General features: G+C 47.6%; 4 protein-coding genes across 4 annotated transcripts; all 4 read right to left on the bottom strand.

The window, feature by feature from the left end:
• Window positions 1-30,532: 30,532 nt before the first annotated feature.
• LOC144159227 (uncharacterized) lies at window positions 30,533-35,173 on the bottom strand. Its single transcript, XM_077690592.1, has 2 exons — window positions 33,679-35,173; window positions 30,533-33,104 (listed from the first exon to the last, which is right to left on the bottom strand). The coding sequence occupies exons 1-2, from the start codon at window positions 33,698-33,700 to the stop codon at window positions 30,850-30,852; spliced, it is 2,277 nt and encodes a 758-aa protein (XP_077546718.1). The 5' UTR covers window positions 33,701-35,173; the 3' UTR covers window positions 30,533-30,849.
• Window positions 35,174-37,526: 2,353 nt separating this feature from the next.
• Elp3 (elongator complex protein 3) lies at window positions 37,527-53,698 on the bottom strand. Its single transcript, XM_077690594.1, has 16 exons — window positions 53,535-53,698; window positions 53,357-53,453; window positions 53,177-53,267; window positions 53,072-53,119; window positions 52,941-53,011; window positions 52,768-52,831; window positions 51,784-51,852; window positions 50,490-50,725; window positions 49,619-49,699; window positions 48,301-48,427; window positions 45,955-46,148; window positions 44,163-44,319; window positions 40,576-40,748; window positions 39,650-39,704; window positions 38,307-38,388; window positions 37,527-37,712 (listed from the first exon to the last, which is right to left on the bottom strand). Exons 1-16 carry the CDS (start codon window positions 53,551-53,553, stop codon window positions 37,624-37,626), a joined length of 1,653 nt encoding a protein of 550 aa, XP_077546720.1. The 5' UTR covers window positions 53,554-53,698; the 3' UTR covers window positions 37,527-37,623.
• Window positions 53,699-56,187: 2,489 nt separating this feature from the next.
• On the bottom strand, window positions 56,188-102,075 carry Ns1 (Nucleostemin 1). The gene is made up of 14 exons (XM_077690593.1): window positions 101,878-102,075; window positions 101,707-101,759; window positions 101,550-101,604; window positions 88,912-89,120; window positions 86,912-87,031; window positions 82,745-82,844; window positions 81,019-81,122; window positions 79,770-79,899; window positions 78,285-78,372; window positions 72,662-72,985; window positions 67,550-67,680; window positions 66,014-66,117; window positions 63,635-63,800; window positions 56,188-56,281 (listed from the first exon to the last, which is right to left on the bottom strand). Exons 1-14 carry the CDS (start codon window positions 101,891-101,893, stop codon window positions 56,214-56,216), a joined length of 1,668 nt encoding a protein of 555 aa, XP_077546719.1. The 5' UTR covers window positions 101,894-102,075; the 3' UTR covers window positions 56,188-56,213.
• Window positions 102,076-109,890: 7,815 nt separating this feature from the next.
• On the bottom strand, window positions 109,891-115,676 carry LOC144157945 (uncharacterized). Its single transcript, XM_077688655.1, has 3 exons — window positions 115,511-115,676; window positions 112,956-113,283; window positions 109,891-110,225 (listed from the first exon to the last, which is right to left on the bottom strand). Exons 1-3 carry the CDS (start codon window positions 115,575-115,577, stop codon window positions 110,078-110,080), a joined length of 543 nt encoding a protein of 180 aa, XP_077544781.1. The 5' UTR covers window positions 115,578-115,676; the 3' UTR covers window positions 109,891-110,077.
• Between the last annotated feature and the right edge of the window lie 7,613 nt (window positions 115,677-123,289).

Below are 123,289 nucleotides of genomic sequence, written 5' to 3' on the forward strand. Positions count from 1 at the left end.
CGGTTTATGAGCCTGAAGTCCCAAAGTGCCGAAAATTTCTTCTGCTCCGCAGATGCCCGGGAAAACGTTGAGCGGAAGGCACTTGTAAGTTCCCACGGAATTTTGCGTCACCACCTGCACGAAAAGCCGTGTTTTGTTTTTCTGGAGCGATTTCCTCTTGGCGCAAAATAAATCACTCCACCCCATCTTTCATACCGCACATGTGTGCCGCTTTAAAACAGCAAAATATATAGTGCAGCCAACGACATGTGTAGGTACACGGCGGGTTTTCTCTTTCACAATGCTGCCTGCGTGAATTCATGCCTTAATGGCGTGTTGCCGCGTCAAGTGTAATTTCTAATGTTACTGGAACATGTAGGCCCGAAACGCATACGTGCTATGTTGCCGTTTCAGCACATTCGCTATGATTATGCTTGTCCTGAAGCAGTCGTGTTTATTTCTTCTTGAGTCAACAACAAACCGGTGCACTGAAATGCACTCTAGACAATAGCCAAACCTTAATAAAAAAGGAAGAGCGCAAGTTACCAGAAAATGCAGTCGCATTAAGTTATAATCAACTATGACTGTTGTCGGTTTGCTGTGGGGTGAAAGACATGAATGTCGATTGCGATGCAAAGAAAGGTTAGGGCCGACAGCCCCGGTTCCAACCACCTATGCTGTAGGACGAAATAATAAAAAAGAATTTTCCTGCTAACACTGCTTATTTCAAGGAGAACGGTTACCCCGCAGTTCTGGCACTGCGCTGAATTCTTGCCTGGTATCGATTCACTGCAGAACTTACCCATCTATTGGATTCACAACTACGCGATTCGGGCTACTTATATCATTGAATAACATGTCCGAACATGCGGAAACCAACATGTTCGGACATGCGGGAGCCGAAGATCAGGATGCATGCACAGCCGCACAAGAGGCTTTGCAACTCGTGAGTTGCTGCCTATGCGAATCAATTAGCATTTAAATGTGAAAAATTTTGAATCAAGTTTGATTAAGCACGAAAGTACTGCAAAGAACAGAATGTGTTCTGCTCAAATAGAGCATGCTCTTGTGGCCAGTCAGTCAATTAGTCAATCAGTCAGTCCATCAGTCAGTCAGTCAGTCAGTCAGTCAGTCAGTCAGTCAGTCAGCCAGTCAGTCAGTCAGGGAACTTTATTGATGTGAAGGGGGTACGAAGAAGGTAGGGCCAGAGAAGTGAGTGACGCCCTCTTTCCAGGATCCCAGTTTCAGCTGCCCCGATCCTTCGCTCGTGGCCGATGCCTTCACAAGGTGTATGCCAACTTAATTAAATAATGCCTACAGGATGCCCGCAAGATTTCTACAGGATCCCTGCCAACTTTGATGCCGCCTATAGGATGCCATCTCATATCCCATCTAGGCAACGCGGTAAAATATCACTTGTGTTTCCGGTTAAACATTTCTAGCATATTGGCCGATTCACAGCCCCGACACACCACTTTTACCTAAATAAACCATTTTCATATTTCCTAGGGGAATAACCTTTGCGCACACATGCAGCCTCACAGCTGATGGTCATAGCTCCCACAAAAACAGCGTTGCAGAAGAGACGCGTTGCGACTCAACATTACGTCGGTAAGGCTCAGTATCAATGAAAAAAAACGCAATACATTTTACTTATCTTCCGAAGCAACTTCGTGAAAATTGTACCATGCTTCTGATCGTCATGCCTGGGTTCCAATTCTCTGCAGCCGTAACAGTTGGGATTCAGACGGGTGATAAATGCTGACACGCTCGAATCACAAGATTGTCGTGTTTTCGGTGACAAATTCATCGGCATTCAAGTTCTAGAGGACCTTTCAAGAGAATACGCTTTAATTCCCATTATAACTGTTTTTTTTTTCACCCCTCATGTTAGACACCTTTTTTTTTTTTTGCTCATCTTCTAGCAGTCTGTTATTCTTTGTATAAAACTGTCCCGTAGCAGTGACAGCTAGACAGCGATGGCATCAGGGCTGGCAAGTTTTCCGTCGCACTCGATGACAGCTGAAGAGTTTGCTCCTCTCGACCGTAGCCAATGGAATTGTAATCCTACATGTCCTTCATTCATCGGTTCGGCTTTCCCCTCATGCCAATTTATCTGTCTTCTTCTGCGTGCTTAGTTTAATCTCCTTGCCACACAGCGACATGTAAAAGCAGACAGGAGAGAGAGAGAGAGAGACTCTTTTCCCCTCATGGTGGAACCAGGGCCGCATCAGCATTGCTCAAGTCCGGTTGTGACATGCAAGGTTGGCGCGACGAAATGCGTGCGCGCCGTACGCAATCACGCTGCAACGGAGGCGACCACGAACGGCGCGCTATTTCCACCTTGCGCCCTTCTATAGAACGGAACTCCTGCATTTTTTGTCTTTTGTTCACCTGCTCTATTCCGCCGCAACCGGTGTGAGCCGCCACACGCCGGTTTGGGCCTGTGGGTTCTGTCGGCTGAATGAATGTGAAGCTTAGGAAAGGCTCGGGGACCATGATAAGTGAATCATATTGTGATTTATATATTTAATGTACCGAAGATAGCACACGCCGCGGAGGAAGCAGCACACCTCGCGGAGCTATCCGTGGGTAAGCAGTGCATTGGGACCAGCAGAATTACCAGCAAGAACGCTTGGCAAGTGAGCAGAGTTCATTCGAACTTGCATATGCAGCTTTCCCGCTCATGGCAGTCCTTTAAACAGTGATTACTCTGAAGTAATTTAGCGAAATTTAGTAAAGTTTTTTTTCCCCGCAGCTAATATTGGGGTTGAAAACTTGCTTTGTGCCCAGTTTCAAGTCTTGCACGTTGTGCGACTAAGCTCCAGAGCCATGGAAACTATCTCATACGAATGCTTGGGGACTAAGATTTGACAGCGTATAGCACAAACAAATATTTAGAATCCTGGGAAACTCTTTCAGAGTTTTCATCTCCACGTTGACTTCTTGCTTTATGCCAAAAAAGTACTTTCCTGGAGTGATTTTGCTAGGTTCCTGAGAGGTCGGAATTTTGAGCGAGAAAGCTGGGTATGTGCTCGTCTCTCGTAAGTTACCGCCGCGGCCATCAAAAAACCCCCCCGACCGGCTGCAGACCTGCCAACTATTCGGTGCAACGGGTCTTTTCAACACTGGAACTACGCAACCGGACGAGGCCCCGGCGATTTCTCAGGGATTATATCTGTGGAGTATACCTGTCATCTGTTCCGGTTTGATTCGTCAGAGCGACCCACCTATCTTCATCGCAGTGGACGAGAATGATGTCGAGGACTGGCTGTCGTCATACGAACACGTGAGTACGGACAATAAACAGGACGACGACACCGGGCTGAACGACGTAATCTTCCACCTTGCCAGAGTCGCCAACTTGTGGCACCGTGATGACGAATGAAACATTCGTGCCTGGTCGCATTCCGCAACGATTTTGTTGAGGTATTCGGCTGCCGCCCTTCTTCACGGAAGTTCCGCGCCGAGCAGCGATTGCAAGAACGGGACCAGAATTGGGACCGTTGAGGCATTTACTAGCAACATCGAAGAAATGATTGATTTATGCACACGCATCAACCGGAAGCTGGCAAGATGAAGAATATGTTTAAGCAACTAGACGAGGACGCCTTCCAGATCCTCCTGGCCAGGAACTCACGGGCGGCTGCTGATCCCAAAGACTTGCGCAAGAGCTCTGAAGAGCTTGCTCTTACCCGGCTAGCTCGCGCTCAGACCAAGCCTCTGTCGAGTTCGGCTGCGAATAATGAAGAGGACCCTGTACTGTTCGTTCGCGTCGAGAATTTGATTCGCGAAGGAGTTGCCCGCCAAGACTCCCTCCTCCTTTGCACCACGGAGCCTTCACCTATAGCACCTGTGCTCAGGCAAATGCGGTGCGATAACACGCAGCTGAGGCATCGCCAACTTCTAAGCATCATGCCCCGGTGGCTGCACCTACCGCGCACGCCACAGTAAGTTCGCCCTTGAAGCTTTCACCATTGTTTCATCCCACAATGCCGCAGACACTTTCAGGCCATCAACAGCAAGCTAACATGAACTGATAATATCACACAGCTTACGGCCGATGTCTCCAAAACATTAGGTTTTATCAGAAGGTCCCTTTCCTGCTCACCGGCCTCAGTTCGTAAACTTGCCTACGAAAGTAACGTCCGTAGTAAACTCGAATATGCTTCCCCAATTTGGAATCCACACCAGTCCTACTTAAACAACCCATTCACAATCGCGCGGCTCGCTTCATAACTTTCAAGTACAATTTCCGCACAAGTGTTACAACTATAAAATTATCACTGTCCCTCAACTCCCTCGATCTTAGACGAAAAATAGCACGCCTCTGCTTATTTCACAAACTGTATTTCAATTTTGCTTACTTACATGGCTCCCTGCTTCTTCCCCCCATTCGAACTTCACGCCGTCTTTTCAATTCCTTCAGCGTTCAAAATTTAAAAGGTTCGACTAACGCTTTCAACAAATCATTTCTTCCGTTAACGATTGAGGATTGGAATCGGCTTCCTAATGCAATAGCCAATGAGCGTAATCCTCTAAGGTTTAAAATAGTACTCTAAAGTTTCAAATAGTACTCGAAACACATTTGACAACCGTATCGTCGTAATGTCTGCGTATTAGTTGTGCAACCAGTTGTTTTTCTTTTTTTTGCACTTTTATATCACTCTGAATTGAGCAATTAGTTGTGTAACGAGTTTAATTATTATTATTATTGTTCTGTAATCACAATTAGTGAATTGTATCCTGCCTTATGTTCTAGGTCTGCAATTGCCCTTGTGTATACGCTTGTTCGACCCCCCCCCCCCTTATGTAATACCCCGGCAGGAGCCCTTAAGAGTACATAAATGATGATGATGATGACGCCTGCTCCGTCATTTCTGCCGTCCGTGCACATCCCTTCCGCCGCTTGCAAAGAAAATAGCAGACGATTCGGCGTGCTTTTGACGGCTGGAAATAAACGCAGTACGGACGGGCACAGGTCCGAGAGTTTCTGCTGTTATGCCTTTGTTATGGGCACATACCTACTTCGAGGATTGGCCAGGAGTCGAAAACTTTGACAGCTATATGTGTCCTCTTTGCAAAATTATGAATTGTTAACGTAAGAGTTTGTATACGAAGCAGATACCGCACAATCTTGCATGAGAATCGGTAAGCGAAGAACCCCCGAGAGAGCAGCGCTCACACGACGAGCGTCCTTGCTGGTGCTTCTTCTGGCACCGACAATATTTGCACGAGCGAATATCGCTGCTATGTGTGCTACTGCTGATTCCGCAGCATGTGCTCAAAGTCCGCTATTGTAGCGAAGAATTTTAACGCTTGCCGGGTAACAAGCAGCAGCACCCCTCTTAGCACTTTTTTCGTCCAACGCCCCATCATCTTTCGCCAATTTACTGTCCAAAAAGGTGCAAAAATTTACCGTCCCTTCTCTAAAGAAACTGGAGAGAAGCGCGAAAGCTTTCCGACATCAAAACACTCGATAAAAGTACTTCCAACCTTCGCAAAAAGTGCGCCCAATCTATCGTCAGACCTTCAAAGACCCCAAATCGCAAACGAAGCATGTACTGATGCGACGATTTCTCGCTCACTAAGTGAACGCATCTACGAACGATCTAAATGCATACCGACACGTGGCTTATGAGATAAAGGTGTACAATTATCGTACTCCTTCTTCACGATCGGTGCGTGTACTGTGTTATCTAGAACCGTTCCTTTTTCGCGATTTTCAACCAACCGTTTTGGCACAATGGAAGCTCGCTTTCACGCACGCGCAGTGTGCTTACTGGAGGCTTTTTAAAAATGCGTGTCCTCCCCCCCCCCCCCCCCCCCCCTTGTCCCCCGTATTACGAACGCCTCGCTCCGGCTCCCTGTTTTACCGCCCTTTGGAAAGCCAAGTACCGCCTATAAATCTTTAATCCGAACTAAACTAGAATATGCGGCTCCCATATGGAGTCCGCACCAGGTATACTTGAACAATGAATTAGAATCGGTGCAAAACCGCGCCACTAGGTTCATTCATTCCTCATATTCATATGACATAAGCATATCATCCCTTAAACGCGAAACTGGTCTTTCTAATCTTTCAGTGCGCCGCCGCATCACCAGCCTTTGTTTGCTACACAAGTTTTTCCACAGCCCTCTTAATCAAGCACCCTACATCGTGCCACCGACGCGCATATCTCACCGCACTGCCCACCCGTATCAAATTGCCCGTCCACATGCTCGCACTACTACTTTTTTCTGCCTCTTTTTTCCCCCGTGTATAGCAGTGGACTGGAATGGCCTTCCCTGTGACGTTCCGGCCATCACGTGTTCATCAACATTTAAAGAGAAGGTCACCACGCACATTTCCATTTGAAGAACCTGTGTACATTTATCTGTTTATCTGTAACCCACCCCTTATGTAATACCCCCTACATGGGGGTCTTTAAGGTATTGAAGTGATGTGATGTGATGCAAGCCACTCTACCACACAGCGTCACCATGACAACGTCGCCAGCGTTGCCAAGGTGCTCTCTCTCCACGCGATCTCTCCGTGGCACTCTACCGTTTCGCGCTCTTCTGTCGGTCCAGTGGCTAAGGCGTTGCGCTGCTGAGCACGAGGTCGCGGGTTCGATTCCCGGCCGCGGCGGCCGCTTTTCTGATGGAGGCGAAAAGCAAAAACGCCCGTGTGTACGAGATTTCGGCGCACGTTAAAGATCACCAGGTGGTCAAAATTAATCCGGAGCCCTCTACTACGGCGCGCCTCATCGCCAGCGTTGCGTCGGCGCGTTAAACCCTACAATCCGATCCGATCTTCTGTCGGTCGCTGTGTTGACACACCGTCGCGGAAATTTTGTCAACATGCCCCATCTATTCCAAACACCAAAATAATGAATAGCCATGGTGAAGGTTGCCCAGTGACACTGCGCTCTTACCAATGACAGAAGCTTTTAGAAAATTGTCCCAACATTAATATTCTCAGTGGTATGCGTCCGTGTTTGTTCTATTATTGCGAAAACGCATTTCAAAACAGTCTTTGCACGATAGGTGACCTGCTAGTGATAGGGAAGACATCGAGCGAAACTCCTAACGTGGCATCCCGCTAGCTCCCAAAAGGGGCGCGTAAGCTCAAAGTGGTGTGCACTTTCGACAAGCATATACAAAGCCCCGCAACGGTGAAACTGAAACTACCGCGAAGTCTTGTACTCAAGAAACAACGGCAAGAAAACAACAACAAAAAATGCAAGGCAGCTCGCACTAACGCGTAAGACTTGAAGGTAGCGAAGCTGTACGCAACCTTTCCGACCATCACGACGGTCCAAGTCCACGATTGCAGCCGATTTGCTTCGCCTTCTCTGCCGCAACGAGCTTTGCTCCACCTTCGTTGCTACAAGTGTGAGCTTCCTTCTTTTTTTTTTTTTTTTTTGGAAGTGATTAACATTGGACATTACCTTTGAGGGGCGTACGCTAGCTATAGTGTCTTTCTCGCTCGGAAAGAGTGTGGTCACGATTATGGCGAATGCTGGAGTTTGCCCTTCTGTCCCACTACACCCTTACCCGCCGAGTCTACCCCCCTCCACACCACTCCCTAACCAACCAGCAAGCCATAATCTATCGTCGCCTTCAGACCGGTACCTTTTACAACCACGTCATCCTCCACCAGATCGCACCCGCTATCTACCCCCGTCAATGCCAACACTGCGACACCCCACTCACCACATTCCACCTCGTATACTCCTGTCTCCACTCCCCTAACCCACCCCCCTTCCCCACCCCGGAGCAGTGGGAGACTGAGCTGACCAGCCCGGACCCGGCCCGTCAGAGGGCCTTGGTTTCTCGGGCCATTGAGTCGGCCCGGTCGAGAGGCATCCTGGACTAGGGACGCTCCACCACCACCCTTTTCCCTTTCCCTTTTGCTCCAATAAACGTTTACTACTACTACTCTTTTTTTGTTGTTGTTTTTTGCCAATCTTGGTCAATCTCCCTAAGTGGGTGTTATTGGCTTGACAAACGTGCGCAAGGGACGCTGGGCGGTCGCCGCGAGGCACGCGTGAGGCATTTTCTTAGTGTTTTGAACTGCGGTCAGGAAAAATTAGGATTTGCTAAACAGCTTGGCTGTTAAAAATACAGGGGGAACTTTGCTTACGGTTGGGGGGGGGGGGGGGCTATTTTGCTTATACGTGATTGGAATGGGCGGGCATTAGGTCGATGGGGATTGGTAACTCGGCCCCAAGCCTCTGACAGCGGATGTCGACTTCACTGACCAGTATATGTTGTCCCAGAATGAGGAGCAAGTGGACTGGTTGGTGCATGTTTCAACGCTTGTTTTTGTTGCAGGCAAATGAGAATTTGTGAATCGTCCGTGAGCCTGTGGAGGCAGCTCTAATAGTCGTTGTTAGATCCCCTTGAATGGGCGTATGACCATTCGAAAACTATACAGAAGTATGTACTTTATAGTAGAAATAGTGCATTTTATGTGGAACAGGAGGGACCGTGATCTAAGTAGGGGGAATGGGGGATTAGGAACGAGGGTGAGGGTCGAAACAGGCAAAAAAAATGTGAAGGTACTTATCTGTATTACGGTAGCTTCATGAAACCAGAATGGCACACGTGTGATGTTGCAGTGAAGCATCGCCAAAGGGAGCCACAATGCATTCACATTCAAACACGTAAGCAGACTTAAGTGTACCTCGAAGGGCGCGTTTCGCACGGCGTGGGTGTATACAGAGTAGCCAATAAAGAAACAAAATGTGTATATAGAGTAGTCGTTAACTCACTTACCTGTCACCGCACGTCCCTGTGTTCGATTCCAGTTTGTGTCGCATTTTCCTGTTTTTGTTTCTTTTATTTTTTTGCGGCTACTGTTTCAGTTGAAGGCACGTGGAGTTTTGGGGCCATCCGCAACTCACAACGCCGGTTGTTTCGCCGCATGGAGCACATAATGCTTCCGCATTAGAAAGCGTCGCCGCAGTCGGCCGCACCACGTGCAAATGTGAGCACCTCGTCTGCGGTAGCAGCAGCCGCTAGCATCGCCAAGTGGGCCTTAAGAGATTCCGAGGAAATTGAGAAAACGCATTTAAGCGCTTTTTTTCACGCCTGCGCGGATGAAATTTCAGAAACCCTGCCGTTTCGAGCTTAAGTAATGCACTCTCCAGGTTTCAAGCCTGTATGCCCAGCGGCTTGGGCAGGACGACAATCAATCCGTCAGTCAAGACAGCCCGTAGCGCCAGCTTGTCTTTCTCTGCGTCGACGCAACAATGAAATTGTAATAAACGGGACATTGTAATAAACATTGTAATAAACGGGACAATGAACGACAACACGCGGAGCTGTTCGTTACTCGTTCCGTTTATTAGCGCTGTTCTGAATTCAGTTATTATGAACCTAGCAGACCAACTCGCCGCCTTGAATCAGTTTGATGCATTATATTTTCAATGCCGATGAAAAGGCGCGTGTGTGGTTGACTGACGCAATGAGCTGAACATTATTCCGCACATAGATGATCGAATGCTCTTGGCTGCTCCCCCAAAGAGTCTTCTGTTTGGGTTAAGCCAAGATTTCAAGAATTCTCGTGGAGCGAGGAACCAGAACTGTCTATACAACTGAAACTAGTCGAACCATCAACAAGATAAAGGCACGAGGAAGCCATTGTCTGGCTTTCACATCATTTCTTTGGGCACCGCTCGCAGCTGACCATTATCTGCTCGCGTCCCGCACTGCGCGCGCTCAGTACGCTGAAATATGCGTTCATGCACTGACGGGCTGAAATTTGGCAGGTTTTCTTTTCTTTCGAAGAAAATTTGTTTTTGGTTTTGGTAACAAATGCGGGTGATCGTATGTGGATCTCTACTGATATATAAATACGGTGGTTCTCAAATGGGGGTCCCCGAAGCCTTCCTCATACTCCCCCCAACACCACCCATTCATTTCAACTTTTTAAAGCGAGAGCTCCCTTAGTGTGACTGACGGCGCTCTGTCGCAAAATTAATGCAATTCCCCATAGACCGGTTGGTCGACCAAAAAGCTCTGACAATGGAAATAGCACGTGCGTGAAACCGAGCTTCCACTGTGTGAAAAGTGTTCCTCGAAAATCGCGGAAAAGGAACGGTAGCTCTATAGATAAGACGATATACGCCCCAATCATGAAGAAGGATTACAACAGCACACCTTTATCTCCTAAACCACGTGTCGGTATGCATTTAGGTCGATCGTAGATGCGTTTACTTAGTGCGCGAAAAATCGTCGCATGGGTTCGTTTTTCGTTTGCGATTTGGGTCTTTGAAGGTTTAGCGATGTATTGGACGCAGTTTAAGCGAAGGTTGGACGCCTTTCTAACTTTAACGCTTTTCTCAACTTTCTCCAGAAAAGGATGGGAATTTTTGTTGCCAAACGTTGCTGATGATGATGATGGCGATGATTGGTATTGGTTTCCCCTTTGTAGCGGTGTGATGATGTGTCATCTTACCAAAAAGGACTATTATACCTATGTTTTATACTCTTGGTTTAATACTAGCGCTGCCTAGGGCAGGCACAAAAAACTTATTAGGCCCAAAATACTTTTTTTTTCCTGTTAAAGGCGGTAACTTGCCTAGGCAATATTCCTCTCTCTGCTTTTCGTCCACCAGCATTCTAATCTTCTTTTCGTAGCCTCGATAGCTTCGAAGTTAACTTCCTCTGGGCTACCCTTAAATCCTAGAGCTTCTGGAAGCCGAATATTTCCCTCATGTAGATTTGGATGGATACCTTCGCATTCTAACACTATGTGCCGCATAGTTTCTGTTTCTTTTCCGCAGACAACGCATACCTCATAATTTGTGAATACTTCCCCACAAAGCTCTTAGTTCGCAAGCAACCTGCTTTATCCTCAAAAAGCAAAGCACTGCCCTTGGGAATTATCGTAGACATTTTCCTTTCTGATGCTGAATTTCTCAGCTCTGTACATCTCTAACGACGTCCTAGCTTCCATTTTTTGTCTCCATTTATCCGTTTCTACCTGCCTTGCCTCTTTTTTGGTCCCCTTAGCTGTTATGGATTCTCCACTGTTCTTTCCGTATTTCACAGTTAGCCTTCTAGTCTCCCTTAACCACTACGTGACGGTTTTCAATTACAGGTACCTAAAAACCTTAGCTGCCCACCTACGTTGATCCATTGCTCTCAACCAGTGCACTGCTGCCAGTGCAAAAATGTGGCTTCGCTGCACGACACCTACGTTTATTTGCCCTCCGCTTTGCACTTCTTTTTTAATTTCAGCTTTCTGCACAACACATCAGCCATGCAAAAAAGCCAGAGACACGACATGCAGCATATAAGTGTTTGGGCGACTGTTAGCTGCAAGAGCTAAGAGCGAACGAGCTAGCGATCGGGAGGAACCTGAAAGCAGCCAACGGATGCACTCCTTCAAAGACAACACGCTCCGCCGGGACGCCACGAATGCCGCTTACCCTCATTGCCCGGGAGATGTCAACGAGGCCAGTTTGCCCCCAGGCAACTGCCAGAAATGGAACGAAGGCGACTCTTATAAGCAGACTTCCTGTCTAGCCCCTTCCGCTCAAGTGGAGGCCGCGCAGAATAAAGAAACAACGGCCACTCTGCGTTGAAGCGAACTTTGCACTCTTTCTCTCTTTTTATTTCTGGTCCGCTTGATACGAACGGTAAAAACAAAATTCCCCGCATTTCCCCGAGGGGAAGAATGTGAAAGTGCGTATGCACGAGTTGAATTTGCGCGGTTCGGTAATGTTCGCGAAAGAGAGATCACACACACACACACAACTACAAAGAAAGAAAGATGCATTTATTCACAGACACCTATTTGTGTTGTCGTTGTACTTGATTGCTACAGCGGATCTCAGCTTTGAAATTTCGTGTCAGTACTCCTTTAAGCGGGTGCATTAGCCCTTCTCACGCCCGATTCCTGGCCAATCCCCCACGTGGGTATGTGCCATGTCAGCGGCCAGGCAGCGCGCGCCCATCTCCCCCCGTTGCCAAGGAAGACGAGGAGATTCCTGGCCAATCCCCCACGTGGGTATGCTATGCGGACATCGCCGGTGGACGCAGGTTCAGGGTCGCTTAAGAAGTGCATTCGCACTTAAAAACGAAGACAGAAAACCCGAAACAAAGTGAAACTGCGAGAAACGTAAGCTAAACACAGAAAGGGCACTTCAAAGAGCCAAGAGCTCCGCGATAGTATGCCTCCAGTCTGTCCCACGTGAAATCATAACAGGCTTGCTCCAGTCCCCCCTTTTGCTCACGAGTGGCCCGCGGTCGCCTAAACTTTGCTTGTACATATGCAAACCGGCTTTCCGTAAAGGCCAGCGTTTTCACGCGTCCGCACTGGTGCATCTGCACAAACCGCGAGACATTTGCCCGGTCGCGCTGAGGAGGAACGGTGGTGTTTACTCCTGTATGCCGGAAAGCTGAGCGTATTAGCAAAGGTTGCGCGTGCTATGTAGCCTGCCCTTTTTACGCTTTCGTGTTTTCACCTCGTTGGCAGACTTGATTGTTTCCTATGCGGAGCGCGTGTGCGCGCGTTGTGGACAAACATTCACGTAGCGGACGTAGTGCACTGCGGAGCATAAAGTGCGTTAAATTCGACGGTGGCAGCGGCTTTTTACGTGCGGAGCACTTAAGAGGATTGGCTTGCCGTCGTATACTTCGTCCGGGGTCATTCACGCGGCGTCAAGCCCCCAAACAGAGGCTTCGAAAAGAACACCGCTTCCCCTAGTCGGGATCGAAGCTGGGTCCCTCGCGCACTGGGATTGACACGAAGCCAATGTCAATCCCATTGCGCCACAGGCGCACAAGTTTTTTATATGCAAAGTGTTGGGGGGGGGGGGTGATCTGTGTACTGCGCTATTGCCCGGGAGGCTGCCCTTGCTAGGCCGCAAAGATATATACAATAATGTAAAATAAGGACAAAATTATGAATTAACGCATTAATTTACCCAAATTAGTGAAATGTCAATACAGGGTCTCTTTAACGGCCATTTCAGGGCTGCAGTGCCCTCTCTTGACTACTTTCGGTATCAACGCCAGGCTGAGACTGAAACTAGTCAAGAGAGGGCGCCACAGCCCCGGGCGCGCCAGCCAGTGATTCGAATCACTGCTCGGCACTTGACAGCCTCAAAGTTGAATGGAACTGCTTAATTTTTTTAGTGTTTATATCAGGGGCCCTTAGGGGCTGGGGCTGCCAGCGTCTTATGTCGTCGTCGTAATCGTCGTCTCATGTAGTCGCTAGAGAGCTTTGTGCTTTAAAGACAAGAGACGTTTACAGCAGAGCTGTATACCTCTACCCCAACGGTTTTATCTCCGTGGACAAAAACGCCAAGGGGCTAAGAATACACTTACACTGAAAGCTTCGCCCGTACACAGATTTCACGTTAGTGGAGATGGCCCGGAGTTTTTTCACTCGTCAACAGAACGAACAATAGAACAGCACACAATGACAGGCCACAGAGAGTTTCCTTCGAACGCTGACGACGTTGTGATGGGGGAAAGTCGAAGCGCGGCTCGCCAGCTGCATCTGCCTCGACGGGCCCTGTGACTTCCGCCACTGCTTGTAGGTGTCGCGGGAAAAGGGGGTGGAATGAGATTGACGGCGGCGGAATGCCGAAATGTCCGCTCAGCAGCAGCCCGATGAGCTACCACTGCTACAAGCGGTAGCACGTTACGAGCGGTAGAATAAAGGTTGTCGTCGTCGTTGTGCCTTTCTTCGGGGCACTTGTATTGGACAGGAATCAGGAGCTTTGAGTGGCTAATGTGCCCGCGTCATAAAATTAACAAAACTGAGAATTTGAAAGGTAAAGGCTGTAGAATAGCGCACGCGCGCGAAATCTGAATGTGATGACACGTGAGTAAAACAGGTGCACACTGCAGCCGCGCAGAACCCGTAAAAGGAAAGCTGTGTCATGCGCCAGTCTGCTTGCTGACGTAATTCGCGCTGTAAGATGAAGAAACGAAAGCGAAGTTGTAGGAGAAAGATGGCCGGTTCAAGTCATTCACGCCAAAAGACAAAGAAGCGAAAGCGAAGAAAGTGATGCTAGTGAAACATAGAGTAGTGAAACCCACATTTTGTGGGTTTCCTGTAGCCATACTCCTTCCGTAATGGTCATGTACTGCCAGCAAATCTCGCCCTTCCTTTTTAATATTATTATGTTACCCCTTCGCCTGGCATCTCGGCTCAATACCTGACATGCACTTTCTGATGTACGCGGACGACATCACAGTGTAGACTGCACACTCAGACCTGACTCGGCAAACCGCGTGCCTCCAACAAGCCTTGTGTGACACGCAGAAATGGTGTGAATATGCTGGCTTAACACTTTCCGCAGAAAAGACAGCTATTCTGCCTGTGGCCAGTGCTTGGGGCCGTCGCCGACTGGAAGTGTCTCCAATCGCATTACAACTCTGCGGCCGACCTGTACGCACTGCCACCTCATTTCGCGTGCTGGGGTAAGAACTTTATGCGTCTGGGTCAGCGTCTATGTGGGTATACGTTCCGCTCGCCAAAAAGCGGGACAGATGCGCCACCTCATCCGACGCATTTCACAGAAGTCTGGTGGCTCCTGTTCCAAAATGGCCCGTCTATTGGTGCCATCCGTACTCCAGCCTCGGCTTGTTAACCAGGCCCAATTCCAACACCTGAACCAGGCGGAATGGGCTCGACTTGAGGCAATTAACCGAGCCGCAATGTGTGCTATTACCTGCCTCCCTAGGGCAATACCAATCCATGCTCTTCAGGCTGAATCTCAAGTTGACACCTTGGATGAGCTTGTCCATCAGCGTCGGTCCACCCGCATGCATAAACTCACCTTTGTTGCTGAGGCAGCGGCGTTAGGAAACTGCATGGGTTGTTCACTACCCACATCTCTAGCCTGCGCCGTTACCAGGCCACCTTGGCTATACCACCAGGTGACCGACAACAGGCCACAAACGCGACTGCACAATCGATCCAACGGACATTCTGACACGCTTTTCACGGTCGCACAAGAACTGGCGGCTGAGTCTCAACCCCAGGTGGTGCAGGCATTTGTGGACGCTGGGGCCAAGGACGACGTGGTGACCACAACACTGCAATGTCCTTCCCAACTGTCAAACGTGCTTCTACGAAACACGCCGCACCCTGCCGTCTATGCTGGCCGAGCTTACGGCCATCCGGGACGGCTTGCAAGCACTGACTACTGCTCTTCATCAAGGCCCTGGAGGTACTACTTTACAAATTTATACATGGACTCCACGGCGGCCATACGTGATTTACGTCGAGTAAATAACAACTCAGCTATCTCGATGGACATTCATGACATACTGGATACGTACCCCTGCCCACTGCGGCTCTCGTGGGTCCGGCGAAATACTCTCCCCGCTCACACTGCATTTGTTCCACGACCATTGCCTTTACTGACACTAGACACCCCAAAACAGTTTCTCCAGAGAAAAGAAGATCTTCCTCGCGCCACACGAGCTCTAATTCCACCGTGTGGAACGGACCTCCCTAGGAGACTCGCTCGCTGGGAGGAGGTCTCGCTGCGAAGACTTCGTGTTGGTGTAGCCCTCTCTCCCGCTGTTACCCGGGAGTGGCCACCACGTTACCATGCCCCGTTCGCACAGAACTGCCCCTTTTGCACGACTCCTGCCGAAGATGCGGACACTGAACATTTGCTGCGGACTTGCCCTTCATTGGAAGCGGCGAGAACAAGACACCTCCGAGGCACAGGCCTCCACCCTGGCAGACCACCTGACCTTCATCGGTGGATATGGGGACCCCATCATCGCTCCCTCCTTGCGTTTCTTCGCGAAACGGGAGTTAATCTTACCTGTGACATAGTATTTACGCCAACGGGCATACTATCGCAATAAAAAAAAGACAGTAATTCTCTAACGTTTACACCTTCACTGCTAACTAATTATGACAAGCAAATAAAACTCGGCGTAATGCTAGAGTCGTCCGAGCGACTAGTTGTCATATAACTTGTTTCGGGATACTTTCGCTAACACAAGGGTTAGAGCCGTTTTCTGTAGTCATACTCCATCCGTAGATGGCCATGCTTCACTGTGCAACACACAATGCGAAAAAGCCAGCTTACAAAGACCAAGCTTACACCGATCCCTTTGATTAAAGTTGACTTCACCACTAAACACAAATGCATTGCGTGGAAGACACTTTCCAGGGACAATATAAGCCGTCTTATATCAAAGCGTCAAGGCCCTTGGGCCATTTTAAAGCGAAAGCTTTCTCAGTGGGAACAATGCCCTCCCGTCAAAAACTCATGTATTTTCCCCATAGAACGGTTGTTCGACTGAAAAGCTATCATACAAAATCCCGGGCCATCTCCACTAACGTGAAACCTGGGGAGGGGCGAAGCATGCAGTGTATAAGTGTATTCATGGCACCTTGGCGTTTTTGCCAACGCAGATGAAACTATTGGCGGTAGAGGTATACAGCTTTGCTGTAAAAGTCTCTCGCGTGTGAAGCACGAAACTCTCTAGCGTAAGGCGTAAACGAGTGTCTCGTGTAGTCACGGTACTATACACTGGAGCACTCGTTTACGCCTCGCGTTAGAACGTAACGCGTATAAAAGACACCGGGACACTCGTTTACACCTCACGCTAAAATGTTTCGTGCTTCAAAGACACGAGACTTTTACAGCAAAGCTGTATACCTCTACCCCCAATGGTTTCATCTCCGTTGGCGAAAATGCCAAGGCGCCAAGAATACACTGCATGCTTCGCCCCTCCCCAGGTTTCACGTTAGTGGAGATGGCCCGGGATTTTTCTTTTTCGCATCGCCGGTGTTGAAAGTACCAAGTTACCCTGTAACTCTGTAGCAAGTGATACAGAACAAAAACAAGTGAGAAATTATGAATAACGTGGATCTTAAACACCTAGTTTTACTCGTTAATTGTTTTTGTAATTACGGCGTGCAGAGACTGCGCCCGAGAGTATGACCGTTCGCATTTGAAAGGCCTTTGAAAATCTCAAAGGTCGTTGGTAGTGCTCATTTGACTAAAATGACATTTCAATCAAAGGCCTTTGAAAAACGTCGTGTACCAGGTCCAAGGTGTCATTTGAGTCAAATGACATTCGACTCAAGGCCTTCGAAACAGTCGTGTAGCACGGGTATAGCACGGCTTAAAAAGGCTATGCTGACAAAATACAAGTTTGTTTGGTTCGAAATATTTGATGTTTTATAGTGCCCCCAGCGCTTGTCCGGCAGCAAAAGGAGCTTTATTCACTAAAAAATTAATCAATTTAAGATTTGATTCTCCCATTACATCGTGTTTCGTGACGTCTGCGATGACGTAAATATGACAGGTCTTCAAACAAACGTTAGTGCGCTGTTTTGCCTGCAGCGGACTGTTTAACACCTTGTTTACCATCAGTCCTCCTAGATGGCGCCACCATAGTACGCAGAACCGCTGTAGCTTTTTTTCTGACCGTACTTGCACCTGGCTCGTGTTTCTTACGGTAGGTAGTAACCTTTTCGTGAAACATTGGGTATGCTCGACAAACAGGGTCACGTAAGACAATGTCGCTTATACCAATCGGCCAGTGCGCTAACCCCAAAGCGCAGGACTGCTGTGCAGATATAACAAGCATAGTGCGCGCAGTTCCAACAGCAGCATGCACTGGTTCTCCTATGTTTACGTGCCCGTTAGTAACTTCCATTGTTTACCCCCCCCCCCCCTTCTCGCTGCTGTAAAAAGAATGTGCAATCAATTTAAGCGCAAATAGCTCGTCAAGCTTATGAGCCCTGCCTGATTTGCCTTTTCTTTTGCCGGCCTCAGTCAATCGCACAGCTGCCCATAGAACGTCATAGGTTTTAGTGAAATAAGCTAGTGAGTCGCATGGCCATTCCCTTTTTTCCTAATTATATAGCCTATTTGAGCGAAGTTTGCGTTAAATGTGGTGTCAGTGTGATTCTAACGAGTCAATCTTTCGAATGAACCAAACTTGTTGTCTGCATGGCCCTTTTAAATTGCTCCGGTGAACACGTCTTCCCATCAATGCGTCTGTGCACAAAGGTGAAGCCGACTTTCAGAACATCTCGGCCGACTTTTAGGGTAAGCTGGCTTTCCCACACTGCTTGCCCTGCAGTGAAGCATTGGCCATCAACGGAGGGAGTATGATTACTGAAAACGGCTCTAACTATTGTGTTATCAAAAGTATCCCGAAACAAATTGCATGACAATTACCCGCTAAAACGACACTACATGTGGGAAACCGGACTTAAATTGTGTTAAAACGGTCAGTTGAAAATTTCGAAAAGGGAAGGATTCTAGATAAGACAATAAACGCATCCAATGATGAAGGAGTACAATAGCATGCCTTTCTCTCATAAATCACGTATAGGTATATATTTTTTTATATCGATCGTAGATGCGTTCGTAGATGCGTTCGCAGATGCGGAGGCTTCGTGCGCGAAGAATCGTCGCTTTCGCGCTTCTCTCAACTTTCTTTATGAAAGAATTGTAATTTTTTTTATTATTTTTTAGGCTTCTTATTTAGCTTTAGGCTAGGCTTTAGCATTTTAGGCTTTAGGCTACACTGGGAACCGGTTGTTACGCGGCGGACGAACCTGCTCCAAAGAGAGCGTGACGCAATACCAGCAGAGACTGCCGTCAGGGCCAGCCCTAGAACAGCGCCGCTGTTAAAGGAATAAATTACGGGGGCTGCTTAGAACTTTCTAAGTAAAAGCGTCGTTGCACCTTCTGCCGACTGAAATTTCTGTTGGACTTAGCGGCTGAGCTCGTCACCACTTGACCAGCCCCCTGGACAGCACAATCCGAAGCTCGTTCTGCTCGCGCGCCATCGCCCGGAGCCTCCTGCTCGCCCGCGTCGGGACCTCCACTTCTCAAAACGGCTCGTGCAGCACTTGTGGCAGCGGTCGCTCTTTCCACGTGCACCCGACCTGTCGCCCTTTCTCAAAGCGTTTCTCCGGAGCTTTTTCGTAGCGTAAGCTACACTGGCCGAGGTTGAGCAGTTTCGCGTGGACCCTGAAGGGCCGTGCCACCATAGCCGTGCTGCGCAAGCGCGAGGAGCATTGGATTGAATCGGGTTGGGTTTAGATTTGGATTTGGATTGGATTGGTATGGATTGGATTGGATTGGAAATCTAATCCAATTGGAGTACGGGTGTGTGGAGAATTGGGTCTGCCCATTCACCGGTCTCTGCATTCCAGAGGAGTGACGTCATAGCCGCGGCAGACGCACTGGCGCCGGCGCGTGCCAAGCGTGCCCAGTAGCCAACTGACGCTGCGCCGGAGCCGCTTGATAGCCGTTTCGCGTGGCTCCTGGAGAGCCGTGCTGCGCATGCGCGAGGAGCAGTGACTGGACTGGACCGGACTGGACTGGACTGGATTGGATTGCTGAACCTTTCCTCACGCTACGCATATCCTGGCATAACCGAGCTAATTCACTGCTTTTTTTTTTCCTTTACCGGCGTGCGCTACGACTTTCTGTGCGATTTGTACACTTTGCAACTATTTCCTGTACCTCACGCAATCTGTACCAAATAATATTGTATTACAAATGTACCATGAATGTACCATAAATGTACCACAAATGTACCACAAAGGTTTAAGTCCGCTACATGCGCATTCCACGCATAGCGTATTAGTCTTGTTACTTTACATTGCAACTTGCACGAAGCCGCAGATGTTAAATTCTATATGACAGTTCTAGTTCAACATGCGGAATTTACGGGAGAGACAAATCGGAGGGTTCACGCTAGCAGGGGTGCGCCAGAGCGGCTTGGTTAGCCAACACTCAGCGCTACGGGAAGAACCATTCTCGCCTCCTTCGGCATCCCCTTCACCACCAAGCATGGCCCCAAAACTTCCCTTGACGACATCCTGCGTTAACACATTCGCGTAGCCCGCCTCCCTTGCAACATGCACCTTGACCATTACAGAGGGCGGAGTATCGCCCGCGCTAAAGCCCTCCAGAAGTTCCCCACCAGCAATCCTGCATTCTGTTATGTAGATGCTTTGGATAATTGCGACCGGCAAGCGAGTCAATCTTTCGAATGAACCAAACTTGTTGTCTGCATGGCCCTTTTAAATTGCTCCGGTAAACACGTCTTCCCACCAATGCCTATGTGCACAAAGGTGAAGCCGACTTTCAAAACATCTCGGCCGACTTTTAGGGTAAGCTGGAAGTCGTGATTGACTCGCACGAAGACACATCAGGATCAATCCCCATAACAAGCCGAAACGGGAGGAAGCGACCATGGCTCTCGTCGTGGTGTCGAGATCAGTTGCTATCACAGTGACACCAAAGCTGCTATCTTTAAACGCGTCATGGAGACAAAATATAAGTTTGGTTCATTAGAATGACTGCTTTGTCCCGATAACAACGACACCACCTTTATCGCAAAGTTCCACCGAATAATGGAGATATGTTTAGGAACACATGAACCAGTGGCGGCTTTCCAGCCACTTTTCAGCGATTTTTATGACGTCATGGGAGCTATGACGTCACAGAACCTTGCGAGTGGCGGCCGCAAGCCCAAGCCATCGTCAAGAAACATCAATGGGCAATTGCAGTAGGGGCCATAGTTCGGTTTGTTCGTATCACTTGAATGCTAACTTCTAGCTAAACCACTAATATCTGTTCTAGTGCTGGCCCAAATTACGTCACTCCTGCCTATACTACGTCACTGCAGCACGGAGTTTGCAAGTTTTTTTTTTTTAATATTTCTTGCATTTTGTCGGTTAAAAAGTATTTCGCTGCTGTGGGCTTGCCCCCAAACCCCTCCACATTAACTACGCAGATATATCTGTCACTGTAGGACTAAGTAACGGGAGGTCGTTTTGCCCAGCAACCCAGCCCCACTACAAGTCATTCAGCTGGCGGAGGGTGCCGCCACGGCTCACGGGCTCCTGCCCAGCGTCTGGCAGGAAGAGGTTGACACCACTCTCCCAGGAAGTAACCCTTTTTAGTCAGCAGTTGACAATAAAGTTCACCTGTCCTGACATAGTGCGCCAGAGACGATGTTGCTCGCGATACATTAACCGCGTTAGACATCTCGGATCAACACGGAGATCATAAGTAATCTGATAATTATAGTGCCACCTAAATCACACGTCAGACTATACGTAATGCAAGCGGTCTTACACAGCCCGCCGCAAGCGTCACTACGGGTTGCGAAGGGTCGTGGCGCGCGATTCTTCGCGGACGACATCGACTTGCCTCAATGGCGGCGCTTGTTGACAGAACCATAGTGATCAATCTTAGACGGCGGCGCAGGTTCCGTGGGCCACCCGACATAGTCGGTAGTAACGACCACGAGTTCATCGTGCGTGACGACACGTGAGTCACGTGAGGGGCCAGAAGTGAAAAGAGAACGCGGCCTCGCAAGAGCAAACGATTAGCGGAGAGGAACCGAAAGCGATTTCAGTGCATTGAACACCACCGTTGCAATCGGGGCGTGGCGTCTCCAGGAACCTACTGCGCCGCCCCCTCCCTTAATTGTATACCGCTGTGAAATACTGTACTAATGCCTGAAGCTTTAATAAGGCTGTTTAGCATGTAATGTAAAAAAAATTGATGGACAGCTACACTGCGCTGCGGTCGCAATTGAGTTGACTTTTAGAGTCAACTCAATTGATTGGCTGATTTATCGATCGATTTAATCTAATTACTTCGCCGGCCGTTTACGCAAACTTTATCGAATTTCCCTCTGTTGGTATTTGCTCCTCCATTTACATAGGGAGAGGGAAAGAGAGAGAATAGACGTTTAGCACACGGTGGTGGTTGAGCCGTCACTCCACGATTTGGGTTGACTGAAGTCCATTGATTGATTGATTGATTGATTGATTGATTGATTGATTGATTGATTGATTGATTGATTGATTGATTGATTGATTGATTGATTGATTGATTGATTGATTGATTGATTGATTGATTGATTGCAGGGTTTAACGCACCGACGCAACGCAGGCGATGAGGCGCGCCGTAGTGGAGGGCTCCGGATTAATTTCTACCACCTGGGGATCTTTAACGTGCACCGAAATCTCGTACACACGGGCGTTTTTGCTTTTCGCCTCCATCAGAAAAGCGGCCGCCGCTGCCGGGAATCGAACCCGTGACCTCGTGCTCAGCAGCGCAACGCCTTAGCTAGAGCCACCTCATCTAGTGGATCTAGCCTTATAACCACTGAGCCACCCCGGCGGGTCGACCGAAGTTCAGGTGTCCTTGGGCCTTGGCTTCAGCGCCGACACAGGTGACCAGATTGATCTGGTCAGCGTGACTGGAGCTATATAGTCAGGAGGCTCTCCCACTACACGAGAGAAGGGTTGGGGATGAGGGCGGAAAATTGGGTGTGTGGGCCGGCCCACACCATGGGCCTTCTCAATTATCAGTCCCAAATCGTCCGCGGACTGCCCGAGACGTGATCTGGCGGTCGATTTTCTTATGTATTCCTAAGGGGCTTCCGGCTTGAGGGCAGTCCTCGAACTGCACGCGGACCGTCCCGGACTTGTAAATCGAGGAGGCCCACGAGTAAGGTGGTGTTAGAAGAAGGGGGAGAAGTGACCGTTGAGAAGTATAGGAAGAGCGGAGGCTTGGTGCGTTGTGAACATAGTATTTGTTTGTAATCGGCGCCACATCAATACCTCTTGGTTAGTCGAGGGTCCATGAGGTGGAGGCAGTGTAAGGCGGTTTTCATAACAGTAAAGGATGCCATGGTAGCGTATAGGAATACTAAGACCGGTACCACCTAAGTATACCAGTGGCGCGATGGAGAGAGAGAGAGAGAGAGAGAGAGAGAGAGAGAGAGAGAGAGAGAGAGAGAGAGAGAGAGAGAGAGAGAGAGAGAGAGAGAGAGAGAGAGAGAAATCAAACTTTATTTAAAGCGGCCCATGTCCGGGCTGCCGAAAATGGGGTTCTGGAATGCGTTCAGGCGGGAATTCCGCAGGTGTCAGGGCGCCCCGCACGTGGGCAATGTGCCGGGCGAGGCGAAATTATGAGGCGAAGATCAGGCGGAGGAGCGGCCCAGCTTTCCCGTGATTATGGAATGTGGGATGGTAAAAGGCGTGGATGAAAAAAGTGAGGTGATCGCCTGGCGCGAGGACCAGTAAACGTGTTTAACGTCGGGATAGGCACCACACACCTGACAATGGGGCGTGTCATCTCGGGTCATTATACACTGAAGAACTAGGTCACACGGGAGGGAGGGAGTCTGAGCTTAGCGGATGTAAGTGTCTTCGCGGCGTGTAAGATCAGCAGTGGGAGGAGGAAGATTGAGGCGGGAACTGCGAAGGCCCTTCAGCTGTTGCCTCCGAGCCTTGCGATAGGCGGCACGTTCTTCCTTAAGGCTGTAGTCCTGGGGCCAGGGTTAAAAGTCGCTCGGGTTTCGATTCGCACGAGCAAATGCATGCCTACAGTTCCCTGGTGTCCGGGGACACATTCTAGAAAGACGTGCAGGTGACTGTGGGCTATCATGTAGCATGTCAGCTCGTGATGAATGTGCGCAGGTAATGAGAATTAGCTGCGAATTCTCTGAGGGCAGCTTGACTGTCCGTGCGGATGGTAATTTGGTCAGTTGAATGGGTTTTCAGCATGATCTAATCGGCAATGGCTTGAATTTCCGCAGCTGTAGAAGAAGGTGCATTACAATTTTGACGGATGATGTCTTCACGTGGACCTACCGCGACAGTTGTGGATATGTTGTCAGTAAACGTGGCGTCTGTGTAATAGGTGTCATGTGATCGACTGGAAAGATGGAGGGCTCTACTTCGGCGCCTGCCGGAGTACGTCTGAAGACGGGTACCTGAGTGAAATGCCCAGTGTGGAAGGGTGCGGGAGCAGCGTGCGCCGCCTCATTCCTCTCGAAGGACGAGTTACCGGAAGTTCAGATGATGTAGAGGTCCGGGAGGGGGTCGAGTCAGGTGAGTAGTGTGAGTATCCGCAAGACGGAAAGCGAGATGAGTCCACGTAGAACGTTGCGGCAAGCTCTTGACAAAGGTCGGCAAAACAGAAAACTCATTCCAACTGAATCACATTTTTTAAGGGCCAAGCCCCTTCGCGGCGCGGACTATCGGCGTCTCCTGTCGCCGTCTTTTCATGTAGTACGGTACTAAAATACCGGGGCACTCGTTTTCCAACACCTCGCGCTAGAACGTTTCATCACCATGGGCAAAAACGCATACTAAGAGAACCCAGAGGGATACTCGTTTTCCAATGTCTCGCGCTAGAACGCTTCGTTCTTCAAAGACACGAGACTTTTACAGCCGAGCTGTATACCTCTACACCCGAACAGTTTCAACTCCGTGGGTAAAAACGCCAAGGCACCAAGAATGCGTATAACTGCATGCTTCGCCCCTCCTCAGGTTTCGCGTTAGCTTACATATCCCAGGTTTTTTTACTTCGCTCTATACTCCCTCAAAAGCTTGTCTGTACTCAAACACACTCGTATCCACTCCTCGCATACTCATTTGTAATCATACTTGCACTCAGACTCATTAGTCCTCATGAGTACACGTACTCACTGTGTACTCATTCGTAATTAATATGTACTCCTGAGTACTCGTACTCAATCTTTCCTTCCTCGTACTCAATCGTACTCACTTGTAATCGTGCTCAATCTGTACTCACTCGCACTCGTACCAAATCTGTACTCACTCGCTCTCATCTATACTCCCTTGTACTGAATCTGTACTCAGATTTACTCGTATTCAAAAGTGTTTCTACTAATTTGTTCTCCTAATCAACAACTTGCATTCACGCACTGCAGAGCTGGAGCCAGAGAACGCTTCCAGCCGGTACGAGCTGCTTTTCCTCGTTCCCTTTTCACCATTCTGTCTAACTGAAACAGGCCAGTTACCAATTCTGAAGATAGAAAATAGCCAGCGCAAGAAAGACGAGGACGAGGAAGGCTATTTTCTATCACCATGAACCAATACCAACTCGCCCAGCTTGCCATCTTGGACCAATTCTGAAGACCGAGAAAGGGTGGCTTTAGCGTGCGCTGCACATGCAAGCACCCTCCCGCGCCCCTCCCATCGAACAACTTGAACAAAGAAACCGAAGCGAAGCCACACATGCTTGCCCGAGCTTTCACCAAGGCGACGCCGCGATGATCGGGTGCCCCGAAATGCGTGAAACTTGTGCGCACTCATTGAGACTTGAGCGCAAGATGAAACAAGTTTGTACTGGCGAGTACAGCACTCATGAGTACTACTCGCAAGTGCATGTACTGGTGAGTACATGGACTCGTTAATACTGTACTCATGAGTACAGTACTCGTGACTACCTACTCATGAGCACTATTCGCGAGTGCATGTACTCGTACTCGCGAGTACTGTACTCACGAGTACACGCACTCGCGAATAGTACTCATGAGCACTGCACTTGCAAGTACATGTAGTCACATCTGTACTCATTTTTTTCTTGGTCTGTACTCAGTCTTTAACGTACTCACTCTTTTGTACGAGTGTGTGCTCACTCATAGTACGTGATGACTATGGCAGAGGAGAGAGAGAGAGAGAGAGAGAGAGAGAGAGAGAGAGAGAGAGAGAGAACTCTTTAATATGGGCTGGAGAGGTCAGCTCTGCTAGCGGCACTGCTTGCTACGCCAGATGGGGATGATTACAATGCAGTGAGGTAAACGCGAGATGGGGAAGCGAAGAATTAGAGAGAAAACAAATAAAAAATGGCACGCAATGAAATGGAAGAAATAAAGATCTAAATAAAGTTGAGTAGGAAAAAAGTTAACTGTTCGGCTGCGCTTCGATAAGGTCTTCGAGAGCGTGTGAACTCCGAGTTGATGGAAACGAGGACTAGGGGCTCGAATAAAGAGGCCAAGTGCTGTTTATGCTTTTCTTACCAAGGTGCCGAGTTTCTCCCTTTCTATACTTGGTCACAACTCAAGAACGGCACCACCTCGTGTAGTGTATCACTCCGCCAAAGCGCCGGACCCGTGAGGTCAGTGCGCGGACGTTTTGAAAGGGGTTTGCTATGAATGCGTGATATCGTCTGCCTTGTCTCGCGCAGTTTGTCGTCACTGAAGTCGTTTATAAGCATATTAAGTCCAAAAAATCACGCGAACGGCTCACGCCATGTTCAAAATATTCCCAGTAATGCCCTACTTGCGCCGCGCGGAGAAACATCCGGCTACGGTGATAAGGCACAGCGGCAACTTCCGGTGCCGTTCTTAAGTTGTCACCGAGTATACCCGCCGCGGTGTCTCAGTGGCTATGACGTTCCGCTGCTGAGCCGAAGGTCGCAGGTTCGACCCCGCTGCGGTGGCTGCTTCTCTGATGGAGACGAAAAGTGGAAACGCCCCAATGTCATGGTCAAAATTAATCCAGAGCGCTGCACTGCAGCGCGCCTCATAGCCCAGGTATAGCTTTGGCGTGTTAAACCCCTCAGTCCGTTTCTCCCGTTCATCGTGTTTCAGGGCTATATGCGGGGTGGCACATGTGAGGCGTAAGTGAATGGACACGTTGGACTGTATCGAATCCTTTGAAGCCTCGGCGTCGATTAGGGATGAGTTTGATGATATAGATAAGCTAAGCGACTGGCTTGTAACTGTGGGTGGACTGCGGAGCCAGACATTTCTTGGAGGAACTGGCCGCCAAATATGCAATATGTGTGGAATCGATTGTTGATGCCATCGGTCGGGTGTGGCAGCTGGAGGTTGCCCGTGAGTGCGGGAGCGGAGGATGAGGAGTGCTGCCAAGGTCGCAGATATGCGAGGATGGTGCCGATGGCTTGTTGAAATGTATGTCGTTGCATTCTAGATCCTATGGTGGTCAAAAGCATTAAATAGCCACAGTAAAAAGCATGGTGGGGGCCAGGATGGTTCGAAGATGTGGAAGCTTGAGGAGAGCGATATTGAAGGGGAGGGGGAAAATAAGGAGCCTTGTGGCGTCTTTGTGAGTGATGTGTGAGCGGTGTAGCGAAGTGGTCCGGTGCCTGTGGTAGCGGTGAGACCGGTGAGAAATGATCTTACATAGAACTTTGCAAACGTAGGCACCGCACTGAGTTTCTTGTATATGACGTTACCGAAACTGCTATCAGGGATGGTGCTGGGATGAGTTTCGCTGATGTGGTCGATGAATTTTTCTTTGATTTGTAGGAGGACATTTTGTATTGAAAGGTGTGAGCGGAAGCCGAACATGGTGTGGAGAAACAGATTGTTCCTTGTAGGTGATTGGTGAGCTGGGTATGACGCATATATACGTTCAATGAGTTTACCAAGACATGAGGCGAAGGGGATAAGGCGAAGATTGGCGAAATTGATTGGCTTGCTTGGATCACGTACAAGGAATATGTCTGCGCGCCGCCATAAGAAAGGGAAGGTGCCATCAGCCCTGTGGAGTTTGCAGTGGGTCGTAAAGTCTTCTGCCACCTCTGCTGCTCAGCACCGTCTCCTTTATCTTAACGCCCTCACGCTCTTTCCCATGCACTTCTATCATGATGAATGCAATTGAATTGACTAAACAGAGGTTTGTTAAACGCAATTAAATTTTCCCGCGTTTGTACTCGCGCGACCTGCTGGGACAGCACGCGTCATTTTTACAGCGAGCTGGTGAACCATGGAGCGATGGGACAATTGCGAAGAACTAGTTTTCGCCGCGCAAGCAATCGCTCATCACTTCGCTCGTTCCTGGCTCGCCACTCGTTCATCGCCAGAAAGTGGCATGAGCGACTAGCCAATAGTAGAGCAGTAAGGGCGTAACTTCAGACTTAGGGAGATAACGAGGAGAAGGGGCGAGCTCGGCGCAGTGCATTCTCGAAAAGGACGACCGTCTGCTTACTGGAATATATACATTTCCCGTTTTTGTGATAAATGCACACATAAAAAACGGTGGTTGATTCCTCAGTCATAGGAATCGGTAAAACGCGAAAGTGAAATGTGGATGTGCAGTGAAATCTGCAGCTGATCATGCTTTGCAGGTCGGCGGCTGTCTTGTGGGTGTGCTTGGCGAACGACGTCCTGCTGGCGGTCCGCTTCGGTAAAGGTGCACTGGCGTCATTTCCGTGACGGATATGATGTCAGTGAAATCTTGGTGTATCCCGGCATAAAACCCTTTCGTGTTAAAATAGAAAACCTGAAAACGAACAGCCCTAAGTATAACGTACTCTTCAGTACTAAAGGATGCTTCCCCGCAAGAAGACCCTGTATGCAGGGGTGCACCCTATACAGGCCGCTTGCTTCGTTGTACTGGCGTCACCTCCGCGACGGATATGACGTCACTCAAGTCTTGGTTGTATCCCGAAATAAAACACTTTCGTGTTAAAAACCTTGTGGCAGTGTGTACTTTGGGAATGCTATTGGGCGCAGTGCAGCAATATTGCGATCGCGTTTCTCAGTCGCTCGCGCCGTCGGTCTCATGTGGCTGCCTCAGCGAGCTATTGGAACGAGCGATTGCGGATCCCCATCGCGTCGCTTGCAAGAAATCGCTCCACGTGGTTACCGCTTAAATGGGTCACGCAGACAAAATACAAGTTTGATTTATTTCGAAAGATTTAGTGCTTTATAGTGCCACCAGGGCTGGTCCGGCAGCATAAGATGCTTTATTTACTGATAAATTATTTAGTTTGAGTTAAAATTTTGATTCTCCCGCCAAATCGTGTTTTGTGACGTTTGCGATGACGTAACAAAAACAGGTCTTCAAGCAAACGTGAGTGCGCTGTTTCGTCTGCAGCGGACTGCGGAACGCCCGTCAGTCCTCGTAGATGGCGCCACCATATGAGCAGGGCCGCTGTCGCCTTTGCTTAGTTTCTGACCGTATTTGCAGCTGGCTTGTTTTGGTTACAGTAGGTAGTAATCGTTTCGTGAAACATGGCATATGGTCACTTTCGTAACTTCCATTTTTACCCCACCATTCTTAGGGCTATAAAATGAATATGCATTACATTTAAGCAAAAAATAGCTCATTCTGCAAGCTTATAAGCCCTGCCTAACTTTCATCAGCCAATCGCGCAGCTGTGCATAACACGTCGTAGGTTCTAGGGCGGGAAATGAGCTGGCGACGCGCATGGCCATTCCCTTTTGCCCTAATTATATAGCTAATTTGAGCGAAGTGTGCGTTGAAAGTGGCGTCAGTATGACTCTAAAGAGGCAATTGAACCGAACTTGTGTTTTGTTTGCATGACCCCTTTAAATGTCCGTGTACAAAAAACTGAATAGGCAGAAAGGTTTCGACGCGGAAGCCGCCGAGGTACGGACAATGGTGGAGAGAGTGTGGCGTCGGTGTTGCATTACAGCTGCGAAAGAGAGAAGAGAGCACGCTGCCGCAGCAGCGGAAACACAGGGCAGGTGGAGTGCTGTGGCGAACGCGACACAGCCGTTCCCGCCACCAATCACGAGCGCACCACTGGCCAGTAAGACGCAGCAGTTTCGTGCACTCACTTACACTGTACGTGTACTCGACAATCGTGTTTTCTTTTGAGAATACACGCATCCCAACGAAACCTCAACAGCTTCACTTGGCAATGAGCCACCATTTGAACATTTCGGCTCAACAATTTTTCAGTTTAAATCTTGCGCCGTACTTGTTTTTTGCTAGTTCTCGCACAGGCTCACCAATGCTGTCAAAAATTGTCCCCAGCCCACCCACCCCTGCTCCATTGTGGAGTCTGCTAAAGGGTTCATGAAGACAAAATATAACTTTGTTTACGTTTGAATGAACTTGTATTCAGTACCTCACTCAGTGCCATTGCAGCCACGACAGACGCAATTATTAAAAACTTTCAAATTTCACACAACAGTGAAATATTATGGGTAGGAGTGACACCATGCAGGCCAGCACTAAAAACATAAGGTCTCTTCGATTTGGCCTGCACTTTCTGCATCAGTTCAGGATGAGTTCAGCCAGTTCAGCGCAGGCGCCGCCACTGCAGAACCGGTCCTGCACTTTTGTCGTCTGCTTCTGCACCTCCTCCCTAGGAGGTGCAGGGAAAGCGTGAACTCATCCTGCACTCCCTGCACCGTCGGTAAATCGAAGAGAAAAGTGCAGGCGCCGCGCGCTGCACTCGAAAATCGAAGAGACGAGTGCTGCACTACCTGAATGAGTGCAGCGAGTTCAGCAAAATCGAAGACACCTATAGTTTTCAGTGTGTTAACTTCACGTTAGCATTCAAGTGACGCCATAAAACGGAACTAGAGGACCAACTGTAATTGTCCATTCATGTTTCTCACCGATGGGCCAGTTCGGCGGCCGGAAATCGCACAACCAGATCTTGTGACGTCACAGAAAAGTTGCCGGAAAGTGGCTAGGCAGTTGTCCCTGCTTCACGTTTTATTTAATAACTCCATCATTTGTTCTAAGTTTGCAGTAAAATTGGTATCATTGTTGGTACAAAGCCGTCTTTCTAACGAACCCAACTTGCATTTCGTCTTAATGGCGCCTTAAAAAAGAATTTCATGTCTGCGCTCAAGTTTGCGGGCTTGCAATGCGGTCTTAGTGGTGCTCACAGTGAAAACAGCGCATAAAAGATGAAGACAGACATAGGGTAAACACGAACACGGCTCTACCCTATCTCTGTCTTCGTCTTTTATGGGCCGTTTTCACCATGAACACTCACCAACTTGCCCAGTTCGCCACAGTGGTGTTAATGCCAACGCAGTGGTGGAACAGACAACTGGCTACTTGGAGCAGTGCTTGGAGCAGCAAAAATGTGGATTTGGAGCACCCTTTCCAGCTTTTGGAGCAGGTTATTTTGGACCACTTAAATTGTCATGCAAGGACTGTTACCCAGAGTCAAGCGATTCCTCGACATGCAATTAAACTGCAAAATAAAGAGAACCATACAGACCATAAAAGCACCAAAAGAAGCTTTTAGATGTTTTTGTTTCAAAAATTTATTTCAAGCACAAAAAAACTAATTCAAGAGAACAATTGTACAAGGAGCCTCCCTGCTTTCTGCACGACACTGGACAGGTTTACTTGCTTTTCTGCAAACAATGAAGCTTTGAAAGAGCTTCCGATAGCTTCTTCTGGCCCTCCTTCAAAAGACTTTGACCACTCTGAACATCACCAAAGCACTTCTTACTCATGCCTCTTGAAATGAGGAGGTCAGCGTTACTCAGCATCTTATTGGCTGAGTCGACTTCAGCCTGCAATTCCTTTTCCTCGGCAGCCTTGCTTGTAGCACTGGAATCACCTGACTTTGATTTCTTTTCACGTGGCTCTTCCAATGCTTCGCCTTCAAGTCGCTGAATCTGACGTTTCCGAGAGCCCTTCACAGCTCTGATGAGCTCTCCACTCAGGGGCACTGCCGCTGCATTGCGGCCAAATCTTTCCGAGAACGACATTATAGACCGAAGGCCGTTCACACTTGAAATGGAGAGACTAGCTCGGTCCCGAAGCATACGCCTATTTTCACTGAAACCTCTCTCTACATCTGCGTTCCCATGCGAGAGGCTTAACAGCGCTCTCACAAGTGCTCCCAGTAATGGGTACTTCAGTGCACCGTCACCCAGCTTTAGCTCAAAAATGCTTTGCCAGAACTCATCCAGCCGATCAGAAGGGCTATAGTCAACGTTTTCTGTTGCTATAAGGCTGAATTCATCCATCAAAGACGACACCTGGTGAGGTGCAATTACTTGCGGAAGCTCCTTAGCCAGGTTCCTCATGGATGCAGCAGAACCTTCTACTTTGAGAAGGCTTGGGTTCAAGCAGCGGAGGTCCTTCAGTACAGAGTTTCCAAGTGGAAGCCTGGAAAGCAGGTATCCAGCAGCCTTTATGTAGAAGCTCCGTGCTCCAACTCGGAACTGTTTCTTTTCATGCGGTGCCCAGTCGGAGAGGGCAGCTTCAGTGTCTGCGCCGATTTCAACATGCTCCTTCCAGTTGGATGGCCGGTCTATGTCAACAAGTTTGAGTTCTTCCCCAGACTTTTCTTGGTAGACTTCCCGGCGCAAAAAACGTCCAAGGACCTTCTTGATCAAAACTTCCATCTCAGAAAAGAGGACGTGTAGCAGTGGCTCCGTTTTCTGGAATAGGGTCAAAAACCCAACAAACAAATCAGTACAGTTGCGCAAGAAAAGTGCCTTGGCCAGAAAAGCTTTATCTGTGAGAGATAGTTTCAGGCGGTTATAGAGCACACCACCACGAGCATTTCGATCGGACAGCACCACTTCTTTCACTGCTGGCAGCTGCTGAATCAGCCGGTCAAGAGCGGGGCCAAGTGTCAGCCAACGAGAGCTCACGTGACGAAGGAAAACATTCTCAGGTAGGTTGAGGGCAATCTGGCTGGCTTTCAGACGCTCACTTCGGGATGCAGAGTTCTTGAAGAAGCAGTACGTGTCTACAAGTGCTGCTTCCACATCACTGCCGAAAGCAGCTAGTGCATGCCCAAAGGCATTGTGCACTTTGTGCAATGAACACTCCCCTATGTCAAGGAGGGCGGGGCTGATGTCTTCTTTAAGTCGTCTTTTCAGGCTCTTCATGACGTTTGGTCCATCGCTGTAAAAGCACAACAGGTTGTCCCTTGGCAGGTCTTGTACTGCTTCCTTTACAGCATTGAGGAGAATGTCTGCTGTCGCTGATCCCAGTTGGAAGGATTGCAAATGTTCTACAACAACTCTTTTTTGTCGGTCTGAAAAGTACCTTACCAGCACATCAAGTTGCTGGCAGCGTTGCTCCGGAATCGGCGTTTCGTCCACTTGGATAGTGAAAAATACACCGGGTCTATTCAACTCTTGGACTACGATGTCCTTGAAATACGGGCCCAATCCGTCAGACACAATGTACGAAACTTTCTTTCTGCCACATTGGAAGTTCTTGGCAGTCTGCGAATCAGGGAACATTAGTGGGAAAATGGCGGAGGCTGTGTCTCCCCAAGAGTAGGGTAGACCGGACAGCACAGTGCCAAGGACAAAGTAGGTGTCTGCTGCTGCTGCCCGGTCCATTTCAGTCACTCCAGTTCTTTGACTGAATGCTTCGAGCAAGGTTTGCGATGTAGATGGTCGCTTCAATGTACCATCGTTTCTATGCTTGGCACAAATATCCGTGTGACGCTTGGCTGCTGCATGCCGTTTTAGGGCACTGATTCCATGGTTGGAACAGTTTATAGTACTGTTGCAGAAGACGCAGAAACCTTGTTCTTCACTGCCGCCTTTCCTGCACCATACAGATATGTTGTCTCCATTGCCGTCAGTTTCATTCAGCCAGTCAGGATTGAAAGTGCTGTGGCGTCCTGCACGAAAAGAATGGACGTGAAAAACTCCTTAATGAAAACAAATATAATGAACAAGATCAACAGGCTGTGTCTTGTGATTAGCTTCATCCAAACGCAAAAAAAATGGCATGGCCATGTGGACCCATGTCAAAGTGCCAAAGCATGCTTCAGTCCACGACTCAACCCCCCCCCCCCCCCCGCCACCCCGCGCTCCACAAAAAATAACAAGAAACACAAAGGTCGCGAACTTAGAGCAACAATTCTTTAAAAAATTCAGAGGCAACGGAAAACACTATGGCCTTATGCATTTGAGCATTCCGTTTGGTTGCCTGTTACCTCCCCGTGGCATAGCGGTAGCACGACGACGATGGAAAAAGGCCGCAATCATTGCAACAACAGCGGCACCTTGAATCGTTTAAACTCGTCGTATAATCACGGTTAGCGGGAACACGAGGTTAGCGGGAACACGAGATTAGCGGGAACACGATTAGCGGGAACACGTGCACGAGACTGCACGTGCACACTCATTTTTACACACTTCTCGCGTGCCAAAGAGCATGCTGCTATTGACCGGGACAAGGAAACTACTCACCTTTCAACTTTGACAGCGACATTTCCGTGAAGAGCCAGGCAACTGATGACTGCAGCACACGTCACATTGAAATATCCGTCACCAGACCACACAAGAAACTATGCACCAGCCCACAGCCTCCTGTATAAACTCCTATGACCATACACTTAAATCACGGTCTCGACGGTTCCAATCAGGCAAATGCGTAACGTTGTGCGGTCGTCACAGCCAAACAAGAAATAGAAAACAGGGAACGCTCAGTCGCTACCGCACTACCGCACGGAAAATGGCAGTACGACATTCAGTTTCGCACGGCCGGGCTGGAGGAGCGGCGGGCGCGCACTTTCATACGGCCTGCGCTTCGGGTATAGTTTCCACCTTTCACCGCCGCTAGTTCGTGGCGCTGCGGACCAACCCTCGCTAGAGCCACTAAATAAGCGTCACTAAATAAACGGTTATTTAGTGACGCTAACCCTCGCCGGTTGACCTTCAGCACGGGCGGGGTAGAGCTACAGTGGCTAGCCACTGTAGTAGAGCGGCGGTAAGGTGGCTAGGCGGCGGCGCGCGCGCATTTGCCACTGCCCTAGCCCTGCCGTGGCTACACGTGATACCTGTCCGTGTAAATTTACATGTGCGTCATTAAAATAGGCGACTCCTTCCCCCCTTCTGAATTTTCGGTCTAATTTTCGGTCAAACAGCCTAACATTATCACTCGGAAGCGCCTAATCAAAAAATTGAAAGAAACATTTTAACTCGGGGCCACGGTGACCGTGCTCGGGGCACATGAAGAAAAATATGCGAGGCCTTCATATCTTATCAGCGACTGTATTATATGAAAATGGTGCGGCAGGCAATAAACGCGGCATTTTCCGTGACTGAAATATCAGTTATTTTTCCTTTCGGATGATGCCTTGGTTTGCACGCGCGCAGGGCACGACCAGTGACGCGAATGATTTCCCGCCGAGGGAGATACGGTTATCGCTTAGCTAAACGTGTTTCTGCTGCTCACGCTCCGGTCGGGCTGAGCGGACCGCTGGCAGCGAGCTGCGCACTGTCAAAAACATACAGCTAAAACTCTGAATCATGCAACTGAAGTGCACAACGAGTCTTCTTTTTGGTGAGATATAGCAGCGAAGGCATTTATTGGTACCGGTGATATTCCGCGGCAGATCCAAAACACGTGCGGCAAGTTGTCGGCTCGCTCGGCCAGAGGCGATGCGTCGACAAAGAAAAAAGAGGGTCGGGAGGGTAGAGGGTTGGTTCGAAGCGCCCTCACTCTGTCAAGAATCTGCTGTATCGTTTCCTTGTTGGGGGCGCAGGCCGTATGAAAGCGCACGCTCGCCGCTCCTCCAGTCCGGCCGTGAGTTTCGTTTTCGTTCCCGGTAGAAACCGCCGTTACCCGCTGTCTATTTTGGAGCAGACATGGAGCAAATATTCAAAATAACACGCTTTTGGAGCAGCATGGAGCAGGGTGACCTTATTGGCGCAGCTTGGCGCAATTGGCGCAGCAGTTCCACCACTGGCCAACGTTATCACGTTTCCCACCGGTGTGAGTCTCATTCTGATGTGCATGCTATAAAACCCGTATCACAGCCAATATAAATCCCGGGCATGGCTTTTCATCTTTCGATAGCAGTGTGCTTGCAGCAGATCGAGAAAACAAGCTTTGTTTTAGTGTTTGCTCTTAGTGTGCGTCTTTTTTTTGCATTTGCTATCATGAAAACCAACATGGGTATTCTTCCTTACGAAAACACTGGTACTTTCGCTTATGCACTTATATTTTTCTTCAAATACATCTGAGGTTTCCTTTGCGCAAATAAATTAATGTGGACATGTATGAAGCGTGGCCCCAGTTCATTTGCAGTGAAGCAAGCAAAGTGAGTGGAAGTTCTATTGGCGGATCTTTAAGAATGCATGACACATCATTCTTGTTCATTTAAAATTTAAAACTCGGTACAACGTGCATGCATATTGCTCAATCTTCGGAATTCTAAGGTCGCACAATGTTTCTCTAACGCACCTTGCACACTGTGCCAGCCGTGCTTTGCCTCTAACCCTCTCAGTGGCTGCTTTAGCAGTGGCTTTGTCGGCCTGTATCTCCTTTCGTAGTGTACCAATACTTCAACGCCATCATTCTCATTCCATCTCCTTTTGCACCTACTTGCTTCGCACTCCACTTGGCCAGCTGCTGCCAGTGCCAGCTCAACTTTGCATTACCTCTCTCGGCACATGTCCTGTCGTCTTCTGTTCCATCAGTGTCCATGGATCAACAACATAAATTTGTTCGCTGACTTGAGCCTTCTATTGCTCACACAGTAAAAAACTGCACAATGATCACGTGATTTGAAATGACAGTGCAGTTATGGTCAGTAACATGACAGGGAGAGAAGGCTCTTTATTGAAAAAGCAGAGAGGTTTGCCGACGTTTACAGCCCCCTACACGCTACTCTGCTGAGGTTTGAGGACAGGGGAAGAAAAGGCCCAAGAAAGAGCTGGGAAGGAAAGAAAAAGAAAAAAAAGCTGTCGCGGACTTGGCGCGATGACGGCCTTACACGCATGAGTGTAGGTCACATAATTTACAATTTGAAATTAGGCCAATGTCATCCAAATAGGAGAACAAACTCCGTAGAGCATGGCGCTGCTTCGAGGGACAAATCCATGGTGCTAAAATAATCTTGAAAGTTATTGGTTTCTGTTCTAGGCGTTCAATGATTTCAAAGAAATGTGTTTGCGGTTCCATGTAGGCGGCACATTGTAATAAAATGTGTTCGACTGTTTCGACACAAGAACAATTATCAAAGTGTGCATTTGGCGTCACTTGATCAGGTATAGGTACTGTTACGCTGTCCCATTCGCTCGACGCATGTGAATACATGCAATGTTGTGAACATTTCATAGCCGATACAAGCCGGCTGGGGTGAGTGAGAGCTCAAGGGAGAGTGACGTAACATTTCGCTTCTCGCCAAATGGGAGCAGTGGGCGCCCCATCTGCTACTGTCTGTGAAGAGTTTGGGTAGACTAGTATGCGCCACCACATGCCATACGTTTATTTTTTTGGGTGTAGTGTGGGGGCAAGTTGAAACAATCAATTGGTGTGGCAATTGTCCTCGTAATTTTCTGACAGCGGAGCTGGTATAGCTGGCTGTAATGTGTGGCGTCTAACGTGTAACTCATTAAAAATACTGAGCGTGCGTGTGTGCAGGCCCTGCGGCGACCGCCGACCATCCTCGGCTCACACAGTGGCTTTAGAAAAAAAAAAGAGAAAAACTGTAACCCTGTGGAGCGCCTTGCGTTGCCTAGCAACACACAACGGCACAGGTGGTGCAACACCTGATTCACGAAACCTCAACGCGACTCCATAATCATAGCACATGTGACGTACACGTACACACTGCCGCTGCGCCCCAGTTGTCGTCGAGCGCTACCGCGCATGTAATGCTTCGCACGAGGAACACGACGATATCGATGCACATGACGATGACTACTACTAGCACAGTGCAAAGCGACGACAAAACATGGGAATAAACAATTTCAAACTTGCGCAAATGTGTGGTGACGTGTCCTTCAGTGCTCACGTAGAAAGAATCCCGCAGCTTCGTTATGGTTCAAGCCTTGCATGACTTAGCGCAAGCTTCGCCAGTTTTTTTCTTCGTTAAAAAATACCAGATTCAATGGCTTTCTGCTCAAAGCATGAGCAGACCATTCGGAATGCATAAACTGTCCACAAGCAGCTAGCGTACACTCATGTGCAGTCTGTATCCACTAAATCCTTCATGTAAGCAAGCACCTGTTTGCACATCAAGATCACTCCCAAGACAAAGAAAGAGCTGGAACACTTCTCACCGTGGGCTTTAAAGAAACAGCACGAGTAAACTACAGCAAGTCTTTAATTTGTTTTCTTCCCAGAAGCGACTGTTCTCTGGTTGTGAAACAGAGGCAACGCTCTCTTTAAAAAACCCATATACATCATGCAGGGTCCGCAACCAGCAGCTTCGACATGTACGGGCCATCCAGCTCGTAGCCCAGTTTGCGGTAGTAGTTGCGAGTGCCTACCCCTGAAACAACAATGCAATCATGCATCAGCATTGAAGATAGCTGGTCTCTAAGAGATGCCACTGCAAGTTTAGCTTTTTCATGTGACATAAGTCAGGCAAGGCTATGCCAAAAAAAGTCTTTTTTTTTTTTCTAATCCGATTTGTCTCATGGTTTTTTGTTATCACCAGCTTTGTATTTTATCTCGGGGATTTTTACACCAAAATACAAAAGAGGTCAGCATTTCAATAAAACTGAGCAGCTCTCTACTGAAAAAGCAGGCGAAACTAAGAGTCATTGATTTCCCAAACAGCTTGGGAACCATTTTTTACCGTGGTCTCAAACTAGGGACCTATATCCCTGCAACATTAATGAGATGAAGGAGATTTTTAGAAAACAAACTGTGTGCTAGGAATTGAACTCAAGCCCCAGCAGCAATTAATTAATTAAAAACTGAGTTTTATGTGTTCACCCACATAAAGAAATTCCTTCATTTTTAAGATGCGTCCACAGTGGACTTATCTATTTGACGTTCTCTTTTGATTTCAAACTGCAATGTTTATAACGACTGTTTCCTCGACCTTATTTCAGTGTGGTGTCGTGATGAAACCACCCACCTGAGATGACAGCCAACTTGTGAGAACCATGCTCTTCACGAGCGATCCGCTCTGCTTCTTCCATAAGCAGTGTTCCAAAACCCTGCCGTGCGGTACAAATGCAATAAACATTAAGCATGAGGGACTGTTTAGGCAATCCAGGTCAGTGCAAATGATGAGGTACACTCAAAAGAAAGGAAGAAGGAAAAGCTCTGACTGTGGACGTAATTGTGTGCGGACATTTTTTTAACAGAGAAGCTATTTAACAAATCGTATTTTTTTGTGTACGCAGTTAAAAATACCAAGAAATTGCCAAGCGCGCGCATTTGATCGCGGGCCTTGTGACGACGGCCCAGTAGTTAACAAAACCAAGAAAATGCCTAGTGCTCGTGTGTGCGTTCCTCGCAATGCCTGCACAGCGTCCCCCCCACACGTTTTCGTCAAGTTAAGCATACCCACTTAGGGAGATCGGCCAAGATTGCGGCAACCGTCCAGCAGTTAAAAAACAAGAAAATCTTGTGCGCTCCTGTGTGTGTGCCTCACGATGACAGCGCAGCGTCCCTGGTGCACGTTTGTCAAGCCAAGCATACCCACTTGGGAGAAGATTGCCAAAAAAAAAAGCTCCAGAGTACGCCATAATTGTGGCAACACTTGCCCGGAATGAGAAAGACTCCAGCGTTCGCCATAATCATGGCAACACCTGCTCTGAACGAGCGAGACAAGTCATAGCGTACACCCCTCCAAGGTGATGTCCAATAATTGTAACTAAAAAAAAATTACAGAAGCTCACATTTATAGCAACACTGGTGGACTAAAGGTTGTTGCGGCAGCGAAGAACAAGCAAATTGGGTGCAATCATGAACTTAAAACTTCGTGATGGTTGTGAAGGTTGCTTACAGCTTCGCGACCTTCAAGTCTTATGCATTAGTGTGAGCTTCCTTCATTTTATTTTTCAGGCGCCAGCTGCGTGTGCACTTTTGCCAACCTAGCCAAGCGACACTTCCACATTTAAAGAAGCTGCCAAGGCCAAACTTGCCGACAACTGTCCTTCAACACGGATACAAAGCTGCTGCATGCCACAGAGCCACAAACATTTTTTGCAATAAGGCACCTTTTCAAAACCTCATGGATTCTCTCCTGACCCACAGTACCCCATAAACTAAATATAGAAAGGGCTCTAACAGGTTGTATAGAAATGACGCCGAAAATAATGTACCACCTCCCTAGTTATATCCACGAATATTACTGCAAACAAGTGGACAATCTTATAGGCAGTCCAAGTGACCCTGTTGAGGCCTTTAACAAGAAATATAAAAACACTAAATAAATGAGTGGCATGAGAGTAACCTCCCATCATATCCTACCTGATGCTGAAACTTGGTGGGGTCACGGGCACTCACAGGAACCACACTGCCGTAGCTGGGCACACAATCAGTCAAGGATCAACAGTTCATGCACACACGCACAGATTTTAGAAACTGCTGTTCCAGTGGGATAGGTAGTAATAAACCAAACTCTTGAGTCAAATGAAGCTGAAAAGTTATTTTTGTGGGAGAGTTTGCTGAAGGGCCAGTTGGTACATTGCGATACGAATAAAAAGAGTGCAAAATCAGTGCCTGTGGTTTGTGGTTCCTTTCTCTGTCCAGTCTTTTGCACTGTTTTTCTACATACTAATTTTATACTTCCATATCAGCCTTCTAACTGACAACAGTCAACCACAATCTCTGAGAATTGCCGTTACAGTTCAAGTGCTACACACACGAAAAAAAAAATCAGCTCAACGTCCACATTCCAAGCACATTCCGTCTCGAGGGTAAATAAAAAAATGGATGGCAGGTGAGAAAAAGGAAATTAATTTTTTTCTCTTTTCAGAATGGTTGCAACAGTGAATTTCATTTTTCTTCCTTAGCATATTTCCACTCCTCTGTCGAGAATTCTTTTTTTCACAGTAAATATAAACTATGAATAATGGTAAAACTAAAGGCCCCGAGTTAGGATAAGCTAAAACAGCCATTCTAATGCCCCTGACACTCGCCCTTTACCAACAAAAAAAACTGTTATTCATAGTAAGCACACAATAAATTAGGTCAACCTCATCATCAAATACTCCCCTACAAAGCCTTGCTTCACAATGAGGCAGGCTCTGTAGCCAGGGCACACAAAAAAACAAGTACAAAAGAAGCTTGTGAATTTTGAGCAAGAATCCTGCCGTGTGACGGAAACTTCGTACTGCAATCCGAAAACACTTTTGTTCCTGACGGGAGTCAAAGGTTCGAGCGAGAAAGGATACACGTGTAGCTCGCGCACGATGGAGCACCCGTTGAGCAGCTCGGTGCGGAAAGTGTCGGGGGAGCACTTGCGCAGACGAAGCAGTCCGACCAGGATGTCCTGCCGGGGGTCCTCGTAGGACAGGAACGTCTCCCACCCGCCATTGGCCACGTAGTCCCGACGGATCAACTCCACCTGCATGGATGAGACAGCCGATGGTTTGGTCACGGTGTGCGTGAATCGCACAATTGAAGCGTGCCCTTCTACATGGAAACCCATTGCCTATTTATGCGCTAATGACCAATGACCAATGACCTACGGGCAGAAACTTGGAGGCTCACTAAGAGGGTTCAACTTAAACTGAGGGTGACTCAGCATGCAATGGAACAGAGGATGATAGGTGTAACATTAAGGGACAAGAAGAGAGCGGGCTGGGTCGGGGAACAAACGTGTCTTAAGGACATATTAGTAGAAATTAAGAAGACAAAATTCATGTGGGCAGGGCATGCAATGCGAAGGCAAGATAACCATTGGTCATTAAGGGTAACAGAGTGGATCCCTAGAGAAGGCAAGCGCAGCAGGGGGCGGCAGAAAGTTAGATGTGCAGATGAGATCAAGAAGTCTGCGTTGCGGGGATAGATTGGTCGCGGTTAGCACAGGGCCGGGATAATTGGAGATCCATGGGAGAGGCCTTTTCCCTGCACTGGGCATAGATAGGCTGGTGATGATGGTGATGTCCAATGTTGCGAAAGATCTTGGGCTACTCTTGTCAACGTGTGTCAGTAAAATGTAGCTAGGATTAACGTTTCCCACATGAAATGCTGGGAGAGTGGAAGAACGGCACATGACCAGCAAAGTAATAGCAAAAAAAAAAAGCCTTCTCCAACAAATAGCAGAGGCATGAGACAGGTTAGATATAGCTACTGAAACAGCAGCATGGGCACAATAACTTTAGCAAGGAAATAATAACGTTATACAAACATAGTGCTCAGGAACTATGCTAACGGACTGAAAGTTTGTCATGATTTCACACAGCTGGGAAGTCTCAACTGCAAAAATGATGGCAGCCTTTGGTACAATGTCAAGTAAGCTAACCGCAGTCAACAGTGTACACCAGACTACAAAACTAGTGAAATGCACATCCCGTACAATATCACATATGAACAAAGCCACCTAAACTACAAAATTAAATGTAGCATGACTTTACAGCAGACCAAAACAGCCTTACGAATAAACTTGGAAGCTAGTGCAGCATTACAACAGCTGGATTCAGCTGGTGTTAATAGTAGGGATGTGCGAATATTCAAAACTTCGAATATTCGATTCGAATTTTTTAGTATTCGATTCGATTCGACCGACACTTTTATTGTTCGAAATATTCGAGCCACCCAAAACTAACAAAAAAAAAAAAAATCAGAGCGTGTCTCAGCAGCAAAGTCGCGAAGCATATACACGGCGAACGGCACGTGCTTTCGCAGACTGTATCGGTGTTTATTCGTAGTTACAGTGGACTCTCGATGATATGATTCTGGGGGTGCGAATTTCGGGATGATACGAATTTCCGAAAAGTCCCGGCGAAATAGCATTGTTTGCAATGGGAAAAATTTCGGCTGTTACGAACGGACCTGCGCGGCCCGGCGGAAGAAACGAACGAGCCGGCGAGGCACCCGACTGCCGAACGAGCAAGTGACGGCCCTCGCTCCCCTGTTTGTCACTCTTTCTCCAGAAACGGCCGGGCTGTCGTTTTCTGCTCGCGAAAACGCTCCGCGCACGCCCAACGCGCGCTGACACCGCCGCGAAACCAGCCCCACGCTGCGCGCGGCGCGGCCGGGCCGGCGGCGTCAACATGGCGTCGGCTCCAGCCGCGAAGTGGCGCGGGCGCTCGAGCGACCGCTTCTAACCGCTCTTTAAAATGCGGCTCAAGCGAGACACGACGTTGATTGTGCGGTAAAGGAGCTGATAATGCATGCGAAAATGGTACTATAAAACATCATCCGCGCCGCTAGTGAAAGCGCCCATAAAATATTTGCCGGGGTACTAAGCCTAACCATCTCCGGCGGGGACAGCCTCATCGCAAGTAGTCGGGCTCCTCCATTCTGCCGCGCGCGTCGTGCGTCATTTTCTGACCGAGGTAGGCGCTACCGCGGGCGCGAAATCGTCGATGCGGGCGTGAAAATACAGCGCTCGCAGAGCCGAGGCGAGCGAATCGCGTGCAAAAACGCACCATGCGGTTCACGCTTGACTGTTGCGGCGTGTAGCGAGCTTGGGCACAGCCACAGCGAGTGAGGAGACGAGCGCGAAGCTTTACGTGCTCCAGAAAGGGCTGCTTTGCGACATGGGGGTTAAAAAAAGCAGGAAAAATCACGAATTTCTTCCCGCGAATGCAAGAAAAGAAATAAACGAAAACTTTTTTCAGCGCCCAATTTTTTGGTCTGTGTTGGCTCATACGAATTTCGGATGATACGAATATTAAGTGCAATGCACTTCTTAAGCGACCCTGAACCTGCGTCCACCGGCGATGTCCGCGCACGTGGAGATGGGCGCGCGCAGCCTGGCCGCTGACATAGCACATACCCACGTGGGGGATTGGCCAAGAATCGGGCGTGAGAAGGGCTAATGCACCTGCTTAAAGGAGTACTGACACGAAATTTCAAAGCTGAGATCCGCTCTAGCAATCAAGTACGACAACACAAATAGGTGTCTGTGAATAAATGCATCTTTCTTTCTTTGTAGTTGTGTGTGTGTGTGTGATCTCTCTTTCGCGAACATTACCGAACCGCGCAAATTCAACTCGTGCATTCGCACTTTCACATTCTTCCCCTGGGGGAAATGCGGGGAATTTTTTTTCGCGGTCCCGCGAGATTTGTTTCATCGAGATTTTACTGTATCAGCGCGCGGCAATGTGCACGGGCTCGGGCATGCTAGCCACTAGTGTGTCAAGTGAGCGGCTGTTTGCGGTATCTGGTGGAGTCGTGACGAGCAGGAGGTTGTCACTGCTCCCCGAACATGTCGAGCAGTTAACCTTTCTCCATGTTAACATTTAAGTGAGTGCAGACCTTAACCTGTTGAGTGCAATGATATTGTGTAATTCCTAATTTTTCTTTGTGATTTGTTGCGCAATGAAGTTGCAGTTTTTGTGTCCCTAGATGGTGAAAACTTTAATTTTACAAAAAAAAACAAGTATTCGTATTCGAAAAATATTCGATTCGATTCGAACTTTGTTTTTATTATTCGAATTCGCTTCGAAATTAAAAAATTGATATTTGCACACCCCTAGTTAATAGTACCGTATTTCATTACCCCCCCCCCCCCCCCCTTTTTTTTTCAATCTTTTCAATTTGCAACTTTTGCCAAGAAATCAGGCTTGGTTGGCCCCTTTGCCATGCAACATTTAAAGCTACGAGCAATAAAACATACCACAATATGTACCTCAGAGTGCAGCATGGGCATAGAGCACAGAATATAAAGGTAGGGTCTGGGTTTCGTTACAAGGTATAAAGTTGTCACGGATATTTAAACAGCACACAGCTGCTGTTGGGAACCCAAGTCGTGCTAGCACTCCATACAGTCAATAAATTTTGCTGTTTTTGTAATCTTTCCTTCCCTTACCTGGTCTGGCTGCACCCTGTGGTGGATCTCCTGGATGCCCACTTCGCGCGTACGCACGTCTCGACAACGGGTGCCAAAGTCCTTCATGCGGGCTAGGGCCAGCTCCCGAAGGTTGCCGTGCTCCACACCAGAGGTCACCAGCGGCATCGGGATGTCCCTGGAAAGAAAAGAGGACACGAGGGCTATAGAGCTACGCGATCCGTCACAACAGCTGCCTTTGGAACTCAACGGTTTGTTTCTTTTCTGCTCATGTCCGAAGTTCCGAACGCCCGCCCAAAGTACAGTGATGTCAAGAAAAAAATATGAGATGGGCGAAATTTCAGGTCAGGTGCAAAAAACTATGAAAAGGTGGTTGCACCGCCCACCAAAACTGCGGAGATATTAAGAAAAAATTTGAGATGGGCGAACTTTTGGGTCAAGCGCAGAAAGGACAAATAAATGACTGCATCAACACGTAAATAGCTGATTCAGGTTTATTTTGTTCACTCATCGGACGCTAAAGCTATTGATTTTACGGGGTGGGCAATCTTTGGAGTCTTTCAGTAAATTGACTACAGTCGAGTCCACTTATAACAATACCGGTTTTAACAATATATCGGATATAACAATGGACAGCCGCGGCACCGTCGGCTTTTCATTGTATTCTATGGCAAAATAAACCGCTTATAACAATGCTGTCATGATGCAATATCGGTTATAACAATTAAATGTGGGCACTGGAACCAACCCTGAACGAAACAAAAATGCAAAAACGCTGCGACAATGCCACCCCAACCCCGCCTATTACGCAAAAGGCATGAGAGCATACGCGCGACGGCCAGGCGATAGCGCACTTGGCCTCGCACGCGGCGAGTGCGCGCCGAAGAGGCTCGCATGCCACCGCTGCTTTCGCCTGCCGCGGCGACGCGGAGGAGGGGGAGGAGGACCGGATGGGCGCCTGTACGGGCAGTGGGGCAGTCCATTCTGAGGGTGCGCCGCCTGTAGAAAAAGCACCGGGGCGCCTAAGCCGCCGCAGCAGCAGCGCTGTGTGCACTGTGCCGACCTCCCCTATTCTTCGCTAATTTGGCCACATCTCCAGCTCCGCCGTTTGCACGTGTTCCGAGTCTGGTGCTTACCAGCGTCGTTTTCCTTGCCTGTTGTCACTGTTCCTGTTCTGTGGTCACTGTCGCCTCGATCCTCCTGTCCCCGCACGCGCAGACATCGTTGCGCATTAAATGCTCTTGTTTGTCACGTTTTCTTTGTTATTTTCGGCATAACCCGCTTATAACAATAATCGGTTATAACAATGATATTTTCATGGCACCTCAATATTGTTATAAGTGGACTCGACTGTATTTCACCCGTAAAGGGTGGTGGGTGATGTTTCGGGGGGAGGGCGTTCTCTGGGAACTTTACAGTAACATTTGTTGTAATAAATGGCAAGAAAAACCTGATACCTCACACTATGCTTGCACATAAAAGTAATCTAACCAAAACTACGAATTTTAAAAAATGAAAAACTTAACAAACGTATATTTGATACCCTGATTTTCATTTCATAAGAACTGCTGTCTAAATATTTATGGAAAAAAACATATTCAGGCTGGACGTCCATCTGAGTAATTAAATTTGGCAATACAAGCTCAAGTAAAGTTGCCTCTTTCGTGTTCATTATTCACTTCAACGAAAATTTTTTTTTAATTTTTTTGCTGTGATAGGTTTCGTTCAAAGTGGGTAGAAGAATACTCAAGCAAGCGCAGAATTATTGCGGGTGACAATGAAATGGCCCGCACTGCATGACGGTTGCACTGACCTCTGCACGCGGTAGATGCGCGTCCACGGTGGCACCAGGGCCAAGATGCGTGCGATGAGGTCCACCAGGAAGCCTGGCGGGTAGCTGCGGTAGCGGCCGGTCTTCCACAGCTCGTATAGGCCCGTCCCCCGTATCACCAAGGTCGGGTAGATCTTGAGGCCGTCCATCCGGAATGCCGGGTTCTCAAACAGTTCCTGTGCACCACGGGAGAAAGTGGGTTCACATGTGAGGCAAATCCAATGCCTTTTTGAAGTTGCCACAACAAACCAATAGATCACATTTCTAACTATACATTTATAGGGTTGTTTGTTTGCGGGTAAAACTCGATTATACCCGATTTTTTGGTATTGGGTTCATCGTGTAAATCGAAACATCTGTGAACAAAAGGTTCACAAAAGGTTAACAAGAACAAAATAAAAGGTTCACAAAAGGTTAGAGAGAGAGAGAAGAAGTTGAGCAGTTTTGCGTGGCTCCTGGAGAGCCGTGCTGCGCATGCGTGAGGAGCATTGGATTGGATTGGATTTGGATTGGATTGGATTTTAAACCTGATTTCTCTCCGGATGGACCTTTCAAAGTAGCGATGTGCACAATCGTACGCTGATGCGTACGGTCCGCTGTTCTCATCCAGTACTTGCTGGAAGCAAGCCCCCCAAACACAGCTGTCGAACTCATTGAGTATTGGCCCGACACTACCGCTCGCTACCCCTGGCTGACAAATTCTGCACTGACATTGTTGGGCCTAGTTAATGAAAGCTGTGTTGTCGACAGAACTTCCTCCCAGCTGAGGTACGTTCAACAATCAAACATGTTCAGCATGCAGTTGATAATGTCTGTAAACAACGATGTAAAAAATCTACGACAAGCTTTTTGTAAATAAAATGTTTCATTTCTTATCACTGCTCTTTACTGTCATGATTAGTAGTTCATTTCCAAACAAACACCAAATTTTGCAGAGTATTTGCGAGAAAACCCTGATGTGCGCACGATTACAAGCTTGAAACAAACACCAATTTTAACGCTTTAAGAGTTAAGAAGCTCGTGATACCTTCTGATAAAGTAAACTGAGTGCATTACTCAGTACACCTGTAGATTCAACGCAAAAAAAACCTCAATTTTAGAATGGCTTTACAAAATAACCTGATTTCTGCCCGAATATCGGTTTGAGGCAAAGCACCCAATTTTTACTCCCAATTTGAAAAAATATATATAAAACCCGAAAACGAACAGCCCTATACATCTATTGCTGCAGTAATTTCTACATCACCAACAGCCAACTAGGTCCACTGCAGGACAAAGGCTTCTCCCATAGACCTCCACACACTCCTGCCCTGCCATAGTTTATCTTTTGACCCCCAAATTTTCCTATTTCACCCCTCCTTGGGTTATTGGCCTGCCCCTACTTCCAATACCGCCTCTTGGTGTCTACTCTGTTACCCTCGTGGTCCAGCGGACGTCAGTTCTTCTCACTACAAGGCCAGCCCAGTTGTCCACTCTTTCCTCTTAATTATAGCTATGATGTCTTTGCATTCTCTTTTAATATGTCAGGACTAATAAATCTAGCCAAGCATGAAATGTATGAATTTCGCCCATAGGTGCAAGGTCCGCCTAGAGTAAATTTTCGGTAATTTTACCTCGAGTAATTAAATTTTATATTGATTGATTGTAGGGTTTAACGCGCCGACGCAACGCAGGCGATGAGGCGCGCCGCAGTGGAGGGCTCCGGATTAATTTTGACCACCTGGGGATCTTTATCGTGCGCCGAAATCTCGTACACACGGGCGTTTTTGCTTTTCGCCTCCATCAGAAAAGCGGCCGCCGCGGCCGGGAATCGAACCCGCGACCTCGTGCTCAGCAGCGCAACGCCTTAGCCACTGAGCCACCGCGGCGGGTAATTAAATTTTATAACCTAGTCTGATGACATTTAGAAGACCTGTGAAAGTACGAAGTGACATATGTATTTCTGTTTCACTTAACTCAACTTTCTGTTTCATTCAATCAAAGTCTATTGAGAATTAACAACAGTCAACTCTTTTCAGCTATCCCAAGCTTAGAATTCTATTGCAAGGAGAGTTGACGCTCGAAGATAATGGGACAAAAAAAAAAGACAAAGCTTACGCAACAAAGAAAAGACAACGGAACAGCACTGTCAACATTTTGCATTTATCTCAGTTCAATAAGGATTCAGTTCAGTGTATTTACCTCATGAATCATTTAAAGTCTGCCGTAAACACCTGTACAACAACCTTAACGTAAAGTGTGTTGGCCACACTCTCAAGAGGACAGCTCAGAGATACATCCAAGGCTGTCAACCAGCTCTCAGCCACCATTTCGAAAGGCTGCCCTCACCACAAACTGGTCGTAGTCACGCTCCCAGTCAACATTTGGGAGGTTCGGCATCATGTGGGCCACAACTTTGAAGCCCGCGTCCTTGGCAAGTTGAAAGGACTCGCACACCGCCCGCACCGTGTGGCCACTGGAACACAGGAAAGGACACAGGCCACTTATCCCTTTGATGCTCAGTGTTGCCCAGGAGCAACAACTCAAACAATATTTTTTTCTCTCGCACTTTGTGGTTTTTTCGACATTTAACACCATCTATCGACAGACAAATAATCCCGGACCTTCAAAAATTTAAGAAGAGAGGGCAGCACGTACTTACGTGTGCTAAAAGAAATATTCTTTACGCGTGCCAACTTGCATCGAGCCCGGGTGGCCCAATGGCCTAGTGACAGGTAAGCGAAATTGTGCAATTTCATTGTTATTACAAATGATAGCAATACAAACATTACATTATTGTCTTGATTTGAACCAGAAATCATGGTGATCAAGGTAGCTCTCTTGTTCAAGTGATATATGGGCAGCCAGTGCCCAGTGTTTCCCAGTGTGCCCTAGTGTCCGTCCTAATGAATTAAATTTTTTTCTGACTTCATATTTGTGATGTCGGAAGTCCTTTTAGATCATAAGAAACTTCTCACGCACTTTAGCAAAATAATAAAATTTTGGGCATCAAAGGGTTAGAGACAAGCTGATTGAAAATAAAAACTGTGTCGAAATTTTGCGTTAACGTAAGTATGGGAACTATCCCAGTTTGCTGCACCTTCCATCGCAAGAAAAGACACAGAGTTAAGATATCATTTAATTAGAAAAAATACTTTATTTCTGGCACTTGTTCGCAAAACTTTACCGACCAACAGTAAATGCTGATTCACCTTACCTCACAATGCAACGACAAAAACAGTCTTATTTGTAATAAGACAGGAAGAAACACGTGCAAATGCGACTAATTAATGTTTCTAATCTTCAAATTTACCGAGTCTAGTCAGAAAGTAAGTTATGATAAAGAGCACTAGAGGTTGGCAGCATACCATGTCATTTGTCAATTTCAAGTTTTGAACATTGATATGACAGTAGTGGGATAGACGTAGTTGTATATTCAAACCAGTATGTGTCGATTCTTAGTTGTGATCACTGCTTTCACTCTTGCTATAATGTTTAAATCAACCTGCCACAAGATCACAGGCAGAACTTCTTGCTTTCAAATTTACAACTCTGTTCAAAACATCCTCGCATAAGCATCTCAGCGCATCTAACAAGAATAAGGTATGTCAAGTGACACTGATACCAAAGAATCCCGAAGGTAAGAAAGTCAGTGACTGAAGCAGACCGGTTTGTGTCTCTGGCCACATCTTCGTGGACGCTCTGCACGCCAATCTCTAGCCGTGTGCAGCCATATTGAAGCATGTCCCTGCGACAAAAAGAAAAAAAAGGGGGTCACGTGATACTAATGATAACTGGATCGATGCAGATTGTTACAATAAGTAGTATGCTACTGTAACCACGTGCACTTTTGCTGAACGACTTCGCTTACAAGTAGAACAATACAAACAATAGTTGCTGTTGCAGTGTCTTCCAGATTTGCTTAGACTATGTTCTACTATATTATTTTAAATAGACCCTAGACCAAGTAAACCCCTCTGTAAGCCATTAAAGCTGGAATACATGCAAGCGTACATTGAAGGGCTACTCAAGGCAAATTCCTCTGCTACAACATTTTATAAAGCAGTGCTAAGCAACACTGCACAGAACTTGCAAGCTGCAAAACATGCAGGCTTTGTGGTACGGAAGCTCCACACAGAGCCAGGCTACTTCGAGTCTCGCTGACCTTCATGTCAGCTTAAACAGCTCGTCTGTATCCAAATTAACAACAAAAAAGGTCAAGTGGTTCTTGCTTTGGAACACACCCTCATTCCCAGGATCGAGAAACCACTGGTGCTCCATACATGCACTAATGCAGAAAATTTTAGGATCGGTCAGGTACTGCAAAAGGTACATTAAGCACAAAAATACTCAGGCCAGTTCATGTGATGCCCGGAGAACGACTACCTAAGAAAGGGACAAGAAGCGGAAGCAAAAAGAACTGTCTCGGGGGCACGCAACAAGTTAAGACAAAACTTGGAGGTAGGGGAAATTCGTAGACGCCTACGGGGCAGCTGCTTCCTGACAGGGCTCGCGGTGCTTGCAGTGACCCTGCTCACCCGAGGTGCCTCTTGAGGCAGTAGTCGGGGCGCGTCTCGATGGTGATGCCGATGCACTTGGTGCGTGCCCGCTCGCTGTAGCGCACTGCTTCGGCGACCGAGTTGCTGCTGTGTCCCGATAGGGCGTCGTGCAGGCTGCGCACAAACTTGTCCCGGTACTCCTCAGGCAGGCACATGAACGTGCCCCCCATTACGATGAACTCCACCTTGTCCACCGAGTGGCCCAGCTGCTGCAGCTGCAATGTGGGACAGCCATAAAGGTACAGTGTGCTAGGAGGCAAGGAGTGTCGTGTGGAGGGAAAAACCAACGGAAAGCGCGGGTCCCTTTTGCGATGAAAAAATTGTATGGAGCGCAGGCATTCCCCAGGGAACTCCTGTTCCAGCCAGCACCACCTATAAGTTTTTAAATCAAACTAAACCGTTATTTGACGAGTTTTATGAAACTTTACACCATAAAATGAAGAAACGAGCCTATTTAGGGCAATAAATAAGGATTAAGTTAACAAACAAAGCTTCTGAAACCAACTAGTAAGCAGCAGCTGCCAGGGGCACTGCATACAACAGGAGCTCCGAAAGACACACCTCTCTTCTAGTACACTGTAATACGGGGAGTGATAGAGGAGTGGGGAATCCATACGGGCTTAAGACCCTGTACACATATCACGAACAGCAATACCAAGGCGCTACTGGCCCAAAGGTGACACTCGTATGCGCCGCTCTTTGGACGAAGCTGTGTTCACAAGAGGGCTCTTTGCGGACTGGCCAAGTTGTCTGTTTGGCTCATGCATTTCTATGGCACATCCTGTCCTTGGTCTATCCGGAATTGTTCAAGACTGGTAAATCACCGGGACACAAAAAAGCACGCACAGAAGTGTTCAGATGGCGTTCACTCTTTGTTAGTTGGCTTTCACTCCTGCTTTATTTTTTTTTTAATGTAGAGTATATTAAGCAAGTTTCCACAAGCACTGTTGTTCTCGCAAACAGGGGCTGGGTGCCCTGTTAGGCTGCTAAACACAGCCTCTAATCCCACCAACCTATGTGTGCTTTTTAACGTGCAATAGGGTACGCCAACAACTGCCTTTACGTCACTCCAATCTTGTAAGGCACAATAAAGTGGACATCGCATTGGCAGACCTCTTTATAAGTTTACTGATTGTAATAGCATTAAGCTCAAGACGCAAAGCAGGATATAGTAACTATGGTTACAAAATCAAAGCCAGTGTACGATAGCCAAGATTAATGTTAATCCCTATTAATAACGACGATCAATCAATCAATTGCATTCACTGCTTACCTGTTCCACCCTATGCCGTGTCTGGAGGAAAGGATCATACCGGGCCCTGATGGCACGCATAGATGTTGGCTGTACAAAGCAAAAACAACAAAAGAGTAAACGTAAGCTGGTTATACGAATTAAAAACTGGTTCATGCAAGCATGGTGAGCTTCTAAGAGGGGCAGCAATTAAAAATACTAAAGTTTGGCACACACCACCAGTTCACCTTCACTAACTCTCTAGCAAATGACCTGATGCCTTAAAACATGCTTCCAGGCTCGTAAACGGTCAAGCTAGGGCACACTTAAGCATGTGTGTGCTGCAGTGGGTAACTGATTAGGCTTACACGCTGCAAAAACTGTGTTCGTTTGCTATGCAGAGCCATAGCTTCATTCTGGCAGCTGTAGGGATGAATATGTCTCCTGATGCAACTTGCTTTTTCATCTGCATGGCTCAGAAATCTGCAAGTGCTTTGGTCCTTCCACTGGCAAAGTCAATTAAACACAGAACTTCGCTCTCATCTTGAATAAAGAAATTTTAGGCAAGCCATACATGGGGAGGTACACCAGTTTCTTGCTTCATGAAAAACAACGGCACTTCCCAAAGAGAGAAAGTGTAGCGAAAAAGTGTAATAAGAAGAATAAGAATACGGAATAAGAAGATTTGACAAGGATTTAAGTGAAAACAGTGACAAGACAAATGACAAGGGCTGTACTGAGAAGAGGAATTACAAGACTGACCTAGAAACTCCTTTGGCTGTGCCGCTTAACCCACTTAATTTGCAATTTGGAAAATACAGGTTTAAAACAAGACGATGGACAGTTGGTTTGCAGATGTGCAGATGTTGAGACTAAAGTGCATTTTCACAAATATTCTACGCACTAAACCGTTCCGCTTTGTAATTGAACTTCCTCTGCGGTTATTAGCTTTTTTCAAGAACATAGCAAGAAAGACAGAGACGATGTACACCCTCAAATGCGCACATAAAAAGACGGCCAACTAACCTCATACCCTGTGTACGACTGAGTGGAGTATTCAAAGTCCGAGTCCGGACCCCCAGGGCAGTACCTACGGAGAGACATGGCAACATCCTAGTCAGAATCTGTGAACCTAGTCACGAATTGACGTGCTCGAAATGCAGGGGTTGGTTGTCGACAACATATGCGTGAACGCTTACACGCAGATATTGCCAGTCATGTTGATGTGAGGGCATCGATGAGGCTTGCACATGACGGCCACGACTGCGATCTGCAAATAAACTCGTTTCAGGCCGGTGTTCGTAAACGTTGGAGCGCCGGCTAAACTTACTCCACTGGCGGTGCGTACGGGCTTCGCCTTCAACTTCGGCAAAAGGACCTGCGCGGATGATTTTTTCAAGTGAACGACTCAGCGGGGCTGATGATACGCGCTTACCTTCTTATATTCAGGTGGCATGGCGGCGATAATATCGACAATTTTCGGCTGGGAGCTGAGTCCGTACTTGGACGAGATTTGGCATTTGACGCTGCAAACGGCGTGCGCGATCAGCTGTGGCTACAATTCTACTGCGTGGAGCAAAAAGCCTCACCGTACAATCGATCACGTTCAGCCTACCTGTTGAGATTGACATCTTTCTGCACCTTCTGCGCTGCGAGGAGTTCCTTGATGATCTCCGAGATCACCTTGACTTTCAAAGTCTCTTGAGAAACACCTGACCGGTAAAACGCAGGCAAGCTTGACGTCTGCTCAATTCAGACATATGCCGAGCGTCCGTGGGGCGCCCTGAACTCACCTTTCTGTTTGACAGTCATTTTGGCAGATCGGCCGCGGCGCTGTTGCAGATTGAAAGATACGCACCGGGCCTAACCCCGCAATAAATAGCACAGCATCCAGCAAAATGTGAACCGAGTTTCTACGCAGCTCCCGCAGTCACTGGGCGCCGCCATTAACAAGGACGTAAGATACGTGAAAATAACGCGTCAAAATAAGGTTACGCGACAACCCGTGGTGAGGTGTAGTTTTAGAATAAAAAGTTTTTTTAAGTTGTGTCGTATATTCTTTATGGTAGTAGTAAAGCTTTTTTTTTATTGAAACTGGAGAATAATTTGAAAACAAGAAAAGGGGCGACGTAGAGTAAAGGAAAGCTTACTGGTGGGACAGTTCTTGGCTTTCACTGTGGAACTTCTTGTTCACGCTGGCCAGTGTTCAGGGTTCAGTTCTTTTAAGCCCCACTCTTGGCATAAGTCCATCACAACTGTTGGGCCAAAAGCTCATCGCGAGTAGGACCGGCGAGGTCCTCGCTCAGACAAAAAGAAACAACTCAGGCAAACACATGGGGAGAGAGAGAGGAAATGGTGGCACGCACATGCGCTAAAAGTGAGAAAGAGAGAAGATGGGTGGCGTGCTGCATAGTTTCTCACTAGCTTACCGTGCTGTAATCAGTAATCCTGTAATTCTAACTAAAAAATGCCGTATATTATCAAACGCAAGCATGCACCCGTAGCAACACTCGGTTCAATAAATGAAAATTAATTTCTCGCAGCCTACTTTAATTTTTGAGCCAGTCCACCAATAATCGTATCGTTGCATTAGGTCAGTGTAAATAGCAAGACATAGAGCGATAACAAATGCATGCACTGCAAGAATAAGGTGATCAAACAATAATCTGTGACAGCCAGTGTTGCACGTCTCATAAGATGCCTTTCAACAAAATGTCCTGCTAAACTCATATTTTAGAAAAATCACATTTTCTAGATCGTCATTTTATTGCTGAATACAGACAGTAAAGTGCTTACTTCCATCCTCCAAAAATGTATCATTCTACGGAACGTCCTCTCAGCAAGGCTGGCACTGACACAATGGAAGCTTTAATTGCTCAGCATGTTATGTTACCACTTTTCAGTGTATTTCAAGGAATTACCTATTTTGTAGTTCTATTGGAATAAAAAACAAACAAACAGAACAAAATACTCCTCTTAATGTATTCATATAGTATAGGACAAAGCGAGCAGATCTACAGTACGAGAAAGACGTTCATCCTGTTATTACAGAAGCAATGCAACAAGCTATATCACAAAAACATGAGCATATCTCCTAGCTTGTTTAAACTGCAAGTGCTCAGCCGGATGCCTAACCAGTAGCCCTTCGGATAGTTTTACACTCCAAAAAATCCCTCTTTTTTTGCACGAACAATGTGCTACATATGAACACAAGCAGTACAAGCGCAGCAGCTATAGCCATCAGTCCCCAGCAGCACTGGCATTTGCTGCACGTGTAGTTTTCCAAGACCAATGAAACTATGCACTTACCACTTCGATGTGTATGTGCTCTAACTCTCACGACGCCATTTATATTGGCATTCGTTATTCAGCAGTGAACAAATATTGTGAGGCAACAACATGGTTCATTCTGATGAAGTCCGTTGTCGGCGTGCATACAGCATCTTGCTGGTTATTTCCCACTGATTTCAAATATGCCATTGTTTTTTGAGTCTGTCAATTAGTTCCCAAGATGATTAGAGATACTAATTATCCATTTTTGGAGGAACAATAGACACAACAGTGTTAGTTATAAAGCTGTAATCTCTATATTTTCCTATACTATGAACCCTGGTGAATGAAAAAAGAGAAGCGTTTTTTGATGCACCACTTGAAACAAATTTTACAGCTGAATAAACTTTTATGACAACAGTGGGAAGGAACCAATTTGAATGCCCATTTAAAACACCAAAGTTTATTGAGCGATAAAATTAGTTCCAAGCAATGCATCAAAAAACAGCTTCTCTCATTACACTCACCAGAGAACACTGCTCTGTCTATTTGTTCCTCCAAAAATTACTAATTGCCATTAATTATCTTGGGAACTAATTGACAGACTCAAAAAACAACGGCATACTTGAAATCAGAGGGAAAAAATCAGCAAGACTGACAGGTTTCACAGTGTATACTTCAACATTAAAAGAAGTTATTTTAAGAGCAATGTCCCCCTTAAAAGAATAGGAGGAGTCTTCCAAGTGAACCAGTAGGTGGTGCTGGGTGCATAAAGGAAGCACCTGGCTTGTACCTTTCAGGAACGGAATGTTGCCATACTTACAGCACGAGAACATACAAGGCTGCTGACCGTAACAAGCAAGGAGCCCGAAGTGTCTCTCCCATCCAAGTCCGTTTTCACACGTTCCAACAGCTACGGCTAGTTGCCCAGGTTTATGCACTGCACATTTATTCAGTTATTCGCACATTATTTCACCACTGACAGTGTCACTTACTTGCTATGTATCTAAACCCCAACTGAAAATTTCCCTTTTCATGCATTCCACAAGTTTTACCTAGTTTGTAAACCACGGGGTTTTTTAACGTACAAGAACAAAACAGGTTCACAAAATTGGCATGCTGACCTCCCAACAGGTCAACACCACCATGGTAAGCACCGCAAAGACGCAAGACTCATTGTTTCGGCTTCCATTTTATTATGTTCAGCTGGTTCCGCTTAGGCTTGCGAGGGCTGTTTCTAATGAGTCCGACAGAGCGGCAGCAACTTTATCTGAAAAATAAAAGCAATCACAGAGTGAGCCACATTTTTCATTTGAAATCCAAACCACGATAACAATTCGAATTTCTCCAGAAAAATGTATTTACGACTCATTAGGTTGGCTGGCATTCATAACAAAATCCCGCTGCTTGGCCCACAAAAGTCAAACAAGTAATTTAAAGCACAACCGGGCTAAATACAACACACTTTGCAGCCCGTGTAAATCAACAACTTTCGGTTCTTGGAGTTGGCTCCCAAGCCCACTACACGTTTCCGGAAAGCTAGAATATAAACACTGGACAGCCAAGAACCACGTGATACAATTCACCCATTTTCAACAGCACACATCAATTTGTTCGACTACTCCTTCACCATTTACTTCTTCGTGGTTCATTATGAAGCATAAGTGGGTCATAATAAACTTTGTTTAGTTATATACCATGCATCACCATAGCCTTCATGGCAATACAGTCTACGCTCGTTACAGTGGATCCGGCAACAACGGACTTTCGGTTACAACAGACCATTTCTGTTGGTTTGTCTGGTCCCCATGCATTTTAAATGGAGTCCACTCCGCTCATAACGGACCCGGCTAGAGCAGACTGTCGGCTACAACAGACTAAATATTAGGCGAACATTGTTTCGACTGAATGTTTATAGCGGACTTCCGCGGGGCCGGCACCCGATGTGCTTTTTCTTTGTTTATTTTGGCAAGAAAACTGTTATGTCTGGCAACATTGCTGGCAGCCGGGTCGTTGGCGCAGCCAAGCCAAGCCAGTGCCAGTGGCTTTTATTTGTGCGACCAGCGGCATGAGCGGCAGGGTAGCTGATTTCACTGTCGGATAAATTAAGCGTAATTAACGCTGTTGAACATGGGTGAAAAACTGCCGACATCGCCAGTACTACAGGCCTGTCTAAGCAGATGGTCCGCTCTACCATCAAGAACAAGGCCGCTGCCGATAAACGCGACTCCGGTGAGATTGAAAACAGGGCTATCGAATACTCTAAGTGGTGCACTCGGAGGCGAGTCTGCCCTCGTCAGTCTTTTTATGTAATAAAAAAATTGGGTTGAGTGAAGTTCGGGTTTTATTATTCCCATGCATGCATCGTTCCCGTTCCGTTCGGTGAAAAAAGTAAGAAATGCCTCAAGTAGGGGGGTTGTTCCCCATCCGTTGTGTGCAATCTGCCGGTAACCGTGCGCAGTCCAACTGGTCTAACTTTCGATTTTACAGCTGTCCGTCATCAGATTATTTCATTGCAGCTGTTTCAATGACCAGACTAAAATCGCTAAAAATGTAAGCTGCCTTGAGGGAACGTCAGACAGCAATACGATTTGTTGACAAACGGTTTCGGGAAAACCTGCCTCGTCGTGAAGGGATTTAAGGGGGGACGCGGCTTTCAACTTCGGAAAAATGACCAAAACATCGTTTTTTTGAAACCCACGTATTCGGCTTCTATGTTTCCTATTCTGTGCGTCTGCAAAGTTTTTACGCTGAAAAGCGTCGCAAAGAGGCATAAAAAAATACTTTTGTCAGGCGCGGTGACAAACTATCAGCGCAAATGGGCGAAAAAACGGCAATTTTCGGAGCGCTCTATCTCCGCAACGGTGCCACCGGGCGCGGCCATTTTGATATGGTTAGATCGGCCGAGCGATCGTCTTTCCGGTTCCGCTCGTCTCTTTTATCTTCGTTCATTCACAAACGCACAAACGGCAGAAAAGAAACGACGCACAAACGAAGCTAGAAATAGATGCTGAAGCGCTATTGGTCCTCGGTCGGGGCACAGAACAACGACCCTCCTGATTGGATGTCGCGGGCGCAACGCAAGATGGCGGCCGCCTGAGCTGCGTAGCGAGCGGATTGAGTTCATTTTCGCCGCTTCGCTCGGCCGAGTTTGTGTTCAATCTGTGGTATTCAACACGGACGTTATCGCGATGGGAATGCCAGAGATAACGAGCCAGATTACGGGAAGTTGTGTGGCTCGAAAGGCGGAGGTCATCGAGCGCTTCGTGGTGCGCGTGACTTTACCGTCGCCAGACCCCGGAGGGTGACGCGGTGTGCGCGCTTGCGATAGCGGTTCGTGAAGTGAACTTTTAGTCGGATTTGCGATGTTTACACGCTTAGTTATTGCTGTGTTCTGACTGTGGGCTCGCTAGCCTTGAGAAAGAAACGGTCGACGCGTCAAACGCTGCGGCGCGCACGGCATAGCCGACGCGCATTGGCGCATCACATGACTGGGCAACCGGTTACGATTGAACGCCAGTAGTTGTAATTAATGCCTGCGACGTTAGTTTTAATCTTAAAAGCGACCTGACCAGCCATATCAGGTATAATCAAAGCTCGATATGTCGCGGTAAGCGTGCGCTGCGATGCGCGCGAGCCATATCGCCTTTCTTGCGCAACGTTTCCCGTGCACTTGTAATTTTCATGCAAACAGGTTTGAGTTAGTAATAAAGGAATAAAAATATGCTCTCTGCGTTAAAAATGTACGTTACTGTGGCAGCATTTAACAGTGATTTTTTTAGGGAAATTATTGATACCATTGCTCAGGGCATACTGGCTGTGCTGCGAGAAATATTGGATGCCTTGAATGTCAAAAGTAGTAAAAAAATATGCTCTTGCATTGAAGTTGGGAGTTATGCAGAATACTCTACCAAGCTTCAAAGTAGCTCATTTTCAACTTTGTGGTATGCAAACTTTTGGCAATGAACACCTGCACTATGAGTACTAAGTTGCTGTGCCAGGCAAGATAAAACATAAAAAAAAGCCAAAAATGTTCAAATTTAAGTAAAAAAAATGCTTAACTTGTTGCAATGGTGACAACACTGCAAAAGGAGGTTGTCCAGTGCGATACAGCCAACCAACTAACCTACTTTGCATTGAAAGCCCATTGAAACCCATCTCTCCTCCGTTTGGTTTGCAAAGGGGGTATGTACTCTTCACGGAGGAGCTGAAAATGATGTTTTCTAGAAAGAGAAAGGCTGAAAAGACACTTTAATTTCAAGGCAAGGCCTTCCAGAAGCCCCATGTTCAAAAGGACATGAAAGACTACAACCGTGACGACTTTTGATATGTGAAACCTATGTTGCAACTTCGGAAGCCGTTTTCTCAAAACAGTTTTTTTTGCCACCTGTGTCGCTTGTCCCAGGGATTTCTTCGTGACCGCTGGGTCTATTTTGATTCCGTTTCTTGCATTACATTCCTTGATGAACTGTTCAGATCGTGACACTTTTGGTTTTCCAGATTTGTTTTGTGTGATTTTTTTAATCAAATAATCGTTCACAGTTGACATGCCTGTTGCACATTAACCTCTAAAAAAATGAAAACTAAAAAACATTGTGTTGTAAAAAAAAAATTCTAAAACTGTCACGACCTCGTCCATTCATTTGGGAATGCAAAGCACTTCGAACAAGTTTTCTATCGTGTTTTATAAGCCGCTCAAGCTCGGTACAAGCGGAACAGAAAGAAAATTTCATACATAAAAAAGTTATCAAAATAGTAACTTCAAATTTTTATGGTGTTATCACAGAAGCATTTCCAGTTGCTGTGCCAATTTTTCATCAAAATCCACAAAGAAACGGGGGACGTGGCTTTCAAAATCAACTTTTTATTTCTTTGTGGATTTTGATGAAAATTGGCACAGCATTAAGGGGGGACGTGGCTTTCAAAATCAACTTTTTTATTTCTTTGTGGATTTTGATGAAAATTGGCACAGCAACTGGAAATGCTTCTGTGATAACACCATAAAAATTTGAAGTTAATATTTTGATAACTTTTTTATGTATGAAATTTTCTTTCTGTTCCGCTTGTACCGAGCTTGAGCGGCTTATAAAACACGATAGAAAACTTGTTCGAAGTGCTTTGCATTCTTAAATGAATGGACGAGGTCGTGACAGTTTTAGAATTTTTTTTTTACAACACAATGTTTTTTTAGTTTTCATTTTTTTAGAGGTTAATGTGCAACAGGCATGTCAACTGTGAACGATTATTTGAATAAAAAAATCACAAAAAACAAATCTGGAAAACTAAAAGTGTCACGACCTGAACAGTTCATCAAGGAATGTAATGCAAGAAACGGAATCAAAATAGACCCAGCAGTCACGAAGAAATCCCTGGGACAAGCGACACAGGTGGCAAAAAAAACTGTTTTGAGAAAACGGCTTCCGAAGTTGCAACATAGGTTTCACATATCAAAAGTCGTCACGGTTGTAGCCTTTCATGTCCTTTTGAACATGGGGCTTCTGGAAGGCCTTGCCTTGAAATTGGAGTGCCTTTTCAGCCTTTCTCTTTCCAGAAAACATCATTTTCAGCTCCTCCGTGAAGAGTACATACCCCCCTTTGCAAACCAAACGGAGGGGAGATGGGTTTCAATGGGCTTTCAATGCAAAGTAGGTTAGTTGGTTGGCTGTATCGCACTGGACAACCTCCTTTTGCAGTGTTGTCACCATGGCAACAAGTTAAGCATTTTGTTAACTTAAATTTGAACATTTTTGGCTTTTTTTTCATGTTTTATCTTGCCTGGCACAGCAACTTAGTACTCATAGTGCAGGTGTTCATTGCCAAAAGTTTGCATACCACAAGGTTGAAAATGAGCTACTTTGAAGCTTGGTAGAGTATTCTGCATAACTCCCAACTTCAATGCAAGAGCATATTTTTTTTACTACTTTTGACATTCAAGGCATCCAATATTTCTCGCAGCACAGCCAGTATGCCCTGAGCAATGGTATCAATAATTTCCCTAAAAAAATCGCTGTTAAATGCTGCCACAGTAACGTACGTCAGAGATAATATTTTATTCCTATATTACTAACTCAAACCTGTTTGCATGAAAATTACAAGTGCACGGGAAACATTGCGCAAGAAAGGCGATATGGCTCGCGCGCATCGCAGCGCACGCTTACCGCGACATATCGAGCTTTGATTATACCTGATATGGCTGGTCAGGTCGCTTTTAAGATTAAAACTAACGTTGCAGGCATTAATTACAACTACTGGCGTTCAATCGTAACCGGTTGCCCAGTCATGTGATGCTCCAATGCGCGTCGGCTATGCCGTGCGCGCCGCAGCGTTTGACGCGTCGACCGTTTCTTTCTCAAGGCTAGCGAGCCCACAGTCAAAACACAGCACTAACTAAGCGTGTAAACATCGCAAATCCGACTAAAAGTTCACTTCACGAACCGCTATCGCAAGCGCGCACACCGCGTCACCCTCCGGGGTCTGGCAACGGTAGAGTCACGCGCACCACGAAGCGTTCGATGACCTCCGCCTTTCGAGCCACACAACTTCCCGTAATCTGGCTCGTTATCTCTGGCATTCCCATCGCGATAACGTCCGTGCTGAATACCACAGATTGAACAGAAACTCGGCCGAGCGAAGCGGCGAAAATGAACTCAATCCGCTCGCTACGCAGCTCAGGCGGCCGCCATCTTGCGTTGCGCCCGCGACATCCAATCAGGAGGGTCGTCGTTCTGCGCCCCGACCGGAGGACCAATAGCGCTTCAGCATTTATTTCTAGCTTTGTTTGTGCGTCGTTTCTTTTCTGCCGTTTGTGCGTTTGTGAATGAACGAAGATAAAAGAGACGAGCGGAACCGGAAAAACGATCGCTCGGCCGATCTAACCATATCAAAATGGCCGCGCCCGGTGGCACAGTTGCGGAGATAGAGCGCTCCGAAAATTGCCGTTTTTTCGCCCTTTTGCGCTGATAGTTTGTCACCGCGCCTGACAAAAGTATTTTTTTATGCCACTTTGCGACGCTTTTCAGCGTAAAAACTTTGCAGACGCACAGAATAGGAAACATAGAAGCCGAATATGCGGGTTTCAAAAAAACGATGTTTTGGTCATTTTTCCGAAGTTGAAAGCCGCGTCCCCCCTTAAGAGCCTAGCTAATGCTGATGGCCACGCCTGATGTTTTATAGCTGCTTAATAATTGCGCCTAGTTATATTCTTGCTTTATTTGCTCAGCTCATCATGCGTCTTTACACGCTTGACTGCATGCGCTAGGCCTTTTCCAAGTGCCGGTGCTAAGCTTTGGAAACGGTGTTCACGCGATTCTTTGCCCTCGCGGGAACACTGTGCAGAGGTGCTGCAGGCATGTAGAAAGAACAAAGTGTATGTACTATGCATATGCAATATCGGTCGAAGTACCCACTTTAGGGCTCATACTCCCCCCCCCCCTCCCGTGTTGGATACTGCATACTTCGGCTACAGCGGACGTTTTTTTTCCGGATTCATGGGGTCCATTGTAACGGGCGTAGACTGTATCCCGTGACGTGCCCTACCATTATATTTAACAATGGTGACACTGCTCAGGGGACAAGGCAAGACTTGTCCTCCCCTCTTTACCTCTCTCGCAGACCATAGAATTTCATATTAATACATACTCGAAGGAAATCTGCTGCCAGTGTCTAGGCGAGCTTACATTCAGCGAGCATGCTGTCACGTACAAACTAGCTACGTTCTACTTGTCCTTGGCATGGCTCATGAACAGGCTGAAAAGTGGTCTGTAGCTGCAAAACAACGCAATATTGCTGTAAAATATTATTTAAAGCTGTCTTCTCAATTTAAACATGAATCTCCAAAAAATTTATCCATCACAAATTTTTCACAAGTTCCATGCAACCCAAACAAGACAAAAATTTTACTTTTTTGTTGATTTTGGCTTCAGGGATGAAAAGAAAGGATGTAGCAAGCCAAGCCAAGTAGAAGAAGAACGTTTCTAGCAGCCATGGCAGCACCCACAATGGCGCACAATAGCAGCGAGAGATTTCCCTCTAGTATATACTGATGTGAAACTATGGGTGTGTTCCAATTTACCCTTTAGACAGCTTCGTTGCCGTCTTCGTGGACAGTCCGCCATGTTAAGCCCCGTTCCGATTCGAATGAAGCAGTCAACGAAGACTGCTTCGAGGAGACAGCATCGAAGACAGCAACGATGCAGGCTACCTTCCTGTCTAAACTGAAAAACGATGCCAGCGCCACCTTTTCGCGTATTATTGTTGTTACAAACTAACTTGTTCTTTTATTGAAATATTTAGTGTAATTTACTAGCGCTAAAGATGATTGTTTTATTTTTATATCACGTAATGTTTGTAATAATAACGGTAATATTATTTACGAAACCTTCTGCTTGCGTTTCTCAACATGTCTGCTACGAGGCTGTCGTCTGCGTTGGTGTTGCGTTTGGGACAGCGACGGCGTTCCAATTTTATTCCTTCAGACGTCTCGTTAGCCTGCTTCGCAAGCTGTCTACCAAGCTGTCGCTGTCCGCGAATTGGAACGCAGCCTATATGCCGCAAGCACTTTCCTCGCTTTGGGCTGGCAACCACCCAAGAATAGAAAGGAAAGCTGCGCTTGCAGCCAGTTCACCTGTGCGTTTGCGCTTCTTCAGCATCTTCTTGAAGTCCTTGCGTCGAGCCTTGTTCTGCTGGAGGGCCGGGTCGATCACCTTCTCGCTGTTGGCTTTGGATGGCCTGATATGGGCCGTCTTCTTAGCCGGAGCCTTGTCCACCCACTGAGGCCCCTTGCTCTCCTCCTGCAAGTTGTAGCACGAGAACAAGGACGAGAATAAGCACAGCAAGCAGTCACGGTGCTTGATGCATGCTGCAAAACAGTGTACACTTCTGCTAGCATGTTTGGAGTGACAACCGTTAAGACAACCGAAATCTAGCCTGCAATTGAAAAGTGCTGCATTAAACTTGTTCTTACCACATCAAACTTGGTTTTGTTGGAAATTGTTGCACTATTTTTGCTTTAGCTTCTATCACCTGACATTTATGTACAAGATTTTCCTGCGCACTGTTTTTCTTGTTTAACGTGATATTGTACGCAATTTACACTTTGATAAAGCACACCACCCCCTTATGTAATGCACTCAGGCCTTTAACCCTTTGAGGGTCAAATTTTTTCGTCAAATGTGACCCCCCAGGGTCGATTTTTGTTATTGCTGATTTAAATTCTTCGGATGAATCCATTTTGAGAAAAAATTATCGTAATCTTTTTAGGGTGACCATAAAGTGACAAAAAAATCGTTTGTGTTATTACATACATGTGGTTTATTCATGAGTAACACAAGAAAAATTCTAAATAAAAACGAGAGAGTAACAAGCAGGCACCTTTCGAGTGAATCGAAATCAGATAGACATCAGTTTCGCAGGCGCAAAAACGCGGGCCGCGAGCCACGCGCGCGCGCAGCCGGATGCGCGAGCGATATACAGCGCACCACTCCTAACAAATACAGAAAAGAAAGGAGAAAAGAGCCTCATCAGTTTCGCAGGCGCTCTTGGTCTGTGGCAAGCACAAGAAGCGAGAGGCGCCCAGGGGGCGTAAGGGGCCTTAGGTGGGCGATACCCAGCGCGCCCCCTCGTTACCGGATGTGCAAGCGATAGCCGGCACGCCGCTGAGGTAAATCATAAAAAATAAAAAGAAGAGCCATTGGCGCAAGAAAATAATTTGACGTATTTCTGCAGTGCGGCAGCACATGCCGAGCAAGAGAAGCTGGCAAAAAGGGCGCGCAGTTTAAACATACAAGTGATGACGTACATGTACGTTATTGACCATTTTGAAGGTGTTTGCAGAGGACGTACATGTACGTCCGTGACCCTGAAAGGGTTAAGGGTTAGTACTTGAAATGAAATGAAACAACCTACAAAAAAGAAATGGCATAATTGTTCCAAGTTCGATGCCCCTCCCAAGCAAAAAAAAAAAAAAAGGGGGGGAAGGGGATGTGTGTTTGAAAGTAGACATCCTTCCATGGTTTATTTAAAGGCTTGATTGATTGTAGGGGTTAATGCACCGACGCAACGCAGGCGATGAGGCGCGCCGTAGTGGAGGGCTCCGGATTAATCTTGACCACCTGGGGATCTTTAATGTGTGCCGAAATCTCGTACACATGGGCGTTTTTGCTTTTCGCCTCATCAGAAAAGCGGCCGCCGCGGCCGGGAATCAAACCCGCGACCTCATGCTCAGCAGCGCAACGCCTTAGCCACTGAGCCACCGCGGCGGGTGTTTATTTAAAGGCTACCGAGTACGCCGTTGCTACACTGCTCCCATCACATCCAGTGTTGGCCTGTGTCATTCGACAGAGGTTACAGGGATGGCAGCAGCAGCTTCATTATAACATCTTGGGGCGCATTCCACCAATCGAATTAAAGCAAATTTTGTTTTTCCACAGAAGGGTTACCCACACCTCACTAATCATTTAGGAATCTACTTTTTTTTTTTTTTTTGAAACACTGTGCTCCATTCTGCTTGGGCAAGTGATTCAGCTAGGACCAGCCAAACTCTGCGGGTTCATTTCAATTAGGAAACTGCTGATAACTGGCAGATCCGACTGCTGCTCCAAATCGATTAGTAGGCTACGCCATTAGTTGATTAGTTAAAACGTTTTTGTATGGTAAGTGCATTACCTGTTTCCCCCACACCTCCCGCTTCTGTTCGAAACAAATCCTAATCACCGACTTCAAAAATCCTAGCTATTCCTTTCTGGATAACCTATGGCCACTGATAAGCAAAGCCCACAGTAGACTCCATGCCTGGAGTTAGCACAGCCTCGGAACGAAATAAATTAAACTCGAAGTGGTAATAAATTAAATGCCCTTCAAATTACCAAATGCGCAATTGACAAACAAAGTTTGCAGGCACTGTGTAACACAGGCCACCCAAGTGCCCAGAGTGATAAATTAAACAAATCCAAATTAATGCAACTGTAACTATTGCGTAACGAGATGAGCAGCCCACGTGACCCACCTCTTCAGTCTCCATCGAAGCAGGCACTTCTTCTTCGGGTGCGAGGTCGGCAGCACCCATGGATTCCAGCTGGACCACATCCATCGGACGGACCACAGGAAGGCCTGAGAATGGCACGATGGATCAGCACCCACCCGTGCTTCAGTTCAATGGAGACCTCCTTCATTGTCATGATTACACGCAATGCAATAAAAACTTGGCCGCTTGAGTTTTGGACATACAGACAACACGATTAGATCAACACATCAACACCCCCCCCCCCCCCCCCCCCCCGAACAGCAATGATTTATTAAGGGGGGACACTGGTCTTGAGGACAGAAAATTTGCCAAAAAAAAATCAATTTTCTGTATTAATTTTATTTGCAGTCTACAGGTCCCAAAGAATGTACCTGCAAAATATCATAGCTGTACCATAAGTATTCACAAAGCTGTTGCCGTTTGAAGTCGCCTAAATGACTATTTTTGCCTATGTTTGCAAACTTCGTGCCTTGTTTTATCAGAACCAATTTTTTTCCCACATGGTCAGCTGTCGGGTACAATATCTTGGGATGTACTGGTTCGATTTACATCATTTTTGCTGCATTCGAAAGCTTGTGAACTGAACAGTGCAATAAAACCACAAAAGTACAAAATTTCTTTTTGCTGGCACAAGATTTTACGCGGTTAGTTTTACAAAAACATTGTAAATTGATCACCTGACATTTACGAATTTTACAGCGTTTGCAGAAGCCATGTTAAAATTACTGCAGTGGTATAGTTGCACTCCCTGGTCCTTCTAGAGCACAAAGGGATAAAAGCTATTTGAGTATTTTATAGGTACATAATGAAAAAACTGCCCGAAACGGAGTGACATAACAGGTTGCACAACTCAAAACTTGCACCCCATAGACAAAAACTGACTGCATATTTGTGCTCAGGATGTTGAAATACACTGAATGTGTAAATCTCAAGCACATAGGTTAAAAAACAACAAAAATGTCCTCAAGACCAATGTCTCCCCTTAATGACGAATACGTATTGTTTCACTAACACAAAAAGCATATTTAGAATAGCATTAACCACTAAAGGAGGCAACCCACAACACTTAGCACGTTTCAATCAGAAATGAATTCACACTGCATTTGTGTGAAACACAAAACAACACTCCAGAATTCTCGCACTCTTTTTCAGATATATGTTTTCTTCACAGCTAGAAGTTTGCTTCTAGCAACTGAGGCAAAAAACTTTTTGACTATTATTTTAATATTAGAAGCATTAAGTGTCTGATATTATTTAAAAAGCCTTTCCGAAAGGCGCCCCTATTCCAAATGTGAAAAATTCCTTTCCCGCTTGAATGCCTGAGGTGCAGCAACATTTTTGTTTCTTCCCCATCACATAAGCCTTTTGTTAAGCTTGGACAAACCGACCCTGAAACCTCTTTCGTAAGCCGTTACTAGAGTGCCACCTTGCAACAACAGAACTGGGAAAATTCGAGCCCCTTCCTTTAGGTGAAGAGACAGATGGCAGGAAGAGAAGGGAATCGGGGCGCCCCCTCACCCTCCAGCTCCTTTTGCTCGTCCTCAGCGAGGGCCTCCAAGTCGAACTCGGCGCTCAGGGCCGACACTATGCTGGTGCCTTCCACGCTTGCCGCTTCCTCGGGGGGCTCCGTGCAGTACTTGATCCGGCCACTGCATAAGGAGAGAAGGCGCAGAAGAAAGTTGACTCGTAAGAAGTATCATTTAAGGGGGTGCACTGGTGCTAAACCAAAAATGCTTATTAGATGCGACGCTCAGAGCATCTCTTGTCGGCGGCCCTGTCCTTCCTGCGTGCGTCCATTGTTGTCCGCGTGCATCCGTTGTCCGCAGCCACTCTCCCCCTCTCCTCTCCGATAACGAACACTCTCTCGCGAGGGGCATTAGATTGGATTGGATTGGATTGGCTTGGCTTGGCTTGGCTTGGATGTGGATTGGATGTGGATTATAGTGGATTGTGTTGGATTATGTTGCGTCATAGCCGCGGCACTCTCTCCGCGGTCTCCTCTCCTTCGGGCGCGCTGCGCATAGACCGGTGTGCCACTCTCCGGCGGCGTTTCGGTCGACAGTTGCTCTCAGCTGGCGCTTGAACCCCCTTCAGCGTCGCATCACACCAGGGTTCCCGCGAGGGGAGGTGGGCGTAATTTTTTTCACAGTTATGATGATAGAAATTGGAGAACACATGTAGTTTTTCATTCTGATTGTAGATATAAAATTTGTTTTTGTGTAAAGCAACTACATTCAAATTTATTCGGATTTTTTTACTTGATTTTTTGACAGCCTTTGTAAAGAAACTGCTGCAGGGATGCAGCTGAACGAGGTGCCAGTGAACTGTGAACAAATCAAGGAGTGCGATAACACTAACATTATCATTCTATCTGGCCTGCAGCAGAAGTTATGACCATTTGAAGTTTGGGCTTGGAAGGTGGGAACCAGAACAAACGATTTTCGCCTAAACACTGGTTCAGGCGAAAATCACTTCGTACTGCAAGTTGGTGTACATATTTCCCTGCAATAAATTTCTTTTGGATTAGATTATTATTCATGGTGAGTGGCATGGACTTTCTTTTGTTGCCGCATTTTAAATCGTTTAACCCTTTGAGGGTCGAATTTTTTCGCCAAATGCGACCCCCCAGGGTAGATTTTTTTTATTGCTGATTTAAATTCTTGGGATGACTCTACTTCGAGAAAAAATAATCGTAATTTTTTAGGGTGACCATAAAGTCACAAAAAAATTGTTTGTGTTGTTACATACATGTGGTTTATTCATGAGTAACACAAGAAAAACTCTAAATAGAAACGAGAGAGTAATAAGCCGGCACCTTTTGAGTAAATAAAAATCAGATAGACATCAGTTTCGCAGGCGCAAAAAGTGGGAAGCGCCCGGAGGACGAACCGAAACCAGCTGCTGCGGGAGCGATAGATCGCGCACCACTCATAAAATACAAAAAAGGAGAAAAGAGCCTCATCAGTTTTGCAGGCGACCTTGGTCTGTGGCAGGCGCAAAAAGCAAGAGGCACCCGGTGGGCGCTACCCAGCGCGCCCCCTCGTTACCGGATGCGCAAGCGATAGCGGGCGCGCCGCTGAAGTAAATCATAAAAAAATAAAAAACAGAGCCATTGGCGCAAGAAAAAAATTTGACGTATTTCCGAAGTATGGCAGAGCATGCCAAGCAAGAGAAGTTGGCGAAAAAGGCGCACTTTTTAAAGATACAAGCAATGCCGTACATGTATGTCATTGACCATTTTGAAAGTGTTTGCCGACTTGTACATGTACTTGTACATGTACGACCGTGACCCTCAAAGGGTTAAAACTCTTTATAACGAATTTTATATTGAAGTTTGTTATAAGTGGGTTTGGTTATATCGAACTACTTCGTATGGCAAACAAATCGGGTATAATCACACTGTTCGTTATAACCAGGTTTCACTGTATAATAATGCATGTTGCATTACCTGCTCTCTGATGAGAACAGTATGGATGCCTAGTTCCACTGCTCATCTGCGGTGAGTCCTGCCTTATGTCACAGCTTAAAGGGGTCCTGAAATGCCTTCCGCCGATGCATGGATGTACATGTAACCAAATAAAGCAATGTATTAGCAATCTCCTCCTGCAAGAATTTTGTTAAAGCGATGAGTATTAGCTGAGAAATCGTAAATCAAAAACCGCGAATTATCGTCGCGCCGTATTTCCTCCTCCTTTCAACTCTTTCTTCGCTGTTGGCCTCCCCTCCCATGATGCTCCGCTCCTCAGCGGTGACGTACTTCCGCTATTGCGCTCCCACAGACTGCCGTCTGCTACGGGCCAGCTCTTTCGGCTTTTTCATCTCTGTAGACACCATGGACACAGGCTGGAAAAGCGAACGAATGACCTGGCCGCATGTATGCGGCCTGGCCTTGCCCTTTCGCGGTGTACGTAGCTGCAGGGCTGCAGTTGGTATCGGCGGCGAACTCGCAGCCGCGTGGGGAGAATCGTGCGCTCGTTCCCTTTGGTGCACCGCGCACTGTTTATCCAAAAAGCGCGGTCTCAGATGTGGCCCCGCTGGTGCCGGGTGTTATTTTGCGGTGGTTGTAATTCCTACTACCGGCGGCATGTGAAAAAAGACATTTTCAACCGACACAGAACCCGTGCACAAAACGCGCCGGATCGGATCGCTTTATCAGCGGCGATGAACGTGAAGGCGAAGAGCAAACCAACGCTGCACTCGATCAGCGAGAACCCGTGTTCTGACAAGCTGCACCCATGTGTTGCATTCAACACTGACGGGAAAGCGTTTGTTTGCACTTGTTTGGATAGTCGTAAAATGTCCAAACACTCCGGCACTCCGCTAGCAGATCAGCCGGCGAGACATTTCGGAAAACATTTGACAGATGGCGCCGTATGCATTAGTGTGTCGCTACGCAAAACTGATGAGACGCTCTACTAAAACTCCCATCGCGGTGTCACGTAGCGGGACGCAAAAATTTAGCATTTAGCGTATGCAAAGGCCACAAACGCTGTACTAAAACTCTATTAGCAGCAAAATAGCGTGCGTATGTGAAACCGCTTGCGTTTACAAAGCTGCACGCCGAGCGCGTACGTTTCAAACCTAGTGACATCGTTTAAATACACTGGCAAGCACAGTGTAACGTAGTCAGATATCAACCGTATGCTCAGGCGACAAGCAAGAGCTTGTTTTATGTGGGGCGGAGATTGCGCATAAAGGCCCGTTCGCACTTGTGACGAAAGCGAGTGAGAGCGGCAGGAATTCCGTCGCTTTGTCGCGCGACGATCGTTTTTGTCGAATGGTCGGGACAAATTTTGGTTGCGCGACAGAATTCCCGTCGCTTTCGCTCGCTTTCGTCGCAAGCGGGAATGGAAAGTTCTGCCGCTGCCGTCTGCTACGCAGCTCGGAGGTAACCGCGCGATCTGCTCGGGCCGGATGAACGCGCACACTCCCGCACGGCAGCGCCCCAAGCGGCAGACGGCCGCGTACATCGCTCCCGGCGCTCGCCTGGAGCCCGCCATCGGCAGACTAGCCAGTATATTTCAGGCACTATAATGGAGGAGAGATTTTTTGCTTCCCATGAACCTAGTTCTTTGCCCCTGTGTTTTTAAATACGTGAAGTGGTTAGCACGTCGTCCTCACGCAGCTCTGTATCGTCGTAGCATCGCTGATTGTCCGAACGAAGCTTGCAGCTAAGCCAATGCAGCGACCGAAGCTGTGTGTGTGTGTGTGCATCGCCTCCTGTGTGTTGTGGACGCGTTCGTTTCGCGATGAAATGCGACATTGTACTTCTGCGGGTGGATAGTGCTTCCCATGGTCTGGATTATCTTTCTCGAACGACGTACCACTCAACCTCGCATGGGGTATGTGTAGTGTGCCTGGCTAAAAGCCTTCTCGCTTGCGCGCCAGAGTTGTGACTTGCTGCTCGTCCCCGCAAACCGGGTGTGAGGTGAGTGCCGTATTTACGACGGGCAGGAGGAGGCAACTCATCGTCTGTCAATCGCGGTTCAGACTTGCAACGCATGTTGTGACGTTGCGTTCGTTCGAAACGCATCTCTGGATTGTTTTGAAGTTGAATAAAATGTACGCGTCAAACCCGGGCATTCGGCTCAGGGCGTTCTCTGCGATTGCACCAAAGAAGTGCCACGGGACTTTCTTTATGGTACGTACTCACGTAAGATAAAATCCACGTCGTGTTATGGCCGTGTTGCATTCAATACAAACGGTTAAGCGTTTGTTTACACTTGTTTCGTTTGTCGTAAAATGTCAAAGCACTCCGGCACTCCGCTGGCAGATCAGCCGGCGAGCCGACGCTGAGCAGACGACTCATCTCTTTGCCGGAAGTGCGTGAAAAAGCCGCCCAATAGCAGGATGTCTAGCTCATGACGAACATCTGGGAATCGATGATGTAGACATGTGAAGATGGCGGCGTCCAAAAACACGAAGGAAAGGGTGAGAAAAAAGCGACAAACTTTGCAACAAAAGTGTGAGCTTTCCGCTGCGCGTAAAAGAGTAATACTTGGCACAGGTGACGTTGGCGACCCAATCTAGCGATTGCGCTAGTTCATTTAGTGTGCTCAAAATGCCTTTCAGGGCCCCTTTAAGCTTGACACGCAGCTTGACAGACAGACACAGAGAAAACATGGACACATCGGAGACTGAACAAACCCTTGTGAATTGTTTCTTATAGTTTCCTCGAAGCAGCACTCTCAAGCGGATCATTGCCCAAGACGAGAGCACATGAAGATTAGTGTGTGGGAAAGGGCCGGACAGTGTAATGGGAAAGTGGTTGCTTGCCCATTTTCGGCTCCTGCGGCAGCCAATGTTTCAAAGTGTCTGAATTCTCCAAGAAATCTCTGAGAAAACTGAAAATTCTCAGGAATCCTCAGTTTTGTCCATTTCATGTCCGTTTCAAAGTGCCCGTCTTGAGCGAGCCCTGATTGGAGGAAAGCAGACAATCAGAAGGAAAGCAGAAAGCAGACAATGGGAAGAAAGCCGCCAATCAGCACAAGCAAGGTGGGGCATCGGTTTCTGCACATGTTATTGGTTGGAGGCATCGCAAATGAAACTACACCACGACTGAACTGGACGCAATATGGTCACGTTTGAAACAGAGAGACTCGGAACTCCTCCACTCTGCGTCTCGCTCACCAGTTCCAGTCGGACAGCACCTTGCGGGCGGCGGCGGCTGCGTTGGGCAGTCCCCCCTTGCGCAGCCGGCCCATGCGCTTGGCCAGCATGAGCAGCAGCTCCTCGGGCGAGCCGTACTCCGGCAGGCGGTACTGCAGCATGAGCTGCTCGCGCGAGGCCCGCCGCAGGATGGAGCAGGCCGCCGCCACGGGGTCCTCCAGGGACTGGGGGCTCTTGGCGTTGCGCAGGGCCACCGTGGCCTCCGTGGAGTCGCCCGAGGCGAGCACCACCCCCGGGCTGTCCAGCAGCCACACGTGCTTGTCCAGCTGCACCCGCTGCATGACCCTGCTCGTTCGAGAGGGAGAGATGGAGAATGTGCAGAAAGGGTGTATTAGGAGAGAGGGAGCTGATCACAGGGATAATAGCCAGGGAAAGAGAAAGACAGGCACAGTGGAGCACCACCGACACTATCCTCACTGATTTGTTTCTTGTTTTCTTTCTGGCAGTTGGGCTGGTGAGCGTGTGGTACTGATGTGACTTGTGTGGTTCAATTCACTTTCAAACCGTCCCTTTTCCCTTAGATGACGATACCCTTTTTTAGGGGCAAAGCCGCTTAGGGGCTGGGATTGTTGGTGTCTCCTGTCGTTGTCGTCGTCATCATAATCGTTGTTCGTCTCATGTAGTCACAGTACTAAAACAACGGGATACTCGTTTACGCTTAACGCTATAATGAAATGCGTACTAAAAAAACACCGGGACACTCACCCACGCCTCTTGATAGAGAGCTTCGTGCTTTAAAGACAAGAGACTTTTACAGCAAAGCTGTATGCCTCTACCCACCCAACAGTTTCATCTCCATTGGCAAAAACACCAAGGCACCAAGAATACAGTTATACACTGCATGCTTCGCCCCTCCCCAGGTTTCACGTTAATAGAGATGGCCCAAGATTTTTTTTCCATTCATTGAAGAAAATAATGATGACGTTTTCAAAACTCCTTCGTTTGAACCCAAACAGTGAAGAGAGCTGACCCCTGCACAATAAAAGAATGCATCGTATGTTTATTCCCTACACCCCACAACTTTGCCTCAGCAGGTACTTTATCTTCGACGCAAGCCTTGGCATAATAGAGCAATGACTGCTCTACAGGACAATCTCTAATTCTTCATGAAGGGGTGCCCGAAATCGTTGTGTGGTGCCAGTTGTTTGCTAGAGAAACAGGGCGCATAGCTTACATTTCTTGGTGCATCTCCGCACCACAGGTAAAATTATTCTCTGGAAACACCACACCACATGTATGGCAGAGCTTAGTATTAGAAGACAGAGGAGAAGATTGATTCACTACAATCTATTCCAAACTAGGAGAACATGGAGTAGTCGCATTCAGCTTTACTCATTTCTTCTTGGCTGCTTACAGCTCAAAAAGGAAGGGCTCATTATCTGACTAAACAATAAAATTCAACTGCAAGCTATGTCAAAGATCCGGATTAAAATTAAACTGCTTCTTCCACGCCTTTTTTTTTCACTTTCTCGTCTGCGTACTCAGGGGTTCATTTTTGCGCACGTTTCAGCTCTTCTAGACATCCCACAACACCGCACGACAGTTCAGCAAGAAAGGGCCGCCCCTTCCTGCTTGTGCTTCCCGCCAGCTTATACTTTACTTACCATACACATGCGTGCACTTTTGACTTGGTGTACGCATCTGGAAGATTATTAAAACGAACGCTTTCTAAGCAGTTCCTATGGCAACATATCAAAAAACTATTGCATTTCCTTGTAGACCAGTTAGCCTACCGAAAAGTTCTGATAAGATCTCTTGACACACGGCGCATACTTGGTACCAGGCTTCCATTGTGTCAAAACAGTTACTTAAAAATCGCGAAAAAGGAACGGTTATAGATAAGACAATACACACATCGATCATGAAAAAGGAGTACAATTTAGTACACATTTATCTCATAAACCAGGTATCGGCATACATCTAGACTGTCCGTAGATGCATGTGAAAAATCGTTGCATTGGTTCGTTCTTCATCTACGATCTGGCTCCTTGAAGGCTTGTACGCACTTTCAGTGAAGGTTACATGCACTTTTCGCTTTCATGCTTCTCTCAACTTTCTTAAAAAAAGGCTGATAAATTTTTTGAGAGGCACCGTTGCTCGTCTCATCATAAGCAAAGGCTGCGAATTGGCCAGTCATGCGTCGTGGAAGCGAGATTATAATGATGCTCCTGTGTCCTAATGAGAGGTACGAGAGGAGCCCACTTATACCCTACTTACACGGCGGAAGTAACCGCAGTTACGTTTAACCGTGGTTACTAAACTTTAACCGCGGTTGTTGCAAACTACGGTTTTGGCTGTTACGCGGGAAGTTCCAAGTGTGTCGGCAGCAGTCACTTGGTCGTGAGCGTAACAAAAATAATTTAGCAAACTCTTAACCTTGCGATAAAAAACGAGAGAAGCAGTGTAAACAAAAGGAAATATCCTTAAGACAGTTGCTTCAGACCCAAACGCGACGCACTCGCACACAGCGAGAGAGGGGCTTCCCCAACAGCTCACACGCAACCGGCTTGGCTTTCTTGGGTAGGCTCGGTGTTGGGAACTTTAGGCTTAGCATCGCAGTAGATATTTGACCACTGGTATCTTCACAACTGCGAATTACAATACACAGTACAATTTTTAACCACACCAACACCCACTTTCTCGCATGTGGAAGTTCTTTTCCGTGATCAGATTGATTTCGTAGAGCGGCAACAAGCTGTTGCTGCCGTGGTCTGGGCCGGTTCGAGCTGTTGCCAGTTCTGTGTGGGCAGGCTTGCCGGGCGCGCCAGCATGCAAGCCCGGCCAATGTGCGCGTGGATCATTTCCAAGTGCTGAAAATGCTTCACGATTGCCTGCTTCATCCATTTTCTTCCCGAACCACACGTGAAACTTACAAATTTAGCACAGCTTCTGTCATAGTTGATCGGGTCGATCGGGAAACGAGCCGCTGCTCACGGGCAGTCGCACTGACTGTGTGAGCAACGCAAAGAACGCAAGTGCCTCTTAGGGGCAGCTTTGGGGCGCCGGTTATTTGAGGGCCTTCGTCTCCTCCGAACGCCAGGTGATATTTTTTTTTTTTTTCCCCACCTCCGCTGATGCGTGCCGCCACTTGCATCCGAACTGAGTTGTGCGATTTTGAACACTGCAGCTGCGGAAACTGCAGTTAGCGTGACTGAACTTAGGTGGCCAAGCTCAGTTTGCGTTAACCATGATTAGCAGGGCAACCACAGTTTCGTCTGTTGTGTAACGCAGCAAACTGTGGTTTTGTCTAACCACGGTTTGCTTAAGGGGGGCGCGGCTTTCAACTTCGGAAAAATGACCAAAACATCGTTTTTTTGAAACCCACATATTCGGCTTCTATGTTTCCTATTCTGTGCGTCTGCAAAGTTTTTACGCTGAAAAGCTTCGCAAAGTGGCATAAAAAAATACTTTTGTCAGGCGCGGTGACAAACTATCAGCGCAAAAGGGCGAAAAAACGGCAATTTTCGGAGCGCTCTATCTCCGCAACGGTGCCACCGGGCGCGGCCATTTTGGTATGGTTAGATCGGACGAGCGATCGTCTTTCCGGTTCCGCTCGTCTCTTGTATCTTCGTTCATTCACAAACGCACAAACGGCCGAAAAGAAACGACGCACAAACGAAGCTAGAAATAGATGCTGAAGCGCTATTGGTCCTCCGGTCGGGGCGCAGAACAACGACCCTCCTGATTGGATGTCGCGGGCGCAACGCAAGATGGCGGCCGCCTGAGCTGCATAGCGAGCGGTTTGAGTTCATTTTCGCCGCTTCGCTCGGCCGAGTTTCTGTTCAATCTGTGGTATTCAACACGCACGTTATCGCGATGGGAATGCCAGAGATAACGAGCCAGATTACGGGAAGTTGTGTGGCTCGAAAGGCGGAGGTCATCGAACTCTTCGTAATGCGCGTGACTCTACCGTCGCCAGACCTTGGAGGGTGGTGTGCGCGCTTGCGATAGCGGTTCGTGAAGTGAACTTTTAGTCGGATTTGCGATGTTTACACGCTTAGTTATTGCTGTGTTTTGACTGTGGGCTCGCTAGCCTTGAGAAAGAAACGGTCGACGCGTCAAACGCTGTGCGCGCACGACATAGCCGACGCGCATTGGAGCATCACATGACTGGGCAACCGGTTACGATTGAACGCCAGTAGTTGTAAGTAATGCCTGCGACGTTAGATTTAATCTTAAAAGCGACCTGACCAGCCATATCAGGTATAATCAAAGTTCGATATGTCGCGGTAAGCGTGCGCTGCGATGCGCGCGAGCCATATCGCCTTTCTTGCGCTACGTTTCCCGTGCACTTGTAATTTTCATGCAAACAGGTTTGAGTTAGTAATAAAGGAATAAAAATATGCTCTCTGCGTTAAAAATGTACGTTACTGTGGCAGCATTTAACAGTGACTTTTTTAGGGAAATTATTGATACCATTGCTTAGGGCATACTGGCTGTGCTGCGAGAAATATTGGATGCCTTGAATGTCAAAAGTAGTAAAAAAATATGCTCTTGCATTGAAGTTGGGAGTTATGCAGAATACTCTACCAAGCTTCAAAGTAGCTCATTTTCATCCTTGTGGTATGCAAACTTTTGGCAATGAACACCTGCACGTATGAGTACTAAGTTGCTGTGCCAGGCAAGATAAAACATAAAAAAAGCCAAAAATGTTCAAATTTAAGTAAAAAAAATGCTTAACTTGTTGCCATGGTGACAACACTGCAAAAGGAGGTTGTCCAGTGCGATACAGCCAACCAGCTAACCTACTTTGCATTGAAAGCCCATTGAAACCCATCTTCCCCTCCGTTTGGTTTGCAAAGGGGGTATGTACTCTTCACGGAGGAGCTGAAAATGATGTTTTCTGGAAAGAGAAAGGCTGTAAAAGGCACTCCAATTTCAAGGCAAGGCCTTGCAGAAGCCCCATGTTCAAAAGGACATGAAAGGCTGCAACCGTGGCGACTTTTGATAAGTGAAACCTATGTTGCAACTTTGGAAGCCGTTTTCTCAAAACAGTTTTTTTTGCCACCTATGTCGCTTGTTCCAGGGATGTCTTCGTGACCACTGGGTCTATTTTGATTCCATTTCTTGCATTGCATTCCTTGATGAACAGTTCAGGTCGTGACACTTTTGGTTTTCCAGATTTGTTTTTTGTGACTTTTTTATTCAAATAGTCGTTCACAGTCGACATGCCTGTTGCACATTAACCTCTAAAAAAAGAAAACTAAAAAATATTGTTTTGTAAAAAAAAAAATTCTAAAACTGTCACGACCTTGCCCATTCATTTGGGAATGCAAAGCACTTCGAACAAGTTTTCTGTCGTGTTTTATAAGTCGCTCAAGCTCGGTACAAGCGGAACAGAAAGAAAATTTAATAAATAAAAAAGTTATCAAAATATTATCTTGAAATTTTTATGGTGTTATCACAGAAGCATTTCCAGTTGCTGTGCCAATTTTCATCAAAATCCACTCAGAAATAAAAAAGTTGATTTTGAAAGCCACGTCCCCCCTTAACCGTGGTTAACTGTGCTCGTGTAACTAGGGTATTAAACACTAAGAGGCAAACTACGATTCCAAAATGGAATACCTGCGAAGACAAGACTCACTTGGTGACGCCCGGCACCGCTCCAACTGTACACGCCCGTGATCTCTTGAGACTGTTGACCAGGCTACTCTTGCCCACGTTGGGGTAGCCTGCATAGCAAGTGGATACACGCCACTGAAGACACCACGAGAACTCAACAGGCCAAGAAAATGGAAAGCGCTCAGAGAATTAAGTCTAAAGGAAACACAGGTGATGCTTTGAAGAGAAAACACAACTTCGTTTAATTTGAAAGAACTAGGATTCAGTATCTCACTCAGTTCCATTAGAGCCACAAAAGATGTTTTTTTAACAAAAAAAAAAAAGTATTTAAAAACTTTCAAATTTCGCTCCACAGTGACGTGTTATGAGCAAGAATGACGTCATACGGGCCAAGAATAAAATATAATTTTCAGTGCGTTAACTGCGCGTTAGCATTCAAGTGATGCGGTCAAATGTAACTAGAGGCCCCATTACAGACGTCCAGTCATGTGCCGTCGCAACAGGTCAGTTAGGCGGCCGCCAATCGCACAAACAAGGTTCCGTGACGTTATAGAAAAGTTGCGGGAAATTGGCTAGGGGGTCGCCACGGCTTCACACGTTTTTTTTAATATCTCCGTTATTTGTTCGAAGATTGCGATGATATTGGTATCATTGTTATCGGGACTAAGCAGCCTTTCTAATAAACCCAACTTGTATTTTGTCTTAATGGCTCCTCCTCCACACTTTCCAAGTTCAGTGCACTTACCATAAGCATCTATTAAGTATCCCTTATAGGCACAAAGAATTCGGGGTTTAGTGCGAGAGTTTTAAGTGCCTGACCTCGTAAAATCGCATCTGCTGTTCTGTCAGAGTATGAAGCTTGTCAATTTAGGACCCAGAGTGAAAGAATGTCTTCGCCTCCTAATCATGCTGAATTTCCATGGATTTTAGCGCCGCTCCCTCATCATGAATAAGCAACAACAATGCTTTCAACTTCTACTGCGACAGATACTAACTGAAAGCCCACAAATATTACCGCAACTTGCAGATGCTTTTGTCCAGACCAGCCTTGCAACATCAGGTGTCGAGTGTGGGGAAGTAACTGACTGGTCACCACCGTTTCCCTTACTACGCAGCTCATTTTGTTGAAGTCTGCGTTAAAATTGGCACAGGTTCTAGCCCTCCAACAAGGCAATCTTTCGAACAGAGTTATGCTCTACGTTGTCTTTGTGGTTTCTTTACTGCAGACAGCAAGGTGTTCTCCAATGCACGTTTAACATCAACGCAGGGGTATTTTCTTTCGTTTCTCTTTTGCAGCAGCATCTTTCAGACCCTCAACCTGCTCATAGAAGCTCTTTCACCCCAACTGCGAGCAGCTAGAAATTTCCTCCAAGTGAAGCTTCCCTGCATGGCAGTCTCTAACGCGAACTGAAACTTTCCTGGCTACAAATCCGCAGAAGGGTTGTTCCACTGGCAAACTGAATGCCAATGTGGCCTTCCTTCCAGATGAAAGGGTGTGCGCACTTACCAACCACGCCGACTGTAATGCAGGTTTGGATGCCCTGGTTGCGGCAGTAGTTGCCCAGGATCTTCAGCAGCAGCTGGGCTCCCAGGCAAGCACGGGTCTCCGACTCAATGGGGGTGGCCTTCTTCTGAGACTGCACACGTGGAGGTCAGCACATCGAAGATCAGTACAGAGTCTTACACATGACACCATGCATTGCAATCAAGCAAAGGCTGCTAATACATAGCCTGGTATTTACGTCAACGGCAGTGGCAGTGCAAATGTTTGTTCATGTTCCGAAGCATGAATGTGCTATTTTTGTCTCCAGGTGCAACAGAAGGTTGGGAAAGGAAGTTGCTCAAGGAATCAATCACACTGTAAGGCCCCGGCGAAAGCAGGGAGGAATTTTCTGTTTTGATTACCGATACTGCCAATATGCTGAGTATATATAGTAAATCCAAAGAATGAGGTCAGCAGAATTGCTGTCAAAGCTGCTTCTTTTTTTTTTTTTTTTTTTTTTTCAGTTGAATTCAAATCATCCCAAAAAATCAAAAAATCAACCCTCTGTGGTATTTCTAGGCGTAGAAGCGGTTCCAAGTGAATACTCTCTTATATTTAAATTCTACTTGGCACCATTCCCCCTTCTCTCTTAGTCTCTGTCGTTGGCACTGTGTTTTTTTGTTATTTACATTCCAGTGCAAAAAAACTGTTGCTCCTTACAAGCAACTGTCTCTCCTGCCAAGTTTTCCAGCCCCGCCATCTGTGCACCCCTTTCAACAATGAGTGGCTAGCTGACTAGCCAACAGCAAAACAGGCCATTGAAACCAGAGTAACTCAATACACACCAATTGCAAAACTCCCCATAGGCCTCCCCCCCCAAACTTGTATCGAAAAGAGGTCTACGGTTGGACCCCTGCTCTGCAGGCAAACAGGGACAAACTGACTAACCTGCCATCTGTCAACAGAAAGTTGAAGTAGTACTCAAGCGGTTGTGGCTGCTGTTGTAAGCCATAGAAGAAGAACTGAGGAAACACGAGTACGCATTACCTAACTTAATGTCTTCTAACTTGAAAATCAAAGTTTCATTTTAGCAAGTTGTGTTACTAAGTAAACATTCAGCAAAGCTTGGTTTTCGTCCCCTGGGTGGTGTGGTCATTGATAAACTGGTCCCTCAGTTACAACAAAGCAGGAGAGCTCGCAAATGGTGTACACTGAAGAACTCTGATCTGAACCCACCTCTCCTTACACTTTCTGCCATGAGGCAGGCACTCACCAGGTGCTGCTTCTGTGCCTGCGTGGATGCCTTGAAGGCGACGGTGGGAAGCTCTCGGCGCAGGAACCGCAGCCACCGAGTCAAGTTCTCACGAGGAATCAGGTCTGCGGACCAGACGTAGGCACACTCACACGTCACGTCACTCGCCAAACACGGCCAGTATCGAAGCCTAACCTCCTGCTTTGCTGCAGGGCTATAGCAGCACAGACAAAGTGGAAGCTGGTATTCCTCAACACTACAACAGTACTAACACAATTTGACCAATTCAGTGCACGGAAATCTAGCACGGGGAAAAAAAACTTCACCATACCCTTCCTAAGGAAAGTTGAGAGAAGCGTGGAAATTTTCTGACATCGAAATTGCGTCAAAAGTGTGTCAAAACCTTCGCTAAAAGTGCATCCAATCGATCATCAAACCTTCAAAGACTCAATTTGTAAACGAAGGACAAACTCATGTGGCAATTTTTCTTGCACTAAGTAAACACATCTACGAACTATCTAAATGTATACTGGTAAGTGGTTTATGAGATAAAAGTACACTGTTGTACTCCTTCTTCATGAAAGATGTGTGTATTGTCTTAGTATCTAGAACTGTTCCTTTTTCGCAATTTTCAAGTAAACGTTTTGACACATTGGAAGCCCGATTTCACTCACATGTCCAGAGATCTTATCAGACCTTTTCGGTTGACCAACTGGTCTATGAGGAAATGCATTAGCTTTCTGACAGGATGCCATCAATCCCAATAAGAAAGCTTTCGCTCTAAAACTAAAACAGTGACACAGGTGTGGACTAAGCAGAAGAGAACGCAGTATAAATACAATGGCACGTTAGGAGACAGTGACTACGAGCATTTATCCACGTGTGCTTCACATTAGACTTCCATTGCCACATCCCCCCCCCCTTCCTTTTGTTTAAATGAATGTTTTTTGCAATAACTAACCTGCTTATCGATATTATTGAAGTTTCCTTTTGGCATGCAAGATGGTTTCCAATGAAGTAAGTTTCCTCATACCAGCACTGTGGGTACAATTAACGTGGCATGCCAGTGTAAAAACTGCCTTGCACGACTTGTACGAATGAAGTTTGTCACATAGCTAAGGATAAGCAAAATCTGAACTTAAAGCGAGGATTCAAATTTTGGGAAGTCGCCGTGCATCACAGTACGACACACAGCTGGGACAACCAATACAATCCAACTAAGGTTTGAATTTGGGCTAGTTGGTACTTCATTGTACGGTGAAAACAGTGCTCGTGCCTGTGCACTTCTTTCCCTGTCTAGTTTAGGTTCTGCTTTCGCCATATAGTAACCAATACACACTGAGCTCGTTACTTTTTCCCAAAACTTTTGCCAAGTCGAGAAAAAGGGCTAAATGCGCAAATCTGTCCCCAACCATAGCTTGCAGGAAAATTCACGTCCACATCAATGACCAAATCTGAGACACAATACATTTCCAAAGTTATGGTTGTTTAAATTTTGCAGCATTCTGTCTATTTCTCACACGGCCGCAGATTAAAACTAGACCATTTTTCTCTCCTTTTTACAAAAGCACACACTCAAACTGTTTGGTTTCCTGCGACTACAAAACCAAATACCAAGTTGACTGTAGACCTGCAGGAATCCGCTACCATGACAAAGAACAGACACAGTTTAGTGCAGCTGGGTAGCAGAGCAGCTGAGCAAAAGAGGAACCAGCAGAGCAAGAAAGCGAGAGAGAAAGACTCGTACCGATCTTGTTGAGAACGAGCACTAGGCGTTTGCCCTTGGACTGCACAAGCTGCTCCAACTGAGGGCTGCGTGTGCCGAGCGGGTCCCTGGCATCAAGAACCTGCGGCAAATGATGCGGACACTCCAGTCAAAAAATAGCTTCAGATTGAGAAATGGCTTGTCTGCAGCTTAAAGGAGCCATGAAGAGAAAATACAACTTCATTTAATTTGCAAGAACTAGGATTCGGTATCTCACTCAGCTCCATTACAGCCACAAAAGATGTTTTTTTAACGAAAAAAAGCAAGAAGTATTTAAAAACTTTCAAATTTTGCGCCACAGTGACGTGTTATGAGCAAGAATGACGTCATACGGGCCAACAATGAAATATAATTTTCAGCGCGTTAAGTGCACGTTAGCATTCAAGTGATGCGGTCAAATGGAACTAGAGGCCCCACTACAGACGTCCAGTCATGCATCGTCGCGATAGGTCAGTTAGGCGGCCACCAATCGTACAAACAAGGTTCCGTGGCGTCATAGAGAAGTTGCGGGAAATTGGCTAGGGGGTCGCGACTGCTTCACACGTTTTCTTTAATATCTCTGTTATTTGTTCGAAGATTGCGATGATATTGGTATCATTGTTGTCAGGACTAAGCCGTCTTTTTAATAAACCCAAATTGTATTTTGTCTTCATGGCTCCTTTAACAACTTCCGCTTCCCAAGTACTTCTGGCTACAGCACAAAGCGGCACCCTTGCCACAGTGCTTAGGGGTCGATCTCAAATGTACACATCTTGTTCGTCTTCGCGACAACATCGTGGTACGAATATGTATAACCAGCTCGCACTTCAAAGTTGTCTGTCTTGAGTGTTTACCTGCGCAACCCCGATCAAATGATGCAGAAACTGGCAGCACACCCAATGTCAGAGCACTTTTCATCACAGGAGGCGGCACAAATCACTCCGACAACTCTGCCGAATACCAGCCAGATTTGACAGCTTTCCCTGGCACACTACGGAGCCGCAGGTCACGCACGGCACGTAGAATTATCAAACCACAGAACAACAAACAATGCTAGATTTTTTTGTCTCGTACGGCACCTAAAGCATTTGCCTTAATAAAAAAAAAAAAATCAAACAACCCTCTAACGAAACGACAACAATGGGGGATGGCGAAGCTTTTCAAAATCAAGTCCAACACCAAACAAACCGACCCGGAAGTGAGCACCTGTTTTTTATCGGGACAGTTTACTGCACTGCGATTGTGCTCCCTGGTGGTTTACAGATACGGGCATTCCATGGCTTTCCCTAGCGTTCACCCGTCATTGTTGTTAGACAGGGGGGTGCATTTTCTGTCTTATTTTGCACCTTCACGCACCCCTCCCCAAATCCAATCTGCTTCGACCGTGCAGTGGAAGCAATCGGATAGGCGTCGGCTTCATGACACGAGGGACCCAAGCCTGATTACGACCACGGGAAACATTTTAATTCTGTTTTTTTCACTCCAGCCGTGATCATCATCATCGGCGGGTAAAGTTGGCTTTCCTGCAGTGCGTTTTGACTGGACTACAGACGATATCGGTGAGAGGCTGAAAGCACTGCTTAAAAGAAAAGTCATGCACCCCTCCGTCTAATGACGACAATGGTTGAACGCAAAGCTTTCTCGAGATGAATTCTTTGGTAGTCTGACTTTGCACCGAGTTTCAACCACATCGAAATGCATCAATTGGATATATACCGGCTTCACAACGCAAGGGACTCAGGTTCGATTCCCGCCACAAGAAGTGCTTTTTTTTTTTTTTCACTTCACCGGGCGTTTTCGTGTCACAGGCGCCATCAGTGCTAACACTAAAGCTTTGCTTTAGAAATTAATCGGCTAATCCACTTTGTGAAGGCAGTTGACCAGCGAAGCTGCAGTGGTGGCACGAGGTTACAACAGCACACCACCCTTTACCCTTTAAATTCGACCACCCTTTAGATTAATCTTTTTCTGGCCGCAGCTTCGTTGCCATTGCTACGCCGTTCCACAGGCCATTCCGTATTCTGAATTTCTCCTCCACTCCACGTGTTTCCTCCACTCGGTCGAGTGGAGGATACGGCAACACCTCCACTTGAGGTCTCAACGTATTTCATAAACGTGGTGATGCTGATCCTCCGAGGAAATCCTCCATTTCGAGCGACCCTCAAGATCGCAGTTTCCGAGGGGGAGCGAAAGGCATCTGGAGGCGAGGCTGTTTGCAAATTTCTATTCAAGACATGAAAGTACGCCTGAATAATATAGCTTTATAACGTTTTTATTTTCTGTTAAGTAATTATGCAGGTATTTTAAGAAATATTACTTGGTGTGATTGTGCGGAGCACAAAAATGACATGACCAAGGTGGACACAACTAGAAATAAGTGTTTTCTGGCATGGCCACACTGCAGCCATACTTCGGCAGCAGACGAAAAATCTGTTTTATTTTTGTGTGCGCTGCTCCAGGTATCTCGTTGTGTCTCTCTTTCTTTCTGATCTTATCGATTACTACAAGTTTCAGCGCTCCCACTCCGGACGACAGCCAAGATAACAATGTCAGCGGAAGGGCTGGAGGTGTACGGCAGTTTGTTTTCATGCAACACGAGTGCACATCATCGGCCTGAATTGCCGACACAATGTTTGTTCACAGTGTTTGTTAATTCTTTGGTCTTTGCTGTTCACGCCACAATCGGCAGCTAAAGGCCCACATAATGTTCAAATTACAAAGTATTGCGTGTGTAATTTGGATGGCATCACGGTAAACACGGTAAAAATGTCCCCATTCGACAGAACGCAAGCGCGAGGTAGCAGACGAGCACGAAGCGATGGGCACCTGGAGGGGGCGGAGCCCCGCAGCGCAGGCAGCTCAAAGAAAAAAGAAAAAAGAAAACTGCGCTTTGGAGCAGACGACACGCTCGCTCGCTTCGATACGGCAATTGTCTGCTTCATACACACTCTAAGCAGATTACGTTAGCCGTGTCATAGGTAAGTGTGACACCTTCATTACAAAGTGATAACTTGCAGTACATGACAGCGACAACCTTGCCATTGCGAGGATAAATACAAGTCCGCACAGACATCTCAGAGCTCACCCGCCGTCGCAGAAAACATCCTGATACGTCGAATTACGAGCTCCTACCAAGGCCTGACGACAAGACTTGTCGGCGGTGACCAGTCGACGAGGCACCAGTCACAACTCGAAATGTCTCAACACCATAACACCGCAACGTAACCAGCCGCTGCAACGCAGGGGGCAGTGGGTGGCCGTGGTTGCTGGCGTTTGGCTTGATGGCTTGAAGGGAAGTCACCTCGGCAGCTCCAGCATTGATCGATTTGGTAAAGCGGTACCTCGACAGGAATTCGCTCTCGCTGAAGTGCTTGAAGGGATTCAGCCGGTACCTTATGCGCTGACATGGCAAATTCACGGCGCATAGATCCCCTAAACCATCATTAAATGCCTCGTCAATGCGGAATACATGCTCCGTGAGCTCTGCAAAAGAGGTGAGCGAGCAGAGCCAGCTCGATCCGAGAGGAGCGCAGGCGGCCATATTGAAAGTAGTACTGGAGGGCTGCTTCAAGGTAGCACAGACGGTACCTTGGAGTGGCTCCTCCGTTAGAGTAGACCCTCGAGTGGAGGTTAGTTTAGGAAACCAAAACTCGCTTTTAAAGGTCTGCTCGACTGGAGGCTCGAGTGAAGGAGTGGTTGAGAATACGGCGGTCAGCATTTCGTGCTTGCTCCTCCTCCCGTGCCAGCGAATCAACAAGGCACTGACGCTTGCGCTTGGCGTCGTGGCCCCATTTTGCTTTCCGGGCTCGGTATCGAGCCTACAGCAACAATTACCTTTCGGTGGCATGGGCGCAATCTTGATCTCAGACCCCCGCATCAGCGATTCCCACTGCTGCTCGTGCCGTCGTTTTTCATACGAATGCTCAATTAGCTGCAACAATGTTGCAACCCCTTTTGTGGCTCACCAACTATGTCATAAACACGTGAACGTGATGTTCGTTTCCTCTTTGTGGCTTGGCGCCCCTCGCAGTCAGTTTCTTTCGCACCTGCGCACTCAAATACTTCGAGGATTTTCTGCTTGCTCGCACACAGACAGTCTGCCATAGCCGTAGCCATAGCCATAGCCGTAGAAGCCCCAGTGAAGCCCCCGCAAGGCCCGCTCGCGCTCACCTGCAGCACGACATCGGCGCCTTCCACAACTTTGCGCAGCTCCTGGTAGCTTGTCCGGTTGGCCAGCTCCTTCAGCACATGCTCTTGGCCAGTCTTTTCCAGATGCTCCCGCAGCATGCTCTGCGCGAGGGGACATAACCACAGCAGCCTCCAAGGTCAGACTATTAGCTGCTAACCACAAGGGGGTAGCCCTCACTTCACCAAAAAATTGGTCACAAACTGGCCGCACTTGCGCTCTGGCCGCTCAAGGTCATTGCGACGCGATGAATTACCTTTTGAGACGTAGCAAGGCTTTTGCTCTAACAAAAAAAAAGCAATCTCACTGTGCAGTTTATCGAAACTCCCTACTCTTACACCCAGCAAATGCCCTTGCATAATGATTTTGTATGTGGCTTCAAAGAACACCCCCCCTTTTCTCGCTCGGCATATCCACAATTCTGAAATTTCCACGCCCGTGCACAAGCGTTTTACACACGACAAAGCTGTGTAGGTTTTCCTTTTTGACACAGTTGAAGTAACCCACCCAGTGACCTACTGGAGACATCACTGCGGAGTGCGCTGAACAGCACCACTCACTAAAAAAAAAAGAGACAATTACAGCCAAAAGTCAAAGGTCCCCATAAGACTTCTTGCGTTCTGCATAGCTCTAAAACAGGTCTGTGGTCATGGCAATAGCGTGCGCAATGGAATTACTGTGCCAGGGTCCCTGGCATATGCACTGCATGAGCTTTTTTGCATGTGGCCTTTTAGAGGTAGAAACTGACCAAAAAGACCAGTGTCATACACCAGGTTTAGGAAAAGTTGTGCAAGTTATGCAGACATGCAACATATTTTAACAATGGGAATTTTAATAAGAGAAATGATCACAGATAAAACAGGATATCATGCAACAAAAGAATGTTTCCAAAAAGGCAAATAAACTCAGCAACAGCAAATCAAAGTCACTGTGGCCCAAACACACACACACACACTACTCTGCAACAGCCACTTGAGACAAAGGTCACAGTCCGGAATACAATGAAGGGTGCACAGAAGCCAAAACACCCCGAGAGCACAGAAGAAGGTGCGACTTGGGCTAGCTAAAGCAAGTTCAAAGTTTGGCTTCCAGAAATGTACTGAGCTTATTTTGCCCGGTTTCCCACTTTTTTCTTTTTATGCTCGGCCACATTCTTGATGTTCACAGCAGGCGTCAAGTCGCACCTGTACCGTCCACACACGCAATGTGATCCTCTACAGCGCTTGCTAGTTGCATAATCAGCAGTACCAAAATGCTGCAAATCTTTATAATCCTTACACCTTGTACTGTATCTTTACACTTTAAATCTTTGTTGAGTCTGAAGGCACATGACAAGTCTGCCCACTGCAATAAAAAATTTCAGTCGGTAGTCAGTGCCCAGTCCGTGTGCTCTCTCCTGCCATCTCATGGGCTTTTCTTTCTGTTTTCTTGCGCTCTTTTATGCCTGAGTATGCACGAACTGCCCCCGGCTACAATCTGTGCCACACCGCTCAGGTTCCCCTCCCAAAGAATATAAATAACCAAATGGCATGCGTCTTCCCCTGCAATACAAATGGTTCTTTCGAGCCAGTAAAATTAAAGACTATAATTAAAACAGCTTCATGTCTTCAAATAATTAGATCTAAGTTTGCAAGCACTTCAATAACGCACACGCTTTCTGTTTACCTAAGCAGTGTAGATATCGGTCTTGTTGGTTCATAACTTTCAAAAGTTTTGAATTAACATGATTCAACCTCTCAGCGCCATGTGTGTATACTCGTTCTTGGTCCCCACGCTTCTGCGTTACAGTTTAAAAACTTGCTCACTGCTTGCCCTTCATTTTGCCCTTTCCAAGTACCCATCAAGCGTAGTTTTTCACAAGATGCCTTGAACAGTTTACAGTAAGCAGCTGCTGAAAGGGAAGGAAGGTAAGGAAAGGGAGACAAGAGAAGGAAGATGAGGGAAGGAAGACGAAGATGAGGGAAGGCGGAGGATGCACACGCACGCTGATGCCCAGGCCCTCGTACTGCGCCTGCCGCCGGCTGGCGTCGGCCTCCAGCTGCCCAAGGTCCCGGTGCTTGTTCTGCTGCTGTTGACGGGCCTCCTTCTGGCGCTGCTGATGCTCTTCCCGCATCCGCTGCTGCAGCTGCGCCTCCCTCAGCAGCTCGCCCTTGAACGGCAGGCTGTTGGGGATGCCCGGGTCTTTGGGCTTGTCTGCAACACAGCCACCGAGCACCACACATATACCACGCATTCTTCACCCCCTGAGCAAACATTTACTCGAGTGAACAGAACATTGCGATAGTCGTGATGTGTACATACGTGCAGTTGCACACGTCACGTGTACATTCGTACACACCATGACCTGCTCCTTTGTATGAAACAAGGACGGGTGATCACCACGCTCATCAATGTGAAAAGCAAAGGAGCGCAATTCAACTCCTTACGAGAGACAGAGCAATAGGATGGCACCTCACTGTTCCCGTTGAGGAGCCGATCGTGTACCCTGTCCCCGAGAGCAACTACGATACACCATCCACCACAGTGAAGTGCCCCCTTGCGTTAGAGAGGAGCATGTTAGAGGTGTACACTTGGACCATGCAAAGAAATAACGAGATGAAATATTTCATTTCACGCGCTACTACGACTACATGAAATGAGGTTCTGTATAATGGCTACTGGTTAATTCAATATCTTCATCAACTACATTTTGTGCGATTACGGATGACAGTTACAATGCTTTCATTCTGCGCTTGATTATTTGGCTTTCTGCTGTAATCCACTGGCTTGGTACATTACGACTGTAGTATAATCGCAAATAAACAGCAACAATCATTTCGCAAGTTCGATTCTTGCCGTAACATGTTTTTTGTCGTGTGCTTACAGATGTTCTCAACAGCACTTTTTTAGTACTTGAGCAACGTAAAGTGCGAGTAAAATTATCAAGCGCTTCTATGTTCACTTCCAATGTAATTTTCCCCATTAATTGTAGACCTAGAGGCACGAAAAATGCTGCTGTAGACTGCACCAACACACCCGAGGCACTTTAGAAGAAAATCGGCAGCCTGCTGCTGGCACCTCCCCAAATGTTTCAATTGTGTACAGTTAAACCTGGATGTAACGAAGGTGACAAAAGTTCGCAATTTTTCGTTACATCCAGGTTTTCGTTACATGCAGGTTTCGAATTAAGGCTCGCGGAAATGAAGCAGAAACGAAGCCGAAATGCGAGAAATCAGTGAAGGTAAACTCACCCTTCATGGATTTATTTCACCGCAAAAAAAAAAAAAAAAAAAAAAAGACTGCGTGAGTTGTGCCTCCTATTTTGGCACGAGCTCGGGCACTACTACACGGCACTCCAAAGAAGCAAGGTCACTTAACTCCGTATTAACAAACGTAACTTAAGTATCACTGAAGTCACAAGAACCAAACTTTTGCTGAAAGGGTGCCTCTTTGCGAACTTGATGCTGTTTACCGCCCTAAAGATTGTTGAGAGGGTGTGAGCTGGGATACTGTACCAGGCGGAAACATTCTGATTTCTCGCCAGCGGAGACGCCATTTAAAATTGGGCCCTTTTCTTGAAAAGACACAACTTTTCGGTTTCTAGCAGCAGCACTCATCACCGACGAACCGATACCACAGATAGAAGTTGAGACGAGCGAATACACGCCGACAGGATTGCCTAGCACCTCAGAACTTAAGTCTGGAACCGAAACCGCACTCACACGTGGAAACGCACGGTAGTTAGCGGTGCGGGTAAAAAAACAATAGCGTGAAGGGTAGTTACTTTTTCTAGCTGGTGTGGTGTCACGCTACACAAGCAAAACCAGAAGTGACTGCTACGTTAGCCACCAGATGGTGCTAGCCCCACCGTTCATCATCATCATCATCATCATCAGTATCATCATGACGAATTTCGTGTTAAGGCGATTCCAGGCGTTTTCATTGCTGCTGGCTCCTTACGGTGGTGCTAGTATTCGCTAAATTAGCTCATTTCTCCAGCCGATTTTTGAGTAAAAGTGCAGAAAACAAGGACTGATCAGCTCGCCGACTTCGTTATATCAAGGTTAACCACCGCGACGTTTCGTTACGTAGAGATCGCAAACACATGGGCTTCAATGCGGGTGGCAATGGGGAATTGAAAAACTTCGTTAAATCAAGGAATTCGCTACACAGAGGTTCGTTACATCCAGGTTTAACTGTAGTAACATCATTTAAAAAACAAGCATCAACACAAAAGAAAACGTGCAAAGGAAAGTTTGACATCCACCTGAATGCATCATACGGCTACAAAGGAAAGCTATAGTGCATGTGCAGTGCACGGGCCCGGGCCGGCCCGAAAGCCAGAGCTCGGCCCGCAGGCCAGGCTCGGGCCGGGTAGCACACATTTTCTCGGGCCCAGGCCGGGCTCAGGCTTTAACCGAAATTTCTTCGGGCCCTGCCGGTCCGCTCCGGCCCGGGCAGTTCCTGAGGCCCGGCTATCCTGTGCCACAAATTCTAAATTGTTGGCAAGAGAAAGTTTTCTTGTTGATATTTCAGGTAAAGTGAAAACAAAAAAAGGAAGTGCTAATGCACTACTGCGCCGTTAAAAGATATGATAAAAAGACTACTGCACTTAGAAAGCCTTCACATAAATAAAAGAAACGTCTGGGTTCCATCAACTTAGTGGGAGACAGCGGGCCAGAAAATGAGGGCACTCCAGCCACAGACTACAACATGATTGTATTTTCTCTCTCTTTTTCAAACTAAAACAAACAGAACAAACGTGACCTGGATTTTGCAGTGTGTGCAGAGTTTGAAGAACCAATTTTCTATGTAGAGCCCATGATTTTTTCACGCAAGAATTTTTTCAGAGCCATGACTAAAGGCGAGAAAGAACAGAAGCGCAGATAAAATCATGCTGCCAATGTAACTAGAGGGAAAGACAAAAATCAAATGGTGAAATCAGACGCATTGTCTGATCAAATTTCAGCAAGGAATGGAAGAATGAAAGGTGCAATATCCGTTGAAGAATTGCAATAATAAAAAAATCCACTTACTCGGAAGCATTTAAGGTATCCTCGGGTGTGCCTTGATTTCGAAGACTGGCAAATGAAGTGGCAAATGAAGTTACACGACCACCCAAAATACAGCTTCTAAGTGAGGACAAGTTGTACAAAGTTCGATCCAAGTGTAAAGGAAATTTACATCTAAAGTAGTCATATTCGCTTTGTGCTTACGCTTTTTAGGTTAACAGCAAACTTCTTCAAGTTCATGTTAATATCCTGTCGAACTAGGGATGATGTTTAACAACACTCTGGCGGGCTCGGGCCGGGCTCGGGCTGGACTCGGGTTCAATTTTTACAAATTTCTCGGGCCCGGGCCGTGTCTGGGCCATGTCTCCATCGGGCCGGGTCGGGCCGGGCCTAGAAATTGCAGCCCATGCACTGCTCTAATACAGCTTCCTCAGAAACTCCGCAGTTGAAGCCGTATGGCTGCATACAGGTGGATGTCAAACTTTCCTTCGCAGAAACTTACTCCACCTTGGGGATTTCCCCTGAATCTGGTCGATTAAAAGAAAACGTGTAAATAAAAACTTTTAAGTATGAAGAAAGATCCTGACCAGGGTTCGAACCCCGGCTATGCTATGCTATGAGGTAATCTTTGGATGGGAAGGATGGGTGAAAGGGGCCCGAAACTGTCTGACATGGGGTGTTGACCCTTATCAGGCCCTTGAACCCCGGTTTTTCGCGCGAAGAGAGTGCTCTCTCCACTACGCTACGGCATGGAGGGTTAACCGCTCACAGCGCCCCCAAACATTCGAACATTCGAGCCCACTCCCCCTTTTTTGTCTGATTTTCACACTTGTTGATGCCATCCTTTCATAATAAAGTTTATTCAATTCAATTCAGTACGTGACTCAGTACACGGGTTCTATGCCGTGTTTGAATTGTTGAACGGTTGAACAATTATTCTTGTTGTGCACTTTCGGGCAAACTTGCCGCTAGGAGAGCATTCAAGATGGCAGCGCGCATAACAGTTGTAGGATGAGCGAAGCAAGCGTGTTCGGGGACACTGTCCGCGTTGCGCCGCATTAAAGTCCCCTTTCAGCCTTTCGTCCCGACGCCGTATTCGAAGTGAAGACCCAATCTCCTTCAGGCGGACTTGAAAATAACGAAAGCACGACTGAGAACGCGACACTCGAGCGTCTACGCGTCGCCAGCGAGAATGCCGCCACGGGTGCCCATCGCGGACCGAAAACTAATCGTAAGCCTCAGCGACGAGGGCCTAAGTCAGCGCGAGATCTGCCTCCGCACCGGACGGTGTCGGACATCCGTGAACAGGATCATACAGGCGTACAGACGCGACGGCCGGCTCGCCGACGCCGAGCGTTCGGGGCGGCCCAGAGCGACGGACGACGAGAACGACGTGCTCATAGCCGCCGCGTACGCAGCCGACCCGTCCCTGACGGCGAAGGAAGTTCGTGCGTCGCTGTCACTGGACGTCTCCTGCGCTACCATCCAGAGGAGGTTACACGACGCGGGCCTGTATAACCACCGGGCGCGCCCCAACCATTCCCCGCCCGACCTGTCGGACGAAGAACGCCGTCAGAGGCTCGACTTCGCTCGGGCCGTCGGCCACTGGACGGTGGACCAGTGGCGCGAAGTAATTTTCACGGACGAGGCCACCTTCTGCACCCGGTAAGGCCATAAGGAGCTCAACTACGCTGCACAAAGTCAACAGTCTGCTCACTTCTTGCCCTGCTTCACTTCAGTTTGGCCTGGGATCACCTGAAGGTAATCCCAGTGCAGATTCACGGACAATTTTGGTTACACCTCGGGTAATGCTCCCGTGGCAGGCACTGTCAAAGCTGGTATGTGAGTCCGCCCCCAGTCATAAGAAGCGCTCACACAGTTCAGTTCTGTTAAGTCAAAGCACACAAGAGATGAACTTTTACGGAGCTCAAGGAACACTTTATTCCCCGGCTTCAAACATCCATGCTTCTATGAGATATTCATTAGTTGAACTCCTTTCTTGAAATGCACGACACCCTACGCAAGACAGCCATGCTTTCACGTTCTATGACCGCAAATACTCTACATTTGGATAAATCTGTGCAAATGGAGCTTTGGTGAAGTACGCAATGCTTTCTTAAAAACACTGCTTCCTCAACCACAGAAAAGTACTCTTCCGTGTGCTCATTCACACAAAAAATGTCGCAGGGAATAAAAAAATGGAGCTCGAAGTGTTTCAAATACACATTTCTGTGGCCACAGAATGAGTCAGCTACGGCAGACTCCAAGGACACAAGCACAAGATTTCTACTGATCGTATTAGCATGTCAGTCACAAAAGAGACACACTACATGTACCGGTGGCACAGTCACTGCTGCAGGTTGAGGTTGATTTGGCAAACATTACAAGAGTCATCTCACGAATGCAAGGAACTGAGATCAGGAAACGATGAAAAAAAAAAGTTAAACTTAAAACAAATTCTAAAAGAATGCCAGCGTCATTAAGACAAAGAACTAAAAATTAAGCACACTGACTTCTGATCAAATGATGATTAAACTGTTCAATGGGCAACTCATAAGAGGCAGTTATGGCCGCCCTACTCACGAACAAGGGTGAGTGATGGGGTAGTAAAAATGCAATCCCGCGCTCTCGAGAAGTGAATTTTTTCTGCGCACATTTGCAAAGCAACCACTAGCTTTGCTCAAACACACCAAGTGCATTCCCAAGACGACACCAGTCACATTTTTGATTCCTTCCTTTTCTGTTCAGGCACCTCCTGAGCTACACGCGGGGTCTGGCTTCAATCGGCCAAGGTGCCATAAGTGTCTGGGGTGCCATTAGCAAGGACGGCCTCGGACCACTGGTCCGCATCGAGGGGTCCCTCACGACGTCCCAGTACTGCGACATCCTCGAACACAAGCTACTACCGTACGTGCTCGACGGACCGTTCCCCGACGGGTGCTACCTGCTACAGCACAACCAGGGCTTTGTCCACACGTCCCTCACTGTCCGTGCCCTTTTGGAAGACAGGGCCATCCCCGAACTCGAGTGGCTATCGAGCGACTCGGACCTGAATCCAGTGGGGAATGTGTGGGCCTTCCTGAAAGAGCGGCTGGCGGAGCGAGACCTGAGCAACGCGACGCTGGATTCACTCTGGGCTGCGATATCGTCTGAGTGGGAGGCACTTCGGACACGGCCAGAGACCATTTCCTCGCTCTATTACTCCATGCCTCGGAGGGTGGCGCAGGTCATTGACACTGGTGGCAATTTCAGTGGTTACTGAGTGTGTTGAGTGCAACAAAGGGCGTCTGTGTCTCAGTACAAAAAGTTCTCGTTACGTCTTTCGCCTTTTCCGAGAAAAAATAAAGTGGCAGTTATTGGACGCCGTTTCCACCCCTGTGCACCCATCTCTCTGATGCACTACCCTCTGTGCATACTAATTTACAAGCAGATGTGGCAATAACTTGCAGGCAAGCAGCTTGTGCTAACCTTAAGAAAACTGTTAGGTGCAGAGGCAGACAAGTGCATCCCCATCCCCCCCCCCCCTTTTTTTTAATATCCTCAACCTCATTGCCCATATTACTGCCTTGCAACGTAAAAGTGATTGCACTCCTTATCAGTGCTCCCTCGTGTCACTAAATAAGCTTATTTAGTGACACTGGTGCTCACATACTCCTCAGAACGTACCCCTAATGTTATAAAAAATAATAAATTCAGAAATGTGCAACCGATGCTGCACCCGCTACGTGTGACGCTGAGCAATCGGTCTGGGCTGTCCTCAATGACCATAATTTTGTAATTTAGACAAGGCTTGTATCCTTTCTGTGTCGGCGAAGTATCATTGCTTCAGTTAGGGCATTTTTGCACATGGACAGCGGGTTGCTAATACAAGCGAAAGTATCATGTCAAATGTGGATACTTTATCGGATGTTTGCTTGTTGGGACATTTTCTGTCCTGATTTTTTTTCCCCTTCTAATTACGTTTACCTAAGCAGTTTACTACGAACGCGCCGCGCAGCATGGGCCGCTCGATTGAACGTTTAATTAACCGAGGTGCAGTTTATATTTAGTTCCACCCGTTAGCGGTCACTCACAATACTAAAAACCGCGAAGACGCTGCGTTTGAGTACGGAACACCAAAACCGCTATATTTTTACGCTGAATGCAACGAGGAACCGCCTTTTCGGGCGATAGCAGACGGCACGCTCCGCACCTGGCTTGGCTAGTGGCTAGACTCCGCTCTTGGCTTGACCGCGCAGCCGGCGGCGCGGCCCACACGGTCGTTCTCAACTGTTCACTGTGTTTACCTTGCTCGCGTGCGTTGTCGGCGCGTCAACACAACTCAATGTGCCCCCTTTTCTACGCTGCAACCGTAAATACTCCACCCGAAGTGTATTCTTTATTTGACAATCAATAAGCAAGGACCAGCTAGCGGGCACGACTTTCCGCGTTCACTGCGCGGACATGGGACCGCGTGTGCCACTCGAAGACCGAAAACTGATTGTGACCCTCAGCGACGAAGGCATCTCGCAGCGAGAGATCTGCCGCCGCACCGGGAGGTCTATGAGTGCGGTGAACCGAATCATACAAGCCTACAAATACGACAACGGCCGGCTCGTCGATGCCGACCGTCCCGGCCGGCCGAGGTCGACGGACGATACGAAAGACACGCTGATCGCTGCCGCGGTGGTGGCAGACCCTTCGCTATCGGCGAGGGACGTTCAGAAATCGTTATCGCTGAAGGTTTCCTGCGTGACGATCCGCCGAAGGTTGAGGGACGCGGGTTTCTGCAACCACGCGGCAGTGCCGAGGCCGCATTTGACGGATCGAGAACGGCAGCAAAGGCTCGAATTCGCCCGGGACGTCGAGTACTGGACCCCGGACGAGTGGCGCGAAGTCGTTTTCACGGGCGAGTCGAGTTTCTGCGCCCGATGGGACCAACAACGGCGCGCCTGGGGCCCCGTCAATACCAGGTATGCAGACGGTCAGTTTTGTGCTACTCTAGCAATAGCTGTGCTATATCCAAAACTTTGGATGGCTATAGATTTCACTTGCACAATTCTATTCGCCATTACCAAGTCCTAAGTTAGCAGGGTATTTTAATAACTTCGTAACTCTGTGCATTTTTTTTTTTATTGAACTGAGTGTCCTAATAGCGAAACAATAGTGATGACAAACCAGTGATAGAAAAAAAGGCCCTGTGATAAATACATCGCCCTTAAGCTGTACTGTACCTCGTAGGGAGGCAAAAATACCGTGTACAAAACTATGGGTACAAAAGCTTAATTGGTTAGAAGCAAATGAATGCTGGTTTGGGGTTAGACAGGACTTTGCTTTATGTCACGGTACTAAGCACGAAAACGATCGCATGGTTCAAAAAGGCGGAAATGCTGATTTGGGTTTGACATTACACTTTATTTCGTATTCTAGGCTGAAGTGTGTGCATGTGAACGAGCTTAGGCTGCACTATAAATTTCTAAGCTGCTTCACCTTTTGTCAAAACAGAAGTGACACGAATTTCAGTTTTGACAGCTGGCACACTGAAAGGGCTATGGGTGACTCAGAGCAGCCAATGAATCCATAGGCTCAGGGGCAATGTCATACATGCCCTTCATCGAAAAAACAAACTACCTTGTGCACAGCAGACTACCCCTGGTATTCTGAATTCCTTCTCTTATCAAGCATCTAGTCAAAAGGATTCTTGAAAGTAATTTTGGTTAACTGGTTGTGGGATTTAATGTGCCAAAAATACACAGGTTATGAGGTGTGCTGTACTGGAGGGCTCCAAATTATTTTGACCACCTGGGGATCTTTAACATGCGCCGAAATCTCGAACACACGGGCATTTTTGCTTTTCACTTTCATAAAAAAAGCGCCTGCCGCGGCCATGAATCGAACCCGCATCTTTAGGTAGGCTCAGCAACACAACGCCTTAGCCACAGAGCCACTGCAGTGGGTGAGATCCTTGAAAGTGATTTTTGCATGCTAAAGCATTGCGGTACCCTTATCCAAGTCGAGAAAACACATGGGGTGGAGGACTGACTCAGAATACGGCCATTAGTCTGCCAAACCAGACTTGCCTTTCCAGGTGGCATTCACGGACCTTGAGTCAGTGAATGCTTTTGGTAAAACACCGACGCTTTTGCCATCCGTATGTCCATTATTCCAAAGAAAGTTGCTGCATTTCCCTTTTTTTCCCTGTCAACTCAGGTACCTGTTGCAAGGCGAAGTCCCGAGCGGCCGCTGCGCAGTGGACGTCTGGGGCTCCCTCAGCAAAGACGGCCTTGGACCACTCGTTCGCGTGGAAGCATGTCTCACACCGTCTAAATACTGTGACATCCTCCAAGAGACCCTTCTACCTTACGTACTCGATGGACCGTTCCCCGACGGCTGCTACCTGCTTCAGCACAATGGAAGCGCGGTCCACACGGCTCCCGCTGTCCGCGCCTTGCTAGAAGACAACGCCGTCCGCGAGCTCGAATGGCCGGCAAACGGCTTGGACCTTAACCCGATAGAAAACGTGTGGGCATTTCTGAAGGAACGTTTGGTGGAGAAAGACCTGTGCGGTGCTGACGCGGATTCACTCTGGGCTGCGATATCGGCAGAGTGGGAAGCACTCCGTGCGCGTCCGGAGGTCGTCTCCTTGCTCTACCATTCCATGCCGCTGAGGATGGCCCAGGTGATCGAAACAGACGGAAATTTCACCGGCTACTGAACGCGCTTTGTGATAGCTTACACAGTGCTTTTTTTTTTGGCAGTGCAAGTCATTGCAAATTTGTGCCCCAGATTTAAATAAAAAGCATAATTTATGTTTCCACGCTTTTTTAGTGCCTGGTTCAAAAGCGTGTTTGGAGTGTGTTGCCTCTGTGCTTGGTTGCCTGTGAGAACTAATAGTTTTCCGCTGCTACAAAATGCTCTGCCAGCCCGTTTTGGTGTGGAACAGATCATAATGTAGCTAGGAAAAAAAGACTGGGTCCAGCTGACTCCTGAGCTGAAAAAAGCTGACTCCAGCATAAAACCCAAGAACAGCTGCGCTGATGTCGAGCCACCAAATTTCTAAGTCACGACAACGGTGAATAAAGCAGCGGAGTACGATAAACATCAAAACTGCTCTTTGGTGGAGCCTACATACGTTCCACATGTTTGGCAAAAACATGAAACGTGCCGCCGTAAAGCCAGCTAAGCTGGTGCGGTCCTTTACATGGTGGCACAAAATATACATTTATTGGAATGCACTGGAGCATAAAAAAGAATTGCCTTTTCCACGCCATTAGCGTGTAATGAAACTTGTTGATCGCATCAAGGCTCAAATAAGAGCATGCGCACAAGTGGCATTCTTCTCTGCTCCAATGATAATAGTACAGCACTCCCTCGTCACCCATTGAAACAACTGGCTCCAAGTTACTGCGGCAGATTTAACACCACATTTGCTAGTGCACAACTGTGGGAATTTACACCTGCTGAAGAAGTGGAGTTGGGCTGGACATGTCATGCCGAGATGTGACAACAGGTGTACCCCACCAGGGTAACAGGTCGGCTACAAAAGTCGAGACTAAATGTAGAAGACCATTAACTTGATAGACTGACGGAACAAGGAAATTTGATGACAAAGGAATGAGTCAGACAGTGTAGAATAGGAGCAGCTAGGAGCCAATGTGCAATGTGAGGGGCCTTCATCCTCCAGTGGACTTAAAAAAGGCTAATGATGGTGACAATATTCCCGCTATTTACTTGCATCAAACATCACAGATGGAGGGCCATGAACAACCCACCCAAACTTTAAATTAGCAGGGTAATGCCTTTTCAAGAGTCAGATGCCCGTAAAGTCAACGTCGCTTTCGAATACAGTTATTTGAATTTTTCAGTAGTGTGCTTAGAGCCACCTCAAGCAGCCACCAGGGCATATACACCAGTCTTAGCAACCAGACTGTGGACGAAATGACACGCACGCTGGAAACACCTGCGCTAACAACACGAGGCCTTCCACTTCAACTGTAGTGTGTGCACACAGCACGCAGCTTAAATTAACAAGATCACATGAAATGCTCGGCAGCATCCCATCCTCCTCGAAACAGCTTCCCTGCACTGCTGTTGAACCACATTGTTGATGCAAAGTATCATCTTTAATTGAAGTCTAACTGCCGGCTAGACCAAATCTATATTTAACATGCAGTAGATACCACCAAGGCAACTGGGACACGACTGGTAGACCCATGAAATGACTGGTTAAACAGTTACAGCATTGAAAGCGGCTCCATAGCATACAATGCTGCACCTGCCGGCAGATAGCGCAAGCAGTCATGAAGTGTAAGCGAGACACGTGCGCTTCTCTCAGCACAGCCGCACACGGATACGACGTGTACGTGAGAATTGTGAATGCATAATCTCAGCCAACGGCATTTTCGGTATTATCGTAGGAGTGTCGGAAGCCGGATTTTCGCAGGAAAGGCCATACACGGCTTTCATTTTAAAAAATGACAGTTCGACACCCCTGGCAACTGTGATGTAACTAACACAGCAGCTGATAACAAGTCAGCCCAGACCATGCTCTGAAGTCGTGTGTTATGAGCAGCTGCTGCACAAAACGGCACTTTGGGAAGTCACTTCTGGTGGCTGTTAGAAACAAAAAAAAAAGTTTGTTTTCTAGTGTGACTACCATAAATCGGGGGGGGGGGGAGGGGGGGGTAATTGTTTTCAGAAGCACACCTGCAATGCCTGCTAAACATCAGCGCACCCGCTGCCTAGTTGCCACGGCTTGTGACAGTCCACTAGAGTTTGTGACGGTCAGCGTTGGCTGGAAAGAATTCTAGACGGAACACTGTAGGACAATGCAACTATCACCAAAAGAAATCGCAGGGGAATATGGGATGTTCGAACGCAATGCACGGGCCCCATAGGTCAACTCAATGGGCAGCACAATGGGTCACCCACACACGAAAACGCATTGGGTCTCCCTGAAGCGTCACGACGGTTCAAATAGGCTGCCAGCGCCAGTGCAACAGCTGTCACCGTGCATACTCTGGGCAGATCCTTGTTTATAGCTTTCCCCCCACATTGTGGAGGCCAATTTGCACTTCGCGTTGTAGGTCAACCACGGTGCAAAAAGCAAAGGAGCATTAATGCAACCAAAAGCTTGGGCATCCACACCAGCTACGTTTAGAAGCTGATGGAAGAAGATCCGGGCAATCATTATACACATGCCACTATACACATGGACTAAGGTTTCACGATGATAAGCCGACATTAAACTCTGGCAGTCAAGATCCCATTTCCACGCTGCATGCCGTTTGCCAGACGACCCCTTTACTTCGAAGGTTACTCTCTGCCCAGAGTTAGAAGTAATCAGAGCGTACGAGCATATCCAGCAACTTTCCAAAGTTTCATGTGCTAACTGCATCTCACTGCAAAACACTTGAACGCTGGATGGTACGGATAGCAGGCGACTACGAAACGACAAGCCGCATTCATTTGAAGAGGAAACGTCGAGCATCAGCCGTACGGCCACGCCGTGTTGTGCTTCGCTAACCACTTTTCACCCGTGCAATCGGACACAAGAACAAAAGTTTACAGCGGCACTCCTTAACCATAGACGAAGTGACGTTAAAGGATGCGCGGGCTGCGTCGCCGTTGCATGCGTCACACGTCCACTTACTTTTGTGCGGGTTTTTCTTGGCTTCCCTCCTTTTCTTCTTCAAGTGTTGTCGCACCTGAAATGGTGTTCCATGTGAATCAAAGCGGCAACTTCGCGAGTCGTGAACATAGTGGCGTCACCGTGAACGGAGACCTTAGATCAAGAGACAAAAATTCACCTTTTTCTCCACTTTGTAGCGCGTCCGGCACGACACACGCTTGCTCGTCTTCTCTGAAAGAGTACGGAATAAAGGCGTTCTGACATTTCGTACGCGGCCAGAACATAGGCGCCCGGCAATGCTAGAAGGCCGTATTTAGAAAGCACGATTGCGCGATCATAGTCCACTCACTTTTCAAGTTCGGCATCTTGGCGACGGTTTGAAAGGATCGTTAGGGAAGGCCGATTTCTTGTCCCAGTCTGTAGGGCTCTCGTGAAGTAATCACCACGTTTTTCACGTAAATAAAAGCGAAGGTTCCCAGCTACAAGTACGATAGCTTGCACCAGCTACAACTTCACGTGGTCCGTCAACATGGACCGTGAAAATAGCCATTCGTATAATGCAAGGTCTATTTCGACGGAAAATAATTATTCTTTTTACTGCATTTATAACTTGTTTAGAAAAACAACAGTAAGTTAAAATTTGTTTGTTTGATTTTATGTTGTAATTGGAGTTTATTTATTGCATTCAAACGTTTTAGTGACGACCAATCGTAAGGCAGCGCGAGTTTTAAACTGGCGCTTGGTAGAACAGTAAGAACACTACAGTTCTTACACTCTACACTACAGGCAAAACAGTAAGAATACACTAGCAAGAACAGCATTCTCCAGTGGCCGTAGGGAAGCACGTACTACTTGACTGAAAACAAGAACAAGGAGCGGGCATCCTGGTATCGTTGCGAGCATTTTGTTTGACAGTTCGCCCCGTATGGTAGTTGGCAAATCACTGTGTAACAGAGATTGCATCTGATTTATCAATTCGTATGTTTGACACTCTCCAGAAATGAAATATTTCATTTTAAATAACTACTCACTCACAAAAGGAACCGTAAGCACATAGATAGAGTGTAGTGCCAACATAAGAGTATTCTCTCCCCCCCCCCCCCCTCCCCTCTTTATTTTCTTTCTGGTTGTTGATACCTTTTGCTTGAGGCATAAGTATATAGTTCATTTCAGAAGCTGCATGCAGCACTGCGGAGGCTACATTGTCGTAAGCAATCCGCCCACAGAGCAATTTTAACTCACCGTGAAGGGGGCATTGAAAAGACGTGTCCGTTTATCTTCTCGGCTGGTGGAAGCGCAAGGCCCCGGTGGCAGACTCCACAGTGCTGCATGCAATAGATACATCGCATGAATTCAGACAACTGGTATCCCTGTTTTCGCTAACGGGCAACCGTGGGTCTGCATTCGGAGAAACAGATCGGTGGTGGTGTTGGCTCGTGGCGTTTATCGAGTGATTAGGTGAACGCCTCTGGCGCTTTTCATCTCGAAAAACCCTTCATTCTAGGTTATACGGCCCCGATGCCACCCCTGCTCTTTCTGTTTTCCTTTACTTTAGCGACAGAGGTTTGAAGTTGTGTACCAGCGTATCTTGCAGGTCATTAATTATGTAGTAATTACAGTAAAAGCTCGTTAATTCGAACTGCAAGGGGACACGCCACCTCAGTTCGAACTTCGAATTAATGAAAGTTCGAACTAACGAAGGTGAAGTACAAAAGATGTACAATGCGATTGTGGAGCAGTAGAGCCTGTCAGCAACTGAATGCTTAAAAAAACTGTGGTTGATTCCTCTGTCATGGGAATCAGTAAAACACGAAAGTGAAATGTGAAGCGAAATCTGAAGCTTAGCATGATTTGCGGGTCGGCGGCTGTCTTATGGGTGTGCTTGGCGAGCGACGTCCTGCTGGCGGGTCGCTTCGGCAAAGGTCTACTGGCGTCATTTCCGTGACGGATATGACGTCAGTGAAATCTTGGTGTATCCCGGCATAAAACACTGCCGTGTTAAAATATAAAACCCGAAAATGAACAACCCTAAGTATAACGTACTCTTTAGTTCTAAAGGTTGCTTCCCCGCAGGAAGACCATGTGTGCAGGGGTGCACCCTTTACAGGCAGCTTGCTTCGTTGTACTGGCGTCAGTTCCGTGACGGATATGACGTCTGTGAAATGTCTGTGTATCCCGGAATAAATGTTAAAAAGGCCTCGATTGAAGCCTGTCTTTTATCCTTGAAGGCGAAATCCAGCACTTTTTGCTCAAACAAGTGAATGTAGCTGGAGACCTTCTTTTCGCGTACTCCAAAACTGAAGAGGAGACGGACGGCATTCCATCTGGTCATATACTTCTGAGCAATGGCCGCACTGGTGCTTCGTCCGCCACCTCCTCGTGGTCACTGGCAGGAACACGCTAAGTTCTACGCTGCTAACCTGAAAAACTGTGCCATCTGTAAGCACCCCACACACCCTCAACTCATGTCCACATCTACGTAGTCCCAGAGAAGCTTCTTCCAAGAGCCCGCCATGGGGGTTTTAGATTGCTTTTACGTGATTGCTTTTTCCTCTCTCCATTCTCTCCATCCGGCCGCGGAGACGACGCAGTCTCGGGTGTAGGCAGCGGGGCCATTTCCCAGGCCGTGCGCCAGGCGCCAAACTGCCGGCGCGGTGGCGCGTAGTTCGAATTTTCCTGGTGGAGGCCCCTCGCGTTGGAACAACAACGGACTTTTCAATACATATGCCTCTATGAAGACTTGGCCTGGCCAAATCGTACTGTTCGAATTATCCGTAAATTCGAATGATTGAAGTTCGAATTAATGAGCTTTACTGCACATGCTTCAGCGCCCTGGGCAGCTAATTATTTAACCAATTTCAAAAACCGTGCTTTTCGATCCAAGTTTTAGGCGCCAGTGTCAGCGTTAAAACTTTTAGACCCCATTTTAAACAACCGCGCAGATTTAAATATATTATGCATTGTTCCCGCTGCGCAGCTGTTCTCGTAACGGTGCAAGGACGGTGTCAAAACTACAAAACGTGCCAAGCACAACGCCCTAATGTGTCTCGTGCAGTACCAGGTAGGCCCACACCAAAAGTTGGCTTCGCTGAGTGCCAGATGCACGACGTGACCCTCGTCGGTCGTCGCGTAACGTGACGAAAGCTGAAACACAGCCGGATAAGCGACGGGTCCGCGTCAACAGACCCATCCGAGCAGGCGGTGGCCACGCCCGAGCTGCGTGCACGGCTATGTGGCCGCCACGACACGCAGCCCGACCACAAAGAGCGTCCGCTCCAGCGGTCGCGGAACTGGCGGAACCGCGACACCGACGCCGGTGCAGACAATCGGCGTATGAAGGCCGCCTCTGGCGCTTCAATGAGCAGGAAGCTTTAGCTGAGAAATGGGGGCGCGCCGCGAGACCACGCGTGTGCATTCTCCGTCGTTGTACTACGCAGTCGTCGTGTTTTATTAGGAAAGAAATAAACAGTTTCGGCCGGCGTCAATCTGTGGAGCAGCAAAGTGCCTCCTCCAGCACGTCTCTTTGGAGCGTTCCACAGCGCCAGGCGTTCCATAACGCGGCATCTGACTCGGCAGAAGCGAGAAGTGGCCCATTTTTTAATCATTTTGAAGGTTTAGCGCACAGAAACGGGGACAAAGAAAGGAACACACGGACAAGCGCCTTGTATCAACTGAGTGATTTAATCGAAAAATACAGACTTTTCTACCCTACGACACTGCGCACACCAGTACAGGAACCCATCGACGGCGCACATAGCAAAAACGTGTACGCTCAACAATTCACACCAACGAGGATAGTAGCGAAAGTTCCTTATCGAACAATATTATCGAGGGCTGGCTTACACAATCTTCTTTATGATAGGAAATATAGGATAGGTGCTTGAACAAAATGACAGTGTTGTCGAAGCAGGATGTATACATACATACATCCACACGTGTTGCAATGTAAGGCTAAATGCGTGCACGGGCGTTCTTTTAAACTAGACAAGTGCTCTCTCAGTCTTATATTTATACACCTGCCGGTCTGCCCGACATATACTTGACCGCACGTCATAGGTATCCGATACAAGACATTTTTTATACAATGAACAAATTGCTTTCCATGCCTTATGTATACAGTACATTCATTATTTCCTTCATTTTTTTTTCTTTTTCATACTGGACCATGCAACACACACCTCCTGTTTTGTTCTTTGCTGAAAACGCCACCTTTACATCGTAATTTTCTGCCAGCTTCTTAATTCTATAACAGAGTCCACGCACGTAAGGTATTACAGAAACCTTGCACCATTCCACTCTGGGCTTGCTTACTTCCGTCGTACGTTGTTTTTCCTGTTTTAACTTCCGGAGCAACCGGTCACACGATGCCAGCAAAACATTTCGCGGATAACCGTCCGCAAAGAGGTGGCCGTCCTGAGGTAAGGGGTGTGTAAGAATGAAGCCAAATGAGCGAACAGGCAGGCAGCGAAGTCCACCAACATCTTCAACTTTCTCAATACGTGGCGGGAGGAACGAGAAGTGGTACAACGCGTACCAGACAGATCGAAGACATTCGAAAGCATAAAGCGGTAGAGGATCACGAAGCGGATTGTCTGAAGCGCTGCAAAAAGGATGAGACCATTGGAAAACGCGGTGCGGAAACAAGGCGATCACGGGTGTTGAACTGCACATTAATTAATGCCGTTGCATTCGGAACCGTTATAAAGCATGGAGGCTTCCTGGGATTTTTTGTGCCTGTTTTTAGTAGGGACAATCCAAGATCAACGACACTTCGACTGAGTGCACCTGGTTGTGAAACAGGCGGAATTTTTTGAACGACGCGGGCTAGCCCTTTTAGTGCTGCAGATTGTAGAGGAAAGCATCAACCAATGTCAATGCCATTTCGGACACAGATACAGCTAGACGTCCTCTCAGTCATCGAATATGCTCGACAAGCGGGCATCTCCGATAACGTTGTCGAACTTCCTATCCATTTCCGATTAATCTTAATTCAGAAACTCTTTATATCATAAGATGGTCAGTCTCAGCTAAGAAGCCGATTATCTCCTTTATAGCGACGATCCAAGAGCTTGAGCCATTGAGTTTCACCTCACTACATTTGGGACAACACCAGGCAGAGAATTAATAGCGCTGTTCATTATCACCGACTCACAAGAAGCTTGCCGGCAGATTATACACAACGAAGTTAGAAACCGCGCAACTAAACTACACTGTGACTGCACCAGCACCAGATACCAGATCATAAGCACTTGCACTTGAGTAGACAGATGTGTGGTAACGAAGACAGCTGGCTTACTCCCCTGGCGCACAAAGCAACCGGTCACCAGACACTCGTATGAAGCGAGGTCCCGTCACTAAACTAACGGTACCGCATTCACCACCTCGTGGGACGCAACAGAACAGCATTCCCATGTTAAATTCAACTCTCAGCAAAAAATCACGCTACCCTCATAAGACAAGCTGAAACACTCACCACCCCACTCCAGCACGGCGTACAAAATGCATAACAGAGTGTCTATCTCGGCCTACGGGTAAACACTTCGGTGAGCAGCCAGATCACACGCATGGGCTCTGGTCACGTACCATAGGTACAAAAGTGTGCAACAACCAGTCACCTCCCTTCATACCATAAGGGTGCAGCTGGCCCGAGGATTGGCAGATCCTTGCCGATACCCTAGGGTTCCTGGAATTCCTGGAAGCTCACATCAAGAGTACGAAGCCGTCGTACTCTTGGTGTCGTGTCTTCTGGTGAGAGCCGGCTCTCACCAGGAGACACGACGGACGGCCGGGGCTAAAAGCTATGTCATATCCAGTAAACGGCGATCTTATGAAACTTGGAAGGCATGGCTGGTGGGCGAGTGATTCGTATTTGACCATGTTACAAGACCTCCAGACCGGATTGTGGGGTCCTTTGGTTCCGTTTTTGCGGGTGGCACAGTGCAGGCGTTTTCGATGGGGATTTAGTCAGGAGGTTGTAGGCTTCGTGCTGGACGAATTCCTTTCAGCAATTGGCCGGGCCCTGCAGACAAGTGTTGCCCGCCTTCGCGACAAAAAGTTCCCTCTCCTTTCCAGCGTGCCTTACCTCCCGAGCCTAGTTGGACCAAAGTGCACACATATGCGGGAAGCAGAGGTGTCGTCCATGGTTTCCGAAAATAAAAATTGGCTGGCGATTACGATACTCCCTAAACCGATATTTGGACGCAGCAGCAGTGCGCTGAGGCAGCGCTCACTTGTGGGTTCTCTCGGCGGCAGCGATGATGAGCCTCATGCGTCGGCGGCGCAAAGTGCGTCTCAGGAAGGAACCGCGAAGTGCGTCTTAAGCGAACGCACATCATAGTCACGCGCACGCTTCCCTCACGTTTTCGCCAAGTGTCGCGCTGTCGAGCTCCTCATGCGGGCACAGCATACTGCCCCCTCCCCTTTCCTTACGGAAAGCGCTGGCTCGCGCCGCCTCGGCGAACCGCCCAGTCCCTGTAACCTAACCAAGAAGCCGAGCAGTCCTTTGGACACAGGTTTCAAAATAAAGTCTCTCTCTCTCTCTCTCTCTCTCTCTCTCTCTCTCTCTCTCTCTCTCTCTCTCTCTCTCTCTCTCTCTCTCTCTCTCTCTCTCTCTCTCCCAATTTCCCGACACTCTGCTCCTTTGCTTTCTTTCATCGTTCGCTTTTTCTTTTACTCGTCGGTCCAGCCATCGCTCGCTCGGTCACGACGACGGCGACGCGGCTCAGACCACGAACGGGGGCCACAAAGGCCCTGCGCCCTAAAAAGGAGGGAACCGTGCAAAAGAAGCTCAATACACTGTTGGAAGCCAAACCTTGAACTTGCCTTAGCCAGCCCAAGTCGCGCCTTCTTCTGGGTTTTTGGGGTGTTCTGTCTTCTGAGCGCCCTTTGTTGTATTACGGGCTGTGACCTTTGTCGCAGGCGACTGTCGCAAAATAGTGTGTGTGTGTGCGTTTGGGCAACAGTGACTTCGATTTTCTGTCGCTAGGTTTGCCTTTTTGGCACCCTTTTCTTTTGCGGCGTGATCTCCTGTTTTATCTGGGATTATTTCTCTTAAAATTCCCTTTGTTGAAATGTGTTGCATATCTGCATAACTTGCATAAGTTTCCCTAAACCTGGTGTATGAGACTGGCCTCACCTTTTCGCCAAGCGTTGCGCCCTCGAGCGCCTCGTGCGGGCACAGCACCTGCACCCCCCCCACCCCTCGCACACTTCGGAGAGCGCTGGCTCGCGGCGCCACGGCGAATCGCCCTTCCTTACCGGTTTCGCGACACTCTCCTCCTTTGCTTTCTTTCATCATTCGTTTTTTCTTTCACTCGTCGGTCTTGCCATCGTTCACTCGGTTACGCCGACAACCGGCTCAACCCAGAGACGGCCGCCGAAGGGCTGCGCCCTAAAAGTGTTTGTACACTACTCTGAAGAGCGACCCTGCTGCCCAAATCGAAAGTGACTGGCTGAAGCCTGGAAGATCACATTTGGCTGGCGGGGTCTCGACCCCGCATTGCGCAGAGCACTTGAAGAGGATTTAGAACGCGTGGAGAAAAACCCTCCCAGTTTACCGCCGTTTTAGAAACATGATGAGCAGGTAAGCGTTGACTGATGGGCTAGATTGTGTTTCGACATTCGCACAGCGCACAGCAACATGACGTAAAGAAGGGGCGCTGTGTCTGCGTCCCTTATACGTTTCATTGATGTGCGCTGTGTATGAAGAGCAGATGAGAGTTGCACGCGTAGGAAAACCTGAGGAGTGTGGCGACGGGCGACAGGCTACAAATGATGCAATGGGATAGGCTTAACGGCTGTGTTTTGATGACGTAACCCGTCCTGCCAACCTTCAATAATGGTACCACACTTAAGCGAGTCTTCCTTTGCCTTTCTAGAACAGAACTGAGGAGTATACGCCGACGATGAGCGTGCCAATTGAAGGCCCTCCCCTTACAGCCTGCAAAGAACTCTCTAATTTAGTCTCACTGTTTGTGCCGCTGTACGCCAGTAGTGTCTATATAAATACCTATTCTATAGATGATATCCGTTGAAAAGTTTAGCGGTCAATTTCTTCACTTGGAAACACTGTAAACGGCCACAGACATGGCCGATGCGCCACGGACATGGACAAGTACCGCCATCCCGCGGAGCCCGACGTAACGAGTGACGGCGCACTCGCACGGTTGCACGGAGGAGAAGAGGGGTGCCTGATCTGGGGACCATGCGCACAACGTTGCCTAGCAACAGACGCTTGGCCACAGATATGGCGGCGCACTCGCATGGTTGCCTGCACGGATTCCACGCCATAGAATACCGGCATAGCATTTAATTAAAAAAAACGAAGAGAGCTGCGAACGCACATGCTTTTTATGTAGGCTGTCTTCGTTCATAATCTGCTGTGACTCGCTCTTTCCTCCACCCTGAGCTGCAGAACAGCGTCCTGGGCTGTCTGTATACTTCCTTGCAGATAAATTACTCGGACAGTATGGGCGCGTGCACAAAGAGGAATCGGTAGGGCGGGGTGCAATGCACGGACAAACAGGGTTAGCGAGAACCCAGCTTTATTTCTAGACGTCGAAGTACTCGTGTTCGACTTCCTTTCCGGCCCTGGGGGAGTCGGCCGGCCCATCGACGTCGCCGGAGCGTCGACGGTTCTCGACGGGGGCGTCCATGTCAGCTGCGTCCAGACGACGTCGGCGATGCCCGGGGCGGTTGCTGCGACACGAGAACGAGAAGGGCTGGTGTCACGACGGAGTTAACACTTTGCAAACGTATTAAAGGAACCACGAAGAGAAAATACAGCTTTGTTTAATTTGAAATAACTAGGATTCAGTATCTCACTCAGCTCAATTACAGCCCCTAAAGATGTTTTTAACGGAAAAAAAAGCAAGAAGTATTTCAAAACTTTCAAATTTTGTGCCACAGTGACGTGTTATGAGGAAGAATGACGTCATACGGGCCAACAATAAAACATAGTTTTCAGTGCGTTAACTGCACGTTCGCATTCAAGTGATGCGGTCAAATGGAACTAGAGGCCCCATTACAGACGTCCAGTTATATGTCGTCCCGACAGGTCAGTTAGACGGCTGGCAATCACACAAACAAGGTTCCGTGACGTCATACAAAAGTTGCGTGAAATTGGCTAGGGGGTCGCGACGGCTTCGCACGTTTCTTATATATCTCCGTTTGTTCGAAGATTGCGATGATATTGGTATCATTGGTATCGGGACTAAGTAGTCTTTCTAATCAACCCAACTTGTATTTTGTCTTCATGGCTTCTTTAAAGGAGTGCTGACACGAAATTTTCGTGTTACGTTTTTTTTTTCGCTGGTATGGGTGCCTAGCAGCACGCTAATCACAGAACGGTACATTAGACGGTAAATCGCAGCGTAAACAAACATTCACGGCGGCGTTTATTCGTTCCAGTTTCGGTTTCGACAAAACGAACGCCGAGCGGCCTCCATGACAGGAGGGCCCCCATGACGTCACCAGTCTTGTCGCACCGCTGCCAGTCTGGACGTGCGGGCGAGCGAGCGCACACGCGCGCCCAGACCGGATGAGGTCCTCACCATCCCCACGAGGTCCTCGCCATCATGCCCGGGCAGCATGACGTAAGTGCCAAAACCATGACGTGATGCACACGCCGTAGCAGCGCGCGCCAACCGTAGCCCGCGCGTCGGCTACGTCACGGGAGCCCCGACGTCGGAAGTTTGGGGCGAGGAGCAGATGACGTCATGCTGCCCGCTCTGAGCTTTCTCGTGCGGGCAGAGATTAAAATGGGTTTAAAATATGTTATACTGAACGGTTGCGGTTGAAACTTGCTGGGAAATATCTCCTGATAAAAATGAATCATTTTACATAGTTATCTCTGCTTTGAAATTTCGTGTCACTACTCCTTTAACGTACGCGTAACTGCTACAAGAAAGTTACATCAGGACAGCTAAGTGGAGCATTTTGAGAGCCGTTCTACCAGTGAATGCGGTAGTTGCGCAAGAGCTGTTCATGTGGTTGCTACCAGACTAGCAGCCAGACGAGGTTTCCACACTTTGCCCACGCGTTTTGTACAGCAAGCAGAATTAGTCAATAGAGGCGGGAAGGAGACAGAAAAAAAGAAGAGGCTGCGTCTTCTCTTTTTTGCTGGCTCGGCATTCTTCTTCTCAGAAAACTTCGAATGCTCCGGAACCACGGCTTTTTCAGTAAACACGCATCTAGTGCGCGTGCGTAATTGCCAAGCTACGGGGGTATAGCTTGTATTCACTGGCGAGGCACGCATGCAGGCAACCATGGGAGTGCACCGTCACTGGTTACGTCAGGCTCCTTACACGCTCACACCCACACAATTTTTTTTTGTAATGATTTGTCGTCAATACTAGCTTTTTTTCCCAATATTGACAACACAGCCGCCGACAGCGACTCGGGCATCACTTAGACGTCCATCTTCTGTCTAGTCTAACTGATATGAGTCTCCCATGCGACATCGGCACTGCTACTGCTCGTTGTGTGCCTTGAAACATCGTCTGATTGGCGCCACGTCCCCGCAATTGCAGTGCACTGTGTCACGGCAGATGTACGGGGCAATGTTGTCAGGTGAAGACAAGGGTGCCTTCATGTACGCGGGTTGACATCAAGGCAGCCTAGGGAAGACTTATCAGCATCTTCCATTCGTAGCGGGCTACTACATCCACTCTTCTAAACTCTTTCTGAACTTGAACTGCTTGAACTAGCACTGCTAAATCTCTATTGTTCACATGCGAGCTACCCCCTAATTTTAAAGCGAAAACTCTGCTACGCAACATCTTTCAAGGTCCTTTATCTCGTCGCATGTGACCTCCCACCGCCGGCCCACACGCTCCGCCTTACTTCGCTCGCTGGGAGCCTCGCCGCTGCAGTATACCACTCGACTAGGTGAGGGATAAATGGCTGCTTCGCCTGCGCTTGATCGCTCAGCGCCGGCTGGGATGCCTGTGTGGGCCCTTCGGCGCAAGCGAAAGGAAGAGTCCGATCATCAAGTAGATGTACCTAGACGGGCTGCGAAACCTCAAGATGAGGCAAACTTAATAAACCAGTCGAGAAAAAAAAAACGTAACACGCAGACGAGAAACAAATAACGCAGGAACAGTCCTTGTATTATTTGTTTCTCCTCTCCGTGTAGCGTTTCTTCACTGGTTTGTTTATTAAGTAGTTATCGCGTTAAAGCTTCACGAAACATTTTGTGCTTATCTTTGCTTTCACGGGCAATAACTATGTTCAGAAGTGTTAAACCTGAGCATTTTCTTTCTTTTTGGCGTGCCACCGATCCTCTTCCACCCCGAACGAGTTCAATGTGAATCTATTTTGCGCACTGCCAGAACTACGAAACTAGGCACGGGCGCTGTCGCGCCGTAAAACCTATTTATCGAGGAGTAACTTCGCTATATATGTTAACGGGTGCAATTAGGCCCTCACTTCTTGGTCCGGCGGCGCATGTTCCTGCGGCGGGGCGGTGGCAGCGGCTCGTCGGCCTCCTCCCGCGGCTGGGGCGGCTGGCGAGTGGCCGCCGGGGCCTGGTCGTTGCCGTCTCCGCCGCCGGCGGCGGCCGCATCGTCGTCCTCTTCGTCGGGCGCGGGCGCGGGCTCGTCGACGGCGTAGCTGCGCTTCTTGAAGGCGCAGTAGTTGCCGCACCAGTCCTTGCAGCACACCTGCGTGTCGCAGTCCTTGTCCGTCTGGCACGGGCTCAGCAGACGGATGCTGGTGCACGTGTCGAACTTGACCGGCTTCGGGAGGCACACGAAGGCTGCACGCGCATGCGCAGCAAGTAAAAAAAAGGCGTAGTACGCGTCACACGCGCGAAAGCAACTTTAGCGATATGTTTATGACTGCCGAAAGTGCAAGTAAAAGCGCCAAAAGGGTGCGGTTTTTCCATTCGTATGTTCGTCCCCCACAGCGCTGGAGGTGCAGCCTCACATGCAAGGAAACTCCGATTCATCCGATGATATTCCGTGATAACGAGAAAGCTTGTGAATCAAAAGCGCGGTCCCAAGGCATCCCCGCGACAGCACGCACCTCCTAAAGCGCCTCGCGTCGCTGCTAAGCGGGATTTACTGGTTGGACGCATACGTTTTTTTGTTTAAAATCAGAAGCGAAACCAGACTGTTCATTGTTGGGATAAAGTTCCTACTCGTAGGAAGAAATATGTGGGCGGGAACCCCAGATACGAAGGTGCGGCCTCATGTACTGAGCCTGGATCAAACTGTTAGTCGCGATTTTAAGGAAAAAATAAAATCGCGTGCTGAAATGAAGATATGCAGCCTAGCTGGCACGTATCTAGAATATGTATCTTAGCAGAATCAACGTATCTCAGCAATCTGATCACGTATTATAGCAGAATCCACGGCTTAGCTGACACGACTCGCGATTTACTAAGGCTGTGTAGCAAAATGTAAAGTTCCTAATAGGTAGTGTCTATTATCCCGGCAACCGGGAGACGTATACCGTCAGAAATTTCTCGCGGCAGTCGCCTCTTATTGGCTAAGCACGCTACGCGGAGATTCTATGGGATAAATATTCCCTAAAAAAGGTGCGTTTGCAGCTGCCCCTGTAGCGCTCTACCCGTTTCACGACAACGGACACGAATTCTTTATGTACCTAGCGACAACAGTGTGCCATATGACCTCATCATGCATGGCTCTAGGCTTGCATGCAATTTGGAGATCGAGGATGGCGGTGCGCCAAGCTGACCCACACGCCCTCACTGTGAGCAAATACTTTGTACAAAGTATTAGTTTGCTTTTTGAAGTGTATAAGTTGCTGACACCGGATCTGGAATGGTTACCTGTTCTGGAAGAACTGTGTACGTTTGATGTTTATTTTAAGTTTTTCGGTCAGCCGAAGATCGGTCGACGGTTTTTAATCTATCCGTGACTTGTCTTGTGTGAAACTAAAAGGTAATAAAGAAAAAAAAAAGCCCTTGTAGCGCTGTGGTGTAATTCTTTGTTTTAAACGAGAAGGCTCAGGTTCGAGCCGATATTGCGACGATTTTCTTTTTTTAGCTTACAGATTTTTTCGGTCATCGTGGTTTTTTTAATACTTTTTTATTCTCGTTTTCACTATATCAAGAGATCGACGCACAGGACTTCTAGAATGGGTTGAATTACGTTTAATATAGGTAGTGTTCTGTGTCGTTGGGCTGGGTTAGATTAGGTTTATTGCAGTTGGCCAGGGCTGGATTTTGGTAGGTGATGACGTGTTCGGTTAGGTTGCACTAGGTTCGGTGAGGTTATGTTATGTTTGGTTATGTTGGGACGTAATATTCGGCAAATTTTAGGCCAGCCCGCTTTTATGAAAACTGCCGTGAGATTTTCCCGGAGGTAATTCTCACGGCTGCCGTGAGATTAGACGCAGCCTTCCTAATACTGGTGTAGCATCGAGAACTGACAGGAAAAAGAGGAGGCATCATGAGCGCTGGGTTTGCACAGCTAAGTTCCCCTTAGGTTACCTAGCTGGTAGGCATTTCCATGTGAAATATAGCGCCAAGGTAAGTCGATGGAACAAAAGAGGCACCAGAGAGCGTTGGCATCGACGCCACAAAGAAAAGCTTAGACAGGTGCAGGGAATTCTTGAGACGGAGGAAAGAAAAACGCCACGTGTCATGACTAACGACGTGGACATGACCACTTTTACTGAGCATGAGCAGTTTGACATCGGGCTCGCAAACCTCGCGCGAGGCTCATGAGCTACGCGGCTTAGAATGTGCGGCTCATATGCCAAAAAGAAAAGCTCGGCTAAAAGAGACATCTCTTCCAAAGGCAAGCATAGACGTAAGCTCCGCGGTGGACAAAGAGCGGGAGTAAGACCTTTAGTTGCCAACTGGAGTGCCTATGCATCGGCCAGGAGCTCCTGGGCCTCTGGCAGCGTCTTCGGCCAGTTGGACGGTCATGGTCGCTAGTTTGCTACGTCACCAACGGGCACGGCCGCTGGGCGCGCACGCTCGCGTTTGCGCAGGCATAAAAATGGTGACTCACAGCTCAGCGCCGTCACCGCTGCCGGCATGGCGACCGCAGCGAGGAACACGGCGTTCAGCAGCAGCATCCTTGTCCTTGCTGAGTTCGGCGTCGCCGCTGTTGCCGCTCGTGCTGCTCGCTCCCACCAGCGAGCGGCTACGCCTTCTTCCTTTCTGTGCCATCCTGAACGACTCGCACTGCTCGCCGAGGCTGGCTGATTAGCCACCCACAAGTTATCTGAATTTTAACCATCATACTTTTAGCCACCATACGTTTAACCTTCCAACTGGTAGTCCTTATCGCTTTACCTTTCATCCAGCATTTTACTTCATACCGATACCTTTACCTGATTTTACGCAATTTTCTTTGCACAAAGAGTGTAGGAGTACAGGGAGAGAAGAGAAGGTAAACGAGCGGTAAGAGAAAGAAGAAAGCCTACAAACAACAAGAAACTGAGAAGAGTGTGTGAAAATAACTGTTGTGTTTCCAACTTCCAAGGCTGTGTGGCATCCGCAGCAACATCGCGAGCAACGCGCGGGAATTGTCAGCGCGATAAATTTCTAGAAAAGTTCGCTCTTGGAATAAACGGGTGACGCGGAGCTCCCGGGCCTGTCTCTTGCTTATGGCGTACACTTGCGACCGCCCTTAAAACAATAATCGTTGCTATGGAGCCAGTGTTAAAAGATGACAATGACGATGCTCTTTATCATCATGATTAGGGTATCAGTATCAGCAGCTGAAAATGGCTGTGTTTTAACCAAACGAGTGTCAGTTTTCCCTTGGGTGGTACCATTTTTTGAAGAAACGGCTGCATGGTGTAATAGTTGTGCAACAATCATATTCGTTGCTGTGTGGTTAACTACAAAGCCAGTCAGGTCACCCGGTACGTTCTCTCACCGCGATCCGCCGTAAAAGCAGACGTGAAAGCGAAGTCGGAAGAGACGTCGTCAGTGACATCCCCTCACCAACAGTGGTATCACTTCCAGTTACAGCGTCCCAGTTCCTTTCCTGTGACGTCGGCGAAATGCGTTTAAGCCGCAGTGGCCCAGGAGCGACTGAAGCGGCCAGAGTTGTCACTCAGAATTGTCCGCATTACATAACCAACAACGCAATCAAGCTTCACTGTCCGAATGGGAATTTGTGTACGCGATATATGCGCCGCCCTGGCGGACCATCCGCCTCGGGCAGTTTCCCGAGATGATACGGGTCATTGTTGCGGAGAAAGGAGCCAACCACCCTGCACTGTCAAATTGCACCCACAGATGATAATGATGACGAAAAACTTTATTTTCGTCTCTTTTCAGACGGAGTCACCGCTTGGGAGGGGCGGTAAGTATATTTGTCCCTTCATACGGTGGTCGGTAACCCATGGGCCCTTGCGACGTCTTCCGCCAGCTGGATGACTGCTGTTTGGACGCCGGATTGGGAGCAAAGCCGCGCGGCTAGGGTCCTTCTAGACACCCTAGCGTGGCCTCCCGTTGCGCGTGTTGGGGAACATCTCCTTCTCTCCTATTAGAGTATGAACGAAGGCGAATCCTGCTCTCTACACGACCTTTCATGCTGAAAATGGGGACTACACTTTCTCGTTCTTTTATTGAGTGTTGCGCGTGCATATTGTCACGGGACGCTTGCGAGCACTCCGCCTTGCCCGCCCAGCCTTCAGACCTTCCTGAATGCTTGGACACGATCGAAAGTACCAGCGTATACTCCCGCCATCCGCATACACCGGTACAAAAACGAAAAGAAACTCCGACTCAAGGAACTTACGCCGAGGAATCACGTTTCCAACAGACCTTCACTTACAAGAACCCAAGAAATATTTTAACAAATTCTATACAGGTGCATAATTTTCACCGGAAACAATTAGCAAATGGTACTACCCCCACATCAAACCGAAATGTCCATGCTGTCAGCAAGCCGTCAAGGCTGATTTGCACCACCTGGTCTGGATATGCCCCAAATTCTCTCGATGCCGGAATTCGATCCCCTCACATTAGATGAACACACCATTAACCTTATCATACGGTTCACCACCAAGAGCGGTCTAGCGCGAGTTATATAGCGATGACCTACACCACTGAATGGACCATTCAATGCTTACAATTCTCCTGTGAAAAACTGATGCCGCCTCCCGAAGACCACGAACTCATACGAGCCCCCTTCAACCAATAATCCTCCCCTCCCAACTCCCCCACAAGGCGTCCGCCCTCCCCTTTTTGAAAAAAAGATTTAACAACAACAACATTAAGGAACATCGACATTCGGAGATTGGCAGTTCCATGTAACTGGCATCAAGGAAGAGGGAGCAGTAAAGACTGGTTGTGCCACGATGGTATACGAGGGACACGACGACTAATAGGATCGAGGAACTGTCTCCGGCTACGCCTACTTTCGTCATCATCAGCAACAACAACCTGGTTGTGTACACTGTGGTTGTAACACCTACTTCATATGCTTGTAATCGGCCTAACATCCATCTGTTCACTTGCATTGTTCATTACCTGTGTGCTTCGGTCCCAGGAGTCTGTCACAGACATTTTGTGCTCACCTTTCATTCCTTTGTTGCGGCGACATGTCAGCTGCCCTGCTAGACAGCTACTTCTTCATTCACCATTTTGCCCCGACTCTGTTACATTCCAAGATTTTCGTTCCCTTTCTTTTTGATATTTCTTTATTATTTTTTTTCTCTAAGAGAAACCGGGTCACAGCCTAACATTTACAGGCGACTTCTTAGCCAATCCCCCGCGTGTGTATGAACCATGGTTCGACGATACCAACTAGCAAACCTACCAGAGACTGGAGCAATGCGTCTTCATTCTGTAAATGTCGTAATTATTTGTAATATATCGCATTTTTCTGTAACAAAATATTACAAGTGCTGGCGGCAGTCGCATATGTAGTAATATATGCACGCAGCCCGAGCGAGTGCTCCGCTTATATATAGGACAAAGAGCGTCTAATCGAAGTTCCGTCGGGGGGGGGGGGGGGGGCTTTTGTAATCAACCTGCAATGCGATTGTTCGCAGCGATGACGTGCACGTCCAATTAGAAATGCCCGGCTGTAACCAATAACAATATGTGTTAATTGCATTGCTAAAAGAGAAAAAAACACGGGTCTGCGGGAATAAAATTTTCAATTTGCATTTTGAACGAACTGCTATGTGTTTGTGAAAACGCTTCACGAAGGTTCACTTGCTCGGGTATCATGAGAAGAATAGATCGAGTCACAGTCCCAGGTAGAGTTAATTAAAAGTTTATTTGAAACATAATAATGGGAAAGCAATAGTTAACTCGTTAAGTTGAAAATCCTAGGCAACACATATGTGCGCAGAAAATAGCCGCCGGAATGCCAACAACTACAAAAAAAAAGCGAACGCAAAAAATAGCGGAAGTATGCTAACCGTTATTACATTGAAATGGTGGCGAATGCTGGTATAAGCTACCAAAAAAGTTACACATTGCCGCTTGCACCATTATTTGCCGTTATTGCCAACACTAGGTGAGGCACAACTTAGCGTAGTAAAATAACGACTCTAATAGTATAGAACCTGGACCAGGACGAATTTTTCTTCAACTGCGAAGTTTCTGAGAAAGCTGTACAACTTTCCTTTGTACTGCACGGCTGCATTGAGTTGGATGCGAAATTTTACTTCGCAGAAACTTAATCCGCCTTGGGGATTTCCCCTGAATCTGGCCGTTTATAGCCTGCACACAGATGCGCACGATCGACGTAAAGCAAGAGTTCGAATAACATATGCGCGCGCCCTGGTCAATTAGGGAAACGGATAGCCGTAATGTGGCTCAGACACGAAATGTTCGCTCTTCGCTTGCTTTCAATAATGCGTGAGTCCGAACAGTTACAGCGTAAAGTGAAAGGGTCCAGTGCTCGTTGAATAAATTTTCGATAAACAGCAACCGGACATGCGTAAACACGACGTTAACCTCGCGGAGGTGATTGATTGATTGATTGATTGATTGATTGATTGATTGATTGATTGATTGATTGATTGATTGATTGATTGATTGATTGATTGATTGATTGATTGATTGATTGATTGTGCGATTGATTGTGCGATTGTGCGATTTAACGCGCCGACGCTACACAGGGGATGAGGCACCCCGTAGTGGAGGGCTCCGGATTAATTTCGACCACCTGGGGATCTTTAACGTGAGCCGAAATCTCGAACACACGGGCGCTTTCGATTTTCGTCTCCATCAGAAAAGCGGCCGCCTCACAGAAGTGGTGACTAGCAGCTCGACAGCACAAAGATGCAAATCCGCTTGTTTGTACAACTGTGGTATCCGTCTTTCATTATTATTCCATGACCTTCCGCACAAGTGCTATTTCAAACTAGAGAGAGAGAGAGAGAGAGAGAGAGAGAGAGAGAGAGAGAGAGAGAGAGAGAGAGAGAGAGAGAGAGAGAGAGAGAGAGAGAGATATCTGCCGGCATGACGTCACCTTGCTGGAGGGATGGAGGGAATTCGGGCCCTAATCAAAGCAGGGGGGAGGGCAAAAAAAGAAGAGGCAAAAAAAAGAGCTAACTTGTAGCTATGGGTCGGCAACGGAAAAGACCAGATGGTCTCACAGGATGAAGATATTCAGTCCTAATTATCGTCTCAGCAAAGCCATGAGCTAAACTTCAGCGCAAACTGACGCAGGGACGGAAGCAACACCAGCGCTTACTATCAACTGAACTTTTTACTAACATCTAAAGCACCCGGCCACGTTTCCTCACGTGGTTGTTTGATTAAACACAGGCCCCAGTTTGTTCAGTGTAAGACGGACGTTGTATATTGCACTTCTATGTTCCTGCGGCCGTGTGTACGTCGGCTAGAGAGCATCATTTCTTCTTGTAAGGAAGGTTCCACACACACATGACATTGCACTGTGCCGACTGCGGCTGCAAACCACGCTTCGCAGACATACAAGTGCTTTTTAAACACAGAGACAGTGCTACCAGAGAGCCTGAAGAAGCATTCCATATCCAGATCCCTAATCTGGATATGGAATGCTTCTTCAGGTTCTCAATGTGTGAGTCACTCGTCACTGAACATTTCCGATAAAGAAGTGTTACTTTGTAAAGAAAGTGGTTACAAGAAAAAGAAAAAGAGGGGGGGGGGGAAGGGGGGGGGGGGGGTTGTCCTCGTGTACGGCCCCTACGCGTGCGCGGCGGACACACGTGCCTGACTGTTGAGTCTTGGCCGGGTATAGATATGCTTTCGGTGTCAATAAAACGTTCATTTGGTAGTAAACGATGGTCTCGTTTCTCTTTCTCGTCTCTAGCTCGACTCTCCAATGTGGAATAAACGTGGTTTCATTCATTCTCCATTTTGCTTCAGCAAAGCCGATGTAGTGCCGTTGGAACTGCTGTTCTCATCATAGGGTACAGCAGCATTCCCTTCATAACCCTCGCCATACCTCCTGCGGCAAGGGCGGGGGTGCCACAGGACGCGTGGCGTCACCTGTGCATCGCTACGTCATAACAGTAAAGAGAGAAACTGGACGTCCATTTTCCTCCCCGGCGGTAAAAATTTCCCAACGACTGCTCTTCAGTACCGGACCTGTAACGTAGCGCACGAACTTCTGAACTTCTGTAGGCGGCAGGTGACAGGCAATGAATAGCACTGCAGAGGGATCGGGCGACCGTTGTATGGCACCACCTTCGCTTCAGCGAACAGCGCCGCCCGTGGCGAACCGCTCGTCAGTAGAATGCCGGTGGCGGTGTGCATGGCTTTCTGTCGTTCTGCTGCGATGCGGCTTCCAAAGCACAGATAACCACAATGACTTTTTGAGATATGCAAATCTTGGAAGTAGAGGCGACCTTTACGAGGCATGCCATGTGTATGATTTGCGCCCATGCTCAGCAATTGCAAACAGCAGACGACGCTCAATACGCCAAGCTGGGAGTCGAGCTGTAGGTGCAGTCCGCTCCTCAAAGCGCAAATATTTCATGCAGTATTGTCTCGTGCGTGCACTTTGGCGTATCGAGGAAAAAAAATGACACCACCTTCCCGCGAGGGAACCCTGAGTTGATGCGAAGCATATCTCGGAGGTTCCGAAACGTTCACGAGATTGGGTATCCAAATAACGGAAAATGACGGAACTCCGGACGGCGCAGCATGACTCAACCGAAGCAGCAACTGAGGGAGCGGCGCGCGGACCGGGTTTATTATATAGAGCAGATGGAGTGGAGAGGAGGGGATGAGAGAGGAGACGCGCATGCGCGCTTATCGTGCAGCTGCGGTGATGAGTAGCGCGCTCGCTATCGCACAGCTGGTGGGGAGAGGGGCGGACGGACGGACGACGGACGACGGAGCCGAGAGCAAGAGATGCTTTGCATCTAATATATTTCAACTAAAAGATCCTCCAAAGCCGACGTGGGCAGCCGATCCAACTATGCTGCGGCGCTGGCTTTGGCAGTTGAGGATGAAACGGCGTCGAGCACGAGCGAAAGGAAAAATTGAGGGTTTACCTTCTAATATTTATTCCAAAACAAAAAGGCGTAGGGACGACGCTGCGTAACTTTATCACTTACAGTAGAAACGTGCTTAATTTCACAGAAATACGCTTACAACAGCCTTTTCGTGAATCTTTTTCCAGGATAAATACCGCATGACAGTAGAACGTTATTGCTTGTCGTGGAAAAGCGTTGCTTCATGCCTGAAATAAGATGGTTGTTGGCTAGTTTTGGTTCATGGTGTTTCAAAAAAACATTTACTGCCTGACTGAATGGCGAGAGACAGCAGGGTGAACAAAAACCTGCACTCAGTTTTACAACTGAATGCTGCGGTCGCGTTTTACCCAAGGAGGTTGTATAGTTGGTTTTACCACAAGATACACTTGAAAAATCATGCACTCCTCCGTCTAACGACGACGATAGTTCAACGCAAAGCTTTCTGTGAGTGTTGCTTTGGTTGCCGTCTGGGTATGGACTTTGACTCGCCGACTGTTAGGACTATGACTAAAGCTTTGAATTTGACCCGCACGCTGTTTGGTCTTATGATCACCGTGGCTTTCCCGTTGACCCTTCCCCATTCTATTTCGCACGAAGGGCTGGATGATTTTTCTGTTAATTTTGCACGTCCACAAAACCCTCTCCAAATCCAAACTGCTTCCAGTGTGCCGGAAAAGCGCCTGCGCTGGAGGACTCGGGCTGACGCACCTATTTGAGGCAACTAGTCGAGCAGTTTTGATTTATTTACAAGGCTTTGGTTTGCGTTGAGGTACTCGGCAAATAATGCTTTTAAGAGACACAGGCTGACATTACCAGGCTGCCACATTTTTTAATGCATTTAAGGTAGCAAAATGGAGAGGGGGAGGGGTTCGTTGCTTGGGTTGTTGGGTGGTTGAATTGCTTTGTCTATCGATAAAATGACCACTACAAACGCGGGAGTTCCGCTTCAGCTCTCAGGCTTCCATGCTATCACCCATGGAAACAGAAGGCCCAAAGCTCACGCTCAGAGAAAGGAGGTGTAAACTGCCGCGACGTTTCCACGGCCGCTAGGTAGTCAAACTTGTACGTAAGTGCCTTTCTCTTCAAAGCACACTTATCGAGGTATTCCGCCGTGAACGCTGGTGTGGAAAACGCGTACTCACTGAAACCATTATAAATAATTCAAACTGGTAGATATGGATACTAATACTAATCGCTTTATTCGTACTCAAATCGGGGGGAGCCGGGCCTACAGTGCTGCAAAAAGCGCTCATGTCAATGAGGCCCATACCCAACCTTAGAAGCGTCCGACAAGTTTACGTAGCTATTAGTGCATCTATAAGAACGCTTCGTTTCAACGCACATAT

The sequence above is a fragment of the Haemaphysalis longicornis genome, unplaced genomic scaffold (genome assembly GCF_048455015.1).
Source record: "Haemaphysalis longicornis isolate Haplotype H1 unplaced genomic scaffold, Haemaphysalis longicornis Haplotype H1 scaffold_10, whole genome shotgun sequence".
Lineage (NCBI taxonomy): Eukaryota > Metazoa > Arthropoda > Arachnida > Ixodida > Ixodidae > Haemaphysalis > Haemaphysalis longicornis.

Bases quoted from the DNA above. Each gene is read 5' to 3' on its own strand.
- Ns1 (XM_077690593.1), bottom strand. The intron at 89,121-101,549 runs GTAAGTGGACGT...GCTGTGTTGCAG, and splicing joins CAAGAAAAACCCGCACAAAA to ACAAGCCCAAAGACCCGGGC. The intron at 67,681-72,661 runs GTGAGCGAGACG...CTCCTTATGCAG, and splicing joins GTGCTGTCCGACTGGAACTG to TGGCCGGATCAAGTACTGCA.
- Elp3 (XM_077690594.1), bottom strand. The intron at 53,120-53,176 runs GTAAGCGCGTAT...TCATCCGCGCAG, and splicing joins TGCCACCTGAATATAAGAAG to GTCCTTTTGCCGAAGTTGAA. The intron at 51,853-52,767 runs GTTAGTTGGCCG...TGCTTTGTACAG, and splicing joins AGTCGTACACAGGGTATGAG to CCAACATCTATGCGTGCCAT.
- LOC144157945 (XM_077688655.1), bottom strand. From the start codon at position 115,577: ATGCTGCTGCTGAACGCCGTGTTCCTCGCTGCGGTCGCCATGCCGGCA. The intron at 113,284-115,510 runs GTGAGTCACCAT...ATGCGCGTGCAG, and splicing joins AGCGGTGACGGCGCTGAGCT to CCTTCGTGTGCCTCCCGAAG. The intron at 110,226-112,955 runs GTGAGGGCCTAA...CTCGTGTCGCAG, and splicing joins ATGCGCCGCCGGACCAAGAA to CAACCGCCCCGGGCATCGCC.
- LOC144159227 (XM_077690592.1), bottom strand. From the start codon at position 33,700: ATGTCGCTGTCAAAGTTGAAAG. The intron at 33,105-33,678 runs GTGAGTAGTTTC...CTTTTCGTGCAG, and splicing joins GTCGCTGTCAAAGTTGAAAG to GACGCCACAGCACTTTCAAT.